The following is a 139737-nucleotide window of genomic DNA, read 5'->3' as shown; positions in this document are numbered from 1 at the left end:
ACCCTCTGTCATACAGGATGTCCTTTTCTAGCAACTGGTCTTTTCTTATGACACGTCCAAAGTAAGTGAGCTGAAATCTCATCATCCTCCCTTCCAAAGAGCATTCTGGTTGTATTTCTTCTAAGACAGATTTGTTCATTCTTCTGGGAGTCCACACTATAGTCAATATTCTTTGTCAACATCACAATTCAAGTGCATCAATAATTCTTCTGTCTTCCTTTTTCACTGTCCACGTTTTCATGCATATGAGGCGATTATAAAGACCATGGCTTAGGTCAGGCACACCTTTGTCAACACAGTAACATCTTTGCTTTTTCTAACTTTAAAGAGATCTTTTGTAGCAGATTTGTCCAATGCAAAATATAGCTTAATTTATTAATAATCACTCCCAAAGTAACTAGTCCATTTGGGAACATTAAACAAGTTTGAAAAGATGACTTAGTTACTATAAGAAGAATTTGGTTGGCTTTTTAAATAATTTAAATCGGGACTATTAGAATCTGGACCAGGATGCTGAAGTGTGTTATAGCATCTACTTCTCTGAAGATAAAGCAATAGCATAAAACATTCCACTGCTTACTCAATTGCCCTATTAAAAAACAAAAAAGACTGAGATGACCTTTGGAAACCTATTCTAACTCTGTAGAATTAAACAAAGGATGTAAAAATTAATCCACCTAGATTTTTACTAATGTACCATTGAGTAAACCAAAGTAACATATTAACTCTGGACAAGGTTATAGTTCATTGATTAAAGTTCTGCCATGTTATTATATTCAACATAATTTTTAACTTTCTACAATAAAAATTGAGTCTTGGGTTTTGCCTCCATCTAGTGGACATACTGATCTTTTTCGTAATTAAAAGATACGTGATCATTTTCGTAATTAAAACTATCGTCTGCTGTTTACTTTTAGTTTTTTGGAATAAACAAAAAGTAAAGAAAAATGGTGACCATAGTTCATAGATAGAGCAGTATCTTCTCTGCTTATTTTTATTGATAATTTATTCCCAAAAGGATTTGAGGTTGTTTACAACTGAAGACATGTATGCAATAACTGGAAATAAAAAATTAAAAAACATGTAGGAGAAAGAAGCAAATAAACCATTTAATATACACGCAGTTACTGCAATTGATGATTCAATTTGCTCCAAGCTTTTTGGTATTGAAGAAAAAAGATAATAATTGCATAATTCTTCAGTAATTGGCCAAGCAAACCACATTGTTATCAGTTATGAGTAAGAATCTTTTTCCAAACTAGTATTTTCTAACTTAGATATGCTTATTTTGGTATAATTTTATAAAGGCACAGCAAACATGCAGTAAAGTTCAGAAGTCTTGATGAAGTCTTCAAAGCGAACACTATACAGATCAAGATATAGAACATAAGCAGCACCTCTAATACCTTCTTTGTTGTCCGTCTCAGTATTTGTTCAAAGGTAGCCAGTATTCTAGCTTCTACCACCTTGGTTCAGCTTTGTCTACACAAATGGAACCATTTATTATTTGCAATTTTGTGTTTAGCTTTTTTCACTCAACTTTACTGCCTGTGAGATTCACTTTTTTTTTAGTGTAACAGGGGTTTGTTCTTTTTCATTGCTGTATTCTGTTATATGAACATACAACAATTTATATATATGTTGTATTGTTGATCAACCTTTGGACTGCTTCCAGTTTAGGGCTTTACGAACATTGCCATGAACATTCCATTATATGGGTTTTGGTGTATATATTATACATTCCTTTTGAATATAGGCCTAGGAATAGAACCTCTGGGTCATTTGTTGTTGTTGTTAGCTGCCCTTGAAATCAGCCCCAATTCATGACAACCCCATCACAACGGGACAAAATGCTGTCCAGTCCTGCACCATCCCCGTGATTAGTTGCAGATCAGACTGTTGTGATCCATAGGGTTTTCAGTGTCTGAATTTTCACAAGTAGATCACCAGGCTTTTCTTCTGAGGTGCTGCTGGGAGGACTCAAAACTCCATCCTTTTGGTTAGTAGCCAAGAATGTGTTGGTTTGCACCACCCAGTGACCCCTAGTATATGCTTTCAAAAATTCTTAATGGATTCCCATTGGCTTCATGATGAAATCCAAAATGCCTTATCATGGCTAGTAAAGCCCATCATGATCTGATCCCAGCTTCTGCTCTGCTGGTCCCACCATAGCCCCTTCATTTGCTTATACTGATAAATTGGCCATTCCTTGAGGGTCCCCTTGCCTTTCCATACCTCTGTGCTTCAGCTCATATTGCTTCTGTCCTCATCTTAAAATATGCTCCACCCCACTCCAATAAACTTAACTCAATAGGTCATCTCCCCCATTCAGTCTTCCCATATATCACCCCCTTTAGAGTGCTGTCTACTTCTTTTATCATCCCTGCATGGAACCTTGTGCATATTTTTGTTAGGACAGCTGTTTACTTTATTGAATTTATTTGTTTACATACTACACTGAACTTATATACTAAGCTCATATTACACAGGGCTTACAGGCTGAAAGGTAAGCTCTACAAAGTCAAGGAAGTGACTTATTAGTCTTAAATTACAGGCACCTAGCACAATGCCTGGCACAGAGTAGGCACTCCAAATACTTGTCAAGTGAATGAATAAATGTGAGTCAGTCGATAATGTATAGAAATTTTTTGGATAGAGGTCTGGAAGAGTGCTGTAAAAACCTGTTGCTGTCTAGTTGATCTCAACTCATAAATGACCCTGTAGGATAGAGGAGCACTGCCCCCATAGGGCTTCCAATGAGCAGCTGGTGGATTTGAACTGCCGACCTTTTGGTTAGCAGCTGAACTCTTAACCACTGTGCCACCAGGGCTCCAGAAGTGCTGCAGAGACCTAGTAATTCCCTTTGTATTTCCTCTAATGTCTACTGTTGTCATTTGCACATAAAAGCATTTGGGGTAAGGCAGAACGAACACTGGACTGGTGCTTGGGAACATTAGACCTAGGTTAAAAATCTGGCTTCTACCAATAACAAGAGAAATACACAAACAAAACAAACCCTGGCTCGGAGCAGCTGGATGGGTGGTCCTCACCTAACAACCAAAAAAACCCAGCACCATCGAGTCGATTCTGACTCATAGTAACCCTATAAGGACAGAGTAGAACTGCCCCATAGATTTTCCAAGAAGTACCTTCTGGATTTGAATTGCCAACCCTTTGGTTAGCAGCCGTAGCACTTAACCACTACTCCACCAGGGTCTCTAAACTGGAGGTAATTCTCTGGAGGAAGTAAAACAGAGGGCTTCTGGACTGGGGGGTAGAAAGCACAATTGAGAGCAGCACTGCCCTATTGAAACAAAGGAATTTCATGAATATTTACAGTCCTCATCTCATACTCATTCTCTAGAGTTCTGGTGGCCAGACTTACACCCTCCAGCAGGGAAACAGGAAGAATCACCCCATGAAGCATCAGACCAATTCAAAGAGATAGACCTTAAAGTGCTGATGTCAGGGGTTCCTCAACTGACCAGCTCAGACAGATCCGTCATCAGCGAAACCCCCAGTCTGTGCGTAAGCCCCACCCCTATATACAGAAATTCCAATCAGATACATATCACTCCACTCCTAGGTAGGCGGAAGACAGTGAAGGATCACCTGAATATTAAGAAAAGCTACTAAGAAGGAGATCAAAACAAAAAGGAACAGGTAACTTGGAGGAAGCAGTAATTATGCATGGAGGAAAAAAAGTTGGAAATATATTGTTAATATCTTCAAAGAGATAAAAGAAGATATTACATCCATGATATCTAACTAAGATGTTATATAAAAATGAATATTCAGAGAGCTCTGAGAAGTGAAAACATGGTAGCAGAAGTGAAAAATAGAGTGTTTGGAAAATAATGTTGAGGAGATCTCCCAAAAATAGTACAAAAAGACAGAGACATAAAATAAGAAAATAATAGCTTTGAAAATTAGAGGACAAAGCAGGACATCTAACATCCAAATAACAGGAGTCCCAGAATGAACACAGAAAAAAAAAAACTAATCTCAATGAAATAATTCAGAAAAATTCTTTGAAATGAAGGACATGAGTTTCTAGATTGAAAGAATCTACCGAGCGTGCAGCACAATGGTTGAGAAACAGACCCATATCAAGATGTAGCATCATGAAATTTCAGAACAACAAGGACAAAGAGAATATCCTGAGTTTCTAAAAAGAAAAAAAAAAGTCCTTATACAAGGGATCACAAGTGGAATGGCAGCAGACTTCTCTATGGTAACATTGGAATCCATGAAACAATGGTGCAGTGATTTTAAAATTCTGAGGAAAATTTATTTCCAATCTAGAATTCTTGATTCAGCCAAACCTCTACTCTAGTAGGGAGTAAAATAAATACTTTAGACCTGCAATGACTTGGACAATTTACTTTCCATACACTCTTTCTCAAGAAGTTACTGGAGATACCAAAAACCAAACCAAACCCATTGCCATCGAGTCAATTGCGACTCATAGTGACCCTGTAGGGCAGAGCTGAACAGCCCCATAGAGTTTCCAAGGAGCACCTGATGGGTCAGAACTGCTGACCTTTTGGTTAGCAGCCGTAGCACTTAACCACTACACCACCAGGGTTTCCTGGAGATATATTCCACCAAATAAGGGAGTAAGCCAAGAGGAAAAAGAAAAAGAGAGATGGGATCCAGAAAATAAGTGAGCCAATACAGAATGACTGAGAAAATCTCTAGCATGATAGCAAAGGGGAATCTCTAGACAACAGCTGTGTAACAACAGGCCTAGACAGCAATCAGTTCTGACTAGAGTAGATCAAAAAGCTCTGAAACGGACATTTTCAAGAAGATGAGATGGATAGAATTCCTCATGTGTTTGAACATATTAAGAGATCTAACAAGGAAGAACAGTTTAAAGATTAATTAGTGATAACCCCCCCTCAAAAAAAAAAAACCTCATTGCCATCAAGTCAATTCTGACTCATAGCGACCCTATAGGACAGAGTAGAACTGCCCCATATGGTTTCCAAAGAGCAGCTGGTGGATTCAAACTGCTGACATTTTGGTTAGCAGCTGAGCTCTTAACCACTGTGCCACCAGGGCTCCAATTGGTGATAAGAACATTAAAAACCAAACAAATTTAAAAAACAAGACAAATAAATATTAACATCCCACAAACAAAAAGTTTTGCTGGAAAGAAAAAGTGACTACAGCTCAGCTGTGACTAGAGTTTACACAGCCACAGCAATATAAACCTTAAATTTTGCTCTAACCAAAATTTAATTTATATTAGGAGGATTAGGGGACAGTAAGTACATGTGTGGTGGGGATCATGAAAGGGAGCTAAATCCTCTTTGTCCATATTTGGAAATCAACATACGAGGCCTAAAATTAAAGAACATAAACCCATTGTCCTAGAGTTGATTCCGACTCATAGTGTCCCTATAGGATAGAGTCGAGCTGCCCCGTAGGGCTTCCAAGGCTGTAATCTTTACAGAACCAGACTGCCACATCTGTCTCTGCAACAGCAAACAGTGGGTTCGAACCACCAACCTTCAGGTTAGCAGCGGAACACTTTACCTATTGCACCACCAGGGCTCCTAAGAGCATAAAAAGCAGCAATGTAAGCATTTGGCTGTATGGTTGTGAATACTATGTTATCAGACAGAAGAGGTGAAAGTGGTAGCCTCGGGTGGGTGAGATGGAAGCAGAGGAGAGACCCCTGTATTTGGTTATACAAGTCTTGGAGAACTATTTTGCTCTGTAAAATAATTCACGTTTAACTGTGAAGAAATTAACACCACAACGGAAACAAAACCAGAAAATCAACTCCCACCAAAAAAAAAAAAAAAAACCTCTGTATTTTCCAACTTGCTGTTCAAAGCAAATTTTTCTAAAAGTTAATTTCCTCATGGATAAAATTAGTTATGCTGGGGATTGAAAAATATTGTAGATGTTAAAAGTGTTTGGAAACCACAAGAGTTGCCTGTTAATAACAATAGTAGCAACAATAGTAATAATTTACAATCCAAAATATAAACCAAAACCATAGAGTGATTCCGACTCCTAGTGACCCTATAGGACAGAGTAGGACTGCCCCATACGGTTTCCAAGGAGCGCCCAGTGGATTCTAACTGCCAGCCTTTTGGTTAGCAGCCCAACTCTTAACCTCTGTGCCACGGCGCGCCCATCCTAGAACGCGGAGAATCCTTGATATTCATTTACTCATTTACCTTCTGTGTGTAGCAGGGAGCTGAACACGACAGGTGTAACGGGGTGGGCAAACCAGCGACCGTTTATTGAGCTCATCTGTCCAGTACCTGCCCTCACTCCTACCTTTTCTGTTCCTGTGGACTAGCCTTCAGGCTTTGGGGCAGAACTTTTCTGGGTTCAAATACCAAGCTGTGCTCCTTACTAGCTTTGTGGCTTCTGGCAATTTCCTTAGCCTTTCTGCATCTCAGTTTCCCTAGCTAGGTAAAGAAAGCCTCTCTTGTGCAGCTGGTGTGAGAAACAAACGAGAAAGAGTGAAACGCCCTTTGCTTTGGGCAGCAGCTCGCTGCTCCTCACTTCAGCGTCCTCCTTGGTTTACCAGGCACCTGGGGCCTGGGAGAAGCAGCCAGCCGAGGGCGGCTGGGGCGGGGAAATTCCGCAGTCGCTATGGCAACCGGGACGCCAGGGCTCCAAGGCTGCAGGCCGCGCAGCTGAGAAGGCCAGAGGGCCGCGGAGACCCCAGAGGCATGCGGGGGGCGGAGGCGGTGGTGGTGACAGCGACCGCGGCGCCCGAGGCGGGCCGCGACGGGGAGCAGCCTGGGCAGCCGCCAGGGCTCGGGTGCGCGGCGCACGGGGAGCCTGGCAGTGGCGGCAAACAGTGTAAGTTCAGCACCTGCCGCGGCTTCTGCGGGGAGCGGGTGGCGTGGCGACCGGGTGAACGAGGAGCTGGGGAAGCCGGGGTGGGACTGGCTGAAGTCCCGAAAGGTCTTTTTCTTGGGGGGGGGGGGGTGGAGTGGGGCGGGGATGCAGTTTTGGCAAAGACGGTGGTGAAGGTTCTATGGCAGAAAGCGTTCCCGCCCGTTTCTCCAAGCCTTCCTTCACTACAGGCTTCCTGAGCCCAGGGTCTGGGCAGTCACCTCCACCTTAATCGGTAGTGGCGTTGGACTGGAAGGAATTTTTTTTTTTTTTTTAAAGTATACATACATGTATGTGCGAGTATTGTTAAAATGATCTTCATGTTTCAAGGCTGGCAGAATGTAGATATCCTTTTGCCAGTTCCTTCATTTTTATAGATCAAGAAAAGGGAAAGAAAGTGACTTGTCCAGGGTCACTCAGTCAGTGTTGGCAAAATGCTTAAAATACTTAAAACTCTCACCTCAGTTCATAACTTATTACCTAATCCTTTTAGAATATCACACCTATGGGCAGTATTTTAACACAGTGCTGTTTCCTCCCTGCTTTTTCAAACACAAATACACACACATTCAAATAAATAATGGTAGTTCTGATCCACAAGTACAACCGACATGGTTGTAGCTTGATTCCGCGCCAGGTGATAGCGTTCAGCCATACTGTTTCATGAATTTACAGACATTTTCCAGCCCCTTGTGCCCTACAAGTCTTCAGTTGGTGCTAAGGAATGACGCTGATGAAAGTAACAGGCCAAGGAGGAACGCCAGCGGTTTCCAGCCCTTTCGCAGCGCCTCCTTGATTGCCTCCCCAGAGGGCAGCCTCGGGTTCTCGAAGCTCCCCCTGCGCTCAGCCGGCCCCAGAAGGGAGGACTGGGCTGAGCGCCTCAGCTCCGTGCTTGGCCGACCACACGCCCTCCACCTGAGACCTCATCAAGGAGGCACAGAACTGCTGCTTCCCAGTGAAAGGGACTTGTACCCTCAGCATCAGCCCCAATATGACTGGTTATGATACCTCATTTTCTAATTATTACTATCAACAGCACAAAGACTTTCTTAGAGCAACTAAATTCAATATATTTCTGAGATTCCTTACTCATATTTAAAATACTCTCTAGGAACTTTCCCATCGAAGGTGCTCATATTTAAAGGTTCTTTATTTCTGTGGCTCTAGGACTAAAAGGTAGAATTAACCATTCACTCATCAGTTAAATAAATATTAACTCACTATGTGCCAGGCGTGGGGCAAAGTGCAGGGACATGAGTGATGAATTAAGACAGCTGTTCAAACTTCCAGGATCTCACAAAGCCCTGGTGAGGGTGTGCAAACATCCTGCCTCAGCCTCCTTGAGAACCTTTCTTTCAGGACTTCAGCCTAAGTAAAGGCAGGCTGGTCACATTCAATTTTCAAATATTTCTAATTATTGGAAAGGTCTTCAGCCTCCCTACAACTTCTATTCCCTACTCTCAGATATATACAGATGAAGTGTGGTCCTTTCCTATATAAACATCCTTGAATTCTATACAGGCAGCTATTTAAGGCTTTAAGGAACCCTGGTGGCGCAGTGGTTAGGTATTCCTCTGCTAACTGAAAAATGGGCCGTTCTAACCCACCAGCTTCTCCTAGGGAGAAAGATGTAGCAATCTGCTTCTTAAAGATTACAGCCTTGGAAACCCTATGGAGGAGTCCTACTCAGTCCTGTAGGGTTGCTATGAGTCGACATCAACAGGTTTGGTTTTTTGTTTTATTTAAGCCTTTATATAAAGCCAAGTCCTTCACAGACTTTGTGTCCCCTTTAAAATGATCTCTAGCACCCTTCTTATGTTGGCTGGCAGCTTCCACTATTCTCCAGTTTATTAAATCACTGAACCCAGTATTCTAGGTGTGATCTGATTAGTGTAGTGTGATCTGAATATTATATTTCTATTCAATGGGTCCCAAATTACATTAGCTGTTTTGGTAGACACATTGTATTATCGACACATATAACGAATGTAGTCTATGACATCCTTGGTTTCTTTCTTTCCCCTTTCCTCAATTGAAAAGATTTTATCCAGGCTTTTTTTACCCTATATTTATGCAGTTAATTTGTTTGATCCATAATACAAGACTTTATATTTATCCCCATCAATTTCATCCAGTGGATTTTAGTACTTCATTCAGATCTATAGAAGCAGCCCCTCTGACTCCTGATTCTGTCCTTCAGCAAGTTAACCATTCACCCAAGTCTGTGCCCTTCACACATTTGGTGCTTTTGCTGGTGGTTCCTTTATCCAAATCGGTGATTTAGATGGCAATCCCAACAGGATCAAATAGACGCCCTCATCCTGTTTAAGCTGCTAATCAGCATATTTGCCATGGGCATTCAGCCTCCTGCAAACCTACTTTACTAAATACCTTGCTGAAATGCAAATATATGGTTGCTACATTTCCTTAATCTAGTCCTCTCAGAACCCTAGAGCTTTAGAAGAGTCAGGCAGGGTTGAGTTCTCTCTTTTTTTTTTAATGACGACCTTTATGACTTCAGCAAGTTATTTTCTCATTTAAAAATAGGAATAATTATACCTGTCCATAGGATCATTGTGAGAAAGAGAAATGATATATGTAAGATTCTGGAGGATGGTAGCATTCAATAGACTGTAGCTGTTGGTATTAAAAAAAAAAAAAAATTTTTTTTTTTTTTTAGCTCTCAACAAATGAAAGCAGTTTAGTTCTCCTCATTGCTTGTTCTCACAAGCCATCTGTTGAACTCAAAATGTTGGTGAAGATCAACCTCAAGCTGCTGTGTTATAGCTTGCAAAATTATCTTCCTTTCTCTTTTCCTTTCTTCCTTTTGGAGCAGAGGATATTTGTCCTTACTACTCTCTCTTTTTTCACAGTTCCTCAGACACTGTCATCTTAGTAATTTCCTCTATAAATTTTCTTAGCATCTGGGCTGAAATTTGTCAGGAGACTTGAACTTAGAGCAGGTGATCTCTTTCTCTCTACTGACGTGTTATAGGCTGTTCTTCCTAGTCAAGTTTGTTAAGTCCTTTTCTGCCTGGAGATCATGATTTAACAGGAAAAGATTAAACCAGAGTTAGGCGTGAATGGTGCTGGCCCTACCTTTCATTCATAAGACTCCTAACTTTTGGAAAATAAGAATGAAACCCAGAAAGTATCTCATTCTGCCTTGTCCAAGTCTGAGGATGTGTTTGGGTCTTCATGCCCAGGAATGACCCAGGGCTTTTACCCCATTTGGGCCAGTTCAGACTCAAGTCAAATTGATTCATTTGCGCTCATTATTGATTAGTCTGGGAAAGGTGAGACAGCCACTGAGTCTTAGTGGGTTTAAAATAAAATCAGCGTTGCAGACTTATAAATGTCAGGGAACTAGAAGTTCAATCTTGGTATTCAAAAACTCAACTCGAGGAGCCATAGAAAACCCAAACAATCAAAAGATTTAGTTATTTAAGATTCTATTTAGAATAGTTTTTTCTCAGAGCTCTAATTTAACAGTGCTCAGTTCTACCTGAACACAAATTTAGTGAACACCTGCTATCATGCCAAGCTCTATTCCAGGACTATGATAAACTGAACAGACAACATCTCTGCTCTTATGGAGTTTATGGTCTATTAGGGGAGATAGATATTAAACTAATAGCAACACAAATAACTAAATATAAATGAAATGAAGTTGTGTGCCATTTTAATAAATGGCATGAAAGAGGAGAGGAGGGTACTATGAGAAAAAAGCAGCCAGGGAGATATGTCTAGATTGGGGAGACAGGGAAGTTTCCCTAAAGAATTGACATTTAAGCCAAAACCTGAAAATTGAGTAGAAGTTACCCAGGCAAAAAATTAGGACAAAAGCAAAGGGAACAGCATGGGTGAAGACATAGAGGTGGGAATGGACAGAAAGGCAGGAAGGCAGGAGCTCAGAGAGGGAGAAAAGCTGACAGGAGAGAGTGGAGAGGCAGATGGGGTCAGATGGTGCAGAACTCTCTTGTTCCCCTGGGGCTCTGTCCTCTGGACTAATCAGAAGAAGTGTAACTAGTTAGAACAAATAATCCGGTCTTGGTCTTCGACTGTAGCAGTAATATCTGATAGGGCCGGGTTTAGAGGCGAGGGAAGTTATGTACGTAAGTGTTTCACTACTGCAATTCAATTTTAATCTTTCAAAAATGATGGTTAAATAACGATGAGGCTGTTTTATGTTATATAACTGGATTGTAAACTCCACACACACCTCTCATTTATTTGTATGTCACCTACACCTAGCTAAGTGCCTGGCACTGAGTAGGTCTTCAAATAAAAATTCATTGAATAAATAAATGAATGGTATCTTAAGACTAACTGAAGAAAATGCCATATATTTAGTCATAATACCTAGAAGAAGTATCTGAAACTTAAAAGTTCAGAAATTATATGAAAGGGTAAGGTCCTATTGCCAGAACCAAAGAACCAAGAGTTACAATGAAAGGGATCTTTCCAAGACAAAGCCTTCAGGTAAATTGTCTGCTGTTTGCATGGAATTCTGTGTCTTTAAAAAAAAATATTCATGTAGGTGTAATGGCTAGAGGTTGGGCAGAATTTATGATAAGTGACCAATTTTGTTAATGTCTTTACAGGGAAGAAATTCTTGTATTGTGAGCCACATAAGAGAATTAAGGAAGTGCTGGAAGAAGAACTTTATATTAAGAGAGATGAATGTCACATCAAAAATCCACCTGCAGGTAATGAACTGTGTTGGTGAAATGAATATGAAATTGCCTATTTGATGGCAGGGTGCTTATCTTATTTATTAAAAATTGTGATTATTAAAAGAAAAACGGGTTCTTGGGAAACTCTGGAGCTATTTTATAATTATTTTGCCTGTGTCCAAATAAACCATTACGTTTAGGGAAAAAATGAGCTAGATGTCAGTGCCTGCATTTCTGTCCCACTGTTTTGGTGGTATTATTTCACTTAATAATAAGACGTTTCTCTAAGTGCCTGCAAAGCACGATAGCTTCTTCAGTCTTTATCAATGTAGGCAGGACCAAGAACAGAGTTTCCTACTTTAATTCATTAGACTTATCTGGGAACTTATTTAAAACAGACTCTCAGGCTCCATGCTGAATTCTGGAGCCCAAGAATTTCCATTTCTAACAAGTTCCTAGGTAATGGTGATGCTGCTGGTCTTGGGACCACACTTTATGAATTACTGACCTAGACCCATCTGTCATTTAAATAGGTCAAATCATACAAGGATTTCATCCCACATACAAATTGTGTATGAGTTTTATGGTCTGGGGCATTAAAATCTCTCATTCATTGTTCATGTGAGAAAAGATATGCTCTAGAAGCCCCAGGATCCCTCACAGATATTACTTTGAAACTACTTCTTGTTGGCGGCTGCCAATGAAGAGATTCCAACTCATGGTGACCATTTGTAAAACAGCATGACATATTACCAGGTCCTGTGTTATCCTCACGATCATTGGTATGTTTGAGCCCATTGTTGCAGCTATCCATCTCAGGGAGTGTTTCCCCTATTTTTGCTGATCGTCTCCTTATTTTCACCGATCCTCTACTTTACCCAAAATGAAAAGATGTCCTTCTCCTCATTTTCGTGGTTCTTTCTCAGCGATTACTAGATGCATATTTTACACTCTTCAAACCAGGCTTTTATTGCACGCCTCTTGGGTACTAGCAGCTGCTGTATGAAATAAAAGAACTGTAAGACGCAATTGCTGTGCTCAGGGAACTGGACATTTTTCTGGGGAGGAGAGTTGAACAATGTGCAGGTAAGGCCTGAATTCACCAAGGATTCCTACGAGCAAAAGCTGCAGGCCCAGAAATGTATCATTTCAGATTCTATAATGTATATGCTCACTTAACACTTCAGAATCAACCATTGAAGTGTCTTTTGGGCCTTCTCATGTAAACTACTCGTACAAAGGGAAAGATGAGCAAAATGGCCCCTTTTGTTCACAGTATGTGAAAGGAATGTTTTGAAGTCTAGTTTGGACTCTATAAATGGATGCAGAATGATCTATTCAATTGCTGTAGTCAAACCCAGCCTCTATGTACTGTTTCTATGGTGGTTAAAAAAAGTCTATATGGTGCTGTTATATTTGCTTACAAAGACCACATCAAAGCTAATTTACACACTAGCTGTGTGTTGCATTATTCTTATCGGGTACATTTGATTATGAGATAGTCTAAGTGAATAGGAAATATTGTTTGGTTTATAAAAATTTCTTTTTTCAAGCTATCTTTTCAAATATCCTTCATGTAAAATTGATGAAAGGACCCCTGATGATGCAGTGGTTACGTGCTCATCTGCTAACAAAAAGGTTGGTGATTTGAACCCACCAGTTGCTCTGCAGAAAAAAGATGTGGCAAGTCTGCTTCTGTAAAGATTACAGCCTTAGAAACCCTATGGGGAAGTTCTACTCAGTCCTATTGGGTGACTATGAGACAAAATTGACTTGAAGGCAACAGGTTTTTTTTTTTCAAATGGATGAATGCCTGGGTTGCATTTTTATAACATCCACCAGAGGTCGCACAGACGTGCTATTTCATCCTAGAAAAATCTTTCAAAGCTGAGAACAGATTCTGTAAGGTTAGGTCTTAAAGAGCTCTGCTTATAAGGTCACTATGAGTTAGAATTGACTTGACAAAAAACAGGTTTGGTTTTGGTTTGGCTGATAGAAAACAAAGCTGCGCTTCTTTTCCTCCTCTTCCTCCTTCATCTTCTTTTTTTTTTTTTTTTTTTGTGATTAGAAGCCCTATATCCATGGCCAGAACAGGGAACTAACACCTGGATAGGGTGCCACACTCTTCCAGTCTAGTATCAGATTGGTGGCACCCTAGGTGAGCCCTTGGACCTCCTAGCTCAGGGTTGTCAACATGGTGCAAGTTTTGGCTTCCCTCCCTAGGAAAATCCACCTTGTCACATACATCTAACATTCCACATACATATATATCTTAGGGGCATGCATGGTGCCCACAGGAGCTCCCATACTCAAAACTCTTCAATGGCTTCTTATTAAAAATTTTATTCTCATATGGCCTGCTCACCTCTTTAAACATATCCCTTTGTACTTCCCTACTCCACTGTAGTCATACAGTTTTCTTGATGTTCTGGAACATGTCAAACCTATTTCCACCTGTGGTGCAATGGATCATTTTATTTGGCTTTTCTTGTCATGGTCTTGTAACCTCCATCAAATGGATGGGTGGGACTATACAAATGAGGTGCTATGGCCCACCAAAGAGATTGGAGAGTTTGCTAATAATGCAAGTAAGGTACATGGCACCCTGTGGGGGTGGAGCCATGCAAATAAAGTATATGGAACCCTAACAAAGAGATTGGTCAGTTTTGCCATCCCACTAGGCTTAAAATGAGCCATCCCAGAGGCAGACGGGGGGACCTCGCTACCACCAAGAAAGAAGAGCCGAGAGCAGAGTGCATCCTTTGGATGGGGTCCCCACGCTGAGAACCTCCTAGACTCAAGAGACAGGGAGCTGTAACACCAAAGACAACATAAGACGGCGAGAAGCAGTCGCAAGCATGGCAGAGAACCGGCAGCAGCAGAACCAGAAAACCAGCAGGAGACAGCGGGGTGGGTTTCCCAGCCCACGGAACGAAAGCTGAGCACCTTCGGGCAGCAGGTGTACTAGTGGAGTGGGATGCCTCTGGGCACTTATCGGTGGAGCTAAAGAGTTTTGTAAACACTTGCTCAAGGAGGGCAGAGGTCAGGCCAGTGCAAGAGGGCCAAGAGGCTGAGGGCCCCAGGACTAGAGAGAGACCTGCCTATGCGCATAGCCGAAAAGCTTTCCCGACCGAAGAACTGTATCCTGAGTCATTCCTGGTCCTGAATTTTAATGTGTTACTTCCCTATAAACCCCATAAATGTGAGTATGGTCTGTGAGTTCTGTGTGGCCATTGCAATGAATTATTGAACCCAGCAGAGAAGTAGAGTGCTGTGGGAGGGACAGTTTCTGCCAGAATTGGTGAAAAGGCTGGAGAGAGGAGGTATGTTTGACCTTGGTCTCACAGGAATCAGCTTTGGGCTATGAATGCTGATAATGATTCTCTCACCTTGTGAAGTCAGAGGAGGTCAGACACCCCCACCACACCATTTTTATACCACCTTAGGACATTCCACCTGAACCATCGCACGTCTTCCTCCCTCTTTCCTCAGGTTTCAGTTCAAATGTCACCTACTCAGAGAAACTTTTTCTCTACCAGGTTAAAATAGCAACCACCCCCCTAGTCACCCTCAACTCCCTTATACTGCTTTCTTCTTTCTGTCACTATCTGGAATTATATGTGTATTTGCATACATGTTTATTAACTATCTTTTCCGCTAAAATGTAAGCTACTTGAGGCCAGGGACTTTATTTTGCTTGTAGCAAATCCTCACAAATAGGTATTAAGATTCCCATTAAGAATCACATGAGTAACTGGGATTTTTGAGAGGTTTATAACTTGTCAAAGTTTAGGTATTAAGTAAGTGGCAGAACTGCGTTTCAAATCAAGGTCTGGCCCCAAAGCCCACTGACTTTCTATTCACTACTGTGTCTCCAGTGATATATTATTGACTAAATCCAGTGGGTGCTGTTCTATCCTTGGGTGACTTGAGATTTCTGCAGCATTTGACCTAGTGGATGACTCTCCCTTTAAACCTCATTCCTTTCTCAACTTCTTGATATTAACCTATCCTGTGCTCCTCTTACTCTTCTGGATATTCTTTCTCATCCTCCTTCACGGGCCTTTTTTACTTACTCACCTCCCTTAAATATTGGTGTTTACCAGGGTCTTAGCACCATCTTCTAATGTTGTTCCATGACCTCTCCCTGGATTGTCTCATCTGCTCCCATAGTTTCCACAGTCACCTCATTCAGATGGCTTTGAAATCTGTGTCTCTGGGCTAAACTTATCCTCCTGGATGTCCCAAAACACTCAGGATCAACATGTTCAAAATAAACTCATACCTCTCTCCACTTACTTGTTCCTCTGTATCACCCATCCAAATGAATGGCATGGCCTAGTTTCCAAGCTCCATCCCTACTGCCATGACCTTCATCTAATCAGGATGTGAGGGCTGTTTTAATTCAGCTCGAGTTCCCAACCTGTGGACTCACTTGCCAGGTTCATCTTGTGCTTATTTGCTCTGCACTCAGATTTTTTAAAATATCTGAACCAATTGTCAACATTAAAAAATAAGATGTTTTTACATATACCTCTAGATTTCTTGATGCTGTTAGAGAGGGGGTAAAGGAAGATCTGACAACCCCATGTCTACATTTGTATCTGGCAACAGTTACTGGAGTTGGGTTATGCTGACCCATCCATTCCAGTGTTCACCATTGCACATCAAGGTCTCCACTCAAGTCAGTGAGAGGATATTATAAGCTATTTGATATTTACATTCTCTTCTCATGGTAAAAATAGGAAGTATTATTTCTGGTATCTATACTTGCATCAAAAGAGGAAAAACAGAAGAATGTTGTTGTCTCTGTTCCATTGAGTCGATTCCGACTTATAGCTACTCTATCGTACAGAGCAGAACTGCTCCACAGGGTTTCCTAGGCTGTAATCTCTGCAGGAGAAGATCGCCAAGTCTTTTCTCCCATGGAGTGGCTGGTGGGTTCAAATCACCGATCTTTCTGTTGGCAGTGGAGCACTTAACCATTGCACCACTAGGGCTCTTACAAAAAGACTGAGAGAGCCAATTATCTCTTACTGTCAGCCTCCTTTATTTACTTATATTACCTACCTGGTCTCTCTCTATATGTATTTGAATTTCTGACTTTAGATAAACACTAATGTCTTACTCATCTAGTGCTGCTATAACAGAAATACCACAAGTGGATGGCTTGAACAAAGAGAAATTTATTCTCTCACAGTCTGGGAGGCTAGAAGTCCATATTCAGGGTGCTAGCTCCAAGGGAAGGCTGTCTGTCTCTCTCAGCTCTGGGGGAAGGTCCTTGTCATCAATCTTCCCCTGATCCGGGAGCTTCTCAGTGCAGGAGCCCTGGGTCCAAAGGGTGTGCTCTGCTCCTGGTGCTTCTTTCATGGTGATATGAGGTCCTTAGCTCTCTGCTAGCTTCCCTTTTCTTTCATCTCTTGTAAGAGAAAAGGTGGTGCAGGCCACACCCCAGGGAAGCTCCTTTTACATTGGATCCGGGATATGACCTTAGCAAGGGTGTTACTATCCCACCCTAATCCTCTTTAACATAAAATTACAATAACAAAATGGAGGACAACCACACAAAACGGGGAATCATGGCTTAACCAAGTTGACACATATTTTGGGGGGACATAGTTCAATCCATGACAACTATATATGCATGTATTGGAACATATCTGTAGAGCTATGTATATATTGGTTGGATTTGTTTGAATTTTTAAAGACACAACCCCACAGGCTCTCATAACACTCAAACTAATTGAGGAAGGCAGGATTTCAATAAGAGTTCAGACTAGATTTGTCCTCAGCCATAAATAAAGCACAGAAATCCTGGTCATGTGGCAAAGTGTGGATGAGCTTACTGAAGCGCTTGTATTATCTAATAGGAAGGGGATTTATAAAATAAAATAAAAAAAAGAAAAAAGAGGGATTTGTCCTGAAGTTAAGCAACTTAAATTATAGAATGTTCTGTTTGTGACAGAGCTTATGATGATAATTATGGACATACCCAGAAACAGTGAAGTTAAATCCTCTGTGCTTTTTTCCTTCTCCTTTGGTCAAATGAAATTGGTAAAAGTCACCAGGAACAAAAGGATTCCAGGAGTTAGGCTTTATGGAGGTTCAGCAGGGTGAGCACTACATTTCATTTTGAATATTGTTGTATGGGTAGCAATAGATGCTATGTGGGGCCATCAACTGAATGAGCTATCCCACCTGTTCTTGTGGTTGTGTCATGATAGCAGTTGACAGACAAAGGCATAGATCGACATGAAAAGGTTGTGTAGTCCTCACAGTGGCCCAGGTGCCCCAGGGGGTTGTTACTGTGCACCCTGTGCTTCGGGCTAGGGAATGGCATCAATGGAAACAGGAAAAATGGGCTGCCAGCCCTCTAAGCCTCCTTTCTCTGGGCTTTTGATTCTTTCTAGGCTCCTGATACAGAGGGATGTGAGCTCAATGAGAAGCATTGAATGCTGCGGGTGAGGTTAGATGGTGGGTAAGAGGTATCTCCCTATATAATGGTGATGATGATGATGGTGGGGGTGGTGATGATGATGATGATGGCTATCATTATGGAGTGCCTTTTTGGTGTGACAGTTTTTGTAAGTTATTTCTTTTAGTTCTTACAACTACCCCGCGAGAAAAATGCTCTTATTCACATTCTGCAGATCCAGCAACTGAGGCTCAGAGAGGTACAGTGACTTGCTCAATGTCACATGGCAAGCAAGTGCAGTATCTGATACTTGAATGCAAGCTTGTCAGAAGCTAAAGTTCTTGCTCTTTGTCATTGGGTTATGCTGTCTCTAAAACATAGGATTATGTTTTCTGAGAAGAAAAAAAGATTTGATATTGTATCAGTAGCAAATGGTATTCTCTTTAGTAAAAAAGTTGTCACAGCCTTCACCAGGTTCAGCCTCAGTTTAGGTTCAGACTTGAGATAGAATAGGTTTCAGAGTCTTTACACATGAAAATGGAATTTGGGGGATCTTATGGAACTTTCTATTTAAGAAAAATTTGGCTAACCTCATCATTCATATGGAAACCCTGGTGGTGTAGTGGTTTAAGAGTTGGGCTATTAACCAAAAGGTTGGCAGTTCGATTCCACCAGTCACTCCTTGGAAACCCTATGGGCCAGTTCTGTTGTGTCCTGTGGGGTTGCTATGAGTTGGAATCAACTCGATGGCAGTGGGTTTGGATTTGGTTTTGATATCATTCATATAGTCTTAGTGATTCCGTGAAGATTTCTCCTTCCTTGCAACTTTTTTAAAAGGTAGGCTTGTGAGATGCTCATTATGGAACTAGTATAGTTATTTTACTGTTTATTTTAAAATTGTATCTACATTTCTAAGAATTTCTATAGAGGATTTTGTATAATTAAATTAGCATATCAGCTTAATGTTTTTGAATTGCAAGGGCTTTTCTATTTTTCTGGCTAAAATCTGCAGAGGTTACAGTAGTCATGAAAGATTTAATTAAAGATACTTACTAGCTTTCTCTTATATAACAGTTCCTTTTACAAGGAATTTTGAAAGTACCCTGCTAAATCCACTCATTTTTGTCTGAATCTTAATACATGGAAACTTAATTTTGAGACTTGTTTATTTAATACATTTGGTAAAGTTTTGAAAATGTGAAATGTTGCTGAGCAAGTGTGGGTGTGTTTGTTACTCATTTATTCAACAAAAATGCTTTGTGTACTTATAACACACAAGGAATATCCTGGACACCAAGAGCGTGTCAAGGTAATCACAGAGCCTAAAGAAGCCCTGATGGAACAAAGGTTAAGTGATCCACTGCTAACCAAAAGGTTGGCAGTTCAAATTCAGCCAGTGGCTTTATCAGATCTAAAGACCTGGTGATCTGCTCCCATAAAGATTACAGCCTAGAAAACCCTACGGGGCAGTTCTTCTCTGTCCAATGGGATCACTATGAGCTGAAATCAACTCAGTAGTGCCTAACTAACTAGAGGCCACCATACATAAATTAAAATTGCTCAAATATTTCTTCTTCTGGTCAAATCTCTGACCATCTTTACCTAAGGGAAGTTCAGATGATATGGCTCTAAACTAGATTTTCAAGCTCTAATGGTCATTGTTCCCTGTCCAAATGAGACAGTTGAATGGAACAAAAATATTTTTGAAGGGTGTGCTTACCTTCCCTGTAAGACCAGACTAGGCCCCCGTGGCTAAAATTTTTGACATAAAGTCATGGTTTAGTCACTTTTAAACTTAGGGTAAAGTCATATTAAAAAAGGCCTCTGAGTAGAAGAGACTGGGGACATGAGAAGGGAGAGAGAAAAAGGACCTCTGGAAGATTCGAGCCTCGGGAAAGGATTTAATTCCTTTCTCTTAGCTACTCTTTTGTACCTCTGCCCTTTTCCTTTTCAGGAAAGGGCATTGCCAACACTGAGGTCTCTGTCTCTGCCTCTCCCTTGTCTTTTTTCCTCCTCCTGGGATGCATGTACCCAGACTTAAGAGAGTTAGGTTTCTCTTAAAAGCAGCAGCTGCCTCAAAGGGAGTCCATTCTCCTTCCTGGATCTCTTTATATCCTTAGTTAAATATACTATCTTCTATAACTTCTTCGTGCAAACATCGGATCAGATCAAAGTAGTAGTATTTTTCCAGTAGCCTCCATCTCTGAGTATAGTAAATATTTATTCACAACCATATTTTGCTTTGAGGTTTTTTTCATGTATTTCTGAACATCTACATTTATACTTGCTATCTTCCCTATTAGTTGTAAAGTTCTAGTTATTCCTGTGATTGCATCAGAAAGAGCACAACTAAATGGCACTAGTACAATTCTTCTAATTTGGTGTGGTTTGTCAATATAACCTGCCTCCTGATTTTAAACTGCTTTCCATTTACCAGAACTTCCCGTAGCATGGAACAGGTCTAAATCTATTTCCTTGGCCTCTTACAAGGTGTCATGCACAATGGGTATTTAATAAATGTCTGTGGCCTCCTCAATTTAAGGGTATATTATCCAGAGACTAGAGATCAACACTTTTCTATCTCTAGTCAGGACAGAAGAAGAGGAAACTGGCTTCAACAGCGGGGGAAGATTTGGGTTAGATAGAAGAAACATCTTAAACTTTTTGAAGTCTTAACAGAGGGAGATTGGAGATTATGGAGTCTTCCTTGAAGGTCTTTAAAGAGAAGAGACTAATCTTGACAGATAGCTTTAGCTTCTCCGTTCAGGACTGGGGAGAGAGGGGCAAGTATTGGCATTTAACTTTGTGTGTTAGCTCAATGACTGTGCTTCTAAAAACTGCATCTGAGTCCATGCTTGGACAGGAAAATCATTGTCCCTGTAAAAATAACAGCTCCCACTTATTAAGTACAATGCACTTTATACCCATTTCACCCAAATCCGAAAAAAAACAAAAAACCCATTTGCCACCGAGTCGATCCTTACTCATGGCAACCCCATGTGTGTCAAAGTAGAACTGTACTCCATAGGGTTTTCAGTCACTGATTTTTTGCAAGTACATTGTCAAGCCTTTCTTCAGAGGTGCCTCTGGTTGGACTCAAATCAACAACCTTTTGGTTAGCAGGCACTCACATTAACCGTTTGCACTGCCCAGGGACTCCAATAATCCTTTAAGTTAGATATTATTACCCCCCATTTCAAAGATGAGAAAACTGAAACATAGTGGGTTAAATAACTTGCCCACAGTCACACAGCTGGTAATGGTGGAGCAGAAAGCCATGTACTCATAATCATTACACCTTGTGAAGGGATCACATGTCAGCCTGGGTCTATAGAGGATATTTGGCATTAGAATTTACAGCCTTAGCTCAGTGGAATCCAGTCTTTCTGGAGCCATTGAGGCTGGATGAACCCCTGAAGCTATTGCCTGAAATAATCTTTAAAAATTTAAAACTTTAATCAAAACCATCCCCTGATGTCTTCTTTGAACCAAAACAATAGCTTATCTGCTTTGAGCATTGTGCTCTTTTAAAGAATTACCAATGTGAGATCAAACTGACAATGGCAATTCCAAAGGTTGATTGGCAAGCTTAGGGGGAGTGAATTTAAGATAATGGCGGTGGGAAAGTTTGGAAAACGATATTGAGAATGATAGAATGACTGAAGAATGTAATAAGTGTCACTGAATTGTACATGTTGAAATGGTGTATCTTTGGCTGGGTATACTTTCACCAAAATTAAAAAAAAAACTTAAAAAAATACACAGTCTCAGAAATGGAGAAAACAATGGCACTAATTCACCACTTTTCTCGACTTGAGTAGCAGTTTTTTATACCAAATTTCACCAGATGCTTAATGACATTCTCAAAACCTAAACAAGTGACTTTAGGTGTGGGAGATAGCCCAGTGCAAATCATTACTAAAACAGAATTTATTGAACCAATAAAATTTCATTTTATGTACGTGAGATATCACTTTCCGAATATTTTGCTATAGTGTTGTAAATGTGGGCTCCAGTGATTTTGTTGTTTCTTTAAAGAATGAATTAAACAGCCTTTAGTTCAAGCTTTTGGAAGATTTTTGGATCCATTGGATGAATTAACATTGGGTTCTTATCTTTGGAAATATTCACACTTCTACGAATTAAATCACAATCAGGGAAGGTTGAATGAAGTTTATATATTACCTATTATTTTTCCTAATCTGTCTGGGCTTTCTTATGTGTGTTTCTATACTGACTTCATCTATATTTGTTTGGGGACAAGTTAATTTATCTAATAGTGCAGTACAGGTTTAATATGCACATAGAGAATTTTTTAATAAATGAACTGGAATAAAGGATTGAACAAATGGTAAAGACCTCAGGTGGCTTGATTGATCAAACCAAATAAACTCTACCCAAAGGCTTGAAAAAATAATCACCAACCAAATCCTTTAAAAACACTTTATGCTAAATACAGAATATGCTAATAATCATCATATTACTTTTTGAAAATATTGACAGTGGCCCTGGAAGGGATTTGGAGCATTAAAAGGAACCTCCCTGTGGGAAGCTTGAAGCCAGGACTGCCAAGCAGAAACAGTTTATTGCCTCAAGCCAAGTACTATTCAAGGCACGGAGGACTGAGAAGTAAGACCCTGATATCCTTTACTTTCATCAAAGCCCCTGAGCTTACTGGGCAAGCAACAAAAGAGTGGCATCTACCTTTTTTAAAGATCTCAATCAAAATTCAATCATCCCTTTAAAAAATCATTGATATGAGACTAAATGGTCAATAATTACTTTAAAACAAAGATGAGAAGGTAAGGGGGCAGGGAAACTAGATTAATGGAAACAGAACAACCAGAATGAAAACAATGAGAATGTTCATTGTCAAGAAGGTAAGCAATGTCAGTGAATGTGTGTAGAAGTTGTTTAATGAGAACCTAAACTGCTATGTGAATCCTCACCAAAAACACGCACAAAAAAATAAGTAATAATAATTCTATTATTTAAAAAAAAAAAATCAATCATCCTTTGACTTGCATCTTCCAGTTTACTTTTAATTTAGCTGTAGTCATTGTGGAACTCAAACAGTAACAGTTCAACTAACCAATTTACCCCATGAATACAACAGAATTTTATACTCTGGGCAGTACTCATTACTTTTTTCTTTACGTTTAATCTACATAAGACTTTCTAGCACAGAGTTCAGCCCCAGTGGGGAGAAGTTCTATACTTCGGGGAGAAGTCCTTTCTTCGGGATGGGTGGCCTTCGTTTAACCAGCGGAAATGAGAAAAGGGAGGTGGAGGAATTAAGGAGAATAAAGTGAGTACTTTGCTTGGCTCCCTTAGTACCACCCTATTCTAGGCAAGAAGCCATCAGACTGGGGCTGGTGTAATGTTTCTCAACAGACATAACGTTTGGAACAGCATATTACTTGTTCATAACAGTACGTTACTCATAGTCTGTGTCTGCCGGGAATATGTGTGGCAGGATTTGGGAAATGTAAGGGGTATTAATGTAAAGACACAAGGAACATCCAGAGTGTCTAGAGACAGTCCCACCTAATTTGTCAGTTCCCATTTATAGTAGGTAAATTCATCAATCCAGGAAAACTCACAAAGCAATTTATTTTAAAGATGAAAGTTTTCTAAATGCCATATGAGACTGACTTAAAGAAGAAATTTTTTTTTTTTTTTAAAGAAGAAATTACCTTCTTTTGAATGAACTAGAAAACATACATGCCCAATAAATTACCCATTTTATCAGTTGGGGATATATGCTAAAATAAACCATTTGATTTCGACCATACATGTATTACTTACATTCATACAATTTAAAAGAGACTTGTTTTTGGTTCTATTCACTGCTGTCTATACACAATACCTTCCTAGCAGCCTCTAGACCTCTACCTCCAGCCCATATCAAGCTCTGACAGTGAACATATTACAATATCAGTTATTAACATATATATTAACTTCACCTCTGGAAGTTGCATTTTGCCAGGATATGAACTGCTACTATCTGCTATTCAAATCACAATTTATCAGTCTACCTGAAGCAGATTAAAAACTAAAAATTAGACATTTCTGTGGAACAGAATTTCAAATTCTGGGGGAATTCAGAATTTCTGGAGCCATTAAAGGTGCATGAACCCCCAAAACTATTGCCCTGAGATAATCTTTAAACCTTAAATCACATACATCCCCCAAAGTCTTCTTTAAACCAAACCACAGTTTAGCTTAATTAGTAAAGAATGTCTGCCTTGAGCATTGTGCTCTTTTAAAGAACTATCTATATGAGATCAAACTGACAACGGCAACTTGAAAAATAAGATAGGAATTTAGGGAGTAGTGAGTTTGTCAGTGGGTGAGGAACAATTCAGAAAATGAGGGTAAAAATGGTTTCATAACTTGAAGAATGTAATCCATGTCACTGAATTGTACATGTAATTGTTCATCAAATTTATTGAACTGGTGTATATTTTGCTGTGTATATTTTCAGCAATAATAAAAAAATGAATTAAACGCATTAGCCATTTCTCATCAATGATAAAGGGAAGATGCTAGGCAGGGAGATACCATAGATGAATAAAATCCACAGATAACTTAAAAAACTTGGTCAGTAGTAATTCATACACTATGGAAAGCTCCATGAAGGAAGGGATCCTGTCTCTTTCACTCATCACTGTGTACCTGGCACTTAGCATCGTACCTGGCATAGCAGACAAATCACTGTTTGTCACAAGAACGACCAATGAATGAATGACACAGGAAGTATATACTGAATGTCTATTGTGTGTTCAGAACCTTGTTGCTCACCTACAAATGTCTCTCCTCTCCATAAAAGTACGTGACTTTCCCCACTTGAAGCTGCTAAATAATAGAAGAAAAAGCAAGGGAAACTACTGACTTCAGAGTATGACTCATGAAAAGCTGAGTATATTTTATAAACAGCTCTTGGAACTGAAACTTTCAAAGAGAAGTTTTTCCATGGATTACAATGAGGTTTCCAGGAACTTCTCCCACAAAGTAATACTTAAGTAAATGCAGTCAAACCTCACTGCCACCTTTTTATCCTTCTCATCAGCAACATGTTGGTTTTGACTCTTCCAACATCCAATACACATCATTTCAAATTAAAATTTAAAATTATTATTATCTAATTATAGTTCTTAAGCATGTTTCCATGAGGGCCTCAGAAGCACATATTTTTACTATACTAACAAGGTTCATTTGTTTACTCTTTCATTTCCTTTTCATTCTGTGCCATATAACAAAAAAAAAAGGTTTACCCCAGTGTTATTCAAGTTTTAACGTGCCTGTAAATCACATGGGGATGTGGCTGAAATTTGCATTTCACCCCTGAAACTATTACCCTAAGATAGTCTTTAAATCTTTTAAACCTGAAATCAAAAATATCCTCTAAAGTCTTCATAAAATCAAACAATACTTTAGCTCAACTAGTAAAGAATGTCTGCCTTCAGCATTGTGCTCTTTTAAGATTTATCTGTATGGGATCAAACTGACAACAGCAACTAGAAGGATTAGATAGGAGACTTAGGGGGCAGTGAGTTTATGTTCGGGGGGGAAGAACCAACTGGAAAAGGAGGGTGACAATGGTTGTACCACTCAGAGATTGTAATCAATGTCACTGAATTGTACAAGTAGAAGTTGTTAAATTTGTGTATGTTCTGTTGTGTATATTCTCAACAGGAACAACAACAAAAATATATTTTAAAATAACAGAAAAAAAATAGATTCGAAACAACAGTAACAAAAAAAAATTTCAGATTCTGATATGGTCCAGGGTGGGGTCTGTAATTCTGCATTTCTAACTAGCTCCCAGGTGATGCAGGTGCTGTTTGTCCAGCAACTATTCATTGAGTAGTGAAGGTCTAGAAGACTGAGTATTGGTTTCTCCAGTTACTTGGATTACATGGGTATGGCTCTCGCATTCTGCTCTACCAAATGAACTACTTATTGTTGGGAAGGTGAAATCAAATTTAGTTTATAAAGTGGGATTGGGATCAAAGAGCATTTTCCCAAAGTGAAATACTTACTCATTTGTCCACATATTTCTTTGCTCTAGGATAAGATGAATAAATTTTTCCAGTAAGAAGAAACCACTTTCTCCGGATGTCTGAAGGACAGAGAAGAAACTCACACTTTTTCCCACCATTTAAGATGTGTAAAAAAATGTATGTTAGTCTGTAATATCTATGGTTGGTATGAAATCCTATCTATAAATTAATCTAAACTAATGTTTTTTTTTTTAATGAAAGACTGTTGGTAAACTTTGCTAAGCATCTGAAAACAATGTAGGAAAATATTATACTTATTTTCAGTTGTTACAGTTGGAATAATTGGGCTTCTACTTCAATTTATTCTATTAAATATATGAAACAATTTGAAACGAAGTTGTGCTTATTGAGTCTTTAGTTCATTATATTCTCATATACTATAAATATGTTATAAATCTTAACCCTTCACTATAGTATAATTATGCTCATTCATAAAAGTCAGAAATCAATCTAGGTATAGGTAAGAGTTAGTGTGTGGATGACATACATAAAAGGTCTTTGATGCAGCGACAATCATTTTGATATTAGCCTTGGTAGAGCTAGTCATTTCTGTGGCATTTGCCCACAAAATAGCAAGGAACCAGAAATTTTATGAAAGTATCTTTTTTAAAAAAGAACATTTTACAGTATTACTGGGTTAAAAAAGAGAAAAGAAAAAAAAGGTCTTCCTTTTTCCCCCTAATTGTAAAACTAATATACGTGCAGTACAGAAAATTAGAAAACAAAGAAATCGAAAGGAAAAAAGTTCATCTGTGATTCAGTTCCCAGAAACACTCACTGGTAACATACTGATATTTTAAAAATTCTTTTTTCTATACATATGTTTTCTTTTGCATGTTTAGAATCCTACTGTGCATACTTTTATTATCCCTTTTTACACAATGTTATATAATCTCCCATTCATTAAAATCATACTTTTAGAAATTATATAAAAATTATATTTTTGTCCTAAATTTACTCATTTACTTTTCTAATATTAGACACTTGGGTTTTTCCAGTTTTTCATTCTATACATAGCTGTAGTGTTTTACTCACCGTCACCCTTCTTTTTAAAAGTTCTTATAAGTATTCTGGTCATGCTCCCTTCATTTGCCTTCCTCTCTAGTCTAAATTCATCTTAAAACTTCCTCTAGTTTACCGTTTCCAATTTATTACTCAGTCTTTAATGTAATAAATCAAATCTAGTCAACAAAGATTTTTAAGTAGGGAGGGGATATGCCCAGTCAACAAGCATGGGGACATGGTCAGTCAACAAAGATTTGTTGACAGGGCATGTCCCTGCCCTACTCAAAAATATTTACACTGGGTTCTGTTAAGGGTGATGAAAAATCTGGAAATGGATAGTGGTGATAGCTATACAACATGGTAAGCATAATTAAGGTCACTGAATTGTACACATAAAAAAGGTTGAAATGACGAATTGTTTTTACATAGTTTTTTACAACAAATTAAAAAATTGAAACCTTACAGTAAAAAAAAATTAAATATCTTTACTACAAAACAGTCAATATTATCTTTAGTCAAGAACCAAATGTTTCTAGATTTAATATAAAAATTTCCATTTAGTTAGTTCTCACTAGATCGGAACCTACGTGTAAGCCAATTCCAACCACCACCATGTTTACGGAAATCTGTCATCACTGGCTACTTCAAAAACAATGTTTTGAGCCAATGCCTAAAATCGGAGGATTACATCTTAAACAACATCAGTCATTTACCTAGGTTTGAGAAAAAGCATTTGCTATTCCTATGTGTCTAAAATCTTAACCTTCTAAAAATTTTTACTAGCAACCTTTTTGCCTGTAGAATGTACGTTAGGATGCCACACATAAAGTCCAGTGGGTGGGGAGTATTGACTTTTATTCATCCAGTAAAAATGATGTCCTGTTTTCACTTGAGTTCCTAGTAAGACTTTATAAACACTCAGGGATTTCTTTTCTGATTTCTACCTTGCTCCTGTTCAGTAAACAAGCTCCTCCCTGTTTACTCAGCCTTTCTCCTATGACTTGGGGCCCCACATCAGGCTGTCTATGACCAGCTGCTAGAGAGGGCCTTTCTCCTTCCTTGCAAGGAGCCTTGGTGGAGAAATGGCTAAGCACTGGGGGGCTAACTGAAAGGTCAGCAGTTTGAACCCACCAGCTGCTTTGCAGGAAAAAGATGTGCCAGTCTGCTTCCCTAAAGATTATAGACTTCTCCGGTTTGGAAACCTTCTGGGACAGTTCTGTCCTATATGGTCACTATGTTGGAAGTGGGTCAGCTGGATAGCAACGGGTTTGGTTTTCCTCTTCTTTGCAAGGAGTCTTCAATCCACTCTGGGGCCCTGGTTACTTTTGTAGTTACATCCTGTTCTTGATTGCCCCACTGCACATTTTCCCACCTAGATTCATGTGCAGAGTTGTTCGTGCCAGTAACATTTATAATCATGAATAACCGAAACCACCTAAATGCCTAATGTTGTTGTTGTTACGTGTCAATGTGTCGGTTCCGACTCACAGAGACCCTAAAGGGCAGAGTAGAAGTGCCCCATAGGGTTTCCAAGGAGCAGCTGGTGGATTCAAACTGCCGACCTCTTGGTTAGCAGTCAAGATCTTAACCACTTTGCCCAATGGAGGGGATGATTTAAAAAATTACCAAATAATAAAATACGATGCAACTGTCAAAGTCATGCTTCCCATGTGAATTTAAAAGCATGGGACAATGCTTATCATGTTAAGAGGGGAAAGTGAAATAGAAGTGATATTATAATATGATCCTAGTTTATATATACTGTGTATTTGTTAAATACCAAAATATAGACTGTTTGTATTGGGGTGGGGGTGGGGGAGGAACATTACAGGTAAACTTCATTTTCTTCTTTATACTTTTCTATATTTAAAATTTTTCATATAGTAAATATGTGTTATATTTATAAGACAGACACAATAAATGTTATGAAAAAACTTCTTCACTGCTTATCAAGATCCTTTTATATCTTTCATTTCTTAACATGCCCCGGTTACTTTTAATTTTTATTTTCTTACCCTTTAGATCTCCTCTCCCCCTCTGTCCCTTATTTCTTTATACTCTGACTAGTTCAAAAAAAAGATTTAAGGCTTTATGCTAGGATTCTTCCAACAATCAAATTTATGGTCCCCCTTTTATTTATTTTTTTTATTATAGTTATGGAGCCCTGGTGACACAGTGGTTAAAAACTAGGCTGCTAACCAAAAGGTTGGCAGTTCAGATCCACCAGCTGCTCCTTGGGAACCCTATGGGGCTTTTCTACTCTGCCCTATAGGGTCACTATGAGTCAGCATCAACTCAATGGCAACGAGTTTTTTGGTTTATTGTAGGTATGCATAGGTCATTAAGGTATGTTTTTTCTGATCCTGATCCTTATTTCACCCAAATTTTAAGTTAATGTTTTTTAAGTTTGATTCTGGCAATGAATACTGAAAGGAAAACCTGGTAAATTAAACGAGTCACAGTGTTCATATTAAAAACAACAAAAATTCCTCAGGAAAAGAATGACTAATTTTTGGTACTGATGCCAGAAAACAAAGTTATCTCAGGTATCCTCATGAAGAGGCCACAGTGTGTTGAAATGAATAACTTTCTTCACAATAGCCTCAGGCAGGGGACTGAGGTTCATACAGGCATTTATCAGGCAGGTCCACAACATAGGCCAATGGCTTCATTCCAAAGTGCAATTCTAAAAAGCAAGGCTGTGAGCTAGAGGAGAGGAGCCTGGAGGACATGCAGGTGGGTCACACAAGACCTGAGTACCCAGCTCTCAACTGATTTGTCTATACACAGGCAAGGGTTTTGGAATGTCTATGGTTAGTACTTGACTACTAACCTAAAGATTGGTGGCACCATGAAAGAAAGGCCTGGCCATCTGCTTTCTTAAAGATTACAGCCAAGAAAACCCTATGGAGCAGTTCTACTCTGTTATACATGGTGTCACGATGAGTTGGAATCACTCAATAGCAATGGTGTGAAGAGCTGATGATTTGCAAGTCCTTCAAGTATGCCCACCCAGGAGGCAATTCCCATCCCGTCTGGTCTATTGAGTGCAGCTGCTTACCAAGGACAATACCCAGGGACTATGTGGAGCTCCTGCTGCTTAGCCAGGAAGCAACTATTATTCCCAGATTAAAAACCAAGGAAAGGTCAATACAAGTTTTGAATGATACATTATGATTCTTAGCAGATTCCACACAAAGCGATAAGATTTAACAGTTTCCTGTTTTTCACCTTCATTCGTGCCAAAGGAGGAAAGCAATCCAGAAATATCCTTGGCCACCAATCATCACAAAGCAAGAAGGAAATATGAATGTTACCGATTGACTTTCTCAGTGGTTTAGATTATGAGTCAGTCAAATTAAGCTTGATTTTTTTTTTTTCCTCTTATTTTCTTTTCCTAACATGTTCTCTTTCTTTGTAGGAGAGTTTTACGAGTTCTTTTAAAGGACATCCCTAAAAGTAAAACAACAAGGCAGAAAATTTGTCTACAGCTATTAATCTAGGTAAGCCAGAAGTTCAGGACTAAAGCTAAAAAGCAAGATGTGGCAAGGGCAGTTAATTAAAACAGAACCAATAGTTAAGGATCCATTCGAATCATAGAAATAAGCATTTGGGCTATTCTAACAATTTCACTTTTTGTTTTCAGTGTAAATTTTTAATACTTTGAGCATTTTGGAGTTTTCCGTATCTCCTCAGTTATATGTCCAAAAACTTTATAAATTGAGTTGGTGGGTTGATGTGTTCATGAAGTATGTGCTTCTACTTTCTCATTTCTTATTAAAAAATGTAAAATTTAGATAAATGACTGGAATTGCTACAAGGATGGATGATGCATGTCGCAAAAATCTGGACACGTCGCTGGTTCCTGGAATGTTTTTCAGGCAGAATATCCATAAAAATAATTGGTATTTGGGGAAAGGGAATAAAAATTGCCATATGGATAAACTACACCCTGGGTTCAGACAGAAGAACCGTACCTCTAGACTTAATTAAGGAGAACAGATCGACGTGTGTGTTGTTGTGATGCTGGAAGCTATGCCACTGGTATTTCAAATGCCTGCAGGATCACCTATCATGGACAGGCTTCCAGATTAAGACAGATTAGGAGGAAAGGCCTGGAGATCTACTTCCAAAAATTAGCCAATAAAAACTGTATTGATCATTATAGAATATTGTCTGATATAGTGCTGGAAGATGAGCCCCCTAGGTTGGAAGCCACTTAGAAAACAAAGTAATCATAACAAAGAACTCGAGCATACCAACAATGGATGCAAAGGGGCATGAGGAATCTTTTGGGGGTGATGAAAATGTTCTGTCACTTGATTGTGGCAGTGGTTTTCACGGATGTATACAACTAACTGTCAAAACTCATCAGACTGCACAGGTGATGGCTGCACCACACAATTAATGTAATCAGTGTCGTTGACTGTGTATGTAAAAAATGTTGAATTTGTAAATGCTATGTTTTATATGAAGCCCCGGTGTTGCAGTGGTTAAGAACTCAGCTGCTAACCAAAAAGTCAGTAGTTTGAATCCACCAGCTGCTCCTTGGAAACCCTAAGGGGCAGTTCTGCTCTACCCTATAGGGTTGCTATGAGTCAGGATTGATTCCACGGAAATGGGTTTGGTATTTTTTTTTTTTTTTGGTTTATGAGTGAGAACAGACTCAATGACACACAACAACAACACATGGAGATTAGAGAAACAAGTTAAATGGCACCACTAGGAATCAAAAGACAAATCCGGGGTCTGGGTATACAGGGTAATTGACCCAAATTCTGTAACAAGTCGATGACATAGTTTAAATGTTGTAGAGGAATGTCCCGGTGACAGCAGACAATATCAAAACATTTAAAAAACTAGGAGAGGATGGCTCCAGAAAGCAACCAAAATAAAATGCCAGATGACCTTCTGCTAGAGGAAAAGGCACTGGAACTACCCAATTGGAAATTCAAAACTCTAATATTCAGGGTTCTCCAACATATGAAAGAAAATGTAGACAAAAATAAAGAAAAAATAGAGAAAATCATGGAAAAGACAGACAAAACAATGGAAGAATTCAGGAACAAAATGTCAAGATAAATAAACAACTAGAAATCGTATAAGATAATTAGAAATTCAAAGATAAACAACAAGATTTCAGAAATGGACAGTTCAATAGAAGGTTTTAGGAGCAAATTTGAAACAATGGAAGATAGGATCAGCGAAATTGACAAACCCTTGCATAACACTTGGAGGAAAATCAGAGAAAAGAAGGAAGAAAAATGAAGAAGCCCTGAGAATGTTGTGGGATACAATCACAAGCAAAAATTTGCGTGTAATTGGAGTTGCAGAAAAGGGGGAGAAAACGGAAAACAGAGAGAGGATCATTGAAAATTTGCTGACAGAAAACTTCCCTAATATCATAAAAGATGAAAAGTCAACCATCCTAGAAGCTCAACAAACCTTATGTGGAATAGACCCCAAAAGAAAAACACCAAGACATATCATAATCACACTCAGTAAAACAAAAGACAAAGAAAGAATTCTGACAACAGCTTGAGAAAAAACAAAAAGTCACATACAAAGAGGAAGCAATAAGACTAAACTCTGATTCCTTGGCAGAAACCATGCAGTCAAGAAGGCAATGGGATTACATACACAAAATTTGGAAAGAAAAAAACTGCCAACCAAGAATAATAAATCCTGCAAAACTCTCACTTAAATATGATGGCAAAATTATGACATTTCCAGATAAACAGAAATTACGGGAATACGTAAAAACCAAACCAAGCTTACAAGAATTATTAAAGTGAGTCCTTCATTTAGAGAACAAACAACATCAGACAACAATCTGAATCAGCACAGAAGACAGCATCGGCCAGATGCCAACCTAGATAATGAACTCTCGAGGATAAAACAAAACTAAAAAATTTACAGCAGGGAACCAAAGATGTCAGTCTATAAATGACAGCAACGTCAGAACAATAAAAGGGGAAATAAACAGCGTAGGTATAGAAAGTTCACATGAAGAGGAAGTCAAGGTGATACCAAGTAATAAAAGACTGGTTTAAACTTAGGAAGATACGAACAAATTTTAAGGTAACCAAAAAGAGAGTTAACAAATCTACTCATCAAAATAAAGAAGAAAAACATAAGGGTCTTAGTGAACACAAAATCTACAAACAGGAAAGAAATGAAAAAAAAAAAAAATCCACAAACAAAAAAGATTCAGCACAGAACAGTAAGAACAAAGAAAACGTTAGCACCACAAAAAAGCATTCCAAAATGACAGCAGTAAACTCACACCTATCAATAATCACACTGAATGTAAGTAAATGGCTTAAATGCACCCATAAAGAGACATAGAGTGATGGAATGGATTGAAAAAACAGGACATATCAATATGTTGTCTACAAGAGACACACCTTAGAAACAAAGACATAAATAAATTAAAAATCAAAGAATGGAGAAAATATATCAAATGTTGTAGAGGACTACTTGAGATAAAAAGAGACTTAAAAGCTATAGCAACAAAATGCAATGTTTTTAGCCTTATTTAGATACTGGTTCGAATAATCCCTGTTAAAAAGTTAATTTCGAGACTGTGTTTTAGAAAACACCAGGACAATTCTGTCATATTTGAAGTCTGATAATAGCATCATGGTTATTTAACAACAACAACAACAACAAAAAAACTATATATTTTTAAGATGCACACTGAGGTATGTATGGGTGAAATGCCATGATACTTGGGATTTACTTTAAAATATATAAGAAAAAAAGAACAAATAAAAAGGAATAGGTGAAGAATATGTGGCAAATCTTAGTAATTGTTGAACCTTGGTGAGTAGAACTGGGGGTTTATCACCTTATTCTTCCTACTTTTGAGTATGTTTAAAAATTTTCCTAACAAATTTTTTTCAAGTATCTACTTCAGGCATAAGGAAGTACTTATTCATAGAAACAATAGACTGTGGAATATCCCTTCTTGATTATCAAAAATAAATAAATAAAAATTTAAAAGCAGCTGGTAGCCCCACTTTGGTGAATGATGTCTAGGGTCTTAAAAGCTTGCAGGCGGCCATCTAAGACATATCAATTGGTCCCAACTCACTTGGAGCCGAGGAGAACAAAGAGCATCAAAGACACAAGGAAAATATTAGTCCAACAGGCAAAAGTACCACATAAATCAGAGACTCCATCAGCCTGAGACCAGAAGAACTAGATGGTGCCCGGCTATCAGCAATTGACTGCCCTAACAGGCAACACAGCAGAAAATCCGTGATGGAGCAGGAGAAAAGTGTGGAACAGAACTCAGACTTACATAAAGAGACTAGACTTAATGGTCTGACTGAGACTGAGGGAATCTCTGAGGCCATGGCCTCCGGATGCTATGTTAACCCAGAACAGAAACCATTCCCAAAGACTAGTCTTGAGACAAAGATTAAACTGGACTATAAAACATAGTACTCGTAAATAGTGTGCTTCTCAGTTCAAGCAGATACATGAGGCCTAATGGATAGCTCCTGTCTGGAGGCAGGATGAGAAGGCAGGAAGGGACAAGAACTGATTGAATGGACTCAGGGAACCGGGGGTGGAAAGAGAGTATGCTGTCACATTGTAGGGATTGCAGCTAGTGTCACATGGCAATATGTGTATAAAAATTTTGTATGAAAGAATCACTTGAGCTGTAAACTTTCACCTAAAGTGCAATCAAAAATTAAATAAATAAAAAAGCAGTTCGTAGCACCTTTCCAGTGGTGTTCATCTCTCTAAGATGCTCAGTCCTCTGAGAACCCAGCCACCACTGACCCCCACCCCTCCACACCAATCCACTTACCATCACCACTGTACTATAAAACCCAGTCCTGGCCATGCTAATTGCACCATGGTGATACCAGGCCCAAGAGGGGCTAGTAAAACTCTGGCTGCCAAAGATATAAAATTGGGGTTCAAAATCTGCTAGTCCTCTCTACTGTTGATTGGAAGCTCCCGCTGGGGGAACCATCTTCTGCCAAGTGAAGTGGGGGAGCAGAGAAAACTGATCTGGAGGGGAGGGTGGGAGGAGGGAGAGATGCAGAATCCAGACAAGGTTATCAGTCCTGTCTGGGTCCCTCCCTGAGGGCTAGCTCTCCCCTTGGGCTCTATGAGACTCACTTCTAAGGTGATAGTAAATTTTGCCTCCCTCTTGCTCTTTTTTTTTTTTTTTTACCTGAAGCTGCTTCCACGAAGTCACTATAATTGCAACCAAAAGAATCTTCATAATTCAACTGCCTTTAGTTTTATCGGGCTTACTTATAGCTTGGAGGAGATATGTGGGCTAAATAGCTACCTCCTCATTTATATTTCCACGTCTCTATAACTAATATCCATCCAACGGATAGTTGCTTCGCTTCAACTTGAAAAACATCCTTGACAATCTGACAAACTGTCTAACTGTAAATGGAGATGAGAATGTTGGAAAGATAGGTGCCTAAAAGACTCTGCTAATCTGACAATGACAACTGATCAATATAGAAGTGACAAAGGACAATATGACAAGGATATCAAGGAAATGCCGCTTCAAAAGGCAAGTGGGCAGGATTAGTGACAGCCTAACACTCAAAGCACCTGACATCAACCTTGAGACACTTTAGGTCTGGAATTGCTCTGAAGCTATAATTAACGGATGTGTTGAGCATAAAAATCAGGGCAGGGATTTGTTTTGTTCAGTTATATCCCACGTTCCTGGGACATACTGGTATCCAATAAATGCTATTGAAGGAGGTTATAGCTTTTGTAAGTTTATAAGCACAAACCAGATCTGACCCTAATGCAGCCCTGCAAATATCAATATAGAACAATTAATTCTCAGTCCTGCATTGCTTGGAAAACACTTTGGAAATAGCTCTACAAGCCTGATATGACAAATGAGTCATGTCATGACACATAAAAGAAAAAAAAACTAAAGTATTTATCTTTTAAAGGAACACAACAAATCATGGAGTCATCATATCAAAATCTTCTACCAAGAGTCCCCGTTACTATTTCTCGAACTGCGGCTTGGGAAATGGGGCCCAGGAAAGCACTGAAGGAGCCACAGAAGCGAAATGGCTGTTCGGTGGTGAAAGTGAGGACCGGTGGGCTCTGCAGATAAGTGGTCAGACTGCATCTGTCTTTCACTCACATCCGATTTCTCTTTTCTGATTTTCGGAGTTGCTGTTATTACACTGTTGCCTTGGATGACACAAGAAACTAAGTCTTTGAGCATTGGGCTCACATTAGAAAGAGAGGCTTTCTTTTTCTGTCCCAAAGGTGCTGCCGAGACAGAAGTAATTCCTGCAATGCGGTTTAGACAACCTGGACAGTGTTTGTTCATCTGTCTCTCTGTCTGTCCCCAAAGACCAAAGGTTTGTTGAATTGCACTAAACGCTGTTGTTGTTGTTAAGTGCCCTTGAGTCGATTTTTGATCATAGTGACCCTATGTGACTGCCCCCTAGGGCTTCCTAGGCTGTAATCTTTACAGGAGCGGATCCCCAGGTCTTTCTCCTGTGGAGCCGCTACGTGGGTTCGTGGGTTCGTGGGTTCAAACTGCAAACCTTTCAGTTGGCAGCCGAGCACTTAACCATTGTGCTACCAATGCTCATTGCACTAAACATTGCAGGCCAAACTTTCCTTCTAGAGTAGTTGAAAATGATCTTATTATAAGCAGCATTATTAATGTGGTTTCCCCCCTTAGGCATTATGCACGATTTCTAAGGCTGTGGTTTATTTGGCCACAGTAAACCTGACCTAAAAATACCAAAACTAAGCCCATTGCCATTGAGTTGATTCCACCTCACAGCTACCCTCTAAAATTTGGCTGTTCCACTTTTGGAATTTTTTCCTTGCATATGAGCAACATGCATTTACACTTTGATTTTCCAAACTTTTCCAAAATCATGTATATGTCACTAATTTCATTCACATTAATCTAGCAGGTATTTCTTAACATTGCAAGTGCCCCAGGCCTCATGTTGGATGAAGAACGACAGGAATGAGTACAACGGAACCCATCTGACCACTGTACTGATGAGGGGCAGGTTCCCCAGCAACCCCGGATCTGGTGTGCCTGTGATTCTGAAACTGTACAGAATTTGTGTTAACTCATTTGATTGAAGACTTCAACAGACTTGGGGTGGGGATGGGGGATAGTGCTGATAAACCTGAAGAGTGTGATACTTACCCTTTATACCCTCGATTTGGGTGCTATGATATTCATCTTAGTCATCATTTTATCCTCCAAAGTATTTTGCATAATCTTCATGAATACACAAATTGATTGTTTCATAAGTGTCTTGTGAAATAGAAAATGAATAATGATGTCCATTCATTCATTAATCTATTTACTCAACAAATATTTACTAAACACAGGCATTGCACTGTAGGATATTAACATGTTTATTTCAATGTCAAAATAGTTTTCTGTTGGGTCATGTATTCCATAACTTTTACACGTGACTGCAAATGATTTCTGTTTTAGTAAAGAGTAGTTTAACAAGAAGTATGCAGAGGTAAACCCTCCAAATCTTTAAAACACTGTGTACAAATTTCTGACTTTAACTGAAATTTCACTTTGCACATTTTTCTGAACATTTGAAATTTTTGCATTACTTTTTCAGTCACGTAAATGTGCAGGAAGAACTTGAGTGCCTAAAGGGTAAAATCTTAGAGCAAATACACTAAGTTCTCATATTGACATTAACACCTTTTATAGAGGCAGTAAATTTTTTGTGCTTGGATCAAAATAAAAAACCTTGTAAGTCTGTGTTAGCTTTATTTTTTTTCTATCAAAAGGGCAATGAACAATAAATTGTGAATTGTTGATTTTATACTTTTTTTAATTTAAATGTGATATTTTCATAATTAAAAATGGACACGAAACATAGTTAATATGTAAACAGCCAACATACAGAAAATAATTAAACCAGTTGCTCTTGAGTTACACAATTCTTAATAATTTTTAACCAACAATTCTTTCCATACTCATCCGGCCAATTATGTGCATTTAAAAATTGTACCTGCCAAAGGAAACAATTCCTACCTATTTAAGGAAACAATTCCCACCTATCTGCAAACAGATTAGCCTTTCCAACCACACCTGGTTACAAAGCTGGTCACCAGTCCCCAGTAAGTGCACAATATTGGGAGGAACTTTGAACTGCCTTCTTCTTCCTTCTGGGAAAAAAACTGAAATTATACTTGGCGGATCAATGTTCAGTCACAGAAATCTCAGATGTAACCCATTTGAGGGCAGCCTGGTTTTTCTGGAGCCAACGCTGACAGAGTTAAGTTCCAGCTGGGTGACATAGGTAGATAGAACACATTTTGAAGCTTCTGTAAGAAATACCAAATCTCCCTCTGGTGGGTAGCATTAGGACAGGATTAAAACGAACCAAGTGGTCTATTTTCCTGAGGAAAAACAAAGAATATCTTAGACTCCTAGGAACCTGCCTGGTTCTGGCACTCATGAAATACTGTCCTATATTAAGTTTGGAACTGAATCAGATATTCTTGGACAAGCTCATTCAGCTTGATAAATGGATCCTTGAATTACAGAGCTCTCTTCTACATTATTTTCACAATCCTCAGAGTCTAAAGGCCATTCTTTATACCTGACCTTTTGTTATTTCATGCTTGCAACTTAAAGCCAGTTCATCCTATGTAATATTTTGTGGAAACTGAGAGGCCTTAAAATACAAAAAGAGTTATTAGTTTATCATTACCAAACTAAAAAGAATCATAGTATGCTTCAAGCTGTATGGTCATTTAGCATTCATTTAGTCCAGCCTCTTCACTTTAAAATAATAATTCCTTGCATGGGTATAGTTGAAGTGTTTCTTGCCTGGCCTGCATCCCTTCCCTCTTCTTTAGGTAACAGCACCTCATTTTTTTTCTTAGAGGAACTATCATGCCCCCGATCGTTAGTCCATGAAGTTTAGATGAAGCTGATTATATCCCTCAGCTCCAGAGGAGGGCCTAAGAAGATTCCACATCCCCTGACCACAGTGGTTGCTTCAAGAATGAGCATGGGGTCCAGGCTGGGCCAATGAGAGCCAACCTACTTTGATAGAGTTGCCACCAGGATTCTGACTAATGAATATGTAGCATTTTCCACTGAACAGGCAAGGTCACAGCAAGTCATCTACACAGTCAGGTTCTCCTGATACCTACCCACTGTGAGTTCCTCACAATCTAGTGGGGAATGAGGATGCTGACAGATAGTTTCTATAAAATACATCAAGAGCATTCATTTATTCAATGAGTATTCATTGAGAGTCTATTCTATGCCTGGGTCTGTGCTAGGTGCTAGAGATGAAGTTTTGAATGAAACAGTCATGATTCCTTCCCCGTGATGTTTTAACATATATATATACAAAGGAGCACAGAGGGGCATACATAGCATTGGTGTGTGCATGTGAGTGTCCAGGATGACTTCTCGAAGGAAGGAACTGGCCTCTTAAATATCTCTTGAATCTATTCTTCTGTAATTTTCTTCCTAACCCTTACAGCTATTATCTTAGTTCACAGGAGCCTGAGTGGTATAATGGTTAAAGCACTGGAAACCCTATGGGGCAGTTCTACTCTGTCCTATAGGGTCACTATGAGTCGGAATCCTACTATCCATGGGAGAAAAGACCTGGAGATCTTCCCTATAAAGATTACAGCCTAGGAAACTTTGAGACGGTTCTACTGTGCCTATACAGTTGCTATGAGTCGGAATCAACTCAATGGCACACAACATCTTAGTTCACACCGAATTATAGCAGTAGCTTTCCAAATAGACTCTATGCCTGCACTCTTAACCTTGCGTCTAATATCCAACTCATTCTTTATTTGGGTAACAGAATGATCTTATCGGGAAATTTTTTATTGAAGTATAATACACATACATGGAAGTACATATGTAAGAATACAGCTTGATGAATTTCCTCAACCAAACACACCCATTAACCAGCACCTCTATCAATGAACATTGCCAGTATTCCAGAAGCTCTTCTCATTCTCTCTCCCAACTACTCACCCCCCTCACAAATGATCTTTTAAAAACACAAATCTCATTACATTGCTCCCTTACTTTGTTAACACCTTTCAAGAACCCCCTCTACAGCCTTCAGGATAAAATCCCATCTCTTTAGCCAAACTTACCTGTTGCCATGGAGTCAATTCCAACTCATGGAGATCACATTGTATGTCAGAGTAGACCTGTGCTCTGCAGGGTTTCATGGCTGTGCTCTTTTGGAAGCAGATCATCAGGCCTGTCTTCTGAGGAGCCTCTGGATGAATTCTAATCACCAACTTTTTGGCTACTAGTCCCACCCAGGGACTCTTTCACCAAACTAAACCCTTTGCCATTAAGTCAATTCCAATTCATAGCGACCCTACAGGACAGTGTAGAACTGCTCCATAGGGCTTCCAAGGCTGCAATCTTTATGGGAGCAGACTGCCACATCTTTCTCTGGTGGAGAGGCTGGTGGGTTCAAACCAGCGACCTTTCAGTTAGCAGCGAAGTGCTTAACCAATGTGCCACCAGAGCTCCTTTTAGTCGAATTAAAGCCCAGAGCTGTTGAGTCGATTCTAACTAATAGTGACCCTATAAGGCAGAGTAGAGCTGCCCCATAGGGTTTCCAAGGAGCGGCTGGTGGATTCAAACTGCCGACCTTCTAATTAGCAGCCGACCTGTTAACAACTTCCTTAGGCCCCTTAGCCTTATGAAACCGTTGTAATTCCTAACCTTCTGTCCTAGTCCTCACTGCCTGGCCTTTGCATATGCTGCTCCTTCTATTTAGACTAACATGTCAGGCTTCTCCCCCGCCACCCCCATTTTATAATTATTCCAGGAGCCCCTTCACAAAGCCTTCAATGATCCCTTCCCTTTCCACTGTCTTTCTCATTCTTTTTTTGGAGGTAAAAACTGTGTTTTTCATCTCAGCCCAATATGTTAAATGTGTTAAATGAATAAACGAGAACACTAGGTTTTATTTCTTTCTCTTTGTTCTTTTGTTCCCCCTTGACCTTCTTTTAAGTAAGAACAATCTCTCACCTTGTGAATAAGTCACTGGTTATGAAACTTCAGTCAGTCATTTGTGGAGAAGTCATGACTAGTTTCCACCGATCTAGCCACATGCTCTTGCCCAGTGTCTTCCTCACCCCCCAGCCCTTCAAAATAAGACGGGGAGTTTATTGAAGTAGGGGCAGTCTGTGGCATCACAACCTATCAAAGTAAGTGGATGCAATGGAAATTTATATTCATGTAATATAAGCATATGAATATTTTGCATACAAAAAGTTGGCTTAATTGGACCATCTGGAGGATTTAAGGGAAAATTAGGAGTGGGGGAGGAAGAATGCAAGCAAGCAAATGCCTTCCTACCATGTTGACACAACATTAGGCTCCATTTATGAAGTTTTAATTTACTGAGGTGTGGGAGGAAAGCGCATCAGTGTATAGTTTTTTAACTGCACGAAAAGTCAATACATCCTTTTTCTTTATGTGGTTAAAACAATTTGTACATTTATAATTTTTTCTTTTTAATTAAAAAAATAGGGGTATCAGAATGGGAAATCACAGAAATTTCTTGGTCCAATGACAATCAACTTAATTAGGTTAAAAAATTTATAAAACAAAAAAACCGAACCCATTGTCGTTGAGTCAGAATTGGAATCCCATAGGGCAGAGTAGAACTGCCCCAAAGGGCTTCCAAGGAGCAGCTGGTGGACTCAAACTGTCAACCTTTTGGTTAGCAGCTGAGCATGTAACCACTGCATCACCAGAGCTGAAAAAACATATATATAGGAAATAAAAAACCTTTACAAAAGGTTTTCATGTGTAGGAAGAAATCTTACAAGGTTGATGGGCATAGCCAGAGCATCCAACTGTCCATCCAACTCCCAATCTGTGCTTGGACCGGGGGTGAGGTACAGGGGCAGTGCCACTTGAAACCACTCTTATGGAAGCTTTTAAACTCAGTACTTTATTTTTAAAGAAGACATTCCAAACAGTAAATCCAAATGGAAAACCCAAGTTTATTTTCTCTACACATAACATCAAAAGCACCTGGCAGAGACTTTCTGGAGCTATTGAGGTTGAATAAATCCTGGGAATTATTGCCCTGAGATAATCTTTAAGCTCTAAACCAAAATATCCCCTGAAGTCTTCTTAAAACCAAACAATGACAGAAACAAGATAAGGATGCTCTTTGTCACCACTCCTATTTAATATTGTGCTAGAAGTCCCAGCTACAGCAATAAGGCAAGAAAAAGAAATAAAGGGCATCCAAGTTGGTAAGGAAGAAGTAAAACTATTCCTATCTGCAAATGATATGATACTACACATAAAAAGCCAAAACTCTTTGCCATTGAGTTGATTCCAACTCATAGGGAGCCTATAGGACCGAGCAAAACTGTCCCATAGGGTTTCCAAGGAGCAGCTGGTAGATTTGAACTGCTGACCTTTTGATAAGCAGCTGTAGCATTTAACCACTGCGCCACCAGGGATCCTGATACATAGAGAACCCTAAAGACTCCACAAGAAAACTACTAGAACTAACAGAAAGATTCAGCAGAGTAACAAAATACAAGATAAACATACAAAAATCCCCAGTTGGACTCTTAAACGCCAATGAAAAGAACTATGAAAAGGAAATCAGGAAAGCGATATCACTTATAATAGGCCCTAAAAAATAAAATACTTAGGAATAAATCTAACCACAGAAGTAAAAGACCTATACAAAGAAAACTATAAAACACTACTGCAAGAAAGCAAAAGAGATCTAATTGGCAAAACATACTATGCTCATGGATAGGTACAGTCAACATTATGAAAACGTCAATCCTACATAAAGCATTTTACAAATACAAGGCAATTCCGATCCAAATACCAACAGCATTGTTTAACTAGATGGAAAAACTAATCATTAACTTTACATGGAATGGAAAGATGCTCTGGATAAATGAAGCATTATTGAAGAAGAAGAACAAAGTAGAAGACCTCACACTATCTAACCTCGGAACCTACTCTACAGCTTCAGAAGTCAAAACAGCCTGGTACTGGTACAACAACAGACACATAGACCAATAGAACAGAATTGAGAATCCAGATATAAATCCATCCACATATGGGCAACTGATATTTGACAAAGGCCCAGTGTCAGTTAATTGTGGAAAAGATAGTCTTTTTAACAAATGGTGCTGGCAGAACTGGATATCCATCTGTAAAAAAATGAAACAGGACCCACACCTCACACCATACACAAAAACTAACTCAAAATGGATCAAACCTAAAATAATAAGGATCATGGAAGAAAAAAAATAGGGTCAATGCTAGGGGTCTTAATGAGAATAATAAGATAAATAGGATAGAAACCATAACTAAAAATACACAAATACCAGAAGATAAACTAGATAAAAATTAAACACTTATACTTATCAAAATACTTCAGCAAAAGAGTTAAAAGAGAACCTATAGACGGGGAAAAATTTTTGGCTATGACGTATCCAACAAAGACCTAATCTCTAAAATCTACGGGAAAATCCAACACCTCTATAACAAAAAAACAAATAATCCAACTAAAAAATGGGCAAAGGATATGAACAGACAGTTTACCAAAGAAGACATTCAGGCAGCTAACAGACGCATGAGGAAATGCTCCTGATCACTAGCCCTTAAAAAACAAAACCACAATGAGATACCATCTTACCCTGACATTACTTGCACTAAAAAAAAAAAAAAAATAACAAATGTTAGAGAGCTGTGGGGAGATTGGAATTCTTATGCACTGCTGGTGGGAATGCAAAATGATAAAACCATTTTGGAAAATAATATGGCACTTCTTTAAAAAGCTAGAAATAGAAGTACCACACGCTCCAGCAATCTCACTCCTTGGAATATATACTAGAGAAATAAGAGCCATCACACAAATAGAGGTATGTACTCCCATGTTAACTGCAGTATTATTCACAATAGCAAAAATATAGAAACAACCTAAGTGCCCATCAACAGATAAATGAATAAATAAACTATGGTACATACACACAATGGAATACCACACAATGATAAAGAACAATGATGAATCTGCGAAACATCTCACAACATGGATGAATCTGGAAGGTAGTGTGCTGAACGAAATAAGTTAATCACAAAATGACAAATATTGTATGAGACCACTATTATAAAAACTCAAGAAAATGTTTTTGCACAGAAAGAAACAACCTTTGATGGTTATGAGGGAGCGGAGGGGTGAGGTGAGAAAAACACTAACTAGAAAATGGATAAGTGGTAACTTTGGTGAAGGGTAAGACAGTACACAGTACTGGGGAAGTCAGCACAATTTGACCAAGGCAAAGCGATAGACGCTTCATAGATACATCCAAACTCCCTGAAGGACTGAGTTCCTGGGCTGAGGGCTGAGGCCATAGTCTCAAGAGACACTTAGCTCAACTGGGATAACACAGGTTATAAAGAAAATGTTCTACATCCTACTTCGGTGAGTAGCAGCTGGGGTCTTAAAAGTTTGTGACAGGCCCTCTAAGATACATCCACTGGCTCCACCCCATCTGGAGCAAAGGAGAATGAAGAGAACTAGACACAAGGGAGTGATCAGTCCAAAGGACTAATGGACCACAACTACCACAACTTCCACAAGTCTGAGTCCAGAACAACTAGATGGTGCCCAGCTACCACCACTAACTGCTCTGACAGGGATCACAATAGAGGGTCCAGAACAGAGCAGGAGAAAAACGTAGGACAAAATTCAAACTCACAGAAAAAGATCAGACTTACTGCTCTGAGACTGGAGAAACTCTGAGAGCATGGCCCTGGGATACCCTTCTAACTCAGTATTGAAGTTACTTCTGAAGTTCATCCTTCAGCCAGATTAGACACGCCTATAAAACAAAAAATGAGACATGTAGTTCAGCTCTGTGTATGAGACTAAATGGACACACCAGGCCAAAAGCAAAGATCATTACCCAAAGCAGGTCCCACTTGATGTGGCTTCTCATCAGTAAAGACACAGAGGTGAGGAGGGAGGTGGCCTCTCATCAATAAAGACACACAGAGGTGAGGAGGGAGGAAGAGCGTTTATTGCAAGCGTGCAGGCAAGGAGCAAGGAAATGTATACCTCAAATCAAGCTCCCAGAAACTTGTATACACAAAGATTATGGACTACATAGATTATCATGGTGTGCAGGCTCAGTAAGACAAATCACATTTTTTTTTTTTTTTGCATCAGGCTAGTAAACTGGGTTTGACTGGCTTGAACCATACCCAGTGCTTTGAGGACAACGGATAGGAGGGGGTATGTTCCTGCTTGGTCTGAGCAGCTCCCAGTCGAGGCACACCCATCACCATCACCTAAGGTTTTGTTTGCTAATGGGCAGGAGGAGCAGGTCTTGCTTGATAATGGCTAAGCAGCTCCTGGCTGTGTTGGCTCTCAAGATGAGAAAGCAGGAAGGGCCAGGAAAACTGGACAAATGGAAATGGAGAAACCTATGCTGAGAACGGGAGAGTGTTGGCACATCACAATGTTGGCAACCAAGGTCACGAAACAATTTGTGTACTAATTGTTTAATGAGAAACTAATTTGCTTTGTAAACTTTCAGTTAAAGCAGCACACATACACACAAAAAGTGGCTATCAACTAATGTCATAAAACCATTTGTGTACTAACTGTTTAAGGAGGAACTAATTTATCCTGTAAAAAAAAACTTTCACCTAAATCACAATTATAAAAAAGTGGTTAGCAACCAATGTCCCAGAACAATTTGTGTATTAACTGTTTAATGAGAAACTAATTTGCTCTGTAAACTTTCACTTAAATCATAATTAAAAAAAAAGAAGAAAGTTTAGGGAAAAAACAGCAAAGAAAACAGTAATAAATAAATAATTAGAAAAACCAATAGTTTCGCTTAATTAGTAAAGAATGTCTGCCTTGAGCATCGTGCTCCTTTAAAGAACTATCCATCTGGGATCCACTGGACCACAGGAACTGGAAGGGTTAGATAGGAAGCTTAGCCAGCAGGCTGCCTATGTCATTGGGGGAGCAACATTCTGAAAAGGAGGGTGAAAATGGTTGCACAACTTGAAGAATGTCATCAACATCGCTGAATTATACATATAGAAATTGTTGCATTGGTGTGTGTTTTCCTGTGTATTATTTTCAACAACATTTTTTAAAAAGGAAAAACTGCCCCCCCCCCCCCAAAAAAAACCCACTGGCAAGTTGTCACCATTCCTAGCAAATGTCTGTTGGTACTCAACACTATGTAACATCTCTGGCTCTTTTGGGAACCCACGGATACACACAGCTGTAATCCACTAAAACTCCTATCAAAACTACCTCCTCGCTTAGATTAGCAGCCCCGCCCGTGGCCTATTTAGAATTTCTCCGAAAAAAAGTTGAATAACATAAATGAATGCCCAAATCCTGAAACTTAAATTCAAGCCTTAGGGAAACAATTCTTTAAATGGTTGCTGTAGATGCCTCAATTGCTGCCATACTGATAAATCTGAAGCCATCCATTGTGACACTAAACCTGGGAGCTATAACATTTATCTTAGTCATCATTTGATATTTATAGTCCAAAGTATTTTGCATAATCCTGACTGCAGAAATTTAATTGTTTCATAAGTTCCTAGTAAAATTAATAGTGACTTTCATCTCACCGAACAGGCAGGAAGTTTATTAAGGACACCAGCTAGTCATATTGAAAACCTGGTTTCACAAAATGCATAACCACTGTGGGCCTCGTCGCTGGGGACTAACTTCACAATTGGCCCGTCTCGGCTGGCCACGAGGTCTTGGCCACTAGCCCAGCCTCTGCCAGGACGTTCCCGTGGCCTCTAGGGCTGGATAGCTGGGCAGTGCGGAAGGAAACGTACTTGGATTCCCAGGGGGATTTCGGGGAGGTTCAGCCCCCCCACCCCCCTCGCCTGCCTGACGTCCGTGCCTGCGCCTGCTCTCGCGTCCCCCTGACGCGCCCAGGGATGAAACAGGCCCTCACTCTGGAAGGCGAGGGTTCTGGCCTCGTGAGCAAGGGCTGGGGTGTAGCTTGGAGGGATCCCGGGAAGGACCCAGGAGCAAGGCTGGGCGGTGGGCTCGCATGGCGAAGCCCGGGGCGTCCAGAGACAAGATCTCGAATAGCGGGTGAAGCGTCTGCGGGGCTGGACCCTGGTGGAGGTGGGGAGTGGGCGGAGGCGCAGTTGGAAACGCCCCGGGCCTGGCCGGGCCGGCCCGGTTAGGGGCACTGTGGAGGAGGGACGGGGCGGCTCCGGGTTGCAGTGCTCGGCCGGTTCACCTCGCCCTGGTGGCGCGCCCCGCCGGTGAATCGGGGGAAGGGAATCCGGACCCGCTGGCCTTTAGATTCCGGGACCGCCCCCTCCCAGTCCAGGGCCTGCGGCGGCTCGGCGAGCTGCAGCGACGGCCGGAGCCACAGAGGCAGCATGAGAGCTGGCGCCGCTCCTCCACGTCTGCGGACGCGCAGGGGGCTGCGGCTCTGCCTGACGGCTCCATGGGGGCGCCGTTGGACCGGCGACACCGGCGGCGCAGAGGCACGGAACTGTCCCGGAGCCCTTCGGCGCTGGCGGCCGCGGGCCTGATATGCACTGCGCTAGCCGCCTACGCCTGCTGGGGGCAGCTGCCGCCGCTGCCTTGGGCGTCTCCGGCCCCGCCGCGGCCAGTCGGCGTGCTGCTGTGGTGGGAGCCTTTCCGAGGGCGCACTGGCGCCTTGAAACCGCCCCCCGACTGCTGGCTGCGCTTCAAGATCGGTGGCTGCCGCCTGCTCACCGACCGCTCGGCCTACGGGGAGGCGCAGGCCGTGATTTTCCACCACCGGGACCTTGTGAAGGGGCCCCCCGACTGGCCCCCGCCCTGGTACGTCCGGGGGCGCACTGTCGAGGAGCGGGAGCTGCTCGTGGTAGACGACGAGGAGGAAGCGGCAGCCGAAGCCGGGGCGGTCTCGGGCTCCAGGCCCCCGGGCCAACGTTGGGTGTGGATGAACTTCGAGTCGCCCACCCACTCCCCTGGACTGCGAAACCTGGCAAGCAACCTCTTCAACTGGACTCTCTCCTACCGGGTCGACTCAGACGTCTTCGTGCCTTATGGCTACCTGTACCCCAGGAGCCACCCCACAGACCCGCCGCTGGGCCTGGTCCCGTCGCTGGCCCGGAAACGGGGGCTGGTCGCCTGGGTGGTGAGCCACTGGGACGAGCGCCATGCCCGAGTCCGCTACTACCACCAGCTGGCCCAGCACGTGTTTGTCGACGTGTTTGGCAAGGGCGGGCCAGGACGGCCCTTGCCAGACAGCGGGCTCCTGCACACGGTGGCCCGCTACAAGTTCTACCTGGCCTTCGAGAACTCGCAGCACCTGGATTATATCACCGAGAAGCTCTGGCGGAACTCGTTGTTGGCCGGCACGGTGCCGGTGGTCCTGGGCCCGAACCGTACCAACTACGAGCGCTTCTTGCCCCGCGGCGCCTTTATCCATGTAGATGACTTCCCTAGTGCAGCCTCCCTGGCCGCCTACCTGCTCTTCCTCGACCGCAACCCGGCTGTCTACCGCCTCTACTTCAACTGGCGCCGGAGCTACGCGGTGCACATCACCTCCTTCTGGGACGAGCCCTGGTGCCGGGTCTGCCAGGCCGTGCAGACTGCTGGGGACCGGCCCAAGAGCATAAGCAACTTGGCCCACTGGTTTGAGCAATGAAGCTGCCTTCCACTGGGTGTGACCCAGGGAAGCCCAGTCTTCAGCTTTTTGATCCTTTGATTGTACATCTCTTTGACTGCCGAATCATGGGACTGATTTCTCCAAACACCTGTTTGGTATATAGGGAAAATGACTTACCAATTAATATTATACAGCATAAGGTCAGGTGGGAAGAATCCTGGGCTATCATGATTTTTTGCACACCTAGGAGTTGGGCTCCCTCTGCTGTTGGTGGGCATCAGTTTTCAGGAGTGGTAAGTGCCTCTTGCCCATCTTGATAGCTACAAGAAGCCATTGAGTGTCTTGCTCCATACTTGTAGGCCATGCTTCCAAATATACACACTGTTCACCAGCTCAAGTATCCCGGGTCCCTGAAGCAAACCCCTGGTTATAGAAAGCCATGTTGCCTGATAGTGGAAGGACTATGCCCGCAAGTGGGTCTTTCTCTTTGTTGGTTGGATTCTTCAAAGCCTCACCTCCTGAGGAAGAAGTCATTGACAGCGTGTTCCCCTGCCCTGTGAATGGAAACAAGGTGCTGGATTTCCTTGGAGGGGAGTGAGATGAACACATAGGTGTGCCCAACTTTACACAAGAAATGTATTCCTGAAAAGCTGCATTTAAATCAAATCCCAGGTTAAATGCCCCAAGGGAGTTCAATATTTAAAGAAACCCTGTGGAGAATCCCTTTACAATGTGAATAATCATCTCCTAATTTATTACTTCTGTACTTTTCTGCTTTTCTATAACATGGATTTTTAAAGAAGCATATGGAAATTACAGATGTGAAAATAAGACAGAAGCAAACTTCTTCCTTCTTCCCAGAAAACCAGTCTGTGTTTACAAACAGAAATAAGGAAGCCGCAGTGTCACTTTCCACAGTGTTATTTATTTTGTGTCTTTACTGGACCTGAAATTAAAACAGGACTGTCAGTCTTGCAGGGATGCTGGCATTACCTTGTCTGCAGAGCATTGAAAGACATTACACTGCATTGTGGAATCACGCAAAAGGGAAACACAGCTTCATGGTGTCTGTTAGTGGCAGTTTTTATGTTTGTCAGTTTTTGGTTAAATGTTTAGTTCTTAGGGAAAGGAACTAAATCAGTGCCTACGATTAACTTCTCTGTTTCTCGTTAAAGGTGAAATCTGTATTTCTCCCGGGTACCAGCAGGTTTCCCACCTAGTCTGCATAACAGTACAGTGCAGATTCCTCCCATTTCTTATATCCCTGAGACTGTGCTATGGGACCAACCTTGAAAATATATACATTAACTTTAAAAAGTTGTTGAATGAGTAGCGTATTTAATGGCCTACTCTGTGCCAAACACTGGGAAGATAGAAAAATGTATAAGGCAAGTTCCCTTTCTTTAAAGTTCTTATAACTTACCACTACCAAAAATTAGTGAATGCTGATAAAACAGTTGGCAGAACCTATTTGTTTAAATTGGCACTCTTTGAGATGCAGATCATAAATAAATTATTAGAAAATCAGTTGATTTACAGTCTGATATAATGCTTTTTTTTTCTCTCTTTATTATAAAAGGACCCTTTGTGACTATTAACTGTGGATAGGGTCCAAGATTAATTAGTTTTATGCAGAATTCTGCTGTAAACATGAATGTTGCATTTGATTACAACAGTTTGTCTTTAAGGATTATTTTTATGTGTTTGTTGCAGGCTTACTTGATAAGTTCATTTAATTCTAGGTGCCTCGATTCTTTTCCTTACAAGGAGAAATTAAAATCTGTGGATAAAATATTCATTAGAGTATTATGGTGTGGGCAGAATCACAATGACAATGTACCAGCCATCCAATAAAGATAACGTTCTATTCTTAAAATGAGTTTTCATGAGATACTTGCCAATTGTCTTGGTGTTACCGGGATCTACACGAGGCAGTGGGGGAGGGCTTGGGTTTTGAAGGTAATCTGGTTTAAAGTCGAAGGCCAGCAGTGTGACCTCAGGCAAATTAGTTAATAACTCTGAGCCCCACCTTCCTCGTCTGTAAAATGGGGGGAGGAAAATGCTTCACAGTTCATTGTGGGCATTTCGGGAAATAAAATACGGGAAAGTGCCTAACATAGTGAGTACCCAATTTTCCCCCTTCTCAAAACCCATTAATACGAGTAAAACTTAAATCTCAAGGTATGTTACATCTCAAAAAAAAAAAAAAAAAGGAAGATCCATCATCCTCGTATCAGACTCAAGTATTTCAAAAGAGTCCCTAAAGCTAAGCCATATTATTTTAAGAATCATCATTGCCATCTAAATTGAATTTGCAGACTAAGAAGAAGCAACTATGCTTCCTTTGGGGAAAAAATTTTTTTTTTTTTTGGTTAAGCTATGTAGTTAAATAAGCCTCATGTTCATATACTGTATCTATCGTTTTACTAGTGGTCTTAGTATTAAGTCCATTTAAAACTAACAACATATTTATTGAGTAACATGAAGATGGCATAATTGCAATCTTATTCATATGCAAACTTTGGTATGGAACAAAGAGACTATTTTTTTAGGCTAATCGCTTCAAAGAGCAAGAGAAATGTGGCAATTGCTCATTTTGTTATCATTCATGTTCTAAATTGGGTAGGTTCAAACTTCACATGCCTTAATATAAAAATGCATATGAATGATCTCATGTATTTCAAAGTATATTTCCTATGATTGTCATGCCCTTCTTTTAAGAAATAAACATTTCCTTTACATATGCTACAAATTTAATAATATTTTAGCACTAAAAAAAAACCCAGTGCCTAGATGACTAATTACATGAGTGCACCTGGAATGACGCAAATGAATCAGGACAGTTAGACTTGGTTTGCAGCTTCTCTGCAGTTCCCAAGCCTTTCCCTGGCAATAATTTAGGGGAGACAGAGTGGCTTCACGGAAAGAGTTTGCAATTTGGAGTCAGAACCTGGGTACGTGGCCCTGCCACTTTCTGCCTCTTTGGCTCCGATTAGGCAAGTTACCTAAACTCTCTGAGTTGTAACCTTTATAATGCATGAACAAGGATTAAATGTGATGATGTATGCCAACGTTCTTTGTACATTGTAAAGTACTATACAACTATAAAAGTGCTCTAAATTTTCAAGGCTGTAGACCAGAGGTGGTGCTCTAGTGACGCAGTGGTTAAGACCTTGGCTGCTAATCAAAAGGTTGGCAGTTAGAATTCACCAGCTGCTCATTGGAAACCCTGTGGGGCGGTTCTACTCTGTCCTGTAAGGTTGCTATGAGTCAGAACTGACTTGACGGCAACCGGTTTTTTTAGACCAGGGTTGTTGGCAAACTTTTTCTGTTGTGGATCAGAGAGTAAATATTACAGGCTTTGCAAGCCATACAGTCTGTTGCCACTACTCAGCTCTGCTGTTTTAGTGTGAAAGCAGCCATATGTAAACAGATGGGATGGCTGGCTTTGGCCTGTAGGCCATAGTTTGCCAACCCTGTTCTGGACTTCAAAAGATCTAAGGAATTTGAGAAACTACCTGCTGATGGTTACTTAGAAGCAATTTAAAAATTGGAATTTAAGAATTCTGGAGGGAATGATTGCTGGGTTCCTAATCCAGCTTTGCAACATTTCCTAATTATCTGATTGGGGGCAAATAACTTAAGTGTTCTGTGCCTTGATATCCTCCTCCCTCACTGAAGATAATCCTATATAATTTATTGAGGAGTTGGGAGGAAGGATTAGCTAAGACACCTAAAATACTCAGTATAGTGCCTGGCACATAGGAAGCACTTGGAAAATGTTCGCTGCGATTATCATCAGTCCTTTTTTACAAAGAAGGAGCTGAGGTCGGACCCATTGAGGGACTTTGCCTAAAGTCACAGGGGTAGTGGCAGAACCAGCTGTGTTTGTGCAAATCCCACCCCTTGGAGCCTCTGTCACTTGAACTGAAAAATGAAGGGGTTGGACAAAATCATCTCTTGGGACTTTCTTGTTCTACTTGCTGTTGTTCTACTAACTGGCACCCTAGGGCTTAAAGAGCTGATTCATCTCCCAATGTGCTTTCCTTACGGTCCGGAAATGACATTCATACATAGCAGGAGTAAATTGACAGGAAACCAGCTACCAGAGAGGGAGACTGATTTAGCACTAAAAATCCATATTTTTTAAAGTGTCCCATGCCTTAGATATCAGCGAGAGGAGCCAAATCCTTGGTAATTGTTGTTAACTGCCATTGAGTCAGCCTCCAACTCACAGTGACCCCACGTGTTACAGAGCAGGACTGTCCCATAGAGCTTTCGAAGATGTAACCCTGACAGAAGCTGTTTGCCAGAGCTTTCTCCTGCAAGGCTCCTGGGCAGACTCTAGCTGGGAACCTTTAGGTTAGCAGCTGCTTGCAAACCACTTGCGCCACCCAGGCTCCTCCCTGATAATTATCAGGGTAAATAATTGCATTGAATAAGTTTCAAGTTATTCTTGGATGTGTCTCAGGCACTTTTATGCTACACATTCTTCTAACAAATCAAGCATTTATGTATCCATGTTCAGATTACTCTGACAAAATGATTAATGAGATGGAAACGACTCCTTGTTTCTAGTGTATGCCCTCCATGCACTGTGTTCAATAATGACATACCGGATATTTCTTGGTCAGGGGACAGCTTCTGTAAGTTCGTTACCCTTAGGCTGGTAATGATGGCTTTGCCTCTTCTGAGCTGCACTGGGTTCAGTTCACTACATCCTCTTGCTCTTTCTTGTCTGGCTTCTTGATCCTCATCTGGTGACTCCTCTCCAGGGGCATAAGTAGTATATGCCTGTCATGGATTGAACTGTGTCCCCCAAAAATATCTGGCCATGAGTTCCAGTATCGTGTGATTGTCCACAATTTTATGTGATTTCCCCATGTGTTGTAAATCCTATCACTATGATGAAATGAAATGGATGAGATGGGTTATACTGATGAGATATACAAGTTTAAATACTGTCATAAGCCAATCTCTTTAAGAAATAAAAGAGTGAAGTGAGCAGAGAGACGGGGGGGCCTCCTACCATCAAAAAGCAGCTCAGGGAATAGAGTGCATCCTTTGGACCTGGGGTTCCTGTACCAAAAAGCTCCCAGACCAAGGGAAGACTGATGACAAGGACCTTCCTCCAGAGCCAACAGAGAGAAAGCCTGCCCCTGGAGCCAGCGCCCTGAATTTGGATGGACCTCTAGCCTACTGGACTGTGAGGGAATAAACTTCTCTTTGTGAAAGCCATTCACTTGTGGTATTTCTGTTAGCACTGGCAGCACTAGATAACTAAGACAATGCCTTCCACTCCGTCCAATTTATTTTTACTAAGTGCTCTGATGCCCTCTTTGTACTGACTCTAGACCTGTTCACTAAATTAAATAATGCCCTTTTTTTTTTTTCTTAAGTAGAATCTATTATAAAAATTGGAAACATGAGAGCACGTAGAGAGCAGAGGAGGTAAACTTGCTTCGTAACATCAGCAGTGATAGTACCGGAAGTGCAAAACCTGAAGTTGGGCGGAACATGAAGCTCAGAATATTTTCTTTGCTTCCTGGACCTGCCCTCCTTCAATACACACCGACGTGCTCATTTAAGTAGAGACTTTGAAATATAATGATGGCCAGCTGAGGACAGAAGCAGGACAAGAAAAGAAGATTCAATAATAAATGAGTAAAAAGAAAGGGACACTATAAGGTAGAACAGATGGTGAATACAGATGGGGAGTGAAGAAAAGGGAAGACACTGGGGTAAATGGGTAAGAAGTGTTTGATGAGACGGTGAGAAGATCAGATAGAAGAAAAAGAGGGGAAGGGGACAAATAAGAAAGATAAGGGTTAAATGACAACAAAAGAGTGTAAAGAAGGAACATATGCACAGAGAATGAAGGAATATTTTAAAACCCACCATTCAAAAGCACTTTTCTGGAAAGAAACCTTTGTTCAGCTTGAAATTTAGCGTCTGCTGGCAAATGGGGAATGAAATCAAGAACTCTGACAGGGAAAAGCCAGGATTTAACAAGGAATAAACTAACATTCCAGCTGAAATAGAACCCTGCCCCTCGATTCATTACAACAGATTCTTGAACTCTTATGTATGCGTCTTTTTCATCTGAGAAAAATCATACTCACTGCAGTGTTTTCTCATTCCTAGTTAGCATACTTCAGCTCAACTCAATATCCACTTCTAGAGAAGTTTATTTTTTTATATAGGCATAATCACCAACTGACTCTTAGAAGAGACATGTTTTAGTATCCCTAGGTACACTTCTGTGAGCCTGGCCTTTCCTTCTCTAGGCAGGCAGAGGACAATGGCGCAGCCAACACACAAAACCACTGTTTTTACATGGCTAAAACCGTGGTGATTTTACAGTACCCTGGGCACTTCATGGAAACAACCCTGGTGGCGCAGTGGTTAAGAGTTTGGCTGCTAACCAAAAGGTTGACCAGCTGCTGCTTGGAAACCCTAGGGGGCAGTTCTACTCTGTCCTATAGGGTTGCTATGCGTCAGAATGGACTTGACGGCCACGTTTGGTTTTTTGGGTTAGGCATTTCACATCCGTGAAGTAGGAATTGGGGTTCTGCGCCCGGTGTTTCTTCTTCTCTTCTGGAGAGGGATGAAAAGAGGTCTTCTAAAAAAGATATGTTCTTGTGGGGAAGTCACCATTCCCTGAAAGTCTCAAATAAGTTTTAAAGAATTGGATTTTTATGACTGATCTATTTTGAGATCTCCGAATTAATGTTTGTTTTAAATTACTGGATCTCACATAAGTATACAAATAATAATGATAATAATAATGCCGTATTAAACCATGAGTGCTAAGCAGCTTAATCTCAATTGTTTTTAAAACGGGAAGGTGGAGATAGCCTATTTAATAGCATTTAACAAACATTTCATGAGTGCCTTTTATGTGCCAGGAACTGTGTTAGGACTTGGGGATATAAATAAAACTAAGGCAAGGACTCTGCACTCAGAAAGTTCACGTTCTAGTGGTAGAACAGACATGTTGGCAAATAGTTCCAACATATGACAACTGTTTTCATAATAAAGACATGTCATGGGGAGATGTGCAGAGTCACAGAATTAAAAAAAAAAAATCTCTTAACAGGAAGAGGCAGAGGATTACATTTCAGGAACGAACTTCCTTCACCACAAACTTTTTTTTTAATGTTCTTTCTGAAAAACAGTGCTGCAGCCTCTGGTCTCAACACTTGTCTACCTGATTTTTTCCACGGATATGAAAGTCAAAAATAAACTACGAGGCATCACCTTATTGTTAAGGTGATTATTAAGTGTCACCTTCAAAATGACTAATCTCTATAGGGATTTTGCTCTCCTAGCAACTAGGAACACCTGCCATTACACTATGGTTTTCTCATTCTCATAATGTTAAGTACACATTCTAGACATGTTACTTCCACTGACTGAAACTTAGTCTGAAATGCAGTTAAGCACAATCGTATTGGTGACCAAAAACCTTTAGTTAAGAATGAGTCTGCCTTACAGTTTATCTAGTCTTTTTGGGGACGTACAAATTCATGGATTTTATGCAAGAATTCTCTACCACAAGTTGTCATTCACTGATAATATTTGTAATTTGTTAGTTCCTGCTATATGCTGGATGCTTTACACACACACACATATGTGTGTATATATACATAAACCAAAAAAAAACCCCAAAACCAAACCAGTTGCCATCAAGTCAATTCCAACTCATAGCAACACTATAGGACATAGTAGAATTGCCCCATAGGTTTCCAAGGAGCAGCTAGTGGATGTGAACCGCTGACCTTCTGGTTAGCTGCCAAATGCTTAACCACTGCGCTGTATATATATATGTATATAGTATTTTTAGTATATATATATGCAATATTATTATAGCCACAATGCCACCAGGGTTTCAATATATATAGTATATTATGTATATATAGTAATAATTTTACTATATGTAATATATATATTACTGTGTATAGTAATATATAGTATATATTTTAGTATAGTGATATATAATTTATTTATGTATATAAATATAGCAATAATATTACCCTTCACATTAGTGAAATAAAATAACCCCATTGATCCCAGACTCCTGATATTTACATCCTCATGTAATCCCTTCTCCTTGAGTTTGGGCTGGATTTAGTGACTTCTAATGGCAGACATGATAGGCTGAAACTTCTGATATTAGGTTATAAAAAGTCTGGCTTTCCTTGAGTACTCTTTTAAAAGATTATATGAGACCAAATGAACAACAGTTATTCTAAAGCATGGATGAGAAGGTTGGCGGGGTCGCGGGGGGAGGTCGGGGCAATAAGACTAAGGTAATGAGAATGGAACAACTAGAATGGAAATAATGACAATGTTGACACAACATTGAAGTGAAGAATGTAACCAATGTCACTGAATGGCATGTGTAGAAATTGTTGAATAGGAACTTGTTTCCACCAAAAATACTACAAATACTTTAAAAAAAAAAGTCTGGCTTTCTGTCTTGGGGGCCCTCTCTCACTCTCTAGCTTGCTAGCTCTGAAAGGAGCCAACTGAGATGATGTGAGCTGCCCTGTGTCAAGAAACTGAGGGAGACCTCCAGCCAACAGCTGGTGAAAACCTAGGCTTCAGTCCAACAGCTCTCAGGGAGCTAGGTCCTGCCAACCATGTGAGTGAGCTTGGAAGTGGACTGTCCCTAAGTTCAGCCTTCAGATCAGACCCCAGGCCTCGCCAGCAACTTAAGTGCAACTTCATGAGAGACGTTGAGCCAAAGGTCCCCAGCTGAGCTGTGCATGGATTCCTGACCCACAGAACCTATGAAATAATAAACATTTGTTGCTTTAAGTCCCTATGTTTTGGGGTGATTTGTTATGCAGCAATAGATGACAACTGCAGGCATTATCCCTGTTTTAGAGACAAGAAAACAGAGTCAGACAGGTTAAGGGGCTTGCTCACAGTCATGAAGACAGTAACTGAGTCAGGATTCAAATAGATCCACCTGCTTGACTTCAAAGTCTGTGTTCTTTCGTTGTGGTGCTCTGTCTCTCATTAAGACTAAATTTTGCAATCATTGTGATGCATGCCGCAGTTTCCCAGTTTAAATGTTTCACTAATCACTAGCTGCTTAGTATGGGCAATTTTCTTAACTACTCTGAATTTGAGTTGTATCATCTGTACAATGTGGGGGCACATATCTTGCAGGGACCTCAGTTTCTGGACATTTGGAAAGAAAGAGCCAGGATTGGTGTCATGGATTGAATACTATTCCCCCAAAATATCTGACAATTTGGCTAGTCCATGATTCCCAGAATTGTGTGATTGTCTATCATTTTATCATCTGATGTGATTTTCCTATGTGTTGTAAATCCTCTCTCTTTGATGTTGATGAGATGGGATTGGGGCAGTTATGTTGAGGCAGGACTCAATCTATAAGATTGGATTGTGTCTTGAGCCAATCTCTTTTGTGATATAAAAGGGAGAAGCGAGCAGAGAGACATGGGGACCTCATACCACCAAGAAAGCAGCACTGGAAGCAGAGCATATCCTTTGGACCTGAGAAGCTCCTAGACCAGGGGAAGACTGCTGACAAGAATCTTCCTCCAGAATCGACAGAGAGAAAGCCTTCCCACTAGTGTAAAAAAAAAAAGGGGGGGGGGTGTAGATGCCCTGAATTTGGACTTCCAGCCTACCAGATTGTGAGAGAATAAATTTCTCTTTGTTAAAGCCATCCACTTGTGGTATTTCTGTTATAGCAGCACTAGATGACTAAGACAATTGGGAAAGGCTTTGACAAGGTGGGTTGACTCTCTAGAAAGGCAATACCTTTGGGTGGTTGCTGGCAGCTTTTATCATGTTAACTACAAGAGCCCAGAGACTTTGCAGTGAGAACCAGTATCAGATTAACAGCAGATGTGATCCTGTGAGAAAAGTACAATAGCCTGCCAGCGCATATGACCTGGGACAGATGGGTAGCAGCCTTGTGGTTTCAGGTGGTCAGGCCATGTGGTTTGGAGCAGGATCATAGCTACTTGCTAGGAGTACAGGAAATAGAGTCCAGGCCCTAGGAAAATGAGGTTGGCAAGAGGTAGAGAAGATTCTGGGTTAGCCCCCGAGCAGGGCTGGGAAAGGAGAGTCTGGCAAATGCAACTGCTCTTTTCTATAGAGCCACCTGGTGCCAAGGCTTCTCTTCATCTTACTAAGTCCCTGGTTCTCTGCATTCCTAGTGACGAATGGACAGGGGATACTGATAACACGAAGATAGTGCTGGCTGTAGGGTGTTATGGAGCCAAGGTCATTGATTTCAGGTCTGAACTTATTGCAGTTATGGCCCTGGATTTTTCAATGCCCACAATTTATAAAATTTTGTAATTATACACATTTCTCCATATTTCCCAATTTTGGGTATGAAAAATGTGGCACTGTATCTTTGAAGAATAGCCTCCCTACTCTTGGATTGGTGATTAAAGGTTTAGGCTATCTGTGGTGCACGCCCCATTCCAATCTGCCCAAAATCTTCTTGGCTGTGAGTGAATTGGGAGGAGAGGGGTGTGCGTGTGTGCTGCTGAGCTGTCCAGTGGGGGCTGCTGATTATTTCTTTGTTTTGGGAGAACCAGAAGTTTAGGGATCAAAAGCACTTCATCATGTTCAGGATGCTTGCTTAGATTTCATCTGAGAAATTTAAAGAACCTTAAAAAAAGCTTCAAAAAGGAATTTTGTAACTATTTACAGCATTTTGACCTAAGTGCTATTAATGTAGTATGAATTTATGGATTTTTCCCTCCATGGGCTTCTCTAAAACTGGGACACTAGAATGTATCTATTCCCTCTTCAATATCAGCTGTATCCTGTCTTGCTATAGTGTCATTATTCTGGAATTATGTTCGTATCTAAGGCATCTTTGGTTTAAAATAGTTTCCATTATTAATAGGTTTATATTATATAAACCACAAGCAAACAAAGAACCAGAGGCTATGATAAAATTTGGGGAAAAGTCATTTCAATTACCAGAACACTGATTTTTCAGTACTATTTTAATAATAACAGCCTGGCAATTGGTTGCTTTTCTTTTCATACCACATTATGTGCCCATTTATAGTTATTTATTTATACTATTTGAATTCTATATTATACCAACTTATTAAAAAGAAAGGATCTTTGGACAGAACTGTTGTTTATGTCAAAAGTGCGTATTAAAAGTATTTTTTATTTTTAGGTTGCTCCCTCATGTGTAGTTATTTTTCTTTTATTCATCTAAACCTAGATCCGTCTCCAACCTATTATCTAAGTAAAGTGCATCCTCCTCCCCCCACTCCCATTCCTGCTCCCTTACCCTCAATGTGGAGTGGGAAGAATTACAGTCATATTTCAGTTATTTGAAATTATACCTGAGATTAAGTCTATGTCTATAGAACCATGGCCAAATTGCTATGGTTTCCTTTTCCGAAATGTCATATAAATGAAAGCATGCAGTGTCCAGCCTTCAGTCTGTCTTCTTTCACTTCACATAACGCATTTGAGATTCATCCATGCTGTGTGTATGGGTAGTTCCTTCCTTTTTGTTACTGAATAGTATTCCATTAATTCTTTACATATTCTATATACAAGTTCTTTATCAGAAGTATGTTCTACAAATATTTTCTCTAGTATGTGGCTTGTCTTTTCATTCTCTGAACAGTGTCTTTCATAGATCAGAAATTTTTAATGTTAATAAAATCCAATTTATCAATGTTTTATTTTATGGGTTGTGGTTTTAGAGTTGTATCTAAAAATTCATCTCCACACCCAAGGTCATGAAGATTTTTGCTAATGTTTTGTTGAGGATTTTTGCATCAATGTTCAGGAGGGATATTGGTCTGTAGTTTTGAGTTTTGGTTTGTTCTTATAATATCTTTGCCTGGTGTTAATAATGCTTACTTTGGTAATAAGTTTGGAGGGGTTGCCTTCTCTACTATTTTCTTTGAGTTTGAGTAGAATTGGTATTATTTCTTCCTTAAGTGTTTGGTTGTTGTTGTTGGGGGATGTTGAGTCGATTCTGACTCATGACCCCATATTACAGAGTAGAACTGCCCCTGTAGGGTTTTCTTGGCTGTAAGCAGATTGCCAAGCCTTTCTTCACCTAGTAGAGCTGCTAGATGGGTTTGAACTGACAACTTTTCAGTTAGCAACTGAGTGTTTAACCGTCTGCCACTCCAGGGCTTCTTAGATGTCTGCAGAACCTATTATATCAGGGTACACGTTTATTTTCTTATGTTGTCCACTTTCCTTACTGCCTTCATTGCTCCCTTCCTCCTTCTCTCCTTCCCTTTTTTTAAAAAATTGGTCAGCCTGTTTGCCTTTCTTTTTATAATATTAATGATTTTTTTTTTCACAACTCTGAGCTCACATTTAAAGGCAGACTTATATGAGAAATTCAATGTACTTTTGAGGCACAGTTCAGTTATTTAAGTTTATTCCTTGAACTAGGCCACTTAACCACAAAAACCTTATTCTCCCAGGTTTTTATGTCCTAAGAAATAAAAGAATGTGATGATTTCATTGTTGCTTTTAGTTATGACCAACGATTTTTCTTTTTCGTTGTTTAAAAACCTGGCAATATTTTCCTTTTCCTTGATGTACTGGAAGGAAAATGGTTCAGTACATTCTGAACCAAGACACTGAAATGGTCCATGCACCAACAACTTGGTGTGGTGCCATCCTAGATTTTTAGCTAATAATACTGTTTTAGGTTAGGATACTTAGGCGGTCTAGACTAGACGACCACACACAAGTAAACAGGTTAATCTCTTTGCATGAAATACTGTTATTCGCTTACTGAAAAGCATTGATGTGATATTAAGGTGATTCATTCATAGTAGACCAAGTAGCTTTGCTCTCTGATTCTCAATTTATGAAGCAAATCAATGAGATTAACTGCAAAGCTCCCCTTTATTTCCACGTAGCCATGTACCTATTTGAGTTTTCAGGGCACTATAAATACTTTACGGAGGCCTGGTGGTATAATTGTTAAGAGCTTGGCTGCTAGCCACAAGGCTGGCAGTTCAAATCCACCAGCTGCTCATTGGAAACTTTATAGGGCACAATTCTACTCTGTCCTACAGGGTTGCTATGAGTTTTTTTTAAATAAACGCTTTGTAGTATTTTCTGAGTTGCACTTTAAAAGAGCATCTATTTATAATGTCCACACATAACTAACCATAAAATCCTCAGCAATCCAGGTGGCCCTTTTAAAGTTTCCAATTTTTTTATTTGCTCCTTTCTTTTTATACTCCTCTAAATGATATCTGTGATTTAGATGAGTCTTAACAGATAATTGCCCTTAAAGCCAAAAGAAATGAATGTCTTTACTCATTCGTAAGCCTTGTTTCATTTGAAAGCACTTTATTTTGCTAGCAGTCCTGTAGAATGATTTTTAAAGTTCTATACATTTTTTCATTGTTTCATAATTAAGTAATCTCAAGTACTTTATAGCACCCTTGGAAATTATTCATAGTCTACTCAGTTCCTTCTTTGAAGACTTATCAAGGTCATTTATTGCCCAGTAATTCTGTAAGCAAGGGAGCCATGGTGGGACAGTGGTTAAAGTGCTCAGCTGTTGACCAAAATGTCAGCAGTTCAAACTCACCAGCCACTCCCTGGGGAGAAAGATGTGTCAATCTGCTTCCATAAAGATTAAAAAAAAAAAAATTTGCTGATGAGTTGATTCCAACTCATACTGCCTTGGAAATCCCATGGAGCAGTTCTACTCGGTCCTATAGGGTAGCTATGAGTCAGTACCGACTCTTCAGCAATGGGTTTAATTCTACAAGCAAGTACCATACACCACAAATCACACTTATTTAGACATCAGTTTTTGGCAACTCTGCCATTCTGCTTGAAATTCTGTTTACGTTCTCTTGGGATTATAGTTAGGAAACCCTGGTGGCACAGTGATTAAGAGCTACAGCTGATAACCAAATCCACCAGGTGCTCCTTGGAAACCCTATGGGGCGGTGCTGCCCTGTCCTATAGGGTCGCTGTGAGTTGGAATCAACTTGACGGCAACAGGGGTTGGGGACAGGGTGGGATTATAGTTATAATAATAAAAACAGTTGCCCTTGAGTCCACTTTGACTCATGGCAACTGCATGTGTGTCAGAGAAGAACTGTGCTCAACAGGGTTTTCGGTGCCTAATTTTTGGTAAGCAGATCACAGGCCTTGCTTCTAATGTGCCCCTGGGTGGACTCAAACTGCCAACCTTTTCAAGTGCTTTAACTGTTTGTGCCACCCAGGAAATGCATAGTTATTTATTTACTAAGTATAATAATCTTGGGTCTAGACTCCAGGCAGGAGTCTTGGTGGCACAGTGGTTAAGCGCTTGGCTATGAACCACTTCGCAGGAGAAAGATTTGGCAGTTTCCTCCTGTAAAGATTTATAGCCTTGGTAACCCTATGGGGAAGTTCTACACTGCCCTATAGGGTCGCTCTGAGATGAACCAACTCGAAGACAATGGGTTTGGTTTTGTTTTTCAGACTCTAAGCAATGAGCAGGAGCCCTGGTGGCACAGTGGTTGAGAGCTACGGCTGCTAACCAAAAGGTCAGTTGTTTGAATCTACCAGCCGCTCCTTGGAAACCCTGTGGGGCAGTTCTACTCTGTCCTATAGAATCACTATGAGTCAGAATCCACTCTAGACAGCAACGGGCTTGGTTTTTTTTTTTAGGCAATGAGCAAGATTCGAGTTTATTTCTGTGCATGAGGGTAAACAATTTTATTCTACTTTAACTAGTATTCTGCTTTGATAATTTTCGAAATTGTTGAGTCATTTAAGAAACATGATTAAGGAGTTCAAAAAAAAAGTTCTTTATGGAAAAGTATGAAGCGATGGCAATTTAAACCAGAGAAGAAAAAGCTAAGGAGAGTTTTTTCATGGTCTTCAAGCATCTTCAACACTCAGCAAATGTTTACCGAATGCCAGACGCTGTTCTAGTTGCTAGATTAAGCAGTGAACATGCAGAAAAGGTCCAATCCCTTGTGACAGAACCATAAGACAGAAACAGAAAATAAACAAGTAACCAAATAAATAAAAGGATTTTCTATAGCATAGGAGGGCTCATTGTTCAGAATAATACCCAGTGTCTTTGATTTCTGCTTGGATCTAAATGAGAGAAAATGAGCTTTTCACTGTAAGGGAGCAAAGAAGTTCCTTTAACCAGGAATACAGGTGGAGTTGCCGTTAGGGGGAAGGCAGTGCAGAGGCCAAGGTGAGCTTAGTGAAAATGGCATGTGACAGCCTAGCCTGGGTACTGGTCCACTTAGTTATCCCCTTTTACACTTATAGGTCACTGAGAGAGGCTGACTTGTACTTGCTTAACATCACACATCTTATCTGTGCACAGCTAAGGTTATGCTAGGTCTCTTGGACTCAAAGGCTACTTGTATTCTACCTTGAGCTCAGGTGGATGGAATATCCCAGTCAAAATATTTAAACTTTTGCCTAGGATTGCTTAGGTAATTTCTTGGCTCAAAGTAAGGGAAAAGAGAATGCTGGTAGCTTTCTAACCTCTCTTTTTAGAGCAGAATCTAATTCCCAAACAAAATTTTAACCCCAATACATAAAACAGCTAAAAGCTGAGTCATCCAGTTGAAGATAGGGTGCATTGTTAGAGCCCCGCCCACTGGCTCTCCTTCCCTGCCCCTTTGAGGAGCGTCCTCCTCCATGACAAAGTCCCATTGTGTCCCAGCAAAGTTCTCTCTCTATGCTGAGTGAATCTCACCACAGTGTTAGGCTAAAAAAAGGTCAGAACCAGTTGCTTGGGATCTTATCACATCTGAATTTTATTGTTTAAAAAAATCTCAGCTATAATAACCCCATTTGTGAAGACTCGACTATTAAGTCTGATGATAATAAGGGCACATTGGAGGTGTTATGGATTGAATTGTGTCCCCCCAAAATGTGTGTTTGAATCTTAATACCTATACCTGTGGATGTAATCCTCTTGGGAAACAGGGTTTACTTCGTTATGTTAATTAGACTATACCTGATTAGGGTGGGTTCTAAATTGAATCACTTCTAAGTTTAAAGTTAGCAGGTTAGACACAGAGACACACAGATGGGTTTGGGGGAGAGGGAGAATAGATGCTAAGTGAGAATCATCCACAAGCCAAGATGCCAAGGAATGCCTAGGACTACCACCTACAAGGAAGGAATCAACACAGCTGAGACCCTGCTTTGGAGTTTTAGCCTCCAGAACTGTTAAGAAAATGAATTTCTGTTCTTTAAAGCCACCCCCTTGTGGTATTTGTGTTGTAGCAGAACTAGGAAACAACAACAAAAAAAAAAAAACTTTTTTTTTTTTTTTTTTTTAAACAAGAGAAGGGGAATTCTTACTTGAGTCATGAGTCCAGTAAGTGAGTTCGTGGGGGCTGAGTCCAGTGGATATACAGGAGACTCATTGTTGCCCAATTTCTCAGATCAAGTTCAACAGCTCTGTACCTTGTATATCATAGCCCAGTTTGTTACAGATTCCTGGTAATGCTCCTTTATGTTATAACGTTGTTACTGAACTATATCCTTCCATCCCAGGCACCGGGTCTGAGAAAACCTAAAACCTTAATTTCATCCTTACTAGAATCATAAAGTTGGAGCCCTTCCTGAGGATCACAAGGTACACAGCCAATGTGGAGAGACTATAACTTCCTTTTTGATTCTGGTAAACTCCAATGTCGAGCCAGAAAGAAACCGAAGGCAACTCCACACAATGATGAAGGGCATACTGACTTGCAGGGAGGGAGGAGGACCCTTGGTAATTAAGGAAGTATTTCCTTTCCCAATGTGAGTTTAGGCAGTACAGCCTTCCCCCCAATCCAATTATGCCTGTCTTTTGGAGAGGTACATGTACTATTCTAAGGGGTTCCACAATTAAATAATTCCACAATTAAATAAATAAGTGGACATGCCTGTAGCTCACAAGAGGGGACTACTGCAAAAAAAAAAAAAATATATATATATATATATATATATATGACCTAGAGACCCACACCTACCTTGACCATTGATCTCTGGGGACCAGGGATCCTCCCTCAACCCACCTGTGGAACTGGGAGTCAGTGGCCATCCCTGACCTTCCTACTGTAGTCCCTTGGGTATTCTTCTTCTCCATCAAATCCCTCAGACTTGGGGAAATGCGTATGGGGTGAGGACACGGCTGACAACCCATTAGGCTCAGTAGGCGTAGGACCTAGAGCTCACAATACTCCTGGGGATGGGTCCATGGACATGCTTTAATTTCTTCTAAAATCAGAAGAGAAAAGAAAAAGAGAAACTTTTAGGTTTAGGAAAATATTTTAATATATAATATTAATATATTCATCTTTATACCAAGTTAGTTGTAAAATGTAATTTTTTAATATATTTTTATTGAGGAAAGGGCCACACAGGTAAAATGCTTAAGGCCAATGAAAGTCAAAATGTGGCCCTGGGGCAAGGGGAATGGATTTATGGAGCAGGACCCCTGTGGGCTGGAGTAGAGCTTCCTGTTAGAGGCAGACGGATTTTCTCAGAAAAAGACTTAAAGGAGTGCTTGGGTATGCAACATGCAAACCTGATGGTGAGGGAACCAGGGCAGGAGCTAGGGAATGTCCAAGAGACATTATATTACCTGTATGTAAGTAAGGCGCCCTGGCGGTGCAAAGGTTAAGCGCTGGGCTGCTAACCGAAAGGTTAGCAGTTCAAACTCACCCTGTGGCTCCACGGGATGAAGACCTGGCAATCTGTTGCTATAAGGATTACAGCCTAGAAAATTCTATGTACAGGCAGTTCTACTCTGTTATGTGAGGTTCTTATGAGTTGAAAATCAGCTTGGCGGCACCTAACAACAACAATAGATATGTAACTAAACTTAAACCCTTTCTGGAGAAAGATAGGCACGAATAGGTAAACAGAAATACCTCTGCAGCACAGAAAAATTGATGCTTGGAGTCCAAGTTTCCAGGAGTTAATTAATACCTTTAGCACACTCATGATAGGCAAGGAGGCAGATAATGCATTCGGGGAAGATTTCCATCACAGTGGTTGAGTAGTTTAATAGCTATTGCCTAATGGGAATTTTTCTTTCTCTGGAAATCTCAAAAATGTATTTCTCACCATTTGTTGTATAAGAATTAATTCTGAGACGACATGATCTTATACAGAGAAAACCCTAAGGAATCCTCCAGAAAACTACTGAAACCAATAGAAGAGTTCAGCAGTGTATCAGGTTATGAGATAAACATACAAAAATCAGTTGGGTTCCTCTACATCAACAAAAAGAACATTGAAGAGGGAATCACCAAATCAATACCATTCACAGTAGCCCCCAAGAAGATAGAATACTTAGGAATAAATCTTAGCAAAGATGTAAAAGACCTATACAAAAAAAACTACAAGGTACTACTGCAAGAAACCAAAAGGGACCTACATAAGTGGAAAAACATACCTTGCTCATGGGTAGGAAAACTTAACATAGTAAAAATGTCTATTCTACCAAAAGCCATCTACATACACAATGCACTTCTGATCCAAATTCCAAAAACATTTTTTAACGTGATGGAAAAACAAATCACCAACTTCATGTGGAAGGGAAAGAAGCCACAGATAAGTAAAGCATTACTGAAAAAGAAGAACGAAGTGGGAGGCCTCACTCTACCTGATTTTAGAACCTATTATACAGCCACAGTAGTCAAAACAGCCTGGTACTGGTACAACAACAGGCACAAAGACCAATGGAACAGAATTGAGAACCCAGATATATATCCATCCACATATGAGCAGCTGATATTTGACAAAGGCCCAGTGTCAGTTATCCATCTGCAAAAAAATGAAACAGGACCCATACCTCACACCATGCACAAAAACTAACTCCAAGTGAATCAAAGACCTAAACATAAAGTCTAAAACGATAAATATCATGGGAGAAAAAATAGGGGCAACGTTAGGAGCCCTAATACAAGGCATAAACAGAGTGTAAAACATTACTAAAAATGCCAAAGAGAAACCAGATAACTGGGAGCTCCTAAAAATCAAACACCTATGCTCATCTAAAGACTTCACCAAAAGAGTAAAAAGACCACCTACAGACTGGGAAAAAATTTTCAGCTACGACATCTCCGACCAGCGCCTGATCTCTAAAGTCTACATGATTCTGCTAAAACTCAACCACAAAAAGACAAACAACCCAATTAAAAATTGGGCAAAGTATATGAACAGGCACTTCACTAAAGAAGACATTCAGGCAGCTAACAGATACATGAGGAAATGCTCTTGATCATTAGCCATTAGAGAAATGCAAATCAAAACTACAATGAGATTCCATCTCACTCCAACAAGGCTGGTATTAATCCAAAAAACACAAAATAATAAATGCTGGAGAGGCTATGGAGAGATTGGAACACTTATACACTGCTGGTTGGAATGTAAAATGGTACAACCACTTTAGAAATCGATTTGGCGCTTCCTTAAAAAGCTAGAAATAGAACTACCACATGACCCAACAATCCCACTCCTCGGAATATATCCTAGAGAATAAGAGCCTTTACACAAACAGATATATGCACACCCATGTTCACTGCAGCACTGTTTACAACAGCAAAAAGATGGAAGCAACCAATGTCCCCATCAATGGATGAATGGGTGAATAAATTATGGTATATTCACACAATGGAATACTATTTATCGATAAAGAACAGTGGTGAATCTGTGAAACATTTTGTAACGTGGAGGAATCTGGAAGGCATTATGCTGAGTGAAATTAGTCAGTTGCAAAAGGACAAATATTGTATAAGACCACTATGATAAAATCTTGAGAAATAGTTTAAACTGAGGAGAAAACACTCTTTTGTGATTACAAGACGGGGGAGGGAGAAGGGAGATAGTAGATAGTGGATAAGAATTACTACTCAATACAAGGGTGGTCAGCACAACTGGACTAAACCAAAAGCAAAGAAGTTTCCTGAATAAACTGAATGCTTCGAAGGTCAGTGAAGCAGGGGCAGGGGTTTGGGGACCATGGTTTCAGGTGACATCTAAGTCAATTGGCAAAATAAAATCTATTAAGAAAACATTTTGCATCCCACTTTGAAGTGTGGCGTCTGGGGTCTTAAACGCTAGCAAGCAGCCATCTAAGATGCATCAATTGGTCTCAACCCACCTGGATCAAAGGAGAATGAAGAACACCAAGGACACAAGGTAATTACGAGCCCAAGAGACAGAAAGGGCTACATGAACTAGAGACTACATCATCCTGAGACCAATAGAACTACATGGTGCCTGGCCACAACTGATGACTGCCCTGAGAGGGAACACAACAGAGAACCCCTGAGGGAGCAGGAGAGCAGTGGGATGCAGACCCCAAATTCTCATAAAAAGACCAGACTTAATGGTCTGACTGAGACTAGAAAGATGCCAGTGGTCATGGCCCCCAGACCTTCTGTTGGCCAGGATAGGAACCATTCCCAAAGCCAACTCATCAGACATGGATTGGACTGGACAATGGGTTGGAGAGGGATGCTGATGAGGAGTGAGCTCCTTGGATCAGGTGGACACTTGAGACTATGTTGGCATCTCCTGTCTGGAGTGGAGATGGGAGGGTAGCGGGGGTTAGAAGCTGGCAAGATGGTCATGAAAAGAGAGACTGGAAGGAGGGAGCGGGCTGTCTCATTGGGGCGAGAGTAATTGGGAGTATGTAGTAAGGTGTATAAGTGAGAGACTGACTTGATTTGTAAACTTTCACTTAAAGCACAATAAAAATTATTTAAAAAAAAAAGAATTAATTGTTTGCAAAGTTACTTTGATATCTGTGACACATTCCACCAAAGTTTAATTTTCTCCCTCTCAGAACAGGTCCTATACCGAAAGTGGTGGAGTCTGTTGCTGCAGTGGAAAGTCTCAGACAGTTTTTATGCTTCGCTTCTAGCTCTGCCCTTTTTAGCTATGAGACATCGAGCATGCTACTTAAATTTTCTGAAACTCAAAACTCAATTCCCTCATCTGTACAAAGAGGATAATTTCTCCAAGATCCCACAGCTAATTAACGACAGAGCTCTGATTTGGTCAAATGTCTATTCTCCCTCCAAGAACCTATGATCTTAGTAGCTATACAATACCTAAACAGAAAGCATCTAGAAACTCTAAGTTGTACAAATGCAAAGTAACATAACTACTTTGCTATGTTAAAGAGTCACAGAGAAAGATAGATTTATTTTAAAATGATTTCCCAACCTCCAAAAGAATTAACATGATATTTTTAGGAACTAGTAGTCAACATTTACTAATGTTGGCACTGTAGATGAATTTAATTAGCCTTTACAATGATACTGTGAGGTAGATACTATTATTGTCCCCATTTCACAGATGTGGAAATTGAGGCATGGAGATGTTAAGGACTTTGCCCATGCTTTGAAAACTGGTAAGCGGTTGAGCTAGGTTTGGAATTCAAGTGGTCTGGCTCTAGCATCTGTGCTCATGATAATTAAGCCATCTTGCTTCAAAAAGACTTAAAAGAATTTAAAAAGATAACATACATATAACTGTATACTGTAAGATGTGCTTATAAAATGAACGACGTATGGAAGATGTATTAAGGAAAAGTTTCAATGCACTCTGAGGATGACAGTGGGCATTTTGCTATTTTTACATTTATATCCAAGTGACGCAATGTTTAAGTGCCCAGCTGCTAACCAACACACCCAGTGACCCTGAGGGGGAAAGACCTGGTGATCTGCTTCTTCTGTAAAGACTACAGCCAAGAAACCCAAGGTCGAGAAGAGAGAGTATTGACATGTCGTGGGGTTGTTAATCAATGTCATAGAACAACGTGTGTACCAACTGTTTAATGAGAAACTAGTTTGTTCTGTAAACCTTCATCTAAAGTAAAATAAAAAAAGAAAATTGCTAGTCTATAGAGATTTAATCAACTTTTATATATTGACCTTGTATCTGGCAAGATTGCTAAACTCACTTATTAAGTCCTGTGGACTTTTTGTAGATTCTATAGGGTTTTCCATGTACACAATAATGCTATTTGCAAATAATAACAGTTTTACTTCTTCCCTTGTAAATTTTTATGCCTTTTATTTTTCTTGCCTTACTGTACTAGCTAGGACTTCCAGGAAAATGTTGCATAGAAATGGTGAGAATGGACATCCTTGCCTTATTTCCGATCTTAGTGAAAAAGTATTCATTGTTTCACCATCAAGTATGATGTTGGCTGTAGGTTTTTTTAATAGATGCTCTTTATCAGGTTGAGGAAGCTTCCTTCTCTTCCTAGTATAGTCATAAATTAGTGTTGAAATTTGTAAAATGCTTTTTCTGTATTTATTGAAAAAATCATATAACATGATTTTCTCTTGGTGTGATGAATTACACTAACTGATTATTGAATGTTTAGCCAACCTTGCATTTCTGAGATCTCATTTGGCCATACTGTAAAAATAAAATTAAAATAAAAAGATTACAAGAAAGCCCTGGGGGCAGTTCTGCTGTCACATGGCGTTGCTATGAGTCGGAAGGAACTTGACGGCTCTCAACAGCAACAACTAAGAGTCTTTTAATGTATGTTTTAAAACATGATACAATTTATGATCCAGACTAAAGGTTCATGACAAGGAAGTGCAATGCATTATCGTGACTTTATTCTGGACCACCATTTTTTTTTTACTTTAGAGGACATTTTGGGACAATTAGAAAAATGTAACTAAGGATTATAGATTACCCACTGCCGTAGAGTCGATTACAACTCATAGCGACCCTACAGGACAGAGTAGAACTGTCCCACAGAGTTTCCAAGGCGCACGTGGTAGATTCGAACTGCTGACCTTTTGGTTAGCAGCCGTAGCACTTAACCACTGTGCCACCAGGGTTTCCGATTATAGATTAAGCAATAGTATTTTCTCCAGGATAACCATCCTGATTTTGATCACTGGACTGTCTTGTAAGAGAATGGAAAACGTTCTTGTTCTTAAGAGATGCACACTGAAGTATTTAGAGGTCAAGGGGCAAGGCGTCTACAACTTCTTTGCAAATGCTTCAGAAAAAAATACACATATAAACAAAAAAACAATAAAGCAAATATGGCAAAACGTTAACTGCTAAATCTTGGTGAGAGGTTTACAGAAGTTCTTTGTGCTATCCTTGCAATATGTGATATATTTTGAAGTAAAAAGTTAAATAGACTGTTCAAAATTAATTAATTATTGTTGAAGTAACCCCCAAAGATGATAACACCATTGATGTATGAATTCTACAGGTGTTTCAACCATCTACTCCTATGCCTGGAGTATTAATTTTGTACTAGCAGTCACCATGGATACTGAACAAAACAAATTAACTGATGCGAACATGTCTGCGCTTGTAGGTTTTCCTAATAAAAATCAGTTTTAAAAAATCAAGCTACAGCCATAGGGATGAATGACTGAAAAACTGATTTTACAACTGACTTGTAGGATGAGTTTAGACAACCTTTAAATTGTTTTTCCTCATTGATAAAATTCAGGTATCAATGCTTGGGCCCATAGTAGACATGAAATATATTTTAGTTGAGTAATAGTCTATTGTCTTATTGAACTATGCTAAGCTAGTTTCCCCCAAAGAGAACCTGAGATAAGGGCTTTCATGGAGGTTTTTTTTTTTTTGCGTTGGGGGAAGTGATTGCAAAGAACAGCAGGGAGGGACTTGGAAGAGTGAAATGGGGAAAGATGAAAGTCAATCCAAGGATGCATTATCAAGCCAATCTTCACTGTGTCATCTGGTACTTGATCGCACTAGGGACCCTCGTGAAGCCAAAGAATGCACCACAAAATTGTCTGCACAGTGGACGACTGCCATAGCAACGTTTGGAGTTAAAATACAAGGTGGACTGAGAAAAAGTATACAGGGGCACAACACATGAGGTGTCTATGACTAGCGTTATCGTGAGCCAATACGTGCACATGAAGTGATATAAATTAGGAAGTATGAAATATGTCAAAACTATATTGTATTGAATTAATTTTTGTAAAATTTGTCTATCACACATTCTTATGATGATAATAACTGAGTAAACTAAGTATCCAGTTCTTATTACATGCCAAACACTGCAGGAAACATCGTTATCATCGGTTCATTTAACTCTCAGAACAAACCTGGGAGATAGTCGTATCTCAGTAGTTTTCATCCAGGGGCAATATTACACTTCCGGGGACATTTGGCAATGTCTGGAGACCTTTTTGGTTGTTATGACAAGGAGGGGATGCTACTGGCATTTAGTAAGTACAGGCCAGAGATGCTGTTAAACATCCCATAATGCACAAGACTGCTCCCCCACAAGAGAGTGCATTATCTGTCCCCAAATAGTGCCAAAGTTGAGAAATCCTAGTATATCTTTATTCCCATTCTATAGCTGAAGAAACTGAAGCTAAATAAAATTAAGTGAATTTTCTTGGGTCAAAAAGCTAGTAAGTGATGGAATTAGGATGTAAATTCTAGTCTGTTTGATTCTAAAGCCCATGTATATTTATAACCATGCTGTACTGCCTCCAGTTACAGGCAAAATATAAGTTCATTTTAGAAGTCATATGTGGAGGGCCCAACGTGACGGGCCCAATGGGCCAGTTACAATAGTAATTACAACAGAGAGTTGAAAAATGCAGATAATGATGGGAAATAATCGATATTTCTGTTTTTGTAAGTAGTCGGTACTGGGGAAATTGAAAGCATTAGACTGTTAGAAATCTCTTATGCATGTTTTCGACCTTTCTTGTCACTCTGGAGTTCTGCATCAATATGAATCAGATGGAAAGGAATGTAGTACCAGGAGGAGGAAAATTTGGGATAATGATTATTCTTATAATCAGAAACACAGCCATGGATTTTCAAATTCTTCGTCCAGATTCTGTTTTCTACCCGCCCCTCCTTTTAACTAGCAGTTTATGATTACCCACAAGGTTCAGACCCATCCATTTCCAAAGAAATGAATGATTACCCATTAGAGTGGCTTCACTGAACCAAGTCCAAGACGGGCCATCTCTGCCCAAGGCCATCATTACCTCTTGTACTTGCTAGTCTTTCGCATTAATGGTTTTCCAAGAGAGCATGAAAAAAGGGTATTCGGAATCGGGAATAAATACACAGCAGCACATGGCATATTGCATAGGATCTGGCCATTTCCTCTAGTAAGGACTGTGTTAAATTAAGACAGATGACCTGCTTGGAGGGAGAGGAAAAGGCTGCAGAGAGGCAATGAGTGGATATGGTGTAGGCTTTATGGGTAGACATTCCTGAACTGGAATCCCAGCTCTGCCACACAAGCTGTAGGGCCTTAAGCAAGTCACACAGGTTTCCTAAACTTCAATTTCCCCATCTATAAAACTGGGATAATAATGTCTTCCACAGAGCCTGCTACACTGTAGGTATTCAGTATATACCAGCTGTGATATTTACTTCATTTTAGGACCTCAAGTGCAGAAAGTTGAATTAATCATACTCTTTAATTCATTGTACAAGATTATCGTGGATTCTCAAGATTCTCAAGTCCTAAATGTATTGTGTTGTGTTGTATTTTGCTTTCCCTTCACTCCCCCGCACCCCTGCTCTTATTCTTCCCCTCATATAGGTACTCACTCTATTGGGTCTATTATATATCTTTGGCTGTATGTGTTTAGTTGAAAAAAATTAGTGCATTTCCATATACATGCGTCTGCAATGTTTTAAAGTTAACATATGTGATATTCTGCCATAGTATAGACTTCAATCTGTTTCTTTTTCTTCACTCAAACCACGTGTTTATGATCTGTTTATGTTGTTGAGTGTATCTCTAGGTCATTGCTCCTGACTATTGGCCCACTATTCCACTCTATGCATCTACCGTGTATTGCCTACCTATTCCTCTTCTGATGAACACACAGGCTGCCTCCAACTATCTGCCAGCAAGCTGATGAACAGCCTGGACATGTGCCCATATTACCTCCACACAAGCTTTTCAATAGATACAGAGTTTTGTTGTGTGCCGTCGAGTTGATTCCAATTCATAGCAACCCCATGTGACAGAGTAGAACTGTCCCATTAGGTTTCGTAGGCTGCAATCTTTATGGAAGGAGCCCTGGTGGTGCAACAGTTAAGCGTTTGGCTGCTAACCGAAAGGTCAGTGGCTCGAACCTACCAGCTGCTTTGAAAGATGTGGCAATCTGCTTCCGTAAAGATTACAGCTTTGGAAGCCCTATGGGGCTGTTCTACTCTGTGCTACAGGGTCACTATGAGTCGGAATTGACTCGACGGTACACAACAACAACAACAATCTTTATAGGAGCAGGTAGCCACGTCTTTTCTCCTGTAGAGCCTCTGGGTAGGTTCATACCACTGACCTTTTGGTTAGCAGCCAAGGTATATGTGCCACCAGGGCTCCTTAGATACAGAGTAGTATTTAATACAGTTCTACACATATTTATCTTTGAAAATTAAGAATAGAGAGGTGTTTTCTTAAAATTATAAAGGCCAAAAACCAGATATTTACAGCAAACATCATTCAAAATGGAAGCATTTCACAGATGGTCCCTTTAAAATCAGGAAGAAGACAAGAATGCCAGCTATCACAGCAACCTCCAATATTTTACTGGAAAATCTGACCAACATGGTAAGACAAGAAAAATAAATAACAGTAAGGATAAAAAGGGATGAGACCAAATTGTCATTATTTGTAAATCGTATCATCACATACATACAAACTTAAAATTTTTTTTAATTAAAAACAAATCAAGGAGTTCAGCAAGCTTGATAAACAGTATCAACTTACAAAAATCATTATCATGTGTCTGCACTAATAATAACCAATTAGGAAATACAATGAAAACAAGATAGATTTCATATTAATTACAACAAAAGCTATAAAATTCCAGAAATTAACTTAAAAATACACAAGACTTTTATGCAAAAAAAAATTTCGAACTCATTTAAAGGACAAAAAGAGAAACTTAAATAAATGCAGAAATCTAACATTGTAAAGATGAGAGTTCTTCCAAAGTTAATTTATATATTCAATACAGTACCAATTGAAATTTGAGTAGAATTTTTAAAAGGAACTTGACAAACATTTTAAAATTTATATGGCAGAATGTTCATGAATAAATAAGTCAATTGAAAAAAGGATTAAAGAGGGAAGACTTGTTCTACTAGATTTTACAAGCACTACAAAGAAATAATAATAAAAAATGGTGAAGAACTGATGCAGGACAGACATAGATAAGTGGGATAGAAATGGAAGGCACAGGACCAGATCCAAGTATACATGGCAAATTTCCATTTGCTGGAAGTGGCTCCACAAACCATTAGAGAAAGGACAGACTGTTTAGTAGGTGTGTTGGGGAAAATGACTCACTATATGGAGGTAAAGTTAGATCCCTACCTCATACCACATATACAAGTGAACTCCTGGAGGCTAGAAGATATTTAGTGTGACTAGTAAGTTTACAAAGCTAGTAAAGAAAATACCTTATAAACATAGAGCAGGGAAAATTTTCTTTTAAAAAGATTCAAAAAGCACCAACAATAAAATGGTGGATTTGACAATATTAAAATTAAGGATTTTGGCTAGATAAAGGACTTCAGAGGCAAAATTAACAGACAATAGATTGGGAGAAGATATATACGATGTTAAAGAAAAAACAAAACACATAACTGAATTCTTTCAAATCACCAAAACGATATGGGAAACCCAATCTCAAAAATGGGCAACAATCTAAGCACACACTTCAGAGAATGGAAAGCCCCAAAGCTGTCACTTACGTGAAGAAATGCATCCCACACTAGGGAGAAAATACAAACCGGAAAAGTAATAATGTGTGAAGATACCTTACACACATAAGATTGGCAAAAACTAGGAAGTAGGATAAGGCCAAGTTTCTGGGATGATGGAAGGAAATGGATATTCTTACACGCTGTTGGTGTGAGTGTGAACTTGCGCAGTCACGGGCAATGCCTAGCGTGTACCCTTTCCTAGGAAATCAATTCTTGGGTAGATGTCCTAGATTAGCTCAATTATACTTACATACACTACTGTATAATATCATAAATATATTTATATATGTGAATTATAATATAAAATTATATTTACATAAAAAGATCCGAGATGCTCGGGGTGGCAGGCTGCCTTTAAATGCCGCTCATCTACAAATTAGAAGTAAAAATATCCTTACAGGGTTGCCCTGAAGCTGGCAGTAACATACATGCAGAGGCCCTAAGAGGGATTCAATAATTGCTAACTTATTACTCACGCTCCATTCAAAAACACTTTTGATCTTTATTCTAAGGGTTCAGCAGGATTAAAATTTGGGTGGGCTGTGGAATTTGGCGCCCACATTGTCCTTTACCTGGGCCCCACATTCTGTTAAGGTTTGTTTCTACTTTTGCCGTGTCTCCTCATACCAAACACACTGTTTTGAAAATGAAAATGCTCTTTGAAGGTGAAATTAAATAAGAAAAAGAACAACAATAAAAATAGCGCCCCCCCCCCCGGTCAATTTACAGCTCCCAGATTCTCACTTTGTTGCTCTGGATCTGGGTAGTCCGCTGAGGGGTCAAGGTCAGATCAGAGCGCCAAGAGCGTTAGTTAACCTATTTGATTCTGTCCCTGGGGCACACTGGGGAGTTGGGGTCCCCCTGCCAAAAGGCTCTGGGAGAGGCAGCCTTCACTGAGGTGCGCAGGATGCAGGAAGCCGGGCAGGGACGGGGCGCATAAGGCAAAGGAAGCATTGCGCGGTGGGGGGGCAGGCAGCGGGGCAGTGGAAATCTACCGCACGCCGGCATTTTAAGGGCGCACGTAGTCCCGGTCCACGTCCGGGGCCAACCGCTGGCACGAGCGGTGGGACGAGCGCCGAGCCCCTGCTGTACCCGGACCCAGACCGCTTCGCGCCTCGGGAACGCCCGCGGGCTATATGCGCCCCCGCCGCCCACGCGCGGGCATAGTGAGGCGGGAGACCTGCCAGCGCTCCTCAAGCCTTGCCATCCGGATGCCAAATTGATGCCCTAATTGATAACGCACTGCTCCTGAAGCCACTCTGGACTTCGGAACATGAGTGGACGGGCCCGCGTAAGAGCGCGAGGCATCGCCTGCCGCCCCAGCACCCCGGAAATAGGGCGCACTCAGGCCTCGCCATCGGTGTGTAGAAACGCTTAGTTGACTTATTTCACTCTTGCCCTTGGCTATCTCCAGCCCAGACAACGCCTTACCTTGCTTATATTTCTTACTTTCTGTTAGGCAGTAGTGCAGTATCTTCTCTCTCAACTTTGAGTCTTTCCAAGGTTTTTGCATTCTTTTCTTCTAAGGATCTTATTTGATTAAGATATTAATGTAGATTCATTAGGTAGTGAAGAGGACAGAAAATTGAAAGCAAGTGTGTCATTACCTTCCACTTTCTGACTTTTAATTACTTGCTTTTGTTTTAAACTGCCTGGTAAAAATTGATGGACCTTCCAAAGTACCACTGTATAGCATATAATCGAATTAATCTGTAAAAATACATAATCTCAAATACAGATGGGGCTTAAGTTCAACCACTGTTTGAATTTGAGCAACCACCTTGGGTTGGGCTTCTTGTTGGATTTAGGCAACTGGATTGACTTGACCTGCAAATGAGCAACTTTTGAGTGATGTTACAACTACACACTTTTGTTATCCACAGCAACCTCTTCAACAAAAAGCACTCAGAGTGAGTCATCTTGTGGTCATTATGTCTTTACTCTCATAAAGCCGTCTTCTGTGGACTTCACACGCTTTATTGCAGATCAAGATGTAACAACATCTTGAACAAAGAGAAGTACTTACTGTGAAAAGAAAATAATATTCTCTTCACGAGAGCTAATTTTGGCCCACTTGATTCAGGAAGAGTCATCATCTGAACTGATGGCCCAGGTCTGCTGGCCTCCATCTATTTTCTTGCTAGAGATATGTTTACATGTTCAGATACGTAGCAGAGGCCCATGTCCATGGGCCTTGAAGCATATAAGTCCATGCTCATTAGTACCACATTCCCTCTGATGAGCTCCCTGAGTCAAGCATGGCGTTTCCTCTTCTTTATACCCCCAGGATCTAACACTGTATCTGGCTAGAGTTGGTACTAAAATCCAAGTTTGATGAATGGGGGAAATGACAGCTTGTTCTTATCCTTTTTTTTTTTTCCTCTGGAATTGGCAGTCTCTTCACCTCTCACGGAGTTTTACCTGTTAATATTTCTTTTTCCTAGCTCGTGGTAATCTAATGACTTACGATACTGCTCTTTTGCTGTGATCGCCTTTTGATTTATGACTTAACATCATAAATCTGAACAAAACTTTTTTTTTTTGTCCCTTTTAGCCTGCATCTGTTGATCTTAGTGACAAGGACACACCCTCCAGCAGTGGCTACATGGGAACAAGCAGGATTTCACAGAAAAGTAAGAGTACCTATCTGCTCCATTCAGTTCCGTTCAATCTGGTGGCTGAGACTAAGCTTCACAGCAGCAGGGTCACTTCTTGAACATCCCGTTTTCCTTGCCTTGAAGGATCCTCCTTTCTCGTGTTCCTTTTGGGATCCTCTAAAACAGAGTCTGCTGCAGAGTTTCCTGACAGTGCTTCGCAGATAAGAACCCACAGATACTAGGAAGCTAGTTTTTTAGCAGTTTTTTGTTCACTGAAGAATTTTGAAAAAAAAAATTTTTTTTTAAATGCTTTGTAATGTATGGACACCCTGGTGGTATACGGTTAAACAGCTATGTCTGCTAACCAAAGCGCTGCCAGTTCGACTCCACCAGATGCTCCTTGGAAACTCTATGGGGCAGTTCTACTCTGTCCTCTAGGGTCACTATGAGTTGGAATTGACTCAACAGCAACGTGTTTGTTTGTTTGTTTTTATGGTGTATAAATGCCGGTGCCATTACCTTGCAGGATGGTAGAAACCTGGCATGCAAGCTGCTGTTCTCTTTTTCCTCACCCATGTAAACCCACATGTTGTTGAGTCTGACTCATGGCAGTTCCATGTGTGTCAGAGTACAGCTGGGCTCCATAGAGTTTTTAGTGGCTGATTTTTCAGAAGTAGATTATCAGGACTTTCTTTTAAGGCCCCTCTGGACGGACTTGAGCCTCCAACCTTTTTGTGAGCAGCCAAGTGCATTAACTATTTGCACCACCTAGGGATTCCAGCCATGGTAGACATCACCATTTAATGATATCCCTTTTTCCTGCAAAGCCAGATTTGACCTTAGGATACTTGTCAACATGCTACTCCAAGTAGACACTATCACCCGGTGCGAATTGTCATATCTAATGAAACCTGTTGGCCATTTCCCTTGTTTTGATCATGAAGTTATGTGATTGATTTCTTCCAAACGTGTAAGCTCCAAATACGTAGGCCCTCCCAGACTCTGAGGATCGTCAGTCCTTCTATTCATCTCACTCCTGGCTCTCCTGTCTGTGCTCTGTCCTGGGGGGGGGTTTCCAGCCATACTCAGGTACCTTCTGTGATCTGAACCTACACGAGTGAATGTGCTCTTCTCAGAAGACCTGCTCTGAGGCAATGCTTTAGGCCCAGCGCTGCTGCCACCATCAAACATTATTCCAATTTCTCTTTGCAAGTTTCCTTCCATATCTGTCATACATTCTTGTGAATACCAAGTGGTGGAAACCCTTCATCCTTTAAGGATGAATTTAATTTTGAAAAACAGCCCAACATCATTTGAAACCACGAGCAATGAATGATCTGGGTAATCAAGCGAGGCTAATAGAATTTTATGTGGTTTTCCTCGGAGACTCAGACTCCACTCAGAAGGGTATGGACAGCAGTTTTGAGCAAGTGACAGTGCCATTTGGAGCAGTTGCCTGCAAAGGTCAAGTTGGAGTTCTAGAGTTAGTTCTCTTACTTCCTGTATTTTTATATTTTTAAGTTATTTTCAAAGTGCCAAATATGTATCTTAAAAAAAAAAAAATCAACTTGTACTCAGTTTAAACAAAATAATCATTTGGAAACAGATTTTAACTTCCTGTTTTCTAGAAGCTAATACTAGGTGATATGGCCCAAGGTGAAATACTGGCATTCATTCTCCAGGGGAATGATTTAGCATAAAAAGAGATGGCGATGTTCTAGGCAATTTCTCTGCCTTTCAGTGAGAAGGGTAAGAGATGTAGCCTCTCTCTGTGCAGAGAAGCAGGTGTGGGCAGTCTTAGTTTGTAACTCCTCAGGGTGTTATAAAGGAGCTAGAGAAGGGAGAGCTGCCCTCCATAAATGGGGTGGAGCAGGACATAGGGAGATAGAGCTTTGTCCTTAGCCAAGATGAGAATCAGACCAGTCCTATCCACAGTTTAGAGATGGGTCTAACTCAGGATCTGTTTTTTCTAACGAAACATTTCATACTTCCTTCACAGTTTTTCATTTTTAGGGGGAAGACATCTCTATGTAGTCTTATGTTGCTTTCAGCAATGTGTGGAAGTTTTATTAAAACCACAAAAATCTTAGCTTTGTTTGAGAATGCGTTTTTGTTACAGTAGTTGTAAATAATATCAGTAGAATGAAATACGAGGTATTACTGAGTTGTCTTCCTATTTTAGATAAAGATGGTGTATCTTCTGGTGATGTTGGATGTACCTTCCTGCGAAGAGGTGGAAGAATCAGAAGAGAGTTCATGGATTTGGGTGCCTGTACCAGGGAGAAATTGGCACATGTAAGAGATTGCAAAACAGGTACGCAATCTTCATAGTGCTTATTTTTGGAATGTTACTAAATCTTCCTTAAGGAATTTTAGTTTCTAAGTCTAAAATAAAACAAGTTCGTGTATGCAGTTAATGGATATTTATTGAACATCTCCTGTGCTTAAGGCATTGTCTAGGCACTTTGGTTTCTTTGGCCTTAAGTTTCTGTTCTATTAATACAAATAATGACCCCCCCCCACCCCCGGCAAATCACATCTTGTTTGCAGAAAAGATTTTCTCCTTACACCTGGGGTGGGGATTACAGAGAGGCTTCATGTCCTTCCCTACCCTTTTCACATATGGAGAATAATAACCGCTCTGGACTTCATAAGCTGTAAAAAGAAAAATGTGGCCTATTTCAGGGATTCTTTACCAGGAAAAAAAAAAAATTTAAATTAAATGCAGAATTGTGGGTATATGCATTTTCTGGGAAGTGAGTCTGTTGTTTGCACTGGATTCTCAATGAAAGGCTTTGTGACTCCCCCTCACATGTTAAGACTCAGTAATGTAGATCAGTGTTTTTCAAACTTTTTTTAAAAACTATGCAGCACACTAAGAAATAGGTATAATCCAGCACACACACACTTGAAACAAAAGTGCTTACCTTTATGAAATGCAAAGTATGATCTGGGTAGTGAAGTGAGGCTAATAGAATTTTAAAAATTGTATAAGGTATGTGGCTTTCCTGGGAGATTCAGACTCCACTCAGAAGGGTATGGACAGCAGTTTTGAGCAAGTGACAGTGCCATTTGGAATAGTTGCATACAAAGGTCAAGTTGGAGTTCTAGAGTTAGTTCACTTACCTCCTGTATTTTTATATTTTTAAGTTATTTTCAAAGTGCCAAAGATGTGTCTTAAAACATCACCTTGTACTCAGTTTAAACAAAATAATCATTTGGAAACAGATTTTAACTTAATATTTTCTAGAAGCTAGTACTAGGTGAAGGGTGGGAAAGTGTTTTTCTCTGATTACCAGGTGTTCTGTCTCCTTTTGGGAGCTTGTGAAGTTGCCTTCTTGTACTCCCTGTCTGGGTTGTTGCTGGCTCTGCTCCAAGATGGTGACACGGCCACGTTTGCTGGCAGGGGACCTCCACTCCATAGCTCTCTTTGTTCTCTATCAGTTTCTTCTTCCACTTGGTGCTTGATGTAGTTCTTTCTCCCTTCATTTGATGCTTAGGGTTCCAGATTGACGTTTGTATCTGTTTTACGGGTCTTTGCTGCAGAGGGATGGCATGGTACATCTGTATGTAGCATCATGTTGGCTCCTGCTCCAAAAATAGATGTTTTTAATTATGTAAATAATAAATACATGATTTTTGCAAAAAAAATTTGTCTTTTTCAGGTTCTAGTGGAATACCTGTGAAACTGGTCACGAATCTCTTTAGTTTAGACTTGCCCCAGGATTGGCAGCTCTATCAGTACTACGTGACATATATTCCAGATTTAGAATCTAGAAGACTGAGAATCGCTTTGCTTTACAGTCGTAGTGAACTTTTCAACAAAGCAAAAGTATTTGATGGTGCCATCCTTTTTCTGTTAGAAAAACTAGAAGAAAAGGTATAGTATGATTAAGTTTTCACTATATATGTGTGTGAGTGTGTGTATGTGTATGTATATATGTGTACATATCTGTATATGTAGTGGCTCTGGTGGTGCAGTGGTTAAGAGCTCGGCTGCTAACCATAAGGGTTGGCTGTTTGAGTCTACTAGCTGCTCCTTGGAAATCCTATGGATCAGTTCTACTCTGTCCTGTAGGGTCACTATCAGTCGGAATTGACTCGATGGCAGTGGGTTTGGTTTTTAGGTATATATGTGTATTGTATATATGCACAAACATGTATGTAAATATACATATATATGTATGCCTGTGTATGTGTATATATATGTGCACATGTGTATATACACACATATATATGGAATCCTGGTGGCACAATGGTTAAGGTCGTAGTTGATAACAAAGGTCAGTGGTTTGAACCCACCAGCTGCTCCATGGAAGAAAGTTGTGGCAGTCTGCCTCTGTGAAGATTACAGCCTTGGAAACCCAGTGGAGCATTGCTACCTGTCCTGTAGGGTCTCTGTGAATCGGAAAATATGGCAGTGGGTGTGTGCATGTATATGTGTATATATATGTATGTATGCATGTATGTGCATGTATACAAATGCACACACACGTGTACGTATATGTATGTATATGCTGTCAAGTCTGCTCTAACTCATGGCAACCCTGTGTATAACAGGATGAATGTTGCCTGGCTTATGCCATCTTCACAATTGTTGGCATGTTTGAATCCAGCCATACAGTATTCTATTCTGATCCATAGGGGTTTCAATGGCTAATTTTCAGAAGTGGATTGCCAGGCCGGCCTTCCTAGCTTGTCTTAGTCTGGAAACTGCACTGAAAGCTGTCCACTGTGGTGACTCTGCTGGTGTTTGGAATATCAGTGGTGCAGTTCCCAGCATCACAGCAGCACACAAGCCATCACAGTATGACAAACTGACAAACAAGTGGTGGATACATATACACACACATATATACGTTTATGCATATGTATACACGCACGTATACAATTTAACAGGCTAGTTGATTTTTGTGACAGCTGGAATGAGTGTTTCACTGATTCCTTTCCTCTTTCCTATTCCCCTACCTGAGAGCTAAAAGACGTCCTAATTAAGACTTCATCAGTAATTGATTTCTTAATTAAGAAGGTGATGGTCTTGCATTTTCAAAATAAGACCTCTCGTACAAACATTACTGTTTCAACGACTTTTATTTGGGTGAAGTATCCTTGAAATAGTCATCCTGCTTTCCTAAAATGGACACCCTGGTGGCATAGTGGTTAAGTGTTGGGCTGCTCACCAAAATGTTGGCAGTTTGAATCCACCAGGTGCTCCTTGGAAACTCTGTGGGCAGTTCTGTTCTGCCTTATAGGGTCGTTATGAGTTGGAATCGATTCCAGAGCAACAGGTTTGTTCGTTTTTTCCTAAGATAAGCAAGACTTTAAGAAGCATCCCTTACCCTGTGGCGTCAGTGCTTTAAACTCACTGATTTATTTGCTCCTGCGCGGGTGCACCTCTTTTACCAAATACCTTTACGTCAATCACTGATTCTAAAACTTGTTTCTTTCATGACTTGTTTCATCTTATACTCTAGCTTGTGAAATACGAGTTACCAATGTCACTTTCTAGGGTATTTTAAAAATGGTGCTACCATTGGAATGGTGATTGTATATTTCATATTCCCTTATCCATTTTTTACACTTTCAGCATTTTTAAGCCTAAAATAAAGATGTTGGAATTTATAATTTTCATTATATGTTTTCTAAAAGAAAATTAAAGCTGCAACCGGAAAAAGAACCGGTTTCTACAGAAGAATGAAAACCGGGCTGTCTTAGTCATCTAGTGCTGCTGTAAACAGAAATACCAGAAGTGGATGGCTTTAACAAACAGGTTAAAGTCCAGATTCAGGGTGTCAGCTCCAGGGGAAGGCTTTCTCTGTCTTGTCTGCCTTCTCCTCAGTCTTCCCCTGGACTAGGAGCTTCTTTGCTCAGGAACCCCAGGTCTAAAGGACGCCCTCTGCTCTTGGCAGTGTTTTCTTGGTGGTATGAGGTCCCCCAGACTCTCTGCCTGCTTTTCTTTTTTATTCCAAGAATTGAGCTCTGCCTCACTAACACAACAGCCACCTATCCTCCCTCGTTAACATCATAGAGGCAGGATTTACAACATATAGAAAAATCACACAATGGATACACACATTTTTGGGGGGACGGAATTCAATCCATTACATGGGCATTGTATTAAAACTTTATAGTTCTGATCCTTGGAAAGCCTAATCCTTTAGGTCAGCATTTTGAGCAGGATGGTAACGATAGCATAAATTTAAATTTCTAGATTCCAGGCAATTCTTTGTGAATTTCCTCAAGAAATGTTTCTGAGAACACTTGGGGCCTTCATCCATTCATTAGAACTGAGATCTATAGGCGTTTCTTGAGTGGTCATTCCATCTGGATATGGAAGCTTAAAATTATATCACATGGTTAAATTTAAGGGCCTGGAAAATCTGAAACTGTAACGTTGGAAACATTTTTATTCACCATCCAAACCAAACCCAGTGCCATCGAGTTGATTCTGACTCATAGCGACCCTATAGGACTGCCCCATAGAGTTTCCAAGGAGCACCTGACGGATCCGAACTGCTGACCCTTTGGTTAGCAGCCGTAGCACTTAACCACTACTTCCACCAGGGTTCCCTATTCACGACAAATCCTTATTAATCCCTCAGTATTTTGTCCTGTGGCCACCAGATGTTAATAACATGCTAATATGGCCTCTCATACTTAAATGACTTATTTCAAATATATTGTTATCATTCAAGATCATCTTGTTTCTATAGATAAGTTTATAGTAATAGTTCAGGAATTTAGATATCTTATTATTATTATTATACACTACCCTGGAATGGAGTCCCTGCTAACCAAAAGGTTGGAGGTGCCTTGGAAGAAATGCCTGGCGCTCACCTTCCAAAAAATCAGCCATTGAAAATCTCATGGAGCTCGGTTCTGCTCTGACACATATGGGGTTGCCATGAGTTGGAATCAATGGCAACTAGTATTCGAATGGTCCAGTTTACTTCAGCTCTGTTTAATCATGGTGGAAAATTTTTACTCTAAAGATGACAGAAATAAGTTAATACTATTCTTTTTCTCATTTAATGTATCTGAGCATGTAGTATTGCCAAGCACCCTCTAGTTGCTGGAAATGGGGGCGGGCAAATAAATAGACCATTAAAACAGGGCGTGACAGACAAATCACATCTGCTGATTGTATTTCCCAGACACGGGTGATGCTAGATTTAGGTAGAACAGAGTTTTGTTACTCTTTATCAGCATATGGCCGGAGAAGGATGTAGCAGCCTGTTTCCGTAAAGATTACAGACTTGGAAACCCTATGGGGCAGTTCTGCTCTGTCTTGTAAGGTCAGTATGAGTCGGAATAGACTCAACGACAGCAGGTTTGGAGTTTTTTTTGGCATCAGCATATGACCTGCCACCTAGTGACAGTGAAAAAGAAATGGTATCCTAAGGAAAATATTGCTATTCACACTATTTTCTTCTGATCTTAGTATTTGCCTCAGGCTTAATTCTGTACCCCACCCATCCCATACACACTTCCTACTATGCTTATTTTAGTGGAAAGAGCCCCTCCATAATTCACTGCACTGCAAAATAGTGTGGTTCTAGAAGTCCTGTTCAGCTGTCACTAGGCGTTCCACTGTCTTCCAGACTTTGTCTGTGCACCCGTGCTCTGTGTTGCTATCACTGTTCACATCCTACTGCCCTTTTTACAAATTCATTCTGCACTTAAAAAAAGCCTGCTGTGTGCCCGTCTGGTTGCTACCACCATGAAGGAAACAAGGATGAATAAAACAGCGTTCTTGTTCTCAAAAAAGTTTCAATTTAGTATCGAAGACAAGTCCTGTGTGGATAAACACAGTGCAAGGTAGGATGAATTAAATGCTATAGTAATAATACTAGTTGTTATTTTTATCATAGCTAACATTTACTGAGCACTTGTTTGTTGTTGTTCTTAGTTGCCATCAAGTAGATTCCAGCTCACGATGACCTCGTGTATTATAGTGTAGAACTGCTCCCTAGGGTTTTCTTGGCTATAATTTTAACAGAAGCAGATTGCCAGGCCTTTCTTCTGAGGTAACTAAATAAATAAATAAATAAATAAATATTTTTATTTTTTACCACTGGGAGGATTCAAACCACCAACCTTTAGTTTAGCAGTTGAGAGCAAGCCATTGCACAGCGTATGTGTTAAGTTCTGTGCTTGGTTGTTCTCTGGAGCGTATTTCTCTTGAGTTGAACAAGTAATACTTTGTGTCTCATAAAGTAAACCGCTACCACCACTGCTACTGTCACACCTACTAGATTTCATTTGTTGAGCACTGTCTTAGTCATCTAGTGCTGCTATAACAGAAATACCACAAGTGGATGGCTTTAACAAAGAGAAATTTATTTGCTCACTGTATAGTAGGCTACCTACCAGTCCAAATTCAGGGCATCAGCTCCAGGGGAAGGCTTTCTCTCTCTGCAGGCTCTGGGGGAAGGTCCTCCTCATCAGTCTTTCCTTGGTCTGGGAGCATCTCAGCACAGGAACCTCAGGTCCAAAGGACGTGCTCTGCTCCCGGCACTGCTTTCTTGGTGGTATGAAGTCCCCGTGTCTCTCCGCTCGCTTCTCTCTTTTATATTTCAAAAGAGATTGGCTTAAGACACTACCTAATCTTGTAGACCTCATCAATATAACCGCCGCTAATCCATCTCATTACATCACAGCGATAGGATTTACAACATATAGGAAAATCACATGAAATGGTGGACAGTCACACAATACTGAGAATCATGGCCCAGGTAAGTTGACAGATATTTTTGGGGGACACAATTCAACCCATGACAAGCACCAACTCTGCCAGGCCCTTTACATTCATGATCTCATTTTAGTCCTCTCCCCATCCCTGGAGTGTAAGAGAGGTTAAGCCACTTGCCCAAGGTCATCATACAGAGTTTGATGAAAGGAAGGAAAGGGACAGTTCGTGGAGGGAGTTATATTTAATTAGCTTCTTGGTAGGATTTGGGTTAGTGGGGAGATTCATGGTCAGGGGTGGGGGCGGTTTATAGGCAAAGGAGCAAAGGCACTATAATAGGAAGTGAGGGTCATAGCTAGGAAGGAGTGGAAATTGTGGCCCCGTAAGTAGGCTGGGGTTTCATGAAGGAGGACTTGAAATGTCATGGTGAGGGATAGGAACCCTTCTTTTTGGGCCACTGAAGCCTCTGAAAAGGGGTTTCCATTGCAGCTATGTGATATTGCAGTTACTCTGACCTTATCCTATTACATGGTTTAGGAGGCAGGGGGAAAGATGAATGAAATGCCACTAGAATAATCTGGGCAGGATGTAACAAGGGCTGGAACAAAGGTATAAACAGCTGCCTTTTATTTAAACTTCCCAAGTGTCAGGCCCAGTGCTCGGTGTTTTCTCTGCATTATCTCAGTTAATCTTCACAACCCAGTGACATAAATTGGACTCACTCCCACTTTAGAGAAGGAGGAAGGTCTTAAAGAATTCACCGTGCTCCAGATTACACAGGATATGAGAGGAGCCCTGGTTAAGGGCTGGACTGCTAACCAGAAAATCAGCAGTTTGAATCCATCAGCTGCTCCTTGAAAACCCTGTGGGCCAGTTCCACTCTGTGACTCCGGAATCGACTCGACAGCAGTAGGTTTAGTTTTGGCTTAGGAGGCAGAAGACTGGAGTCTGTCTGATTTCAAAGCTTGTGCTGTTAAGCACAGAGGTAAATGATGGTATTGGACCAGCGGAAATAGATCAGAGGCCTTGCTGGTATAGATGCACTAAAACCAATAAAAGTGCACTGCTGTGGGGTCAATTCTGACTCAGATGAGTAGATGCACTAAGACCTGTTGAACAATTAGGGGAATGTGGAGTGGAAGTGAAAGTTCCCTTTGAGATTAGCAGTCTGGGGACTGGAGGGTGGTGGGTTCCAAACAGACATAGGAGGCAAAAAAAAGGAGTGGATTTTTGGTTGGGACCTGCAAGGGGGAGCAATGAGTTTGATCTTAGAGAAAACGAGTTTGAGGTACTTGGGGAGATGTTCTCATGGCTGTTAGGAATAGAGTTCCCATATAGGGCTCCATGCTGAGAGGCTCTACTGCTACCTGCACCCCAAATCCTTTGTTGTTCTACTTAAACCTTTCTCCTACCATCCCTGCTGCAGCCTAAAAGCCGGAACAGCTCCTTCCTGCCAGACTTCTTTCTTCCGGATGTTGCCAAAGTGAGCTCCTTCTGGTTTCTGTACAGTTTTATCTCAAGCAGGAAATCATCTCAGTGAAATATTTCATCCCCTGTGAAGGGTCCAAGTTCTCCTTGTTTTCGTGTCCTGACCATTTCCTGCCGTATATTGTTGGTTCAACTGGAAAGTGATTAAAACTACACTTTAACTGTAAAAAGAGGGAGCAAAACAAACAAATGCACCTTAATCAGCTTCTGATTCTTTACCCCTTTGAAAAATCTTTGATCACGAATTGATATTTATTGACTGATTTATTCATTGTTTTTTTAATTCCAAAAACCTGTGCTGAGCCCTGTCGGACCCAGGGAGTTTTATGTTTAGTCGGGGGCTGGCACAGAAACCTGTTCACGCACTCCTTACATTGCCACAACATTGTTCCAGGTTATGAGAACGCTAGGGCTCTCTCCAGACCTCTCAAAAGTAAATAAGACAATCAGGTTCTTATCTGCTATGAATTCCTCTCTCTCCCCATATTTACTTTCCTCTCTTGGCTCTCCCCTGTTCTTTGCTTTTCTCCTCTCTTCAGTGCTCTCTTGTAAGTAAATTTGTGAGAGGCAGTCCTCTGGAACCCATGAACCTGGGATGGTCAGAGCAAAAAACTAATGCTGTTGAGTCAGTTCCAACTCATAGTGACCCTGTAGGACAGAGGAGAACTGCCCCTTAGGGTTTCCAAGGCTGTGATCTTTACGGAAGCGGGCTGCCACATCTTTCCTCACACAGTGGCTGATGAGTTTGAACTGGCAACCTTTTGATAAGCCAGGCACTTAACCACTGCACCACTGGGATTCCTCGTGGTCAGGACAATCCACCAATAAGCTTCCTGGGAGTCCTTGAACCCCCGGAAAATGGGTACATTATATACGTTGTTGTGATATATATGTATGTGACACTTTCTGGGGAGAATATCTAACTTTCATCAGACTCTCAAAGTAATTTTACCTTCCTTCCCCCAAGAGGTTAAGAACCACTGCTTTTTGGATGGAGTCTTTGATCCATGAGTCTAGCTTTGATTCTCCCATAAGAAGTTAAGAGAGCAGAGAGATCTGTTGATTTTCTAGAATTAGCCAGATACCAGAAGGAAAAATCCTCTAAACATAATGTGATGATTAGATTATTCATCACATACTAACACCTGCAGTTCGGTTTTTGTTAATGTGTATGAAATTGTGATGGCTTTATAATAGCGACATTCAGCACATGGGATAATCTGTACATCGCGTATTAAATACTTCTTTTCCCAGGTCACGGAATTGTCAAGTGAAACGCAGAGAGGCGAGACTGTGAAGATTATCATCACTCTGACGAGGGAGCTGCCGTCAAGTTCCCCCGTGTGCTTCCAGGTTTTCAGCATCATTTTCAAAAAGTAAGAAACTTTAAATGTGAATTTAATTTAGGCTAATGATACCTTTAAGTATAAAGCCTGGGTATTAAAACTGTCAACCATTTTGTAGTAAAAGTGCCAGCAACAATGCCCCCTTTAGGGCAGTTTTTCCTTTTACTACCACAATAGCATTTTCACAGACTTGTATAAGGAGGTGCAACACTGTCCATCGCAGTCTGTCCTTGGTATAAACCATTATCATCCCAGTTGACTCAAAGAAGTCCAGGTTAGGTTGTGCTGTGTTATAGATTGAATTGTCTCCCCCCAAAAATGGATGTCAATTTGGCTAGGGCATGATTCCCAGTATTGTGTGATTGTCCAGCATTTTGTCATCTGATGTGATTCTCCTGTGTGCTGTAAATTCCTACCTCTATTCCCTGGTGGCATAGTGGTTAAGAGTTACGGCTGCTAACCAAAAGGTCAGCAGTTCGATTCTACCGGGCGCTCCTTGGAAACCCTGTGGGGCAGTTCTACTCTGTCGCAATTGACTCCACCATGGCAACAGGTTGTTTTTTTTTCTTTTTATGATGTTAATGAGGCAGGATTAGAGGCAGATATGTTAATGAGGCAGGACTCAGTCTACAAGATTAGGTTGTATCTCACATCAGTCTCTTTTGAGATCTAAAACAGAGAAGCAAGCAGAGAGGAAAGGGACCTCTTACCACCAAGAAAGTAGTGCCAAAACCTGGGGTCCCTGTGCAGAGAAGCTCCTAGACCAAAGGAAGATTGTTGTTAAGAACTTTTCCTCCAGAGCCGACAGAGAGAAAGTCTTCACCTGGAATTGGCACCCTGAATTTGTACTCCTGCCTATTAGACCGTGAGAGAATAAACTTCTGTTTGTTAAAGGCATCTACTTGTGGTATTTCTGTTATAGCAGCAGTAGCTGACTAAGACTTGCTGTCTCGTTGGAAACAGGGAGAGTGCCGTTTTCCTTTTTCTTCTTTTTTTGTCCTCCCATCCAGATTTGAAGTTCAGTATGTTAGAGTTATGAGGGGGCAGTGGTGGTTCAGTTTTCTCTAGTGGTGGTTCAGTAGCAGAATTCTTGCCTTCCATGCAGGGGACCCAAGTTCCATTCCTGGCCAGTGCACCTCATGGGTAGCCAACACCCAGCTGTCAGTGGAGGCTGACATGTTGCTATGATACTGAACAAATTTCAGCAGAGCTTCCAGACTAAGAGAGACTAGGAAGAAAGGCCTGGCGATCTATTTGTGAAAATCAACCATGAAAATTCTGTGGATTACAACAGTCCAGTCCGCATCTGATCATGCATGTGGAACAGGACTGGGCAGTGATTCATCCCGATTGTGCATGGGATTGTCAGGAGTTGAGGGTAGACTCGATCACAGCAACATGTTTAAGTCAGTAAACTGAAAGATTTCTTTTTTTCTATCATCTTATATTGTATGTGAAAAGACATCACCATTTTCTCTCTGCCCTCTCTCCCGTCTAGCCTTTTCCCTTCCCCCCATTTCTGTGTGGGGGCAGAGGGAAGGTTGTAACCAAGCTTTCCAGTGTTCCCTTGACTGGTCTGAGGATCACTTGCTTTAAAGTAATCTTGGGGGCTTCCCTGGCCCCTGACCTAGTAAGTCAGAATTGCATGGGTGGAACCTGGAAATCCGCATTTTTAGGAAGCTGCCCAGATGACATGTGGGTACTTTAAAGCTCAAGAACTGCTGGTGTGCGTGTTACTAGTGTGCTCTGTTCAAAACCTGAGACGTGAGTCCTTGGCCACAGAGGCCCCAGGAGAGGATGAGGTGAGGGAAGTTTGGGGTTTGCTGAGTGGAGCACATACAGGGACTTCCCACACACAGAAATACTGTTCTAATTCTGGTTGAACGTCCTGTGATCACATCTGGGCCTCAGCTTTGTGCTGTATACTTGCTCTTCAGAAGCCAGTCTTAACATGTGCCCTCCTGGGAAGGGACTATCTTTAAATCAGCCAGCACTTGGAAGATGGTTTTTACTTACAAAGCTCTTTCACCTGTGTTTTTTCTTACTTAATCCTCTCACTAGAGCACCATGAGGCAGGTACCATTAAAATCCCCATTTTACAGATGAGGAGGCTGAGGCTCAGTGATTGTACTTAAAGTCACACAATCGGAATCCCCCTTTCCTGAGCTGAAGCTCCCTACTTTTCCCCCATGCACTGGGCAGCCTCATGTTGGTGATGCCTCAAATTCCAGAAGTGACCAGGATTGGTCGCTGAGGAGGTGATTGTGCTGTTTGGTGGCGTCTTGGGAGTCTGACTAGCTTCATTAGAGACAGACTGCTCATCTCAAAATAGAGCAGAAGCCGAAAGAGACTTCAGACAACTTGCTTCATCCATCAGGCTAACCAGAATGTCACAACCACAGATCTTAATTGATAAAGAACCACATATTTACCTTTGCAGTTAGACACAGCCAGATAGAGATAATTTCAGTTGTGTCATACTTAAATAAGAAAAAAACTGTAGTCTTTATATCTATACTCATATTATGTATGTTTAGTATCTAAACCATCTGGTGCTATAAGGATTACAGCTCTGTCCTTTCTGTATGTTTATATCATTATTTTCAGCATTGGTATAAACTTACACACTGTCATTGACTGATACTTACCAAAGCTTCAAAAAAATATTCTTGCAGGATCCTGAAAAAGCTATCCATGTACCAAATAGGACGGAACTATTATAATCCTTCAGAACCAGTGGAAATTCCCCAGTACAAGTAGGTTTATTTATATTTTCTGTTACTCAGAAACTGTTCCAATGTGAGCAACATAATTTGCAAGACAAAATTATATGATTATACCTCCTATGAGAGACGCTACGATATGCGATGTAATGGATTTCTGTAATTTTCAAGTTTTTTTCCTAGAACAGTGAATGTGAAATTAGCAGCCTATTTTTATTTGTTTGTTTTAGTGTGCTGGATCATCACCATAAGTCCTTGAAGAAATTCAGAAACGAAGATTTCTGTCTGTCAAGTAATAACGAAAGTAGAATGAGCAGTATTCTGTTTTAACACGTCGTTGCTGTTCCGATTTCTTGCAGAAAAGGCAGTTAGCGCGGAAAGGGCAATAAAAAAGAAATTGCCTGTTAAGCAGAGGTCAAGCAGAGAAGCCGACCTACCTACCCTAGTGAAGGAAAGGATCCTTAGAAACAGTCACAGATTTTACTCTAACCTGGGAACTAACTAGGTGCTTCAGGGAAAGTGGTCAGATACACCTTAAATAGGCTGTTGGTTACACATTTCTCCGAAATGTATGGTCAAGCTAACTACAGAGTGGCAGCTGCTAGCTCAAGGACACATACATAAACAAAGGGAAAAAGTGCATGAAAAGATAAAGACTGGGGCAGGTTCTTTGACCTTCTGCCGGGTGATCGGGTTGCTGTCTGCTATTTCAGTGTGTCAGGGTGCTCTGTATAAAAGCATTCCAATTCATTCCTCTCTGTCACCTCTCCACCTGGATTAGAAATACTCATAGGTCCAGCAGTGGGTTGAGCTGGGGAGTCTATGCTCAGTGCATATGATTGTCCTGAAGATTGGTAAACCAGACCCACAAAAATGTAAAAGGGAATAAGCTATTCTTTCATGCCATTTCTTATTCAAGGCTTTTCAGTGTATGGCATTTATAAATGTGAACAGAAAAAGACTAAAGTTTCTCATGTTTATTTGTACATGATATCACTTAAGTATTTCTGAGTCTCATTGTTGAGTCTGTCCATTGTATTCACCTTTGAGTGGGTGTGCTTTTCTGAACCTGGAGGTTTTCCTGCTGGGACGTATCAATCCTATAGCTGTGGGTCTCAACCAGGGGCGATTTAATCACACAGAGGACATTTGACAATGTCTGGAGACATTTTTGATTGTCACACTGGAGGGCTACTACTGGTATTTAGTGGTTGGAGGTCAGGGATGGTGCTAAACGTCCTGTATTGCACAAGACAGCCCCTAACAAAGAATTACTCGGTCCAAAGTGTCAATAGTGCTAAGATTGAGGCGCCCTGTTCTACAGGAATGTATTCAATCCTGAATATATGTGTGTCGTATTATATTATGTGTGTTGTGGATTGAATTATGTCCCTCCAAAATATGTGTTGTAAATCCTAATCTCTATACCTGTGGTAGAAACCCTGGTGGTATAGTGGTTAAGAGCCATGGCTGTTAACCAAAAGGTCAGCAGTTTGAATCCACCAGGTACTCCTTGGAAACTCTGTGGGCAGTTCTGCTCTTTGGGTTGCTATGAGTCGAAATAGACTCAACAGCAATGGGTTTGGTTTTTATTTTTTTGATACCTGGGGTTATAATCCCATTTGAGAATGGGTTGCCTTTGTTATGTTAATGAGGCAGGATTAGTGTTGGGTGTATCTTGAGTCAACCTCTTTTGGGATATAAAAGAGATTACACAATTGAACAGAGCAGAGATGGGGGAAGATAGATGCCAAGACAGGTGGGTGTTTCCAGGGAACCAGGAAGCAGAAGCTGAAGAAGCAAATACCTTCACAGAGAGAGAAAGCCTTCCGTTAGAGCCAGCACCCTGAATTCGGACATCTAGCTTCCTAAACTGCGAGAAAATAAATTTCTACTTGGTAAAGCTACCCATTTATGGTATTTCTGTTAACAGCAGCCCTAGATAGCTAAGACAATGTGTGAAGACGCTATAGCTAAAAACAGTAAAGTTTTTAGTCAGCAACTGGAAGAAATCAGACTAAAGAAAATATTGCCGGATAAAATCCAGAGAGTTCTAATGTAAAATCACCGTTTTTAAAAAGTTTATTGTTTTTCTGGTATAATATTAATTGAATTTTATTATTTTTTAAGATTGTCTCTTTGGCCTGGATTTTCCGTTTCTGTATCCCAGTTTGAAAGCAGTCTGCTGTTTAGTGCTGATGTGTGTTATAAAGTCCTCCGGAGTGAGACTGTTCTGGAATTCATGACTGATCTCTACCATAAACCTGGCCTGTCCTCCTTCACCCAGGCCTGTGAGAAAGAGCTGTTAGGACTCATTGTCCTTACAAGGTAAAAGCCTGCATTTAAATACATTTTTCTTCAGAGAATAAATTATTGTTGGTGTTCGGGAGCTGGAATAGCATCAGGATGTTGCCCTGAGCACAGATCTGATCAGCTTACTCACCAGTTTAGAAGGCCTGGCTGTGCTCAATTGCTTAGAATTTAGACTCTTCACATGGCATTCTCCACAGCCTGACACCTGCCCTTTATCGGTTGTCATACGTCCACCGCCTCCACCCACACACTCCTCCTAACCTCCAACAGTCTGCACTTTGCTGGTTCTCCCACCCAATTTTTTTTTTTTTAATTCATCCTGGTAAAATGCATATAACAAAAAATGTGCCATTTTAACCGTTTGTAAGTGTATAATTCAGTGACATTAATTACATTCACTATGTTGTGCAACGGCACCACTGGCCATTTCCTAATGTTTCTCCTTACCCCACCCAGAAACTCAGTACCCCTTAAGCAATAAGTCCTCATTCTCCCCTCCCTCTAACCACTAATAAACTTTTGCCTCTATGCATTTGCCTGTTCTAGAGAGCCACGTAAGTGGGATCGTACAGCATTGGCCCTTTTTTTTTATGACTGGCCTGTTTCACCCAGCATAATGCTTTCAAAATGGATCCATGTTGCAGCACGTGTTAGAACTTCATTTTTCTTTATGACTAAATAAATATTCCACTGTATGCATCGTATATACCATGTTTTATTTATCCATTCATCTAAATTTTTTAATAAAAACCCACTGCAGTTGAGTTGATTCTGACTCATATAGACTGTATAGGACAGAGTAGAATTGCCCCATAGAGTTTCCTGGTGGATTCAAACTGCCAACCTTTTGGTTAGCAGCTGTAGCACATAACCACTACGCCACCAGGGTTTCCAAAGTTTTTAATAGAATTTGTTTTTTAGAGCAGTTTCAGGTTTACAGAAAAATTGTACAGAAGGTACAGAGGGGGACACCTGCACACTCTTTCCCGTTACTGACATCTTGAGTTCTTGTGATAGGTTTGTTATAACCGATGAACCAATATTGATACGTAATTATTAACTTAAGTGCATAGTTTACAATAGGGCTCATTCTTTGTGTTTTACGTTTCTGTGGGTTTTGACAAATATATAATGTCTTGTGTCCACTGTTACAGTATCCTACAGGAGAGTTTCACTGTTCTAAAAAAGGCCTCCTGATCTACTCATTCATCCCTTCCCCCTCTCCCTAAACCCCTTGGCAACCACTGATCTTTTTTACTGACTCTATAGTTGTGCCTTTTTCAGAATGTCACATAGTTGGAATCATACAGTATGTAGCTTTCTCAGACTGGCTTCTTTCACTTAGCAGTATGCATTTAAGGTTTCTCCATGTCTTTCTGTGACTTGTCATTTCTTTTTATAGCTGCATAATATTCCATTGTATGTGTGCACCAGTTTATTCATTCATCCGTTGATGGACATCTTGATTGTTTCCAGTATTTGACAATTATGAATAAAACTGCTCTAAACATTTCCTGTTGAAATTCTACTCCTTCTGCAAGGCCCAGCTCAAATATCACACCTTCCCTGAAGCCTCTACCTGTCCACTCAGTTGGAATTAACTAGTTCCCTCCCTGGTGCTGCTCCCATAGCACTTTGCTTCTAGCCATTTTATGTTACAGGACGAATGTTAGGTCCCTGACATATCTTCTCTATAAGATGATGAGGTCTTCAAGGTTGGGAGTTCACCCTCAGTGCATATTGAACTGGAATTAAACACAGGTGGATTAGGTGACTTCCTGAGTACAAAGCTCACCATATACTGCTGCCAGTCCAAGAGATTTCTTTTAGAGGACATGCTAGCCTTCTAGTCTGTCTTGGAATTCCCAAAGTTGTTTTTCTGGATAATGGAGCAGAAAGATGCGACTGGTTGAATTCCACACTACCTGGGCTGAGAAGGCTGCCCTTTTATCTTACTGCTCATGGATTAGCTTATCACATTATTTGAAAGTCACCTTGGAAGGTACAGAGGGCTTTGAAGAATCCTGCCATGGAGTTTTCTGTCCTGAGGGCTTAAGTGACATGGGGATCATTCTACTCTATACAGTGCTAAAGGGGAGGAAAAAAAAACCCCAGCTGCCATCAATTCATGGTGACCCGACGTGTGTCAGAGTAGAGCTGTGCTCCACAGGGTTTTCAGTGGCTGTTTTTCCAGAAGTGGTTCGCCAGGCACTTCTGGGTTGTCTCAAACCTCCAATCTTTTGGTTATGTCAAAAGAAACTGAGTCAATAATAAAATTAATCTATAAGATGGGGTTTATTCCAGCAGAAGGTTCACAAATCTGGCAGCACCAGACCACATGTGGAAAGGTACTCTGCCAAGTAGCAGCAGTGACTGGCATTTTATAGAAAACAACCCAGAAGCAAAGAAGCTTATACAATTTACTGTGGAAATGCTGTCAGAATCTCATTGGTCAACGAGGGTGGCCTGATTTACAGAAAAGCTAAACTTAAGTTTTGGTGAAGACATGTCTTAAGGATGTCATCCACTCGACTTCCTACTCCATTTTGTCAACCACACGACTCCATTTTTATTTCATGTAACAGTTAGCATCCCAGCGTGTTAATCAACTGCACCACTCAGAAACTCTGCTGGAGGGGAGAAGTTGCTTAGAATGAGAGCTTAGAATGATCCTAGCTGACTTGCTATGCAGTTTTGCCAAGGGCCAGCCCTCATTGGGAGGTTAAGCAGGATACCAAAATTACATGATTGATCAGTCTTCTTTTGATGCTTTTTATCAGAAAACTTGTCTGCAAGCACAGAACGTTTGAGTGACACCAGAAGTGGAGGGGAAAGTTTTTGAGGAATGCCTTTCGTTTTGGACATTTAAGAATGATTTTCCTGACTTTAGTCCTTGGGTGGTGCAAATAGTTAACACACATGGCTGCTACCTGAAAGGTTGGAGGTTTGAGTCCACCCAGAAGTGACTTGAAAGGCCTGGCGACCTACTTCTGAAAAATCAGCCACTGAAAATCCTGTGGAACACAGCCTACTCTGCCACACGTGGGGTGACCGTAAGTGGAAGTTGACTTGATGGCAACTGATTTACCGCATTTTTTACGTAAATAATGAACACCTTTTAGATTTGTTTGCCAGCTGTTGCCTCTCCCTGCAAAGTGCTTTCTTAAGCACACTATGCTTTTTTTTTTTTTTACAGCAACATGCAGAAAAAAAAAGAAAATTGACATAATGGCACTTCTGAAAATACCCCGAGGGGGAAGGGAGTGGTTGGCAAACAAATGTAGAAGGTGTACTTATTTGCATAAAATACTGTATTGGTTTCCTGAAGTTAAGTGGTTGTCAGTGAGAAAAGTAAATTGCAGTATAATGACTTCCCAGGGGATTTCTTGGAATATGGATGTCTTCTTATATAGTAATGATTTAATTAGTGTTGTTCTTAGGTAAGAGCTGATCCTTAAAAATACAACAGTGACAAAAATAAGAAGAGTAGCGCTGAGGCTGCTTATGTACAACCAAAAACCTCATTGATTCCTTGGTTTGGAGGTTTAGGGTCATAGTTTCATGAGACATCCCAGTTAATTGGCCTAATAATGTGTTCAGTCCTTCTGTTCTACCTCCTAATTCATTGCATAGTGCCTGGGGTCTTAAAACCTGCAAGGTGCCATCCAAGGCACAATAATTGGTCTCTATTTTCCTGGAGCAACAGAGAAAGAAGAAGAGTCAGGGAATAGGAGAGGATATGGAATGTGTGGCCTCATGGGACCAGAAGAACTAGATGGTGTCTGGCTATCATTACAGAACATTTTGATCAAAGATTCTGTAGAAGAATCCTGATCAAAAGGGAGAAAATGTAGAACAGAATTTTAAATACTCATGGATTCCAGACTTTCTGGAGTCATGGAGGCTGAATGAACCCATGAAACTATTGTCCTGACATCATCTTTAAACCTAAAACCAAAAATATCCCCTGAAGCCTTCTTAAAACCTAAGAGTAGTTTAGCTTCACCAGTGAAGGATGCCTGCCTTGAGCATTGTGATCTTTCAAGATCTATCTGTATGAGAGTCAACTGACAACAGCAACTTGAAAGATTAGATAGGAAACTTAGGAGGCAGTGAGTTTATGTTAATTGAGGAGGAACAACTTAGAAAAGAAGGATGAGAATGGTTGCACACCTTGAAGAATGTAATCAGTGTTGCTAAATTGCACATGCAGAAACTGTTGAATTGGTGTATGTTTTGCTGTGTATATTCTCAACAATAACAACAAAATTAAAAAACTCGTTGGACTTATACTTAAATATGGTTTTTCTTGTATTACTGTCTTCCATCATTCCTCAAATTCTAGAGTCTTATACTTTGACTTAAAAGTTTGGTGAAATGCAAAAAAAAAAAGCGGGGGGGACTTACTGGTCTGACAAGACTGGAGAAAGAGAGTGAGAGTATGGCTCCGGATACCCTTTGAGCTCAATAATGAAGTCACTCTTGAGGTTCACCCTTTAGCCAAAGATTAGACAGGCCCATAAAATAGAATGAGACTCAGTGGGCACAATAGCCCAGGGGCAAGGATGAGAAAGCAGGAGGGGACAGGAAAGCTGGTAATAGGGAACCCAGGGTTGAGAAGGGGAAGTGTTGACATGTCACGGGGTTGGCAACCAGTGTCACAAAACAATGTGTACTAATTTTTTAATGAGAAGCTAGTTCTATAAACCTTCCTCCAAAGTACAATAAAATAATAGTAATAAAAAGAAGAGTAAGTCCTTGAAGGGTTCGGAGCATATGGGTGCCTTGTGTGGGTGGTGCTGGCATGATAGGTTTTTACTTTTAGAGGGCCTGAGGCTTTTCTGTTTGGGGCTTGGGATTGTACCTTTTATGTCCAACAGGGTAGAGAGGTGGGGTTGAGGTTCGAGGAGAAGAAAGTCTTCTCTGGATGTCTTCTGTCCTTCGAGAGGACTTATAGGCAGCCTGTACAGCATGACTCTGTACAGATCCTCTTTTTTCTTTTTGTCCTCACTCTTCCACATCCCAGCCAACCTGCAGGCTCGTGTGAGTCTAATCCAGTGGATGTCCACCAGTGGTGGCTGTAGTTAGTGGGAGTGATAATAACCATCGCTTACGTGGCACGCATCTTCACATACCCTTTGTATGCATTATCTCATGAATCTTCATTGTAACCCTGTGAGGTTGACACAATTGCTGTCCCCATTTTCAAGATGAGGACACTGAAGCAGAGAGTAAATACGTCACTTGCCCCAAAGTCTCAAGCAACATGACTCCAGAGCTCATTATCTTAACTGCCTGCTACCTTTTTAGGGAGGAAACCTGTGCTGGTGAGACACAAAGATGTTTCCGGAAAGGGATCCTAAGGTGGTCAGTGGGGGATATTGGAAGGATCTGGTCAGACATTCGAATGAGAGTAATGGGGCACTAAGATCTTTTAGAGTAAAACTGACCTGGTTTCTTAAGGGGATATTGCCATAGATGGTGCGGTCTTAGAAATGTTTAGATCCTGAAGTACCCTTGAAAGCCACCCAGACTGGTCCCCACACTTCATAAAAGAGGTCCTGAGACCTAACAGAACTAATCATATCTGAGGCCACCTTCACATGAGGAATCTTTAATCTGTGCCACTATCACCTGCTGAAATTAAAAAAAAAAAAGTTTGGTGAAATGGCAGCGTATCTTGTATGATTTGGAACCTTTTTTTAAAGATCTCTTGTATTTTTCCAGATACAATAACAAAACCTATCGCATTGATGACATTGACTGGTCTGTGAGGCCCACACATACCTTTCAGAAGCGGGATGGCGCTGAGATCAGCTATGTGGATTATTACAAGCAGGTAGGATCAGTGAAAGCTGCGGTGAAATTTCATTTACTCATCCCTCCCCTCAAAGTCACAGTGTTGTCATGGAGAACCAATAAAGCATGGCAGTCCTGAGCTTGGACTGGGTTTGGCTCTTGCCTCTGGCAGTTACTACCTGTGTGACCTCAAACAAGTCACTAAACCTCTTTGTATCACAGCTTCCTCATCTGAAAACAGGGATAACAGGATCTATCTAATACCCATATTGTAAGGATTCAATGAGTTAATATGTGTGAAGCCCCTAGAACAGCACCTTTTGACTATATACCCACTGCTGTCGAGTCGATTCTGACTCATAGTGACCCCGTAGGACAGAGTAGAACTGCCCCATAGAGCTTCCAAGGAGCGCCTGGCAGATTCGAACTGCTGACCTCTTGGTCAGCAGCTGTAGTGCTTAACCACTACACCACCAGGATTCTATCTTTTAACTAGTAAGTACTATAATGGTAAATATTGTTAAAACAAAAATCTTATTAAGCCAGTAATGGAGATCGATTGAAGTTTATGTCATACGCAATTTGCAAATCAGGGTAACATTTTGACTAGTGAGTCAAAGATGTTCCAAGGGCTAAGAGTCTTTTACAGATTTTTATACTCCAGTTTATCGCTAGTAAAACAATCTGTGGTCAGTAGGCTTCCATACAGCACTGTCCTGAAGAGCAATTGAAATAATTAGATTTACCCTAACACATAGCCCTAGTCTTCTGACCTTTGGAGTCTCTGTTTCTTGGAATTGACTCCCCGTAGATAATTCTCCAAAAGAGCACAAGGTCTAAGGCAAAATGATCTTCACTAATTAACTATTTCTTGACTTACAGGTGACTTGTAGGAGACCAGTTTCCTCAAGGTTCAAAGACCATCTCAGGGTGGTAGCTTGCATGGGTCACCGCAATTTAACTCTAATGGAGTACATGCAGAAATCCGTATTCCATTAGTTAAAACTTCATTTCTCAATATTATACATATACGTAAAAATAGAAATTATGTATGTACTGTTAAATATTAAAAAATGCTAACCAAAAGGTCGGCAGTTTGAATACACCAGGCGCTCCTTGGAAACTCTGTGGGGCAGTTCTACTTTGTGTAGGGTTGCTATGAGTTGGAATCGACTCAACAGCAATGGGTTTTTTTGTTTTATTAAAAAACGTGTGTATGTGTGAATACATGCATAAATGTGCACACATGCTTCTTTTTCCCTTCATCCCTAGCTCCTTTCCTCTTATAGAAGTCTCCCTACTCCTTTCCAAGTCTAACGAGTTCCCTGGTTGTCAGACTGACTCTTCCTCCTTCATAATTCTCTGACTTGTCCCTTCCCTCCATCCCCACCATCGCTGGCTTGACTCGGGCCCTCATTCTGTCTCCTGTCACCCTTCTTCTGTAGTCTGGATAATCTCCCTAAAAAGCATGTCTGATAATGTCACTCCTCTGCTTAAAGTATTTCCTTGATTCCCTAATGCCTTAGGAGCCAAATCAAAGCTCCTCGGCGGAGTTTATGAGGCCCTTTATGACCCGGCACTCCCTACCTCTGGAGCCTTATCTCTTACCACTCCCTGGCTCGATTCCTAAACTCGGCTTTTTTTGGTTCCTTGACTTACTCACTTCCCTGTGCACTTGCACACACATTGCTTCCTCTTTCTGGAGTCACCTTTGCAACCAGCCAGACATTAAACCCTCTTCATTACTCAGCTGTCAGCTCTAAAGGGAGCCCCTGACTCTCCCCAGGACACCCTTCCCAGCATTCATCTGCCTCAGATTATCACAGAGTGTGAATGGTCAGTGTCTCCTCCTGGACCTTGCCTGAGCTCTGAAGGTTGTGCCTTGGGTTCTTTATTTCTGTATATCTGGGGCTAGCACCTTGCATCTAGTAGATATTCAGTAAATATTTTTTGATTGAATCTCCTGCTACCTTTGGGAGCTTGATTCACAGTTACCAGCCCCCCTTCCATTTTCACTTCCTTTCAGAGGTTCCTTCTCTTTAATGTGCACTCATACTTGAATCTCTGAAATCTCACAGGTGTTTTTAAAAAACCATACACAAGGCAAAACCTTTTATTTTTGTACGCTGTAAGGAAATGCCATATCCTTTTTCTCACTAGCTAACTTCTTCAGAAAGTCATCTACGATAGCTCCGTGCACCTCTTTGGTTCCTCTTTTCTGAAGCCTCAGCAGTCTGGTTTCTGGCCCTGCTGTGATGGAAATAGCTCAGTAAAGGTCAAATTCAGTTATTGTTCTTATCCTGAGGGGCTTTGGGTGGCATTTGACACTAGTGACCACCCCCACCTGCTTGAATTTCTGTACTCCTTGACCCCTGGGACAGCACCTTCCTTATGGTTCTCTGCTAGGTTTCAGGTTGTTTTGTCTCTGCCTCCTTTGATGCTTTCCTCCTTCCTTTCCCCCACAAGTTAAATGTTATTATTCATCAGGGTTCCCTCATGTAGGGTTTTTTCTTCTTGTTCTGAGACCGCTCAAATACAGTATTTTTGCCTTGCCTTCATTCCTGCCTTGTGTACTCATCTGCATTTTCAGGACATATTTGCGTGAATGTCCTGCAGGCATCTCAGACTAACATAATTCAAACTGAATTCATTGCCTTTCCCATTCCTGTTTCCACTTGGGAATTCTGCATCTTGGTTAAGAAATCATTTTGCTGCTTTCCTTTTTTTTTTTTTTTAATAACCCTTACCTTCTCATTCAATCATCATCAAGATGAGTTCTGCCTCCTTTATGCTTGAATTCTCTCTGGAACCCACCCCTGCCTCCCCAGCCCCATTACCACTGACTGCATTCATGCAGGACCCCACTGTCTCTTGCCTGGGGCATTGCAGTTGTCCCCTTAGGGTCTTCTTGTCTTAGCTCTCTCCCCACCGGAGTCTATCATCCTCACTGTCACCGGAGGGATCTTTCTGAAACGGACCAGAAATGTGCTTAAGAGAATAAGCCCTGGTATAAGATGGTCCTGGCACTAGGTCTGTAACCTTAGGCTCATCATTAAACTTGGAGTATCATCTGTAGAGCCCCTGAGAGGCACAAACAGTTAAGTGCTTGACTACTAACCAAAAGGTTGGTGATTCACATCCACCCAGAGGCACCTCAGAAGTAAGGCCTGGCGATCTGCTTCCAAAAGGTCACAGCGTTGGAAACTCTGTAGAGCAGTTCTGCTCTGCACACCTGGGGTCTCCATGAATTGAAATCAACTCGACAACAACTGATAACAATTCCAATCTTAATGGTGCAGCTGAGCATTGTATGAGATAATGTCCAGGTGTCTGCACGTTGTGAGCACTGGGTAAACAGTGGAAACCCTGCCCTTGCTTCTCCGCCTTCCCCTCCTTCATCTCTGGTATCACACAGTTTGACCCCATCCCACCTTGGCAGCCTCGTGACCTGCAGCATTCCCACTGCACACCCTGCTGCCATCACCCCAGTCCATTCGCTCCTCACCAGGTGTTCCACCACCTCTGCTCATATACACTAGAAGGCTACATAAATCCACACTGTATCTTCCTCCTTCGCCAGCAGGTAAAACCGTAGCTTCAAAGTCAGATGTTATCTTGTTGTGAAGTCTTCTCTAAGTTTGCTTCCTGTCACACCCACAGATGAGTTAGCTGTTGGCTTCTCTAAGCACCCGTGCCACTCCTCACATTGTTTCTGGAACACATGTTCCTGGTAGAACAAGGATGGTGTATGACTAATCCTTGATCACAGTGCCTACCAAAGCGGCTTGTGCGTAAAATGTGCTCCACAACTGTTTGCTTATTAAACCCAAAGTCTATTTAACATTTGAGCTTCTTTCCTGCATGAGTAAATTGTTCTTTCCGCAACAGATGTGCTTCAGGACCTATGATGTTCTGAAAAGAGAATCATGGTAAAATCTACTGACTTTTTTTGTAATGAGTTGTGATTCACTGCATATATACTGTAATTAAGGAGGGAAAACCCAAATTGTGCCAGTTTCTAGAATGTGCTTTTCTCTGTGCGCAGGAAAAGAACGTTAAATTATTACGTAATCTATTTTCAGAGTGGAAGACATTGATATTGTACTTTTTATTTCTGTATTTAATGTTATCATGAAAAATAGTCTCAAATGCTAAGAAGATTGGGGCAAAAAAAAGGGTTAAAATTCCCCTTATGACAGCAGTTTACTGGGTAGAGTTCTTGGCCGTGCTCCAGCTGAACAGAATACCCTGTTCCTCGCTCATGTTGCCAGCTTTGCTTGATCTATTATCTGGGACTTAGCATCCTTTCTCATCCTATGCCCATTATTTTCTTCAAGGTCCCCATTTGAACGTTACCTCCTTCACGAAGCCTTCTCTGGTTTAGGAGTCCTGAATTGTTTCTGTAAATCTCACCCAGTACTGAATGATCCCCAAGCCTTAAGGAATGTATCCTGGCTGTGCTAATTTCCAGTTATGGGGCTTTGGGAAAGTTGTTTAATTACTCACCGTATTTTCTCATCTATGAAGGGGGAGATGGTAGCTTCCATCTGATAGTTCTGTTGTTAAGATTAAATGAGGAAAAATATAAGTGCTTCTTGTTAGTTGCTGTTGAGGTGATCTGGACTCATGGTGACCCCATGTGTGCAGAGCAGAGTTGCTCCATAGGTTTTTCAAGGCTGTGACCTTTCAGAAGCAGATCTCCAGGGCTGTCTTCCAAGGCACCTCTAGGTGAATTTGAACGGTCAGCCTTTTGGCTAGTAGTGGAATGCCCTTGACACCACCTTAAAAAAAAAAAACAAACCAAACCCAGTGCCATCAAGTCAATTCCGACTAATAGCGACCCTATAGGACAGAGTAGAACTGCCCCATAGAGTTTCCAAGGAGCACCTGGTGGATTTGAACTGCCATCCCTTTGGTTAGCAGCTGTAGCGCTTAACCACTACAAAAAAAAAAAAAACGCCTTTAGCAGGTCATTATTGTGCTTCTTGTCTGCCTTGCTTTATAGATAGTGTAGTTAGGTGTAAAGGAAGGAGTCTGCGCCCCTTTTGTCTCTGTATCCATTATATTTCTTGGAGCTTAGGAAGCACAAGGTGTGTACTGAATTACTGAAGTCATGTATAAAAATTCTCTTTCAGTAAAGTTTCCTCCAAGCTTTACAGCTGCAGCATTTGTTGTAATCACCACTTTAAAATGTGATCCCTGAACTGTTTTTTATTTTAATGATGAAAAGTTCTTATTGAAATAGAGAAACTCCCACTTCTTTCTTACTCAATTTTAATTATGGATGTTGGTGTCGGATAGTGCCCAGGCATTTGCAGAGTATAATTACAATTGTTCTGCCGTTAGTGTTAAGTAAATTACATTAGAAATGAATGTCAATCAGAACCTTTGTTATTGGAAGGTAACAGAATTTTTAGCAAGATGAGAATGTTGAAATTCAAGTTTAGGAAAAGGAAGGTTGGAGGAGGAAGTAACAATTGCTGAGGACTTGCTATATACTGGGCACTGTGCTAATGGTCACGGGAGAAAGATGTGGCAGTCTGCTTCTGTAAAGATTACAGCCTTGGAACCCCTAGAGGCAGTTTTACTCTGTACTATAGGGTCATTTTTTTTTTTTTATAGGGTCACTCTGAGTTGGAATCGTCTCTGTGGTACTGGCTTTTGTTTTTGGTTGGCATGCTAGTAGTTTATATAGGCTGCCTCTAGGCTACTATTACCTTCATTGCAAGGATGAGAAAAGTTGAGTCTTGGGGAAGTTAAGTAACTTCGCCAGTGTCATAGTCCAAAGAAGTAGAAGAGTTGGGAATCAAATTCACATTTGTCAGACTTCAAAGCTGTTTTCCTATATCATCATATCCTGAAAGTTGAAGACAGTCATGCTGTTTTTGGGAAATTGGAGGTTGACTCAATATAACCTTGCCTCGAGCTGTGTTAGTATGAGTTGGAATTGACTCGAGGGTAGTGAGTCCAGTCGTGCTTAGGTATTATCAAAATGAATACAGATATACTTAGAGCCAGGCAAGTTTGTGGCAGTCTGCCCCAGTCATCAATGGTGAAAATGCTGGCCAGCTCTAGCGGGGTCACTGTAGTATGTACGGCGCCAGCTGGAGGCTCTCCTGAATCTGGATGAAACCCAGAAGGGAAGAAGGAAATGAATTTTTTTTTTTTAAAGGTAAATGGTGTCGTATTATAAAAGGTAATGATTAAAATTATAAAACCGGCCTTCAGAAATAAAAGGTAAGTTTTGGCAAGGAAGTAAAAATGAGTAAATAACCATGGGATTGTTGTTCTTCACTGAAAAAATTTGTTTATGTGGTACCACTGCTTATTGCTTGTAAGCAGAGACGCTCAGCATATAGTACTTCTTCCATATTAACTTTTCCCTTATTAATCTTGGATTTTATAGCAATATGATATTACTTTATCTGACCTAAATCAGCCTGTGCTTGTTAGTCTGTTGAAAAGCAAGAGAAATGACAACACTGAGGCTCGGATTGCCCACCTGATCCCCGAACTCTGCTTTCTAACAGGTACTGTTTATGTTTTATAACTCTGTCAGGCCCCTGATTACACCAGATACTTAGCAGTGGGCAGAACCTGCTGAAGTTACCTGAGTGCCAGAGGATTAAACTAACCCCGGGAAGATGGGCCCTTTAAGTCGTTTATCGGATTAAAGAACAGAGGGAGGAGAGAATGGCCTTTGGAAATTCTTGGCGTATTAAAAACTGTCTCCTTTATCTCATGTATTCCATTTGTTACTTGGACGTAAAATAGGCTCCCACATATTTTTCTGAAACCAAGCTGCCTGTTTTCCATTTGTTGAACTTCAATAGCATAGGAAGCAGTGTGACTGATTTTCTTCAGCTCTGGTATTAATTAACCTTGTTCAATGGTGCCAAAATGATCCTTATTTTCTTTTTGCATGAGCTTTCAGAAGGTAATTCTCACTATATGGTAGAATCTGAATAATTGTCTGGAGTACTTTTAATCACGTTCATTAGATTAACGGGGAGGATTAAGAATGGGGGACTTTCTACTTTTTACAGTAGATCAGTTATGACCCATAGCAACCCTATAAGACAGAGTAGAACAGCCGCATAGAGTTTCCAAGGAGCACCTGGTGGATTCAAACTGCCAACCTCTGAGTTAGCAGCTGTAGCACTTACCCACTACACCACCAGGGTTTCCTCAGTTATGACGTGTATATGTTTATTTTGCAACTAGGAAAATTAATAAGGGTACAATCCTTGAGGGGAGCTTTACTCATTCTTAGTGGTAAGCCTGATATTCTCTGCCAACACAGTTCAATATGGTAGCCACATGAGTCCAATGGGCATTTGAAATATGACTAGTGCAGGTGAAGAACTGAATGGAAGTATAAGTGTACACTGGATTTTGAAGATTTAGTATATAAAAAAGAAACTATTGATTTGTAAATTTTTTATATTGATTAGACGTTGAAATAATAAAACTTTGGGTGGTGTCAGGTGCTGTCGAGTCGGTTCTGACCCATAGTGACCCTATCTACAGCAGAACGAAACACTGCCTGGTCCTGAGGCATTCTCATAATCATTGCTTTGTTTGAGCCCATTGCTGCAGCCACTATGTCAGTCTATCTCGTTGAGGGTCTTCCTCTTATTTTAGATGTGTTGGGTGGAATAATATATATTATTTAAAATAATTTCACCCGTTCCTTTTTTACTCTTTTAAATGTGGCTACTAGAAAATTTAAAATGACATTTCTTCAAAAAAAAATTGCATTTCTTTTGGATCCAGATGGTGAATTTGATTTAGTCTAAGTGAATGTGTTAAATGGTGCCTGAGTTGGGCTGTGATTACATGATATACTGTTCATTTTTTTACTTTGTTTTCGTTTGCATTTAATAGGACTGACTAGCCAGGCAATCTCTGATTTCCAACTGATGAAGGCTCTGGCTGAAGTAACACACCTTAGTCCTTTGGGCAGGCAGCAGCGGCTGGCCAGGCTTGCAGACGATATCCAGAGGTACTTTGGTGTGCAGGACGCCTTTCTGGAACTAGTGTGTACCCTGCCTAGGGCCTGGTTTATAGAATTCTATGTTGTATATGGAGTCGTTGGAGCACTGGTGGCGTAGTGGCTAAGTGCTATGGCCGCTAACCAAAAGATCAGCTGTTCAGATTCACTGGCTGCTCCTTGGGAACCCTATGGGCCAGTTCTACTCAGACCTTTAAGGTTGCTGTGAGTTGGGATTGACTCAACGGAAACGAGTTTTTATATGGAATCCTTAGGTGGTGCAACTGGTTAATGCACTCAGCTGCTAAATGAAAGTTTTGAGGTTCGAGTCAACCCAGAGGGAGCTTGGAAGATAGGCCTGGTGATATACTTCTGAAAAATGAGCCATTGAAAACCCTACGAAGCACAGTTCTACTTTGACACACATGGCGTCCCGTTGAGTCAGGTCCACTTGATAGCAACTGGTGGTGGTAGATGTTCTATCGTTCTGTCATTCCTTGATGACACCATCTCATTCTTGTTGATCCAGGGCAAGTGTTTTTGGGTGGTGGAGTCCTGAACCTAGAGGCTCCTCTGAGATGCCTTAGGGGAAGCGGGTTGAGGGAAGATGGTAGGAGGCCATGCTGGTAAGAGTACCACCCTCTTCAGCTAGACAGCTCTGCTTTCATCTGTCTAATACATCGAAGTTCTGGATAAAATTGTGAGTAAAGAAAAGAGTTACAGTTTAAAAAACAACAACAAGCACCTCAGGTCCCCAGTGTTCAGGACCAGGAATGCTCAGATCTTAACATAGTGGCCTCAGCACGCTGAACATTAAGAAAATCCCACTATATGTTTTTTAAGCTTGGCAACACTTTTGGCCTCTCATGGTTCAGCCCTTTGGATTCTCAGTCTGTGTTCTTGCCCTAAGTTGTGACAGTTTGTCGAACCCATGATGGGAAAATTGAGCTTCCCCTGGTTCTCCCTTCTGACCTTCTAAACTGCCTTGTCCAGTACAGTAGCGGCTAGTTCCGTGTAGCTCTTAGGCACTTGAGATATGGCTAGTGCTACATGTTGAAATGACAGTATTTTGGATCTTCATATCCAGAACCTTTAAAGTACTCTCTCTCAGTTTCATTAATAGGAATGATATCTTGCATTTATTGAGCACGTAGTATGTGCTAGGCACTGTGCTAATCACTTTGCTTGTATGTTGTATTTCATCGTTAATAAAAGTAGCTACTTTTATTATACCTACATTTTACCAATGAGGAAACTGGGACTTAAAAAGATTAGTTTGCTCAAGGTCACATATTATTAAATGTTGGAGCTAAAACTTAAACCCGGGTCCCTTTGGCTCTGTGGCCCATCTTTCAATCATCGTGCCACACTGGGAGCCTTTTCCCTTTCCTGCATGGCCTGTATAGACACTATCTTCCCCTGATTCTTTTGAGCATTATATTGTCCTATTTATGAAAGAAGTTGCTCAAAACAATTATGAATTGCTCTGTGGGCGTGCTAAGGAAAATAAGAAAAAAAAAAAAAAAACCGGCGTGTAGAAATAGAAGCCAGGAACCTTAAAGAAACAGAAAAACCAGTTCCTGAATAATTCAGTAACTTATAATTATATCACTAATGATTAAAACTCTTTATAAAATAATCACTTTAATGATTCAAAACTCAAATCTATCAACAGAAACAAGGATGCACGTTTCGAGCTGGAGACCTGGGGGCTGCATTTTGGATGCCAGATGTCTCTGACTGGCCGCATTGTGCCTTTGGAAAAAATATTAATGCAAGACCAAGTAGTAAGTGCTGTGATTTTATTTTCATTTGAAAGAATCCACTTGAAGATGCATTAGTTTGATGATTTACCGGAGTGACTGTTGTTGGGTGCCACTGAGTCGATTCCGACTCATAGTGACCCCATGTGACAGACTAGAACTGCCCCTGTAGGGTTTCCTTGGCTGTAATCTTTATGGCTTCCATGTGTCTACCAGTTTGTCGTGCTGTAGGGGCTTGCGTGTTGCTGTGATGCTGGAAGCTATGCCACCGGTATTCAGATACCAGCAGGATCACCCGTGGCGGACAGGTTTGAGCTGAGCTTCCAGACTAAAACAGACTAGGAAGAAGGACCCAGCAATCTACTTATGAAAAGCATTAGCCAGTGAAAACCTTATGAATAACAGCAGAACATTGTCTGATACAGTGCTGGAAGATGAACCCCCATGTTAGAAGGCACTCAAAAGACGACAGGGGAGGAGCTGCCTTCTCAAAGTAGAGTCAACCTTAATGATGTGGATGGAGTAAAGCTTTTGGGACCTTCATTTGCTGATGTGGTATGACTCAAAATGAGAAGAGACAGCTGCAAACATCCATTAATAATCGGAGCCTGGAATGTATGAAGTATGAATCTAGGAAAACTGGAAATCTTCAAAAATGAGATGAAACACATAGACATTGATATCCTAGGCATTAGTGAGCTGAAATGGACTGGTATTGGCCATTTTGAATCGGACAATCATATGGTCTACTAGGCTGGGAATGACAACTTGATGAGGAATGGCGTCACATTCATCACCAAAAAGAACATCAAGATCTATCCTGAAGTACAGTGCTGTCAGTATAAGGTAATATTCATGTGCCCACCAGGAAGACAGGTTAATACAGCTGTTATCCAAATTTACACACCAAACACTAAGGCCAAAGATGAAAAAATTGAAGATCTTTACCAGCTTCTGAGTCTGAAATTGATCGAATATGCAGTCAGGATGCATTGATAATTATTGGTGATTGGAACATGAAAGTTGGAAACGAAGAAGGATCGGTAGTTGGAAAATATGGCCTTGGTGACAGAAACGATGCCAGAGATCACGTAATAGAATTTTGCAAGACTAATGACTTCTTCATTATGAATACCTTTTTTCAACAGCATAAACAGCGACTGTACAGATGGACCTTGCCAGATGGAATACACAGGAATTCAGTTGACTACATCTGTGGAAAGAGATGATGGAAAAGCTCAATATCGTCAGTCAGAACAAGGCCAGGGGGCTGACTGTGGAACAGACCATCAATTGCACAGATGCAAGTTAAAGCTGAAACTGAAGAAAATTAGAACAAGTCCATGAGAGCCAAATTACAACCTTGAGTACATCCCACCTGAATTTAGAGACCATCTCAAAAATAGATTAGACGCATTGAACACTAATGACCGAAGACCAGACAAGCTGTGGAATGACATCAAGGGCATCATACGTGAAGAAAGCAAGAGGTCATTGAAAAGACACGGAAGAAAGAAAAGACCAAAACGGATGTCAGAGGAGACTCTGAAACTTGCTCTTGAACGTCGAGCAGCTAAAGCAAAAGGAAGAAATGATGATGTAAGAGAACTGAACAGGAGATTTCAAAGGGTGGCTCAAGAAGACAGTAAAGTATTACAATAACATGTGCAAAGAGCTGGAGATACAAAGCCAAAAGGGAAGAACACACTCAGAATTTCTTAAGCTGAAAGAACTGAAGAAAAAATTCAAGCCTCAAGTTGCAATAGTGAAGGATTCTGTGGGGAAAATATTAAACGACGCAGGAAGCAGCAAAAGAAAATGGAAGGAATATGCAGAGTCATTATACCAAAAAGAGTTGGTTGACATTCAGCCATCTCAAGAGGCAGCACATGATCAGAAATTGATGGTACTGAAGGAAAAAGTCCAAGCTGCCCTGAAGGCATTGGCGAAAAACAAGGCTCCGGGAATTGATGGAATATCAATTGAGATGTATCAGCAAAGGGATGCAGTGCTGGAAGTGATCACTCGTCTATGCCAAGAAATTTGGGAGACAGCTACCTGGCCAACCAACTGGAAGAGATCCATATTTATGCCTTTTCCCAAGAAAGGTGATCCAGCCAAATGGGGAAATTATAGAACAATGTCATTAATATCACACATAAGCAAAATTTTGCTGAAGATCCTTCAAAAGCAGCTGCAGCAGTCTATCCACAGGGAACTGCCAGAAATTCAGGCCGGATTCAGAAAAGGATATGGACCCAGGGATATCATTGCTGATGTCAGATGGATCCTGGCTGAAAGCAGGGAATACCAGAAGGATGTTTACCTGTGTTTTATTGACTATGCAAAGGCATTTGACTGTGTGGATCGTAACAAACTATGGATAACATTGTGAAGAATGGGAATTCCAGAACACTCAGTTGTGTTCTTGAGGAACCTTTACATAGATCAAGAGGCAGTTGTTCGGACGGAACAAGGGAATACTGTGTGGTTTAAAGTCAAGAAAAGTGTGTGTCAGGGCTGTATCCTTTCACCATACCTATTCAGTCTGTATGCTGAACAAATAATCCGAGAAGCTGTGACTATATGAAGAAGAACAGGGCATCAGGATTGGAGGAAGACTCATTAACAACCTGCATTATGCAGATGACACAACCTTGTTTGTGAAAGTGAAGAGGACTTGAAGCACTTACTAATGAAGATCAAAGACCACAGCCTTCGGTATGGATTACACTTCTACATAAAGAAAACGAAAATCCTCACAACTGGACCGATAAGCCACATCATGGTAAATGGAGAAAATTTTGAAGTTGTCAAGAATTTCGTATTACCTGGATCCACAATCAACAGCCATGGAAGCAGCAGTCAAGAAACCAAAAGACTCATTGCATTGGGAAATCTGCTGCAAAGGCCCTCTTTAAAGTGTTGAAGAGCAAAGATGTCACCTTGAAGACTAAGGTGCGCCAGACCCAAGCCATGGTATTTTCAGTCGCATCATATGCATGCCAAAAGCTGAATAATGAATAAGGAAGACAGAAGAAGAGCTGATGCCTTTGAATCATGGTGTTGGCGAAAAATATTGAATATACCATGGTCTGCCAAAAGAATGAACAAATCTGTCTTGGAAGAATGCTCCTTAGAAGCAAGGATGGCGAGACTGTGTGTTACATACTTTGGACATGTTGTCAGGAGGGATCAGTCCCTGGAGAGGTCAGGGTCAGCGGAAAAAAGAAAGATCCCTAATGAGATGACACAGCGGCCGCAACAATGGGCTCAAGCGTAACAGTGATTGTGAGCATGGCGCAGGCTCAGGCAGTGTTTCATTCTGTGGTACATAGGGTTGCTGTGACTCGGAACCGACTCAACGGCACCTAACAACGGCAATCTTTCTGGCAGTAGATCACCGGGTCTTTATCCCACAGAACCACTGGGTGGGTTCAAACCGCCAATCTTTTGGTTGCAGCCGAGTGCTTAACCACTGTGCCACCAGGGCGCCTTCTAGAGTGACTAGCAGGCTCATAATATTTATTTGGTTTCTCCACCACCGTGTCCCTCCTCTCCCTTTGTCCTAAGCCTTGAGGTCCCCTGTGGTTTCCTTTTCACTTGCATGGACTCACGTGGGCTTAGTGGCATCCAGTGGACACATTTTCGCTAGTCATTGTGGCATAGTGTCATGTTTAAAGATACGTTAGAAAATGGTGTTTCAAACCACTGTACTACTCTTATGTTATATGTACACACCCACAGTATGTGAGAATGTTTTATCAACTGGTGAAGGTACCTAATGAGAATGTTTCCTGATACCAGAACTGGTTTTTTAGTTTCTGTGTCTGTTAATCTCCCGGAATAAAATGCTGCTCAGCTGGTATAAAAATGAAGAAATTCACACAAAACCCATGCCTAGCCATAGCACTTGGGGAGAGAGGCATGCTAAAACCCAAAGACAGAAATCTTGGCCTCTTCCCGGCTCCAGTTGAAGAAAGGAACCTATTCCATGCAAAAATTGTGCATTACTTTTGTACTTTTCTCCTATTATGCCCATTTTTAGAGTCACTTACATTTCATTTCATTTTTAAAGGCTCTCTTCTCACCTTGAGGAGCCCTGGTAGTACAGTGGTTAATGTGCTTGACTGCTAACCGAAAGGTTGGTGGTTTGAAACCCCCAGCAGCTCTGCAGGAAAAAGATGTGGCAGTCTTCCTCCATAAAGATTTACAGCCTTGGAAACCCCGTGGGGTTGCTGTAAGACAGAATAGACTCGAAGGCAGTGGGTTTTTGTATTTTCTTCTTGCCTTTATTTGGTATAACAAACCAACATGTTTAATATAACTGAATGACAAATGTTTCGTATTGACAGAATAGGAATTTTTTTTCATCCTTTCTTTTTGGTCATCTAAGTAACTAAAACCCCTATTGGAGAAACTGAGGGAAAACTACTTTTGAAAACAAAACAAAACTTTTTAAGTACTAAAAATAGGTCCGCCTTAGGATCTTGGTCAGGGGTCACTAAAGGGTAGTCTAATTTCAAGCTCCAAGTTCCACAGGTGAAGTGGAACTTAAAATAGCTAAAATAATCTGTTTCGTGATCTCTGTAAGTAAAAGCAGAAACCCTGGTGGAGTACTGGTTAAATAGTTACAGCTGCTAACCAAAAGATCAGCAGTTCGAATCCACCAGGTACTCCTTGGAAACACTATGGGGCAGTTCTGCTCTCTCCTGTGGGGTCACTATGAGTCAGAATTGACTCAACAGCAACAGGTTTGGTTTTTGTTTTAAATAAGTAAAATCATGTTTGTCAGTTTTGTTGCCTTTTTTTTTTTAATTGGCATGGAAATCGGTCTCATATGGAAAAAAAAGGGGTGCTAAAATTGGAGAACCTACCCCTAAAGGTGGTGGTGGATGGCTAGAGGTGACCATGTCAATGACTTCTTGGCTAATTCTGCTTTTCTGAAATTGGGTCCTAGGAACAGTGCAAAGTAAAGGTTTATTGACCTCAGCGTATGCTGTGGGTACATTGTCCTGAATTTCCCCTTGTTGTCCACAAGGTGACAGCAGGTGGAAGTGTTGTGGGTGAGGAGGCTGTGGCTCTCCTCATACCTGCTGAATGGACAGGAGCGGACCTTAGCTTCAGATAGAACCATTTATGGAGGGCTAACCCTAAACCCTAAACCCTGGTGGCGTAGTGGTTAAGTGCTACGGCTGCTAATCAAAGAGTCAGCAGTTTGAATCCGCCAGGCGCTCCTTGGAAACTCTATGGGGCAGTTCTACTCTGTCCTATTAGGGTTGCTATGAGTCAGAATCGACTCGACGGCACTGGGTTTGGTTTTTTTGGTTTCAACCCTCCCTCTTTGTTCTTAGGCAAAAGCTGCCTCCTAGGCTGAGTCCCAGCCTGACCACCTAATGGCAAAGCATTTTTGAAGATGAGTGGTGGCGGGAAGTCAAAGCACTTGGTAGAAGTGGCTGCACTATCAGGAAACCAGCATTCTAAGCCTGTGGCTGTGATACTTGCTTCATAACTTCTCTTAGTCGCAGCTTCTGAGTCAGTAAAACAAAGGGATTGGAATGCATCTTAAACACTAAGGTGCTTAACACTAACCTGGGGAATTGGTTAACTTGCAGGTTCTGATTCACTACGTCTGGGGTGAGGCCCAGGACTCTGCGTTTCTAATAAGCTCTCAGGGGATGTCCATGTTGCTGGTTCATAGGCAACACTTGGAGTGGCAAGAGATGAGACTGCTGTATCATCCCTTTTAATTCTAATAGTTGCTCTTTCTGGCTTACCAGACCAAGGCATTTCCATTTGATTCCAGTCTATGGGTATAAGCAGGTGGCTGGCGACCTATCTAAAGCCCCTGCCCTTTCTTCAGTGCAGGAAGTTTGTTTTTTTTCTGGTCACCAGATGTCCCAAGAGTGAGAAAGGAGCCTGAGTCCTGGCTTCATCTTTGCTCCTAGACGTAGCTAACTCTGACCATAATGTACATACTTAACTGCTCTATAGAGTAATTTATTGATACTTGGAGTATCCCTGGAGTATCAACAGTAAGCATTTTCTACCTGGATACTTTGGATGCCCAAAGTAAAGAGATGTAAAGAGATGGTCTTAAGAGACCAGATCAGACAGTCGACTTGCCTGAGCTGCTCATAGTAAAAATCATAGATTCTTAGTGCTGGAAGGGACCCTCAGAGATCTTTGAACCGGACACTTTGCGTTGTACCCATTGGAGGTCTATGAAGTAAAGGGACTTTTCCAAGGTTATACAACCAGCGAGATCATGTATTTTGTTCAGACGTACAGCTCCTGTACCCGTGTGACCTTGGACGGGTTGTTTAACCTCTCTGTCTCATTCCTCTCGCGTACAGTGAGGGTTGAATTGCGGTGCCTCTGCACTCCAGAAGTCAGATCCTGTGATTTTAAACAGTTACAGTTTTAAGGCTGTGAATAGCCGACTGTACCAAATACTTCTTTTCTGATAAACTCGGGCCGTCTTCACACCGTTTTTATTTAATTGCTCTGTGAATGAATTTGTTCAATCATTTCATGATCATTATACTTCTCAGTGTCAACCAATGTCTGCTGCTGATTGGTCCAAGGATGTGCGAACTTGCAAGATTTTAAGTGCACCGTCTTTGAATAAATGGTTGATTATATGTAATAACAGAGCTGAACATGTGAACGAGAGCTTTCTGAACTGCTTGAGAAGAGTTGGAAGTTCCATGGGATTTAACGTGGACTACCCCAAAATGTGAGACTATGCTACAGGTCATCCCAGTGGGGTTTTTTTTTTTTTTAATGTCTCGATTTGGTTTGGTTAGAAGGTAGGAAATAATGGCAGAAGTATCCACAAAAGCTTCTTTATCTCAGTAAAATTTCTTAATATAAAGTTCCAAGGAAATAGTTATATGTAGATGGATTTTTTAATGATTAAATCTTTATAAAGTTAAAATGGATTTTATGTTGGTCTTTTTACATTGTTTTCACAGCTCTTCTTAAACAATAATTTCATTATGTCAAAATCTTTTTAGTAATAGCTGAGATATAAAATTTTAATAAACCCATGTATTGCCTCCTCAATGTTTTTATCAGCTATTTATAAAACTTAAGAGCAAACAGAATATTGAAAAATAGATGCTGCATTTCCTGATTTACTTGACAGATTTGGTGCTTTAAAATTTAATGTAAAGTAGATTTGAAATAAACTTTTCAGGTTCTATTACTGTAATATAAGATTAATAATTTAGATAAAAATTTTCTGGTGAAACTCTCATGAGGTCGTTCATTTATTCTTGTAGTATTTACTGAATATCTACTGTATGCTAGATACTGTGTCAATTGCTGGAAACTCTGGTGGTGTAGTGGTTAACAGCTTGGCTGCTAACCAAAAAGTCAGCAGTTCAAATTCACCAGCCAGTCCTTGGAAATTCAGTGGGGCAGTTCTACTCTGTCCTATAGGGTCGCTATTAGTCGGAATTGACTCAATGGCAATGGGTTTTGGGGGCGTTTTATGTCAATTGCTGGGCATGATGAAGAGAATTAGTTGTTTCAGGCTAGTAAGGGATACATACATACATGAGCATACTCAAAATTAAATATTGTTTTGCCTTAGAAAAGCCATAAATTTGGTCATGCCCCACTTGATTGAATTTGATATGTTTAGAAAAGAAAAACAGGCACGGTACTTCTTTTCCTTTCTGACAGTGGAGGTACAGATGTCCTAACTGGCAGGGTGGAAAGTTATTGTTTCTTTAACAAATGCTTACTAATTAATTACGCTGGTAGTGTGCAAGCATTGTTGTAAACCACAGATACTCCAAAAGTCTTGTTTTACACATAGCTTAGAATTATCCTCTTACCAAATCTGGTAACAAATCGCCTGGTTTGAGTTTCATCTGCTCTAATTTCTCTTAACCCATCAGCTAATAAAGCAGGAAAAGATGACTGAAGAAAGCCAGTCAGCTGACCCTAGGCTGTCATCACAGCCTCTTTATCACACCAGTTCCATGAGTGAGCTAGTGCCCATGTTCTGTTCTTGGTCTGTTTTATTTGAAAACCCAAATTTTAATTAATCCTTTTTCGTTTTCCTTGATGTATCTGGGAAACCCTGGTGGCGTAGTGGTTAAGAGCTATGGTTGCTAACTTAAAGGTTGGCAGTTAGAATCCACCGGGCGCTCCTTGGAAACCCTACGGGGCAGTTCTACTCTGGACTATAAGGTCACTATGAGTCAAATTGACTCGATGGCAATGAGTATGGTTTTTGTTTTATGAGGTATCAGTTTACCTTTTAGATTCATATACATAGTTTCTCTTATGTAAAATCATTTCCCTGTTGGTCTTAGAATGAATGGACGGTAAGCCGAGTCTGCACACAAGATATTGAATTGGAAAAGTCAGAATCGTTAGGCTGTTTAATAAACAATGCTGCGGGCCATTCACTTATATCTGTGACAATCAACAATCTGGAGATAGTGGTCCTGCAACCTGTTGGGCAAGTATTAAAAGTCCACTAGTCACTGGGAGGGGCCCTGGTGGCCCAGTGGTTAAGTGTTTGGCTGCTAACCAAAAGTTTCGCAGCTCAAATCCACCAGCTGCTCCTTGGAAACCCTAACAAGGTTCTACTCTGTCCTATAGGGCCACTATTAGTCGTAATTGACTCAATGGCAACAGGTTTGGTTAGTCATTGGGACGGTCCAGTCATGTAGACATAAGATAGCCTGATTCTTCATAAAGAGACTTAAAAAAAAAAGTTGCCATCAAGTCTGTTCCAGCTCACATCTACCGAATAGGACAGAAGAGAACTGCCCCATAGGGTTTCCAAGGCTGTAAATCTTTACAGAAGCAGACTGCCACATCTTTCTCCCATGGAGCCAGCTGGTGGGTTCGAACCGCTGACCTTTGATTAGCAGCTGAGCTCTTAACCACGGTTCCACTAGGGCTCCTTCATAAAGAAACTAAACTCGTCCATTCCTGTGTGCAGGATCATAGACAATAAGTACTTGCTGACTGATGGATTGGTTAAGGTTGTTAAGAAGCCCAAACTCAGGCTCCAAATAAACCACCACTAAGGAAAAAAACATGGTCTGAATCAGGCGGATTAGACTGTCTTGATCTCATTAACGTGATGACTATTAAATTTTCATTTTAAAATTCCCATATAGATTGAGTATTAGTGAAATCATAATCCTGGTTTAACCTGAACCTTGTTTCAGGCACTTGATAGGAGATTCATGATTTCACAAGTTCACTTTCAGCCCCATTTTGAACAACAGAATTACTAATTGTAGGAGTTCTGTACAATTGACAAAATTTCATTTTCTACCCATTGTATTTCTTAAGCTAATGAAAATGATTTGTAAGTCTTTTTGGCATACCCTCAAGAGGGAGAAACACTTTTAGCCTCAGAAGGTTTCAATTTTTCTCTAGCGATTTATTCCTTGAGTTACTAGTCTGGTCTGAAAATCCATTTGTATTATTTCTAATGCCACATGATCATGTCCTACTCAGAAGGGAATTAATATAGCTTCAAAATCGATCTTTTTATGTAGGATAAAAGTGCAAGAAGGTCCAGCTGCATTTCTTAGAGCAATACAGCAACACGTTGACCCTGATGTTCAGCTGGTAAGTATAGGATAATTTTTTTGTTGTGATATATGATTGGTATTTTTTTCTGTCTGTCAGTCTGGAAAGCAGGAGTCTGAACAGACTGTGGCATGATGTCTTTGTAAATTACTGTGCATTTTCCAAAGTATCCAAGAAAGTATCAGTCCTAGTGTTTTTATCAGTAATATTTTATTTCCTTTTCATATTTCTAATGTTAATTTTTTAAATACTTCTAGTTTCCCCTTTATCAGACTCTTGGGTGTCTGCATGTTTTCCAACTTATTGGGGGTCATCTTTTACTTAAGTTTTAAGAGAAAATGCCCCCTCCATAGCTCATAGATGTTGGGACCCCCAGTGTTCTTCCCAGTGGTTAAGGAGATTCTCGGAGGAGTTAGGGTTCCCGGAGTCACCTATGGCCCCAACTTCTTCCTCTGAATCCTCACTCCCCTCTGTGTGTTCCATCTTTCGCTAGTGTCCTTTCCTCCTGCACTGCTTGACCCTGTGGGATACCCCCAATTCCTCATTTCCCAAAGTGCCACAAGTGTGTGTGTGACTTGGCAGAGGATTTGGGGCCAAGGTGTGATTAAATCTCCTCCCATCATTTCAGACAAGTTGAAATGAGCATCCTCGTTCCTAAAAACCCCTTGACTTTTCCCATGTCTTAGATTTTTTTCTTTTTGCTCTTTTTCCCAGGCGTCTGGCTCACCCTGTATTGCAGTGCTTTTCCTGTCTCTTTTCCATTTCTTCTCCTCACCTCCCTCGCTCACCCATCCCACTCATCTATTATTTTTCCTCAGCCATTTGAGAATAAGTTACAGATGTGACACCCATTACCCTTGAATACTTTAGTGCATATTTCCCACAAACAAGGTCATTCTTCTACATAACCATAGGACCAACATCCAAATCGTGAAACAGTACAATTAGCTAAATCAAAGACCCCATTCAGAAAACCAAAAAACCAAACCCGTTGCCGTTGAGTCCATCCCAACTCATAACAACCCTATAGGATAGAGTAGAACTGCCCCATAGGGTTTCCAGGGAGAGCCTGGTGAATTCAAACTGCCGACCTTTGGTTAGTGCTGAGCTCTTAACCACTATGCCACCAGGGTTTCCAGACCCCATTCAGATCTCTCTATTTGTCCAGGTAATGTCTGTTATAGAGGAAGAATCTAATGCATTGCACAGTTGTCCTGTTTCTTTAGACTCTTTCAATCTGGAACAGTTCCTCAGGTTTTCTATGACTTTAAAGCCTTTCAGTTTTGAAGAATACAGGCCAGTTATTTTGTATACTGTCCCTCAGTTTGGGTTGGTTTAATGTTTCCTTATAATTAAACTCAGGTTATATGCATTTGGCAGGAGTAACACAGCAATGATCCCATAACCTCACTGCATTGTACCAGGTGGTATTCAATGTCTCTTCCATTACTGGTGATGCTAACTTTGATCACACAATAAGGTGATATCAGCCAGAATTCTCCACTGTGAAGTTACTTTTTTTCTCTTTGTAATTTTTTTTTTTTTTTTTTGTGGAAGCTATTTTGAGACTATGTAAATATCCTGTTCCTCATCAAACTTCTACCTACTAGTTTTAGCATCCATTGATGATTCTTACCTGAATCAGTTATTACTGTGATGGTTGCCACATGGCGGTTTTCTAATCCTGTCATTCCTTCTACATTTATTACTAAATTAGAAAACTGCCATTTGGCAACTGTCATAGAAATAATTGATTCATACTGAGAAGAGGCTTCTCTTCTCATTTGTTTGTTCATTTATTTACATCAGTATGAACTCATGAATCCTTATTTACTGGGTTATATAGTCCATTACCATCATTATTTATTTTGGTGCTCAGATTGTCTCTGATTTTGCCAGTGGAAGCCTCATTCAAGCTGGCACCTGCGTCTTTTTCATATGTCCCCGTCTTTCTTGGACCACTTCCTCACTTTCCGGTACAATAAGATACTGCAGGTTCATCTTGTGGTTTTGCTACCTAGCCCTGGAATCCTATATTTCTCCAAGGTTCTCTGATTCCTTTTGGTAGAGAATGGTATTTAGAAACTAATATCTGGACACTGAGTTTGCTTATTTGTTACTGGGCTGTTGCTGCCCCTAGGTGTTCTCAGTGGGCAAAGTTAGGAAATATTGGTGTGTGTTTATCTATTTACATACCAACCCCCCGCCCCGGCCCTGCCCCGTTGTCCTCAAGCTGGCTCCGACTCATAGTGACTCTCTAGGACAGAGTAGAACTGCTCCATAATGTTTCCAGGGAGTGGTTGGTGGATTCAAACTGCTGACCTTTTAGTTAGCAGCCAAGCATATATACGTGCATACCTGCAACTATTTCATTACTTTACGTATCTGTGTATGTTGAAAACATGTGCTCATACTTCCAATTACAATTCAACACCAAGGAAAGTTTTCCTCTTTTTCATATTTGTACCTCTCTTAAAAAAAAAAAAAAAAAAAAATTTTTTTTTTTTCTCAGATAGTGAGAAACATGGTTCCTATTATTCTCCACATATTTGCTTACTTGCTCCATCCCCTGTGTGTAACCATCTGTCATGGATTGAATTATGTCCCCCCAAAAATGTGTGTATCAATTTGACTGGGCCACGATTCCCAGTATTGTGTGGTTGTCCTCCATTTTGTGATTGTAATTTTATGTTAAAGAGGATTAGGGTGGGATTGTAACACCCTTACTAAGGTCACATCCCTGATCCGATGTGAAGGGAGTTTCCCTGGGATGTGGCCTGCACCACCTTTTATCTTACAAGAGATAAAAGGAAAGAGAAGCAAGCAGAGAGTTGGCGACCTCATACCACCAAGATAGCAATGCCAGGAGCAGAGCACATCCTTTGAACCCAGGGTCCCTGCAGAGAGAAGCTCCTAGTCCGGGGGAAGATCAATGAGAAGGCCAACAGAGAAAGCCCTCCCCTGGAGGTGACACCCTGAATTTGGGCTTGTAGCCTACCAGACTGTGAGAAAATAAATTTTTCTTTGTTAAAGCCACCCACTTGTAGTAATTCTGTTATAGCAGCACTAGATTAGGTAACTGAGACACCATCTTCTCTTGGCTCAACCCTCACTGGGTCACTGCCACCTACCTTGCTTGGCTCCACACTCATAGGATAGAAAGAAGGAAGTCCCCTAAGAGAATATGGCTGACACTTTAAAAATATTTTTCTTCCCCACTGTATTAACTAGGTGTAAATAATTTTAGCATGTGATATTATGATTTTAAACAGGTCTAGGTGAAAAAATTGCTTTGTTTTCTTCTGCTAAACATGACAGTGCTTAACTCCACTATAATTTGGGGGCATTTGAAGATAGAGGATAAAAGATAGGAAGAAATTGGAGGTAGACTAGGAGAGGTACATCAGTGTAGTAACAACACCTGGTAAGAAATAGGGGCAGTGACAGTGATGGGTTGGGATTAAAAATACCAGAGGACCTTAAGCTTCTTTCTCCTTATTTTCCCTTCTTCCCCCATATCCCTACTTTCAAGTCACAGTAAACAAAATGGTTTTCTGTTTATTTATTTCCTTTATTTTAATTACCTAGCACCTAGTGAGGAAAGCAACATAATTTAAGCTAATTCTCCACTGTCCCTGTCATTGATGCACTGGGAGAGCTGGAGAGCCACAGGAAAAGGTTACTGAAAAGAAGAGAAGGAGTAGCTGGAGAAAGAACTAGATTAGAAGGACATTTGAGAGGACTAACAATGCACCAGCCCCTGGTGGGCTCAACTACTGTTTGTACAGTTGGCTGGTTGAGCCCACCCAGGGTCACCTCAGAAGACAGGCCTGGTGATCCGTTTCCCCAAAAGATCATAGCCTTGAAAACCTTCTGGAGTGCAGCTCTACTCTGCAACACTTGAGTTCACCATGAGTCAGAGTCGACTTGATGGCAACTGGTATGGTATAAGGGAATCTAATCAGGAGAGAAACGAGGAAGGAAGGAACGTGCCAAGAAAGATGGGCAGAATTGGAATGGGGCTTTGCACAGAGAATGGCTGATGAAAAGGCATTTCAAGTGGCATTGATGAAGTGCCATTTAAGAGAGCTGGAGATGTGTCCATATTTGCTTCTTGAGAACTTAGGGGCTAAAGACGTATGGAAAGTCCATGTATTCATTTTTTTTAAGAAGTTACTTCTAAGCATAAGTAAACTGATTTCCTCTTCGGCTATATTTTGTTGTTTTAGGTGATGTGTATTCTGTCTTCTAATCAGAAGAGCTACTATGATTCCATTAAAAAGTACCTGAGCTCAGACTGCCCAGTGCCAAGCCAGTGTGTGCTTACTCGGACTCTGAATAAACAGGGAATGATGATGAGTGTTGCCACCAAGATTGCCATGCAGATGACCTGTAAACTTGGAGGCGAACTATGGGCTGTGGAGATACCTGTGAGGAATCTGTCACACTTTCTCACTTAGTCAGTCAGCCAATTAAAAAAAAAAATCAAAGTAGGAGATTTTTACACGATCCGAGAATTATTTGTTGGTGTTGTCTCTGCTCTGGGTTCTGGCATTTCACAAGCCACTGTGGGGGTATCCAAAAGAAGGTGAGGCATGGCGCTTGTTCTCAGAGGGCTTTTGTTAAACTGAACACATAGAATATTTTGTAAAAGAGAGTCTAGCTGGGCAGAAACTTGAAAGGACTTGCCCTGGATCCTCCCAGGCACAACTTTAAAATCAGTGTTCCGTGGCCACTATGTGGGTCTGCTTTCGGCATGGCGCTGACTCCGAGTAGCCCTGCACCCCTGGCTGGGGCCTTCCCAGAGCTATGGAGCTGGCGTAGCCTATGATTTGAACTTCCAGACTGAGGTGGGAACTGAGAAAATCCTCTTCTCTCCTGAAATACAGCCACCATGGTTGGAAATGAGAGGAACGAGAAATGAAAATGCTGTCCACTTCTTTACATTCCCATAATCAGATGAGCGAGTGCGGTCACCCCCAGTGTCCCTCTTGGAGGCCCATGGCCAAGTGAGGATTCCTTAGCAACCTGAAGCACATAATGGGGGATGGAAGTTCTTGTCAGTCCTTCAGCCCAAAGACAAGGGATGAATGGACTAACCATTTTCCCAGAATCTCTTTCGTCACTAGTACCCCTTGTCCACCCCACAGAGGATGATGACTAATTTGGTCTAGTAAGTTTCTGAAGCAATTAATTCTTCCCTCTGTCTTTAAGTCTCCTTGGTTTCTGATTAAATTATCTGCCTAATCTCTACCTTGATCCCCCTGACACATAGCTTAATTTAAATAATTTAGTGACTGGGTTTTGGGTTTGGAGTGACTGGGAACAGTTTTTTGAAAACTTCAAATTAAATCATTGTTTGGAGAGATGCTGCCTCATCCCATTAAATCATGAAAAATTTGATTTTACAGTTAAAGTCCCTGATGGTAGTCGGTATTGATGTCTGCAAAGATGCCCTGAACAAGGAAATGGCAGTGGTTGGATTTGTGGCCAGCATTAACACCAGAATTACCAGGTACGTTTAAGATTACCCTAACATATTCTTCAGTTATTTAGACTATTAATCGTGGTTTAGCTAAAGACCATAAAAAAAAAAAAAGACCATAGCAGCAAGAAATAGTTTGTATTGTTTACTTATTTTTAAAACACCAACATGTACGGTCATAAATTATGTTTAACAAAAAAGAAAAAAAATTATGTTTACATATAGAAAATATTTTTATAATGGAAAATATGTAGCTTCATTAAAAACTATTTTTTATACATTCATTAGAGAAAACTATTGACCATGTGCCAATCATATTTACAAAATAATGGCTGTATAGGAGCCCTGGTAGCACAGTGGCTGAGTGTTCAGCTGCTAACTGAGAGGTCAGTGGTTCGAACCCAGCATCTGCTCCGAGGGGGAAAGATGTGGCAGTCTGCTTTCATAAAGATTACACTTATAAACGCTATGGAGCAGTTTTACTCTATCCTACAGGGTCACTTAGAGTTGGAATCCACTTGAAAGTAATGGGTTTGGCATTGTACTAGGTACTTTGCATTCATGATTTCAAGCAGTTGAGCTTTGGAATCGGATTGCCTGGATTTGTATACTGATATGCTGCTTACTTTTTCTGTAACCAAGGCATTTAACCTTGTTGTGCCTCAAGGCAGTCATCTGTAAAATGGGAATAATAGTGTTGCCTGTTTCATAGGGCATTTATCAGCATTATATAAAATAAAGTACTTAGAACATTGCCACCCGTAGTAAATGCTCAGTGCATGCTTGTTGCTTTATTGTTACTGTTACTAATACTCACACACATGTCCTGGTTGGTGTTTATACAGCTATTACACAATAGGCAGGATTAGTGATAACATGTTAAACACTGGCTCAGAGTTCTCATTAAAGGGTAGTTCTTAGAATTGTTTCAGTGTTTGTAACTCAGCAATGTGTTTTGAGGCTGTAGAAGCTGTTTGCAAAATGGTGTCTTCCCACACTTCCATTAAGCTTGGTCAGGTGTATATTTGGGATTGTGAGAAACAGGAAAAATAGCAGCATATCTGCAGGCCTACAGCTTTATTTATATACCTACAATTAAGGCCAGCGATAGAGAGGTCCCTATAACAAGTTACCTCCTGCTAGGTAGATACCCCCCAATTACATATCAAAACTCTGTTGACGTGGTAAACTGTTGACACTTCTCTAGTCCGGCCTCTGTGCAAAGCAGTTAACAAAGTTGGAAGCATCTACTTGAGTGGATAAGCTGGTGGAGGCAAATAATCATTGGCCGTTAGGTTTCAACATGCCACCGATCAAATCGCCACTTCCTGACACAGCAGCAGCATGGAACAGGTTTATTAGCTGAGCCAGTACATTGGGGGTTGTATCTGCACTTCTGCCTCCAGCTCTGGAGGAAGGATCCCCCTGCCGCTGAGAGCCCTGCACTTTCTTTATGCGTGTTAATGTCATTCAAATGGCAAAAATAGATGGCCCAGCTCGCATGGATCCCTGTTAGGTGTCAGTCAGTTCCTTTACCGGCAGATAAAGGACTTGTAATTTGTTAGCAGCTTTCCTAATTGTGTCACTACTGTTGCATATATTTAGGGAAATATATAATGACATTGGTAGATACTTAACTACTTAGTCATGATCTTCATTTTCCAAGTTTTTTTTTTTTACTTTAAAGTTTATGTTATTTTTGTTGTTGTTGAGAATATACACAGCGGAACATACACCAATTCAACAATTTCTACATTGACAGTTCAGTAACGTTGATTACATTCTTCATGTTGTGCACCCACTCTCAGCATAAGTGGATTAAATTACTGATGACTTTAGAAGGACAGCTTGCTTCTGAAATCTAAATATGTTAATCATGTTAGGGTTACAAGTCCAAAAGGCTCACCTGTAGAAATGGGAATTTATTCTTGGGAAGTCTTTTCATATTTTGAAACTAGAAGGTCACCTGCTAAACTAGTAGATTCTTTTATAATAATAATAGAGTATCCTCTATTTCTTAGTGCTTACTGTGTGCCAAGCCCTGCTCTAAATACTTTACATATATTATTTACTTTAATTTTTACAACAACCCCGTGAGGTGGTTACTGTCTTATGAATCTCCTTTTTACAGATGAGGAAACTGAGGCTTACATTCACATAGCAAAGTCACATAAACCCAAAATCCATTGCTGTCAAGTCGATTCCGACCCTGTAAGACATAGTAGAACTGCTCAGTAGGGTTTCCAAGGCTGTAATCTTTACAGATGCAGACTGTCACATCTTTCTACCACGAAGCCACTGGTGGGTTCAAACCAGTGATGTTTTGGTTAGCAGCCGAGCACTTTTCCACTGCACCACCAGGGCTCCTTGCAGAGTCACACAGCTGGTTAGTATACCAGCCAGGATTTGAACCCAGATGTCTGATGCCAGCATTATGCTTTGGTTTCTCTTTTTAGTAAATGTCCTCTTTTTTTTTTTTTTCTGTGAAGGGGGGCTTTTAAATACTATTTTTTATCATATAGCATGTACAAAATCCTAAACATTGATTTTTACTTCTAATGTCTATTTCTTAATCTAATACTAATCCACGTGTATTGTAGAAAATTTGTTGAACTTTACTTTTGTCTTCTGCTTACTTTAGGTGGTATTCCCGCTGTATCCTTCAGAGAACAACGACTAATGTTGCAGATTGCTTGAAAGTCCTCATGATCGGTACTAAAAACGTAGCAATGCCCACGGGCTCTAAGGGCTGTGCCTTCAGACCCAAAGGTCCTCATGCCTGCAGCAGACCAGATAGGTGGAATAAGCACCCCAAGGCTGCCAGTTTCTGCTGTCACCCAGTTGGGGGTTCTCAAAGCTTCATGCTTGTGTGATAACAGAAAGCCAGGAGGAAGGAGTTTGTAGTTGCTGATGGCCATCTGGCAAGTGCTTTGAAGACCAAAAGAAACCTGCCCTGGAGGAACTAGGATTCTGACAGAGCAATATTAAGTCTATAAATAGGAGAGAAGCCATTGGGACTGAGATAGAGGCACTAATGGGTCGTTGTTACTAGTTACCGTTTAGTTTAGTTGATTCCGACTCATGGTGACCCCATCTGTTATCAGTAGAACTGCTCCATAGGGTTTTCTTGGCTATAATCTTAATGGAAGTAGATTGCCAGGCCATTCTTCCACAGTGGCTCCTTGACAGGTTGAAACCTCTAACCTAAAGATTAGCAGTTGAGCACAAATTGCTTGCGCCACCTAGGGACCTTGGTAACAGATGAAGTATGTGATAGCAGGGGAAGATATGGAAGACAGCAGACAAGGAAGGAAGCCCTCTTTACGGTGGGATGCAGTGGAAAGGCGGTCTAGGGTTTCCCACGTCCTCACCAGCCCCAGCCCAGGTCTGGCTTGGCCACTCCCTAGCAATACACCTTGTACAGATCATTCCCTGCCCTGATCTCCCTTTTCCCATCTGTACGCTTGGTTGTTGTTGTGTGCCATTGAGTCAATTCCAACTCATAGCGACCCTTTAGGACAGAGTAGAACTGCTCCATAGGGTTTCCAAGGCTGTAATCTTTATGGGAGTGGATTGCCTTTCTCCCGTGGAGTGGCTGGTGGATTCAAACTGATGACCTTTCAGTTAGCAGCTGAGTGCTTTAGCCACTGTGCCATCAGGGCACTTTTGGGGTTGTAAATATATTTTCTCTAAAAAAGAGAATTTGGCAGTACAAAAAAAAAATTTTTTTTTTTATTTTGGTATATGTGCTTGGTAAAAATATGATTTATGTGTCTACACGTCTTTTGTATGTGATTATATATATGATTATCTTCTACCTAACCCAAGTGAATTTCCTGGACAGTTAATGCTGCTAAAACAGTGTTGCAATATTGTACGTTAACAGAATTATTGCACCTTATTCCTTTTCCTTTACTTCAAGACATGGTAATTTTTTTTTTTTTTTAGCAGTTATTAGAAGTTTCTGTAGAGTTCCTGTCTGGTCTCTACTTCTTAGGCAATTTATAGTTAGAGTGGGTGGAAACGTTTTCAGAGTTTATATCATAGGTGAGACTTGGAGTCTGACTGAGTGAGTCAGTGTGAAGAGATGACAGCCAAGATATTTTCTTATGTTTTCATATTTATGTTCATTAGGGGGGAAGATGACATAAAATTATCCAGCCTGTATCTGTTAAGAGGATTCAAAGACTTGAAGAAACTAGATTAGTATTAATTTGGTTTGGGGAATTTTTATGTGTACTACGTGTATTAAATTTTAATTTATTGCTTGAATGTTAAAATTGTACCAGAGAGATATGCTGAGCTTGAAGAATATATTATGCCATAGAAATAATTTGGATTCCTCCAAAAGTGGAGATGAACGAATGTTCCTTAAAATTATTCTTTTTCAGATTATTGCAACTGCAACCCAGATTAGGTATTGCTCTATTTTACAGTGGTCCTAAATGGCAAACTTATTTAAACATTGAAGTATGTGGGAATTTTATTGTTTATCGGCATTGAACGAGTCATTTTTCTCTTACTAAAACCACATTGTGCAGGAGCACTCAACAAATGGTACCAGTACAACCATGGTTTGCCAGCTCGAATAGTTGTGTACCGTGATGGTGTGGGGGATGGTCAGCTAAAAACACTTATCGAATATGAAGTTCCCCAGCTGCTGAGCAGTGTGGCAGAATCCAGCTCGAATACCAGGTATGAAATATTGTTCTTGCCGCCACACTCCCAGTTATGGTACATCCAGCTGTAACTAGTAAACGCAAGCTATGCAAACATATCTTTTTTTTTTTTAATGCATTTAAGCTTTGCTCTGTTTCTGCATCTTGTGAGTATAGCTGGCTGGATTTTCACTAGATTGGAGAGTAGTTGGGGTAAAAACCAAAAACCCAATCAGTTGCTGTAGAGTTGATTCTGAGTCATATGTCCCCACGTTTGTCAGAGTAGAACTGTGCTCCATAGGGTTTTCGGTGGCTGAGTTTTTAGAAGTATACCTCCAGGCCTTTCTTCCAAGGTACCTCTGGGTGGACTTGAACCTCCAACCTTTAGGTTAACAGCTGAGTGCATTAACTGCCTGTACCACCCAGGGACTCCATGTAGTTGGAATGTTGTTGTTGTGTGCCATCAAGCTGATTCCAGCTCAGAGCGACCCTGTGGGGTAGAATAGACTGCCCCATAGGTTTCCTAGGCTGTAACCTTTAAGGGGATAGGCTGCCACATTTTTCTCCCTCAGAGCCCCTGGGTGGGTTTGTATCACCACCCTTTCTGTTAGCAGCTGAGTGCTTAACCCTTTGTGCTACCAGGGCTGTTTTTACTTGCACTAGAATGCCAAATTTAAAATTTTCCATATTAAAAACATTAATAGTAATATAAAAAATAATTAACATGTTTAAAGTGAAATTTCACCATGATCCTTCCATCCTAGAGGTCCTTCCATGGTGGCAACTATTTGAATTTGGCCTTGGCTTTACCAAATGCTAACTTTAACACTTGGTCACTCATCACTTGGCCGAAATGCACATTTGGTCCGTCCATTTATCCACCCAGGCAAGTTTTGTGGAATTCAGAAGAGGGAATATGAGGAGCAAGAGGACCTAGTGGTTCTCCCTTTGCTACTCAGAAATACATTTGAAAGGAAGAGTGAAGGTGAAAATAGGGTGACGGCACTAATGGTAGAGTCCTGGTGGCGCAACGGTTAAGAGTTCGGCTGCTAACCAAAAGGCTGGCGTTTTGAATTCACCAGTTGCTCCTTGGAAACCTTACGGATGGCAGTCCCACTCTGTCCTATAGGATCAAAGTGAGTCAGAAGCAACTCGTTGGCGACGGGTTGAGAAAGACATCACGCTTGGTAAAATGGAGGGTTAGCGAAGGAGAGGAAGACCCTTAACAAGATGGATTGACACAGTGGCTTCAACAACGGGCTGAAGCATAACAAAGATCATGAAGATGGTGTAGGTCCAGGCAGTGTTTCCTTCTGTTGTACACAGGGTCGCTATGAGTCACTACCGACTCAGTGGCACCTAACAACAACAATGGAAAAAAAAAAAAAAAAAGAACTTCTCCATGGATAATCCCAGAAAATCTCTTTAGAAGCCCTGATTGAAGTTCGTTGTTCTATTAACCATCCACCTCCCCCCATTCAAATGATATAAACTAGGCAAATGAGTGGGTCTACCATACTTTTCTAACAAAATCCCTAATTTAAAAAACTATGTATCTCTGGTTAGAGGGATTGTGAGCAATTTTTGGTTTTTGTTTCACAGTGTTTTCTTGATAAATTTCTATTTCATTAAAGAAATCACAAAGAAAGTTAAATAGAAAATGACATGACTTGGTGTTTGTTCTCTCCTCATTTCCTGCCTGTCTTTTTCCAAGCTCCAAACTATCAGTGATTGTGGTGAGAAAGAAGTGCGTGCCGCGATTCTTTATGGAAATGAACCGTACCTTGCAGAACCCCCCGCTTGGCACTGTCGTGGACTCAGAGGCAACGCGTCCTGATTGGCAAGTTACCACTAGAAAATTAATTTTTTTGGAAACCATTCAATGTGGGCTGTTCAGGTTTAGCCTTTTTCTGTTTGCATTCCTTCCTACATTCATTCTGTTTTCCCCCCAGGTATGACTTTTACTTGATCAGCCAGGTGGCCCATCAGGGGACCGTTAATCCCACCTACTATAATGTCATTTATGATAACAACGGCTTAAAGCCAGACCACATGCAGAGACTTACATTCAAACTGTGCCACCTGTACTACAATTGGTCGGTAAGTGAAAGCTTTTCAGTTATGTAAGCACTGATACTCAAGGTTCCCACTCAGGAACTGTCCTCCAATTTACCTTTGCATCTCTAGGCTTACCCCAGTGCCTGCCTTTTCACCAGTGAGGAATGAAAAGGAATGAATGACCTCTTAAGCCCACAGTGATAAGCTCTCTGTCTGTGATAGAAACAAAATAAGTATTATAATAAATATTTATATATATATTAATATTTATAATTCTAGTGGACTTCTGGTGTCCCTGGGTAGCACAGAAGGTTAAGCGTTTGACTACTAGTTGAAAGGTGGGCAGTTTGAATCCACCCAGAGTTGCCTTGGAAGACAGGCATGGTGATCTGCTTCTGAAAGATCACAGCCTTGAAAACCCTACGGAGCCGTTCTCCTCTGCACACATGGGGTCGCCATGAGTCGTAATTGACTGGACAGTAACAACAGCAACGACAAGAGGGCTTTTATGTACATGATACTATGCAAGCCTGGCAGGAAATCAGGGTAGGTATTAGTATTTCCATGTTACAGGTGAGGAAGTAGAAGCTAACTTCGATGTGGCACCTGGTGGCAAAGCGTCAACAGGCAGGGGTCTGTCCTGTATTCCTCTGCACTAGGCCAAGACCTGCTCTCAAAGTCCAGCTTTGCTCTGAGCCTCATAGGAAACTGAGATTAGCCCTAAGTGTGATGGCCCCCAGCACCATGGAGCCAGACTGGAGCCCACACCAGCCTATCTTACCCAGTGAGCTTAAGTTTTCAGTGATCAAGGTTGCCTTTTTAGTTGAGTTTAATTACTGTTTACCCAGAAACATGTTACAGTATATTAAAAAAAAAAACCAAACCCAGTGCCGTTGAGTCGATTCCGACTCAAAGCGACCCTATAGGACAGAGTAGAACTGCCCCATAGAGTTTCCTAGGAGTGCCTGGCAGATTTGAACTGCTGACCTTTTGGTTAACAGCCGTAGCACTTAACCACTATGCCACCAGGGTTTCCGTTATATTGTATATTCATTGTATATAGTATTTCATTCTGAGATGGAAAAACAAACAAAATTTCACTTTGTCTGAAGACCAGATTATTTAATCAGTACTTTTCCCTCCTCAGGGCTTAATCCGTATCCCAGCACCTTGCCAGTATGCACACAAGCTGACCTTTCTGGTGGCACAAAGCATTCATAAAGAACCAAGTTTGGAATTAGCCAATTCTCTCTTCTACTTGTGATGGGAAGAACCATTGGTATCCCTAGATGAAGAAGCCAAGGAGTAGTTGGGATAAAAAAAAAAGAAATCTCCCATAAGCTCGAGCCTGTGACTGGAGCAAGGGGATTGAGTTTTGTTTTAATTTCTGAAAAAAAAAAACAAGAAACAGCTCAATCTGAAAGGGTTCATAAGAAATGTGTGTTGTTTTATTTTAAAGACTTATATGCTTGGTGTAAATTCTCATTATGGTATATGGAATTAAAATATACCATCACTATAAAGGATTCCACAAAGCTAAATATCTTATAAGAAAATAAGTGTGTTTGCGTGGTGTTTGGATGATAGATAAATGGGATCCAGTTCCTATCCTAAATATTGCAGTTGTTTTTGGAAAAAGATAATGTTATAGAACATTTTGTAGAGTAGTTTAAATAATTATTAGAAAATAAAGAAAATTGAGCGCATCACATATGTGTTTTATTCTTTAAATTTTGAGTTGACATTACACGTGATCCTCATTATTTAATTGCTTTCAGAGAGGACTCTTACCCACTAGATCACATCACCCTCACTCTTTGAGTTATATTATTAAAACAGAACTTACCACTTGGCCTCTTGATGGGACTTTGTTTCACTTAATAGCAGCTACTTTGAGTGATGACCTTGCTTCTTGCTGCAGAGGAAACAGGAGACATCAGAAGAGAACTTACACAGGTTCCCACTGTATCTACCCACCTAAGGGCATCGTGTCCATAGACCCTCCCCTTCCCCTACTCCGTGCTCCCATTTGGGTCTTTCCACCATTTGGCCCTATGTGGTGCAAATGGTTAACGCACTTGGATGCTAACCAAAAAGTTGGAGGTTCAAATCCACTCAGAGGTGCCTTGGAAGAAAGGCCCAGTGATCTACTCCTGAAAAATCAGCCGTTGAAAACCTTCTGGAGCACAGTTCTGCTCTCACACACATGGGGGTCACCATGAGTTGGAGCTGACTCCATGGCAATTTTTTTTTAATGTGTACTAAATCCCATTCCCTCAGACCTATGAAGGTTGTTGCTCTGGTGATTATCCCCTGTCCTTTCTGCATCATCAGTTTTATCCTACAGGATCGTTCCCATCAGCATTATAGATATGCTGGTATTTCTCCCATTAGGGCGTTAATGTCTTTCATCTTAAAAAAAGAAAACCATTTCCCCTTCCAGCTACCACGTCATTTCTCAGCTTCCCTGTGCAGCAGAACTTCTCAAACGAATAATCTGTTTGATGAATCCAGTTCCTCACTCCATTCAGAACTTCACCACAACTACTACGTCAAGATTGCTTTTGTTGAGGTCACCAATGGTTTTCACTTTGCTAGATCTGATAGTCAATCCTCATTTGACCCAGTTGATTGTTTCCTCCATCTTGAAACACTCTTTACTTGGCATCTAGGGTAACACACACTTCTGGTTTCTTTCCTACTGCACTGATTGCTTATTCTCAGTCTCCTTTGCTGGTTTCTCCTCATGTCCTCATCCTTTTTACATTGGCATTCCCCCAGAATGAGAATGGCTACATGTAAAAGATCTTTTGGTTGTTGTTGTTGTTGAAAATATACATTTTCAACATTTCCCACATTGATTACATTCTTCAAGTTGTGCAACCATTCTCATCCTCCTTCTCAGAATTGCTCCTTCACCATTAACATAAAAGTCGCTGCCCCCCAAGCTTCCTGTCTTTTGAGTTGCTGTTGTCCATTTGATCTGATATACCATTTTTTACACATGCAGTGTGCACCTTTTGTGTTTGTTTGCCAACTGTGCCGTCCCCCCAAGAGGTATTTTCATAAGTGTGCTACGCTAATTTTTTTACAATAACGTAAAAAATATTGGCATAGTGGTGCTTATGAAAATATCTGGAGGAAGCACAGTTGGCAAACAAATGTTTGCCAAGTGGTGCTTATGAAAATATCTGGAGGAAGCACAGTTGGCAAACAAATGTAGAAGGCATGCGTTATTTGCATAAAAATACAGTGAATGGTGCATTACAAGAGCACAACGCTTAAGGCAGACGTTCTTTACTAAGTTAAACTATGGTTTGGTTTAAAGAAGACTTCAGGGGATATTTTTGTTTCAAGGTTTAAAGATTATTTCAGGGCAATAGTTTCTGGAGTTCATCTAGACTGAATGGCTCCAGAAAGTCTGGATTCCATGAAAATTGGAAATTTTGTTCCACGTAAAAGATCTTTTGATAATGGACAAATTGTAAGTTCCAAATGCTGTTTGCACAGGGAAGATGATATGGAGGACTGTAGTGAGGGGGAGCTGGGGAGGGCAGAAGTGAGAGGACGAGGCCACCAGGAGGGACACCAATGTAGAGCTAAAATGGCATTGAAAACATCCTTTTCTTACTGGAAAGTTTTGTCTGGGTCTGGTAGCATGCACTCAACATGGGCCCATTCCATTAGTACTGACGGTAACCATTTGTGGGCATGAGGGTGGTAGGGAATGGCGGGTGGGGGGAGGTGAGACATTCCAGGCACTGCACCAAGCATTTTACATACAGTAGCCCAGTTAATCTTCACAACAGCTGTCTGTCTGAATTAGACACTATAATTACCATTTTACAGATGAAAAAATTGAGGATTAAAGATGCCATGTGGCTCATCAAAATTTATGAGATTAATCAGTTGTGGAGCTAGAATTTGCCCTCAGGTTTGCTCCACTCTAAACCCCTTGAGGTGACCCATAAGACCCTACTGCCTTAATAAAAGGTACTCTGAGATTTTAAAAATTCCTCCCAGAGTTCTTACGTGAACTGAAACTGTCTTTGGAGGAAGGTGCTATATAAATATTGGGTGGTGGATTTGGGTTTTGTTTCTGTATTGGTGTTGATGTTGTTTTGTGATCATCTTCTTTAGAAGTACAAGGATAATGCAAAGCCGTATTGCCTGACCAGCTGGTTTGTATAAATCTACATGCAATGTTTTGATTAGGTCAAAGGGCTGCAGAGCGCCTCACTCTTAAAAAAGCCATTGCCATCGAGTTGATTCCGACTCATAGTGACCCTATAGGCCAGAGTAGAACTGCCCCATCGAGTTTCCAAGGAGTGCCCTATGAATTTGAACTGCCAACCTCTTGGTTAGCAGCTATAGCACTTAACCACGATGCCACCAGGCTCACTCTCTGACCTATTAAATACTGCCCTAGGCTCTTAACTATTTTATCCCACCAGGGGGCACACAAGGACCGTGGTATGAATAGAGTCCTTCACCTTTCAAGTAGCAGTGTGATGCAACAGAGAGTGGGAAAACTGTCAACCTCAAGTCAGCTCCCAGAGGGCAACATAGGATTAGGGAAACCTTTGTTTGAGCCCTGGTTCCAACGCTTTTTTCCCTCTCTGATGAAGTTAACCTGTTGCTGCCAAGTCAGTTCTGACTCATGGTGACCCTACATGTTTCAGTGTAGAACTGCACTCCATAGGGTTTTTGATGGCTGTAATCTTATGGAAGTAGAACACCATGCCACTGTGTGCTGAGTGGATTCAGACCTCCAACCTTTTAGTTAGTGATGGAGCTCAAACCATTTGCGCCACCCAGGATTCCATTTGAGGAAGTTACCCCAACTGTAATACGGAAGGGAGTTGAGCTAGACCAGTGGTGCTCAACCTTGGAAACATTAGAACTTTTCATATTAAAAATATTTGAAAAAATAAGGTGCCTGGGCCCACCTCCAGAAATAGCGGTTTAATTAGTCTGGGATGAGGCTTGATCATCTGAATATTTTAAAAGTTCTCCAGGTGTTATGAATTGATTTGTATCCCCTGAAAAGATACGTTGAAGTCCTAACCTTCCCACAACCTGTGAATGTGACCTTTGTAGTTAGTTAACGTGATGCCCTGCTGGAGTCAGTAGATCCCAACCCAGTATGACTGGTGTCCTCATGAGAAGAGACACAGACTCAGAGGAAAGATGGCCATGCGAATGGAGAAAGATTGGAGTTACACTGCCACAAACCAAGGAAAGCCTGGGTCTACGGGAAGCTGTAGGAGACAAGGTAGGATCTCCCCCTAGAGCCTGCAGAGAGAGCATGGCTCTGTGGAAACCCTGAGTTCAGACTGCTGGCCTCCAGAACTGTGAGAGAATAAATTTCTGCTGTTTTCAGCCACCCACGTGGTGGTAATTTGGAAAACAGGTTCTCCAGGCGATGCTGATGCTAAGCCTGGGCTGAGGTCCATGGGTCCAGATAACAGCTAAGTTCCATCCCTGGTTCACGTTTACATGATTAGTTAGTTTTTGTTACTTAGTTTTGCAAACATTAGTTTTGCTTATTAAATCTACCAAGGACAAGGAGGAAAGAGGGCACACACCAGGCTTCTGAGTGATGCCGGGTTTGAATCCCAGAACCACCACTTTTCAGCTATGTGAACTTGGGCAAGTTACCTCACCTCTCTGAGCCCCAGCATACCTACCTGTGAAGATAGCTAACAAAGTCCACATTTTAGGGTTGTTGTAAGGATTAGAAATAACAAATCTAAAGTATCTGGTTTTCCCAAATAGTATATTATTAGGAGCCATGGCAGCACAAAGGTAAAGCGCTCAGCTGTTAACCAGAAGGTCAGTGGTCTGAACCCACCAGCTGCTCTGTGGATGAAAAGACCTGGCGATCCGCTCCTGTAAAGATTACAGCCTAGGAAACCCTATGGGGCAGTTCTAGTCTGTCCTACAGGGTCACTGTGAGCTGGAATTGACTTGATGGCACACAGCAACATCACATTATTAGACCTGATAAAAGGGAAAAAATCAAACGACCTAATTCGGTCAGCAAATAAGGATGCACGTTTTGTGCCAGGCTGTAACTTCTTCTACGTTCTGCTTAAGGAAATGGCTAACAGTTTCTTTAGTCGTAAGCAGTCTACCACCAGCTGTTTTGGGCAGTTTTTTTGTTTTGTTTTGTTTTACTGTTTTGGGGAGGGGAAGGTGATGTAGGGAAGAGACTGGAAGAAAGTATACTTTAAATACATTTTTGTGGTGGCCGTGGAGGTGCATCAGTCAGATTTTATTTCAAAAGAATCTTCTGCAAGGAGCGTAGTTGGCCGACAACCTCTAGACGTCACACCTCCAAGATCCACTACAGTGCTGAATCTGGGACTACAATCTCCACACTACTCCTAGCCACTGATAGCACAGCAGAGGTACTAATGGCTTTTGTTATTGTTGTTGTTAGTTGCCGTCAGAGTCCACTCCGACTCCCGGCGACCCGGTGTACAGCAGAATGAAATGTTGCCTGGTCCTGTGCCATCTTTGTGATTGTTAGTATGCTCAAGTCCATTGTTGTGACCACTAGGAGGCTCATTCTCCAGGACTATATCGGACAATATTCTGCTATGATCAAGAAGGTTTTCACTAATTTTTGAAAAATAGATTGCCAGGCCTTTCCTCCTAGTCTCGGTTTTGGAGCTCCACTGAAAACTGTCCACCATGGGAGACCCTGCTGGTATTTGAAATGCTGGTGGCATAGCTTCTAGCATCACAGCAACAGACAAGCCATCACAGTATAACAAACTGACAGGTGGTGGAGAG

At 40.8% G+C, this 139737-nt stretch overlaps 3 protein-coding genes across 3 annotated transcripts; all 3 read left to right on the top strand.

Annotated features, from left to right (window-relative positions):
- The first annotated feature begins 6654 nt into the window (after positions 1-6654).
- On the top strand, positions 6655-26308 carry C7H11orf97 (chromosome 7 C11orf97 homolog). Its single transcript, XM_049889545.1, has 4 exons — positions 6655-6834; positions 11475-11579; positions 22465-22590; positions 26036-26308. Exons 1-4 carry the CDS (start codon positions 6702-6704, stop codon positions 26038-26040), a joined length of 369 nt encoding a protein of 122 aa, XP_049745502.1. The 5' UTR covers positions 6655-6701; the 3' UTR covers positions 26041-26308.
- Positions 26309-36063: 9755 nt separating this feature from the next.
- On the top strand, positions 36064-51042 carry FUT4 (fucosyltransferase 4). The gene is given in 4 exon segments (XM_049889710.1): positions 36064-36133; positions 46880-47061; positions 47275-47436; positions 47439-51042. Coding segments are annotated over 4 exon segments (1713 nt in total). The 3' UTR covers positions 48738-51042.
- Positions 51043-77435: 26393 nt separating this feature from the next.
- PIWIL4 (piwi like RNA-mediated gene silencing 4) lies at positions 77436-134623 on the top strand. Its single transcript, XM_049889546.1, has 20 exons — positions 77436-77814; positions 79009-79087; positions 81234-81365; positions 82717-82931; positions 90483-90604; positions 93250-93330; positions 95428-95625; positions 101338-101449; positions 107816-107939; positions 109297-109414; positions 111078-111189; positions 117720-117904; positions 120702-120774; positions 124965-125165; positions 126147-126250; positions 128862-128932; positions 130762-130915; positions 132593-132718; positions 132831-132978; positions 134084-134623. The coding sequence occupies exons 1-20, from the start codon at positions 77728-77730 to the stop codon at positions 134198-134200; spliced, it is 2559 nt and encodes an 852-aa protein (XP_049745503.1). The 5' UTR covers positions 77436-77727; the 3' UTR covers positions 134201-134623.
- The last annotated feature ends 5114 nt before the right edge of the window (positions 134624-139737 follow it).

This window comes from Elephas maximus, chromosome 7 (assembly GCF_024166365.1).
Source record: "Elephas maximus indicus isolate mEleMax1 chromosome 7, mEleMax1 primary haplotype, whole genome shotgun sequence".
NCBI classification, from domain to species: Eukaryota; Metazoa; Chordata; class Mammalia; order Proboscidea; family Elephantidae; genus Elephas; species Elephas maximus.
Note: the sequence above shows the minus strand (reverse complement) of the source record. Positions and strands in the feature narration are given on the sequence as shown.

Bases quoted from the DNA above. Each gene is read 5' to 3' on its own strand.
- C7H11orf97 (XM_049889545.1), top strand. From the start codon at position 6,702: ATGCGGGGGGCGGAGGCGGTGGTGGTGACAGCGACCGCGGCGCCCGAG. The intron at 6,835-11,474 runs GTAAGTTCAGCA...ATGTCTTTACAG, and splicing joins TGGCAGTGGCGGCAAACAGT to GGAAGAAATTCTTGTATTGT. The intron at 11,580-22,464 runs GTAATGAACTGT...AAATATTGACAG, and splicing joins CATCAAAAATCCACCTGCAG to TGGCCCTGGAAGGGATTTGG.
- PIWIL4 (XM_049889546.1), top strand. From the start codon at position 77,728: ATGAGTGGACGGGCCCGCGTAAGAGCGCGAGGCATCGCCTGCCGCCCC. The intron at 101,450-107,815 runs GTAGGATCAGTG...TGGATTTTATAG, and splicing joins ATGTGGATTATTACAAGCAG to CAATATGATATTACTTTATC. The intron at 132,979-134,083 runs GTAAGTGAAAGC...TTCCCTCCTCAG, and splicing joins ACCTGTACTACAATTGGTCG to GGCTTAATCCGTATCCCAGC.